The sequence below is a fragment of the Chiloscyllium punctatum genome, chromosome 27, assembly GCF_047496795.1.
Source record: "Chiloscyllium punctatum isolate Juve2018m chromosome 27, sChiPun1.3, whole genome shotgun sequence".
Lineage (NCBI taxonomy): Eukaryota > Metazoa > Chordata > Chondrichthyes > Orectolobiformes > Hemiscylliidae > Chiloscyllium > Chiloscyllium punctatum.
The window spans coordinates 38,340,894-38,457,969 of NC_092765.1; the positions used below are offsets into that span (position 1 = coordinate 38,340,894).

Consider the following 117,076-nt stretch of genomic DNA (forward strand, 5'->3'; position numbering starts at 1 on the left):
CCATTTTACTTTGTAAAATGGAATTGCAGAAGTAACATTAATTTACCTATATCCCACATTAGGTGTCTGTGAAATGTTGCAAATCTCTTCAGGTTCATTTAGGGATTTTGTTTAACATTTAGTATCTAGAATTTCAGACCTTCACTCTTCCCATAGAATCAGGTTCTCAGCTTCATTTATCCTCTTGGGATACGTTTCATTCCAGCATATATCCTTAATCTTACCTTTAAGGGTTTCATTTTTGGGTTGCAGTCTTGGGTGTAACTTCACATAGATCTGTGAAACTTGTGTTGACAAAGAATCAGACACTTCATGGTCACTTGGGCTCTCTTTCTGCAGTCATTATTCTAACAGTTGCAAACTATTTAACACCTTAAGATCTGACAATATTGTATGGCGCAGGCTAATTTATAAGAATTGTAAGATGACATTTCTCTGGAGCTATCCTTAGCAGCTTGTTTTGCTTCTTGCTGGCTAAACATGCATATGCCAAATAATGGTTTCTTGCCATTAGAGCACTGCTTCCCAAGCTAGACACACTTCCTTTTACATGATGCCCTCTGCAAATATTTATATCCTGCCCATGATGTTTATGTTGGCTCCACTGTAAATATTTCTTCCATTTTCCTCAACTGTTGTTTTTATTTGCACTAAGATTTTTTCAGAGTATTGAAAAGCCTCGTTTGTTTAACCATTAATACAAGCAGGCATACAATTGACAATTTCAGAACTTCTGTGCATGTCAATAGTTCTCCAGAGATTAAACTTCTCTTCAGCAGATGTGCTCTCACTGCAGGATCTCTAAAGCATAAGACAATCCTACCTCTGATAAGATCATCTTTCAGCTGTCCTAATTTAACCGATCTGGTAGATGTATCTATAACAAGTCACATAATGATCAATAATCAATCTCTCCCTTTAAGCTGTGATGTTGAGCAAACATGATTCAAAACAGGCAGTATTTGCTGATAGCCACAACTATGCATGCAATCTTATCCAGAAACATGCATACATGCAATTCTAGACACTACGTCATTGTGTGGAATCTACATACGATATCATACAAAAATGCTGCACTTTGCTCTGAAGCACAGACATGCTTTTGAAACAGGGTGAAGCAGTGGGCAGTGAACGGGGACACGGTAACCGGGGAAGGGCGAACAGCAAGCTTGGAATTAAGGAGTGGAGGAATCAGGAACGGGATTTCAGGGAGGAAGGGAAATCGTGGAAGGGCAAACAATGGGGCGCGGGGGGGGGGGGGGGGGGGGAGGTAACTGGGGGTGGTGTGGAATCAGGGAGTTGGAGAGATAGTCTCAAACATTTGCAGGACTCTTTCCTAACACTACAGAAACAGCCACGCATCGAGTGGCTGCAAAGCACTTGTCCTGAAGTTGTTATGGAAATGCAAAAGTCTTGTCTATACAATGAAGAATGATTTAAACCTGAACATCAGAAGTGAGAAAAAGGGAACCAACCCCCGAAACATTAACATTTTTAAAGCAGCCGCTTGATTTTCTGTGTTCCCACACGTGGAACTGCCGGGGAACGTCGCCACTGCGGTACCTCACGATCTTGTGTCGCAGGGTGATGACGTGCGGCCGCTGGTCGCAGGGTGATGACGTGAGGGCCACGCGGGGCCTGTGGTCGGCGGCGGAGCGCGAGCAGCAGCTGCAGGGGCAAGATGGTGAAACCCGCGTACAGGGGCCGCGGGACCATTAACCCGTCCAGGTCGAGCACTAACCCAGGTAAGGGAGGGGAGAGGGACCAGGGGGACAAGTGAGGGAGGGGGAGTTGAGAGTGAGAGGACAGTTGTAGATGGTCAGAGGGAGTGAGGGATGAGGAGGGGTCTTGAGAGTATGGAGGTGGTGGAGTTGAGGTGCATAAGAGGAGATGGGGAACTGAGGGGAAGAGTTAGGAGGGAATGTTTGTGGATATAATGCAAATCCAGCAGACTGCTGTATTAGAACATCGAAAAGTACAGCACAGAACAGGCCCTTAGGCCCACAATGTTGTGCTGAGACTTAATCCTAATGTAAAATATAGTAACTTAACCTACTCACCCCTTAACTCACTGCTATCCACGTACATGCCCAGCAGTCGCTTAAATGGCCCCAATGACTTTGCTTCCACCACCACAGCTGGCAATGCATTCCATACATTCACAACTCTCTGTATAAAGAACCTACATCTGATGTCTACTTTATACCTTCCTCCTAATATCTTCCAACTATGACTTCTCGTACCAGTCAATCAATCCTGCCCTGGAGAAAAGTCTCTGGCTATTCTGAACTGTCCAGCTTTATGCTTGCTTTTAAATGTGCACTTATTCCAGGCAAGTGGAGATTATTCCATCACACTCCCAACTTGTCTTGTGGATAATGGACTAGGCTTTAAAGAGTTGAGTCACTTGTTGCAGAAATCTTAACCTCTTACCTGCTTTTGTAGCTCATATGACTCATATAGTTCAGTTTCTGGTCAATGGTAACCCCAAGATGCTGATAGCTGAGGAATTCATTGATGGTAATGTCATTGAATGACAAGAGATGTTGAAGATGTTTATTGTCCCCCTCAGCTCAAAATGTTGACTTTCCTGCTCCTTGGATGCTGTCTGACCTGTTGTGCTCTTCCAGCTTCATGTCTATTGTCTCAGTTTCTGAGGAGTCATGATTGGTGATGAATGTTTATGCAGTTCAGCAGTGAATATCTCTACTTCTGATTTATGTTGGAATGAAGGTCACTGCTGAAACTGGTTATGCTGAGGATACTATCCTGAGGGACTTCTGCAGTGCTGTTTTGGAGTTGAGAAGATTAACCTCCAACAACCATTTTCCTTTCCACTTGATATGACTCTAACCAGCAGATAATTTTCCTTTCTTGGTTCCTATTGATTATAGTTTTACTGGAGCACCTTGATGCTGCAGTCACTCAAATGCGGCCTTGATATCAAGGGCTGTCACATCCACCTCACTTCTGGAATTCTGCTGTTTTGTCCATGTTTTAAGCAAGGCTGTAATGAGATCAGGAACTGAAGGGGCTTCGCGGAATCGAATTGAGTGTCAGTAAGTGGGTTATTGCTAAGCAAGTGCTGCTTGATAGCACTGTTGATGACACCCTCCATCACTTTACTGATGATCGAGAGTAGAACGACAGGCAGGTAATTGGCTGGATTGTTTTTGTCTTGTCTTATGTGTACAGGACATATGTGCACAATCTCCCATACTGCCAATTAGATACCAGTGCTATAGTGTTACTGGAACAGACCAAGATGGCACAGAAGAAAACCCAAGATAGCCTGAGCACTTTGTGGTGAATTGTGATGTAGAATGGACTGCTTGAAGGGGTGATGCAACCAGGTTCAATATTAACATTCAAATGTGAATTGGATATATACTTGAAGGAGCCAACACAGACACAATGAGCTGAATGGCCTCCTGCTGGGTTGTATCACTGTAATTTTGTAGTTGGGTAGTTGAGGGTTTAAAAGTAGGGTAGCTAGCTGTGTAGACATTACCATGATAGTTATGTTAAGTAAACATAATGAATTGCAAGTGAACATAAACAGTTTGAGTGCGTGGGCAAAATCTGGCAGATGGAGTGTAATCTGGAAAAAATGGAAAGTTCATTTTGGCACAAAGAATAAAAAGGCAAATGTAGGAAGATTGTAGAATTTCCAGGTGCAGAGCAATCTTTGTGCATGTGTCGTACAAAGTTAGTATGCAGGTACAGCAAATAATGGCGAAGCCTAATGGGATGCTTTCCTTTATTGTGGAAGAAGTTGACAATAAAGTAAGATGTTATGCTTTACTTATAAATGGCATTGGTAAGAACACATCTTGAATACTGTGTGCAATTTTGGCCTTCTTAAATAAGGAAAAAATTATATACTTTGAAGTGGTACAGAGGAAGTTGATATCTGGAATGGCTAACTGAATGTTCACTGAGGATAAATTGAACAGACTTGACTAGTTTTCACTCAGACTGATGGATGACTTGGTACCCAAAAGGTCTGTAGTTAGACAGGTTGCAGCGAATTGTGTTTTTGCTCTCCAAGGGTGGTGCTACTTTGGTGCACCCTGCCTCAAGTCAGTGGAAGCAGATTGTTGTATACTTTTAAGGCAGAGATAAATTTTGTTAGGCAGGAGAATCAAAGGTTATTGGGAAGATGGAAATATTGAATTTGAAACTCAAACACATCAGTCATGATTTAACCGAGTGGCTGTGCAGACTGAATGAACCAAATAGCCTACTTCTACTTTGTACATTTGTACAACAACAAAGATTTAGTGGTGTGCGCTGTGTGGCATTTACATCAAGTGGATTTGGATGATTTCAGCCTGCTTTTTATTTGATATGCATAAATCTGTAGCATGATATTACAGTTAATTCACTTTCTTACCGGTACTTCTCTAAGAGAGTGTCAAAACATAAAAATTGATAAATTCTTGAGATTAGCCTCTGGGAATGAAGTAGATCCCAGTCATTAATTGAATCACTAGGATTTTCGCAAGATGCATTACAAGTTTAAGATTTCTACAGGTTTGTTAAAGATGAATTATTTGATGTAAAAGTTTCAAGCAGCAAACAATGCCTTTCTTCAATTTCTGACTTCCCTCTTTGCAAAAAGAAAGCAGTGTTTCGTTAAGTCCTAAGCATAGTACTAGTTGGTTGTAATAAGCATATTATGTATATGCATGGTACATAATCTCTTATTTAGGTAAGAAACCGCTTTAAAACTTAATGCCTTTTTCCTTAACTAAAAGTAACCTATTTCAATTTTGCTATATTTACACTCCTTTATTCAAATATTTGTCATTTAGAATTTTTTTTCAGTGATAAAGTGGTTTGGAATATTGTATATCAATTATTTGTCTTTAATAGTGCTTTTGTTTCTGAGCAGATCGGCCGAAAGATGCAGGCCATACGAGAGACCGGGCGACTATTAAACGCCTTAATATGTACAGACAGAAGGAACGAAGGTAGATATCCTAATTTTTTTTTTTGTTGCAAAATTCAATCACACAAAAATTGTAGAATTTATCTGGACAATGGTTAACTCACAATCATCCGAGACAGAAAGATAGTTTAATTCCACAATTTGATAATACTGAAACTTCATTGATCTACTGTATTTGTGTGAAGGGTTGTTAGAGGAAGAATGAAAGAGAACAGTTATGCTAATAGGACTCAAGTAAACGATAAATTGTGAGATCAGCTGAAGAAATTTTCAACTAGAAAAAATACCTCCAACTTTTCATGATTTAAGTAATTACTACTGTAACATGAAACACGAACGCATGGTACTACAGGTGGGGTTTGTCAGTGTCACAACCATATTATAATACCCATTTTATAAAAAAGGTTAATTTGAACTTTTTTAGATGAACGTGTCAACTTGAAGATTTCAGGTGTCATTTGTCTGCCCTGTTAATTCATGCCTGCCAGAAAGACAGGATGCTCTGTATTTTTGACATCAGTCATAAAGAAAGTCAATTAAAATTCTGTTAAACCTTGGACAACACAATAGGTCATGCCAATGTGAAAAACAGGAAACATAGAGTCATAGAGATGTGCAGCATGGAAACAGGCCCTTCGGTCCAACCCGTCCATGCCGACCAGGTATCCCAACCCAATCTAGTCCCACCTGTCAGCACCTGGCTCATATCCCTCCAAACCCTTCCTATTCATATACCCATCCAAATGCTTCTTAAATGTTGCAATTGTACCAGTCTCCACCACTTCCTCTGGCAGCTCATTCCATACACGTACCACCCTCTGTGTGAAAAAGTTGCCCAATGGTCTCTTTTATATCTTTCCCCTCTCACCTAAACCTATGCCCTCTAGTTCTGGACTCCCTGACCCCAGGGAAAAGACTTTGTCTATTTACCCTATCCATGCCCCTCATAATTTTGTAAACCTCCATAAGGTCACCCCTCATCCTCTGACGCTCCAGGGAAAACAGCCCCAGCCTGTTCAGCCTCTCCCTATAGCTCTAATCCTCCAACCCGGGCAACATCCTTGTAAATCTTTTCTGAACCCTTTCAAGTTTCACAACATCTTTCTGATAGGAAGGAGACCAGAATTGCACGCAATATTCCAATAGTGGCCTAACCAATGTCCTGTACAGCCACAAGATGACCTCCCAACTCCTATACTCAATACTCTGACCAATAAAAGAAAGCATACCAAATGCCGCCTTCACTATCCTATCTACCTGCGACACCACTTTTAAGGAGCTATGAACCTGCATTCCAAGGTCTCTTTGTTCTGTAACACTCCCTAGGACCTTACCATTAAGTGTATAAGTCCTGCTAAGATTTGCTTTCCCAAAATGCAGCACCTCGCATTTGTCTGAATTAAACGCCATCTACCACTTCTCAGCCCATTGGCCCATCTGGTCCAGATCCTGTTGTAATCTGAGGTAACCTTCTTCGCTGTCCACTACACCTCCAATTTTGGTGTCATCTGCAAACTTCCTAACTGTACCTTTGATGCTCACATCCAAATCATTTATATAAATGATGAAAAGTAATGGACGTAGCACTGATCCTTGTGGTACTCCACTGGTCACAGGCCTCCAGTCTGAAAAACAACCCTCCACCACCACCCTCTTTCTTCTACCTTTTGAGCCAGTTCTGAATCCAAATGGCTAGTTCTCCCTGTATTCCATGAGATCTAACCTTGCTAATCAGTCTCCCATGGGGAAGAGGTGCCGGAAGACTGAAGGTTGGCTAATGTGGTGCCACTGTTTAAGAAGGGTGGTAAGGACAAGCTAGGGAACTATAAACCAGTGAGCCTGTTGTCGGTGGTGGGCAAGTTGTTGGAGGGAATTCTGAGGGACAGGATGTACATGTATTTGGAAGGGCAAGGACTGATTAAGGATAGTCAATGTGGCTATGTGATTGGGAAATCATGTCTCACAAACTTGATTGAGCTTTTTGAGGAAGAAACAAAGAGGAAACATAACAGACCCTCATGGAATTCCAGCTTAATTGTGTTTACCTTATGGAACATTAATCAGAGAAATTAATATAGCAGCCTTCTTGCGTCCTTTCTGTGGGAGTCTCTGTGACACACTAAAAATAAGACAGCAAGACTATCTCTGTATGTCAGCATGAGAGATTCTCAACCTGATGAGATGACAACAATCCAGCTAAGATCTGTTATATTGACACAGGCTAGGGCCACCACCTGAAAGCCATAAGTGTGAGTTAAACAAGCCTGCAGAAGCCAACACAGCTTCTGAATTGCAACTTCAAGTTTATAGTCCCTTCACTTCAAAAGAGTATCTTTAAACAAGATGCAACGATAATAGACAGGTCTTATATCCACCGCAAAGAATCTTTTATCTGTGTCTACTTTTAATTATTTTTAGTTGGAAACTTTGAGAAATAGTTGTTACTAAATAACCATTGATCTTATTTAAAAGGCTAAGCCTTACACTTTTTTTAAACTTGGAAAAATTAAAAACAAAAGAGTTCAACAAGCTATATGTTCACAAGCAAATTTGCAGACATGCTTTGTGTGATCCTGACACCAGCTTGTTATCTACACAGTGCAGATCTCTGAAATTTAGTAATGATGTTGCATAAAGTTACAGCAAAGGGTCTGATGCAGTTAGCTCTTAAGTGTTGAGAGACTTGGCAGGTGAATATTGGATTTACATTGAACATTTAGCTGTATGATAGTGGAAGTTTACCATTGTTGTATTTTCTAATATGATTTCTGAAGTGGTGCCTAATGATTAAAATAATTTTTGTATTTGAATGGAAAGTAGTTTGAGATACTCAATAATTGAATCCTTATGGTTTATCAACCTTACATTCTGTTAAGAATGCTCACACTTCTGCTCATGTTTTGTGATTGTGCTTTTCTCAAAAAGTTGGACTGTTGACCTCCTTATGACTTGATGTATTAATTGTACTTTTGTTCTACCTCAACATTTACTAATTGTTCAGAAGCGCAGAACCATTTTATACTTAATGATATTTTTCCTTTGTAGAAACAAAGCAGGAAAGGTCATCCGGCCCCTGCAATTCCAGTCAAAAGTTTCATCCGGCACTACTGCCCGCGTGGAGCCAAATATCAAGTGGTTTGGTGAGTTCATATTTTCCATGCAGAAGATGGAGGAAGACAATGGGCATAGTTGGTTTGATGCACATGCTGTGCTGGCATGCATAACTGAAGTCAGCAGCAGACTTGTTGTCTGGACCGCTGCAGGAACTGCAGCTAAAATCTGTCTCTTAATTTCTTAAAGATGGGAGCGATTTGAAGCAGTAGTACAAGTCAAAGGGATTAAGTTGAAATATGAGTGGACTTGTGTTCAGTTCAGACTCTTCTGGTATTTGTACAACCTATAATGTTCATTAGATCACAAAAGTTACTTCATTTGATTAAGTGATAAGGTATTAAATATGTCAAATGGCAGAGGTGCGAGGTTTTTTTATTAGCTTTTACAGCAGCTTAAACCCTTTTGTTTAATATAAACACATGGAACAAATACGTCTCAGTGTATTTTTGTGTAAACTCACTTTTAAAAATAGTATATATTGATATATTAAAACTTAGATGCAGGAGTTGCTGGGAGTAAAGGAATGTAGGAGCAGGAAAAGGCCATTCAACCATCCAAGCCTACTGCGACATTGTAAATCATGGCTGATCATCAATATGCTGCTGTATTCCTATGCTGTCTCGATATCACTTGGTGTCATTGGTACCTAGAAATTTCAGTCTCTGTCTTGAACTAATGACTGAATGTCCACAGCCTTTTTTTGGTTGAAAATGCTAACGTGTTGTCACCCATTGAAGACATTCTTTTTCATTTCCATCTGATGCCTTGCCTTTGATTTAGAGACTGTCTCTTTCTAGTTCTACACTCCACAACAGGGGAAGTAACCTTTCTGGATCTACTCTATCTATTCCTTTAAGAGTTTTGTATGTTTTCATCAATCGTCTCTCATTCATCTAAACTCTAGAGAAAACAGGCCCAGTTTCCTCCCCCTCTCATCATAGGGCAATCTCACCATCCAGAAATGAGTCTGGTGAACCTCTGCTGTACTGCCACTGTGATAAGTATATCCTTAGGTATGAAGTCTAGAACTGCACTCAATCCGAGTGCAGTTGCCCCACTGTTTGATACAAGTGAAGCAAAACCTTGCTCCTGAACTCTCATCCTGTTGCCTTGTGAATTGCTTGCTACACCTTTATACTAGCTTTCATTGACTAATAGAGAGCATCTAGGTTCCTTTGAACATCAACACTTTTCAGTCTCGTATCATGCAAGTAGTACTGTGTACCTTCATTTCTCCTACAAAAATGGATGATCTCTCACTTACCACATACCTCTCACTTATTCCTTCTGTTGTGCTCTTGTCACCTTAGCCTGTTTAAATTCTATGAAGCCTCTCTGTATTTCCCAACTCTCATTGCCTCATAATTTCGTGTCACCTGCAAACTTAGAAAACTGACAGATGGTCCCTCTAGTCAAATCATTGTTATAGATGGTAATCACTTGGGTCCAAGCATTGATACATGTGATATCCTACTGGTCATTGTCAATCTGAGAATGACCCACTTATTCCATTTCTCTGCTTTTAGCCTATTAACCAATCCTCATACCGTAGAATAATAGAATCCCTTTAGTACAGAAAGAGGCTATTTTGCCCACTGATTCTGCACCAACCCTCCGAAGACCATCCAAACCAGAATCACCCCAGCATATCCCCCCACCCCATCCCCATAACCTTACATTTAACATGATTAACCCACCTAGCTTGCACATCCCTGGAAACTACAGGGCAATTTTCAGCATGGCAAATGACCTAACCAGAATGTTACCCTCAATTTCATGCCATCAGTTTTGATTACTGTCCTCATGTGTGGGACTTTATTTAAAGACTTCTGATAGTCAAAATGCACCACGTCCTTATTGGCTCTGCTAGTAATATCCTTTTAAAACTCAATTAGGTTTTGAAATGTGGTTTCCACTTGAAAAGTCCACATTAACACTGTACATTGAGACCAATGTCCTCTCAGTACCAGTAATCAATCCTTTATAATAATTTATTCATATTTCCTTCTACTGGCATTGAACTTGCAAGTCTGTTGCTGATTTTCTTTCTTTTTTTAAACAGTTAGGATACATTTCCAACCTTTTCAATTTGTAAGTACTATTGCAGAATTCATAGAAATTTTGCAACAAGGTCACCAGTGTATCCACTATACCTATAGACATCTCTTTCAATGCAGGTTAAGGTCATCAGGTCCTGAAATTTCTCCATTTTAAGGTCTCCAGTAATACCTTTTCTTTTACTACAGGTTATGCCTGTCGGTGCTACAAATGCAAGAACATTAAAGGGTTAACCAGCAGATGTTTTCTAATTAACCTACTCAGAGACATTATTATGCACCTCTGGAGCAGATGGAGCTTGAGCTCGGGCCTCCTGGCCCAGAGTAGAGATGTTACCATTGTGCCATAGGAAGGCTTTAAGGGTTAACAGAATATGTTTTTTATTTAAGCTGTTTTTCTAATCAATCTGTTCAGAGATGTTATTACAAGCTTCTGGAGCAGATGGGATTGAACATGGGCCTCCTGGTCCAGGGGTAGGGATATCACCACTGTGCCACAAGAGGGCTCCAAGGGTTAACCTTGTATCCAGGATTTCTCAACTTAAGTGCCTGATCTCAGCTCCCCTCTCAGACGAAATGTAGAATTGATACAGTCAGTTCTGCTGGAAAAGTTTCCCACCATGTAATAGCTATTCCAAGAGCAGGAATCAGGGCACGCAAGTTCCCTGTATTCTTATTTTAGTATTGTGCGACTCAGATTTTCAAACAAAAGTCTATCTTCTAAAAATATACTGGTAAAATCTTTTTGTTTTGTGAACAGCTAACACTCGTGTCATAAACCAGTCGTTGCTACAAAAATTCCAAGATGAAATGGGCAACGTGATGAAAGACCCTTATAGAGTAGTTATGAAGCAGACCAAACTTCCAATGTCCCTCCTCAATGACCGAATCAAGCCTCACGTAAGTTATTAATTTTCTTTTATTGATTAGATAGAAATTTATTCTTAAAATGTCTCTTGGTCATCGAGGTTGACTTGCATCCTCACATGTTCAGTGGGTGCTGAGATGCCTGATTAAGTTCATTCAGCAAACTCTGCAGGAAAGCTGGTACTTCAAAGGCTGGGTAGATGGGTTGTTTCCCTTCAAAACCTCCACTTCATCTACACAAGTTTTGAAAAACCAGTTTTTTTTTGGTGCCTTCTCGAATGAATCTTTTTGTCTTGGTCGGTCACAAGTCTTGGGTTGTGCATGGTATGGTATGTTTTACTTCTCCAGGGACATTTTAAAGATGTCCATATATATTTCCACTATCCTGGATTTGAAAAATGTTGTTGGATGTTGCTGGTGACATTTGTATCACACTTTCATTTACATAGGTTATCCAGTTTTCTGAAGCTGATAGGGGTGTGGGGATCACTGTGACCTGATAGACAATAACCTTAATTTTGGGCTTGCGATCCTGATTCTCAGACACTTCCTTCCCCTCTCAGCCAAAGGCTGAGCTGGCCACATGGAAGCGAGGATGAATTTTGTTATTTGTGTCTGCCTTCATTCAGAGAATATTCCTGAGATCAGGAAAATGGCCACATTTTGCAGTATCTCAACATTATCTTAATCAGTTCTGGCTGGAAAAGCTCATTAGCGTCCCTGGTGTTAATTAAAAGATCCATTTATCACGTACTTCAGTCAGAGAGTTGACTGCATACACATAAGCTGCTTCAGCTCAATGAAGCTCTTTGAGCTTGGTCTGGTTTTGGATTGAAGGCAAGTGTAATCTGAACAGTTTCCTGTCTTTGCTGAAAATTATTTCTACGTGACTAATTTGTTGGGGATGAGATACAATAAAGATAATGTAGAAGAGTTGTTGCAATGGAACAACTTTGCTTTAAGACCAGATTTCATTGAGCTAAGATTTGTGATTACCCGACTTGCACTTTGTTGTGGAAGAGATGGAAACTCCTGACAACTTTGAGGATGCCAAATTTGACAAACGTACTTCTTAAGCCTTCAAAGGAGACAGAGACAGGGGTTTTAGTAAGGTCAAAACAGTGGATGTACTGTTCTTTACACTTTTCTTGAATTTGCTATATTGTGAAAGTCTTGGACAAATATTGCATTGACACTTTGGAAGAAGTTCCTCATCCATTGGAATGAGGCAGTGGAGGAGGATCCTTACAATTTCAGAATCTGATCATCAGTTGGTAGCCATTGTTAATGGAAACTTGTTTGCTGGTTGGAGTTCTGAATACAATGTTGCAGTTAAAGTGGAGATTATTTGTAGCATCTAGATTTCTCACTGTTTATGTTAAAGTACAAATCGTCAAAAAGAAAATACACTGCATCTTTCAAATTTCAGTCACTTGACATTTGTGTGTAATTTCTTGGTAGTGTAGACTGAAGTTGTTTATTGTGAACTTCATTGGTAGTGATGGTGTAAGTTCTGATGGTACTTTATTCATGCTGGTAATATACCATGGAGGAAATGTAGTGTCAAAAGATTCTCCTATAAATTCAAAGTGGAAATTTAAAAATTAAGTCATAAATTGTAATTGGGAAAACAGCTTAAATCATTCTCCTGGGGAGGCTAAATATGCTGCTGGCTGGAAACAGTTTAAACTTTGTACTTTTAATCAGGAATACAACTTGTGGCTTTTGGACTGCTGTATTTTTGAATGCATTTTTGTGTGAGGCTGTTCCATGGTATCATAAGCTTTAGACTTCTGACAGTTGTATCTTGTTTGGAATCACATTCAGTATTAGGTAAAACTTGTCTTAAGTAAAGCATTTTATCCCGTTGCTGTCACATTTGGAATAATTTAAAAAGAGTCCTGCCTTTAGAACTTTTGAGAAGATGCATGACTGATTCCTTTTAAAGAAGGGTTTTCTTTCAAAGGAATTTGTGGAACACTTTTTAAATTTCTTTTGCCCTTCAGCATTTGCCACAATTTAATCAAAAGCATAAATAAGTAAAGCATTCTGATCCTTCTTGCCAAATCGCTTTTTTTTAGCAGTCATGGAGGTCCTTGCCTCTTGGTAGTCAGAAATTATTGTCACTCCTGAAAATAGTGCTTTCAATGTGTTAACTCCCTATATATGGAGCTATTTAAAAAGCTGATATTGAGATCCAGTGGCATAATCCGGTTTTCTTTTGACCAGTCAGTGACCGTTTTAGCAAAATTGCTCTGATAATCATAAAATAATTTTGCACGTCATAGAAATGTACAGCACGGAAACAGACACTGCTGTCCAACTTGTCCATGCCAACCAGATATCCTATATTAATCTAGTCCCATTTCCCAGCGCTTTGTGCTATCCCTGTCAACTCGTCCTATTCATATACCTGTCCAGATGCCTTTTAAATGACCAGCCTCCTCCAGTTCCTTTGGCAGTTCATTCCATATATGCACCACCCTCTGCATGAAAATGTTGCCCCTTCGGTTCCCTTTAAAGTTTTGCCTTCTGTTTTGTATATTTAGGTATTTTTTGCACTTTCTAACTTATTTCAAAAGTGGAAGCATTCTTTTCTTGCTAATGTTCAAGTTAGTTACCAAAGATGAACTCCATTAAATATTCAAATAATACTTGATCTTTAATTAGCCATGGCGCAGTAACTTTGTCTTAAGTGGTACGAAAATTACTGATCACCAAATTATTTTGATGTTTGAGGGACCTGTGGGGGCAGCTGCTCATCAAGCAAAGCTGTGTACAAGGTTTGCTGGTGAAACATTGAACTTTATTGATTTATCTTCAAATTATTTTTGGACTAAATAATGTATATGCACTCATCTCAATGTTTTGATCTATAGAATTGCACTACCCAGATTTCAGGTTGAAATCCCTGATAAATTGTTTTCTCCAAACATTTTACAGATTATCAGACATTTAAAAAGATATTTTAACCCAGTGTGGAGTAGTTATTTTGAGTGTCCATGCTATGTAGAGTCATAGAGATGTACAGCATGGAAACAGACTCTTCGGTCCAACCCATCCATGCCGACCAGATATCCCAACCCAATCTAGTCCCACCTGCCAGCACCTGACCCATATCCGTCCAGACCCTTCCTATTTGTTTACCCATCCAAATGCCTTTTAAAATGTTGCAATTGTATCAGCCTCCACCACTTCCTCTGGCAGCTCATTCCATACACATATCACCTCTGTGTGAAAACGCTGCCCCTTAGGTCTTTTTTATATCTTTTCCCCTCTCACCCTAAACCTATGCCTCTAGTTCCGGACTCGCCCACCCAAGGGAAAAGACTTTGTCTATTTATCCTATCCATGCCCCTCATGATTTTGTAGACCTCTATAAGGTCACCCCTCATCTTCCGACGCTCCAGGGAAAACAGCCCCAGCCTGTTCAGGCTCTCCCTAATGCTCAAATCCTCCAACCCTAGCAACATTCTTGTAAATCTTTTCTGAACCCTTTCAAGTTTCACAACATCTTTCTAATAGGAAGGAGACCAGAATTGCACGCAGTATTCCAACAGTGGCCTAACCAATGTCCTGTACAGCCACAACATGACCTTCCAACTCCTGTACTGAATACTCTGACCAATAAAAGAAAGCATACCAAACGCTTCTTCACTATCCTATCTACCTGCGACTCCACTTTCAAGGAGCTATGAACCTGCACTCCAAGGTCTCTTTGTTCAGCAACACTCCCTAGGATCTTACCATTAAGTGTATAAGTCCTGCTAAGATTTGCTTTCCCAAAATGCAGTACCTTGCATTTATCTGAATTAAACTCCATCTACCACTTCTCAGCCCATTGGCCCATCTGGTCAAGATCCTGTTGTAATCTGAGGTAACCCCCTTTGCTGTCCACTACACCTCCAGTTTTGGTGTCATCTGCAAACTTACTAACTGTACCTCTTATGCTCGCATCCAAATCATTTATGTAAATGACAAAAAGTAGTGGACCCAGCACCAATCCTTGTGGTCCTCCGAATGATCCAATGATCATTAGTTATAGCTTGAAATATGCTGCTTCGTAACTATATTTGAGTGCTGGTTGAGGAACCTGGTCTTCAATATATTATACACTAATTCAGGCCTGATGGTTACTCCCATGTCACGTCATGTATCTGCATTGTGTATTAAACCTGCACATTTCAGTTCAGAGTTGTCTACTTAATATCTTTTTGGTTTTATGTAGATAAAGTGGTGTTGAAAACCCAGAATATGGTGGTATGTACCTGTGAATATTATAGTTTGTAGACGTTGTTCACTGGTACCTCATCAGTGTGTTTAGTAAATTTTCTGAGTCTCATGAATGTGGAGAATGTTGAATTTATAAGGATAAACAGGGTTAGCAGAATTAACTACATTGAAAAGATAATTCTATTTGTGTCCACGATCTCTCAAAAATGACCCGTGAATAAACAATTAATGTTATATATTTTTTCAAAGATATGGTAAATATGTGAGGATTAAAAGTGATGTGTTTGACTGTCAGTTTTGTCGTTTTAGACTTGTAGTTCAGTGTAGTAGCAGATTTAGGCAATTCAGTCTCTTGAAACTATTTCACCTCTCAATAAGATCAATTACGGTTAATATGTACTGTGGCCAAACCAGAAAGAACCATGTCTGTGCACGTGAAAGGCTCGAGAAGTAGATAACTTTGGAGGAAGGAGGGCAGTGCCTGGATACCAGCTTTCATACATTTCCTTTATGAATCCCAGGTCTTCCTGTGAACAGCTTCAATTATTACTTCTCTCTACGTATTAGATTGTGTTTGTCACTTCGATTGTTTTCCTCTCAAATAAGTTAACATCGGTTATGTGATTAAAATTCTATCTTGAGTCAATTTTTGGCCATCGTTGTTATGCAGGTAATCTGATTAGGAACTTGCTCTTCATCTTGCTCAATCCATTTGTATTTGTTATTTGTACCTTAGGTCCTGATGCATTTCTTAGTTCAGTTGTCTATATGGATATTTGCTTTGCTTTATAATTATTCTTTCTGCCATCATGATTTCAGGGATGTGAAAGCATTGCTCGGAGTGTAAAAAGCATATTCATCCATTCATGATTTAAAATGAAGGATCTAAATTTCTGCCTGGAAAAGCAGCATCCTAGAAGTTGGTGAAATTCGTTCACTATGATTGGACCATTGACATTTCAAGCTATCTCTTTTTTTTAAAATCAGTTTTACAATGATTCTGACCTAGAAACAAATGCCTAGAATTCCCCAGATGTGATTTGCTGTTGTTTGTCACAAGACATATCATATTTATTATAAAAAAACTTTTTCCACATAAGCCATAATTTATTTTAAAGTTAATAGTCCAAAAAAAAAGGAGATTGTAAAAATCACTTGTGATTTTTTTCAGTCGAGCTAAAGGATATGGAGAAGTCTTCAAATTCCTGTTATGCTTCTGTCATAGTACTTTCTAAGATTGGCTTGTTTGTGTTGTAGTTCCTTTAATATTTTTGAGTGTTAAGTTTTGTGTTTGGACTCTTTATCTTGTTTATAAATCCTGATGAAATTTTATCCAGTTACGCAAAATAGAGATGTCTATTTGCAAGATGATAAATAAGTGTTTCTTCTTTGTAAACCTCCTTTACTTCCGTTCTTTTCTCAAAGTTGACAACTTCTGCAGTTACAGGCTTTTCTTGGGTACTTTTACCAAGTTCTTCATGTATGAACTCAAGTAATTTGTTGGCAAGCTTTTCAGCAAGAAGAGAAGCAAAGCAATCAAGTTTAGTTGTTTCCTCAGATAATGCTGTCTGCTGCAGTAATCTCTCGATGGGGATTATTGTCATCAGGAGTGTGAACCTTGTACTTTTTTTTTAGGGGATTAATAATTGAAATTCAGAGAGCTTGTATTGTTGTGATAGATGGTAGATGTATTCTCCTCTTGGATTGCTGCCCAGGGAGTGAAAGCTAAAATTTACCCTGTTGGTTGCAGTATGTAATCCTCCATTCTGCAATGGTCAAGATCAAAGGGTTTCCTGAACCAAATAACTCAGTACTACATTTGCATAGTAAACTGTCCAGTGGAATGTAATCTAAGCTTGAACTTGAATTTATATTTGAGTAAGTGTGTATTTGGGTAGGTGATTTTCTGTTTGAGTGATGAATGTTGTCGCGAAACTTTGTTTGTTTACAGAATTCAAAAGTTCATATTCTGGATACGGAAACATTTGAAACAACCTTTGGTCCTAAAGCTCAACGAAAGAGGCCAAATCTTGGTGTCTGTGATGTGCAAAGCCTGGTGGAGAAAGCTCAAACATTGGCAGAAGAATATGATCTAGAAAAAGACAGAGATCTGGTTGTGGAAGACACTGGCGTAAGGTGAGAAAATTCTAGGAAGCTGTTGGGATGCACAAATGTAACTCTTGATTTTGAATATTGAAGATTTATTATTGGATTTGCCGTAGTCCCTCTGGAGTGTACACTTAAAAATCAGTACAACGTGCAAAATTACAAAGATGCCGCCAAAATCTCTTAACAACGGTCCCACTCAAAATTTGAGGGTACAACAAATTTTCTGGTATTTCATTGCTTCAGAATTTATTTTTCATCTGTGGTATCAGTAACAGCTGGAATATATTTCACTCGTTTAATTTTCAGAATTTGCCCTTTTAACTTTCGTGAAAATCTTGTTCTGCTGAGCCTGCAGTGGCCGCTACCACTCAAGCTCGCTGCTTTGTATCATTATGTGGAGAGGAATGTTAGTGCTAAAGCCCAAGTTTCCAAATTCAGTTGTGCTGTTATAGGGAAAATGCTAACTGAAAACAGTCATTTTCTGGATGGATAGAAAGTACCTGGCACTCACTATAAGCAACAATTATTTGCTTAAGAGCACTACTGGTGAACGTTTGAATTATGGTTCAACTTTGCCCACCAATGGTGATTGATGAGGGGAATTGTTCTTTGCATAATCAGAGATTTGATTCCAACAGTCATCTTTTTAAGGGAAAAAAAACACCTGATGTGCGAGAATTTTGGCCTATCAGTAATGAAAGGATGGTTACAAATGCCTAAGTGAAGTATGGTGTGTATCTTGAAGGGAACGTGGGGCGGCTTAACGTAATGTGGTTGGTGATTTCAATTTTGTTAATTTCAATTTTGATTAGGGATGAAGTCAGAGAAGAAATCTTCAAAAAAGGACAGTCTAAAAGAATATGGGGTGAGCTGTACAAGGTATGTACTTTGCTTGGAATTTTATCAATGGGTGTCTTCTATCAGAATTTAGCAATAAACTGATTTGAAATGTTAGTGTAAACTGAATAATCACATTTTTCCTTTCAGCAAAAAATGGATAAAAATTATGATGGGCATGTGCTATGTAATTTTTTTCATAAGTTTCTTTATATCTATAACTTTATGGGAAGGTTTTTTATTTTCTCAGTTTGTAAATAGGATCAAATGTCTTCTATAATGAACTATTTTTTATTCTCTTTGCAAAGAATAGAAATGTCACCAATTTCCACATCAAACAGGAACCTGACTAAAATTGATTGCTGAAATCAAAGCAGAAATTGGTGGAAATACTCAACAGCATCAATGAAGAGAAAACAGAGTTCATGCTTCAGATTCATGACCTGCTGAGTACTTATAGCATTTTCTGCTTTTAGTAGGGAGTTCATTATGTCGCCTATAATCTTCTCCACTGCCATCACCACCCACCCCTTAAAATCTTATTGAATACATATGTAAACATTGCGTTACTTCCCTTTATAATTATACGTACTTTTAAATACTATTTTAATGGTATGTTATAAATGATTTAACAAAGGATGTGTATGTTTCTTTGTTGAACCTATTTAACAGTAAAAATGATTTTTGGTTAGGTGATTGATTCATCGGATGTTATAATCCAAGTACTGGATGCCAGAGATCCAATAGGCACACGCTCGCCCCATATAGAGGCTTACATAAAGAAGGAAAAGCCATGGAAACATTTGGTATTCGTATTTAATAAGTGTGACCTCGTACCTACCTGGGCAACGGTAACGTTTTGGTTTTAATTTTATGATTATTTTCCTTTTCCAGTGTGGGCAAAGTCCCGTTCTCTGATATCTGCAGTGGATGAGCAAAAAATTCAAACTCTCAAAATAGGATTTGTGAAATCAAGATCTGTTTCTGTCCTTTTGTTTAGTGACATACTGTTAAAATAATGTATGTCACCAGAATAGTTACTAGGAGAATTTTTACTTTTGTTTATGAAATATAGATTTAGCATACTGTCTCTGTGCTTCATGTATTTCTTAAAAATCTATCTCAGGATGATGATTTAGTTGAATGATCTAAATATTTGTGATTCTGGATGCAGGAACTCCCTGGAAAGTATGAAAGAATTTCAATTATTAGCATCTTGGTACAGTGAGACAGGCAGACTAGTCATACTCAACATCAAATCCACAAACAAAGTTTGTGAAGGAATCCAGTTAATCAATTAATAAAGTGGGAATCTGCGAATACTTTTTCTTTGCAGAGGGAATTTGAGACCAGATATGTTGCTTTAGGATTGGATTCAGATTCTCTCACTTCTTGAGCAGATCAATTCTGAATAACTGTGGCAAATTTTAAAAATTCTTTAAAGACTTCACTGATCATTGAAGTAGTTGAACTATTCAGCCAATGCAGTAATCAATGGGATATTCGTACATATAGGTCTAGAATGAAGCTGTACAACATTAAGCAAGCACAGCAAACTTTTTATTAACCAGTACTGTAAAAGCCCTAGAAGTGTGCTGACTGATCAAATATTCCAGATAATCAGGAGTTACACATAACTGCAGTAAATCCTGAACAAGCAAAGCTTCAAGGCAGCAGCGTCCCACAAAAAGAAATCAGTGTAAAAATACCAACACACTTTCTAAAATTGATGTAAAAACTCACAGCAAATAATAGAAACCTAACGCGAGGGGAATACACATCAATGTTATACTTTATTTACAGCATACATATTTAGACATCACAGTATTTGAGGAGTCAAGAGTGCAGGTTGATAAGGTGTTGGTTAAAACAAAGTTTTGTGTATATATTTTTGTAGTGAACTGTTACAATAATTGTGATTCCCCATATTGCAGGTTTTCTTTAGACATTGCATTAGAAGTGAATAGTTATATTTTCTGTGCCCTAGAAACGATGGGTTGCAATCCTCTCACGTGAATATCCAACTCTCGCCTTTCACGCCAGCCTCACCAATCCCTTTGGAAAAGGTGCTCTCATCCAACTCTTGCGACAGTTTGGCAAGGTAAGAGGCCTTTACAAAAAACCCACTTGGATGCAAACACGATCAGCATTGCAAAGAAAACTCACTTTGAAAATCTGTTGTGAGAGGTATTAAATGGATAAATTTTGGGTGATACATATTTATGGGTCTACTTTGACCCCATATAGCAGCATGTAACTAAACACAACTGTGATTCAGATTACACAATACACAGATTACAAGATGTTGCTCCCACAAATCCTCTTAATCTCAGCTAAGAGTAGACAAATCAAGTAACTAAAGGTGGATCAGATTTGCGGGTTGTAATGCCAGATGAACTAATCAGACTTGGTTAAGCACTTTTGTTTTGGTTTGTTGAAAAAGCCACATGATAGCAGGTAGTCAATTGTCACGATACAAATGAAACAAATATTCAGAATTTGCTACAGAATGTATGTACTGTTGTCTGTCAAACAGGCAACATAATGAATAAATGATTTCAAAGAAGTAACTACAGTAGTAGAGAAGCGGTAATAGGAAAACTGATAGGATTAAAAGCCAATAGGTTATCTGGATCTGTAGCTGCAGAAATATTGGAAGCACTGGTAGTAATTTTCCAAAATTTCTTAGATTTTGAAAAAGTCCAAGATGGTTAGAAAACTGTCGTTAGAAACCCAACATTCTTATTCAAAAAAGGAAGGAGCCAAAAAAAATAACGACCGACCAGTCAGCTTAACATCTGTTCTTGAAAACATGTTAAGTCTATGATAAAAGATGGAACGGTTGTACATTTGCAAGTACATAATATAATTTTGCAGTGTGAGCATGGCTTCATGGAGAAAACTTACTGGAATCATATAAGAAGGGAACAAGAGAATAAATAAAGAGGAACTTGTCAATATAAGACATGTGGATTTCCGAAAAACATTTGATAAGGAAAGAACGAATGGTGTTGGGGATAGTATATGAGTATGAATAGAGGATTAGCTAACAAATAGAAGACATTTGAGATAAAGGGGGCATTTTCAAGATGACTTGGATGAGGGAAGTGAATGTGCCATCACCTGTTTTGTGGATAATATAAAAATAGGTGGGAAGGCAAATTGTGAGCGTGTCGCAAACGATGTGCAGAGGGATTTAGAAAGATTAAGTAAGTGGGCAAAATAATTGACTGCTGGAATATATTGTAGAAAAATGGGGAGGAAGTCTGCACTTTGCTTGGAAGAATAGAGGAGCTAAATATTATTTAGATGGGTGGCACTGTGGCAAGCACTGCTGCCTCACAGCACCAGAGACCCGGGTTCAGTTCCCGTCTCGGGCAACTGTCTGTGTGGAGTTTGCACATTCTCCCCGTGTCTGCGTGGGTTTCCTCCGGGTGCTTCAGTTTCCTCCCACAGTCCAAAGATGTGCAGGTTAGGTGAATTGGCCATGCTAAATTGCCTGTAGCCTTAGGCAAAGGGGTAAATGTAGGGGAATGGCTCTGGGTGGGTTGCTCTTCAAAGGGTCAGTGTGGGCTGAAGGGCCTGTTTCCACGCTATAAGTAATCTAATCTAAATGGAGAAAGTCTACATAAAGCTGCAGCACAAGAAGCTCTGGGAGTATGGGTTTATAAATCAAATGGCTAGCATACAAGTTAACAGTCAAAAGGGAAGGCAAATGATTTTTTTCTTATTTCAAAAGGAATGAAGGACATAAGTAGGGAAGTCTTGCTAAACCTATGCAAGGCATCAGTTAGGATAGACCTTGAATACTGTGATTAGTTTTGGGTCCTTATCTATGGAAATACATCCTGGCATTGGAGGCAGTCTAGAGAAAGTTCAACAGTTTGATCCTAGGTGTGGAGGGATTTTCTCCACACCTAGGTTGGTCCTGTACTCACTGGAGTTTAGAAGAATGAGAGGCTACCACATTGAAACATAGAAGATTTTTAGGGGACTTCACAGGATTTATATTGAAAAGTTGTTTCCCTTTGTGGGAAAATCTAGGACCAGACTTTGTAATTTCAGAATAGTGTAAACACTAATGAGCTTACCAATTGTCTGATTTACCACTAATCCTTGCTAAAGTATATGATTTTTCTTTCAATTTAATGCTGTTGCTAACTTTCCTAGTTAGTCACGGGTGGCTAATCCCCTTCGTGGAATCTTCCCTCTTTGGGCTATATCTTTGTTGTGAGTCATGAGCTATTTTCTTAAATGTCTGCCATTGTCTCTCAATTACTTTGCTGCTAAACCCCTTTCCTAGTCTACTTCACGTAAGTTCGGATTCATTCCTTTGTAATTATTCTTATTTAAGTTTAGCAGAGATCTTTCCGACTCAAGGTTGTCCCCCTCAAAATGAATGATAAATTCTGCCATGAAATTTTCTAGGGAGTTTTATTCTGAGATCATTTCTTAAATCTGCCTCATTACATATTGCCAAATGTAAAATGGCCTGGTCCCTGATTAGGTGCTCAACATGTTGTTTTTAAAAACGGTCCTGAGTACCCTGTGAATTCTTCCACATCTAAATTTGATTTTCCCAACCTACATGAAGATTAAGGTCACCTGTGATTAATGAACTGCCTTTTTATACATGCCTTCATTATCTTTGAATTTATCGTCTCTTTGTAAAACAGATGTGAGGGGACCTATAGGCTATGCCCATGAGTGGTGTCGTCCCTGTAATTTCTTGTCTCCAGCCATATGGATTTTACATCTTCCAATCCAAGATCATTTCTTGCTATTATACTTAGTTCATCCCATACTGATAAAGCTGATTCATTATTATGTCCTTTCAAAAAGTCACATATCTCTGAATATTTAATTTTCAGCTTTGGTCTGCTTGTAACTATTTTTCTGTAATAGCTATAAGATTATACCCATTAGCCTCCTTTTCTGCCGTTAATTCATTGGTTTTGCTCCAGATACTATGTGCATTCAAGTAAATAACCATTTGGGTTGTCTTTTTAAATTTTTTTCTGCTTTGACCATATTTCCTGCTGCTTTATTGTCATACTCTCTGTACATTCCTGTCCCACTTGAGATATTGTTATCCTAATAGTTACCCTACAGTGTTTCCATATCCTTTTATTTGGTAAGCCTAGGTTTCCCCTCTCCCAAACCCTTCTCACCTCTAATTTCTTTTTAAAGTTCTCTCCACAGCCCTAGTATTCAATTTGATTGGGTACAGGTTCCAGTTCAATTCAAATAAAGCCCATCCCATCAGAACAGCTACCTTCTACCTCATTATCCTAAAAACTGAAATCCAGTCCACTCTCTATTCTTTGAGCCATGTATTTAATCCTTTGACTTTATATGCTCTTTGTCAGTTTGCTTGTGACTCAAGTAATAATTCAGCGATTATTTCCTAGAGGTTCTGCTTTTTAATATGGTTCATTTAATTGAAATTATTTTAGAAGAACCTCCTTTCTGGTCCTTTCAATGTTGTTGATACCAATGTGGGTGACAACAACTAGATCTCTCCTATCCTACTCTTGAGTTCTTCTGCCTTGAGGTGATGTCCTTAGCTGAGGCACTGGGCAGGCAACACAACAGTGCCTGTCCTCCTACTTCTATTAACCCCATCACAATTTTCTCCTCCAGCCTGAGTGGTTCCCTTGTCTGTTGGCTCATCCTCCTTCAGTCCTCACTCTGGCCCACATAGCTTGTAAGAGCTTTGCAATTGTTGCACAATTGTAGGAGTGAGGCTGGGTTCTGGGAACCCTCCAGGTCCCCAAAGTTGTCTCATCTGTAGTTGTACTTCTTGTTCCTGATTGCAGACCAAACTCAAATGTACTACTCTTTGAAGGATATGGCTGTTTTCTGGAGCTAAATATTCAGGTAACTTTCCTGCTTTCTGATGTGCAATGTCTGCAGTTTGGCGACCAGCCCCTCAACTTGGATCTGATGTTCTTCAAGCCGCGAACACTCAGTATAGATGTGTACTCTCTGGATTACCTTGGCATCCAACAGCTCCCACCTGCTTCAGCAACAACATATCACCAATATATCATTTGCCATCACTACATTTGGCTTCTAACTTAATTACTCTGTATTCCCCATTCTTTACATTTTAGTGTAATTTTCTAAACTGAAAGGAAAGGAAGACATAAAAAAGACTGGAGACCTTAAACACGCACTGAGAATGTCAATTTTACTTTAAAGATGAGATATATTCACTAATCCTCGCCAAACAGCTGCTTTCCCTGTACTTGCATCACATTATGATTTGTAGCTTCACTTCAGCACTGATCTCACTGAAAGTAGTGCTCTCAATATGCTCCTTTTATCCTCTCCTGCTCACCTCTCACTCTGGAGACATCTTGTAAACCTTAGTTAAAGCATCAATGTTGCCCTCTGTGCCAAATTTGCACTATGAACCAAGTTCTCAGCTGAATGTACTTCGCTTTTGTCTCACTCAGATGAGTGCTCCAGTCATGTTCTCAATGATTATTCCTGAAATTACCTTCCAGAAATTCCTTGTACTTGAATAGTCCAAAATTCTTTAAAGTTAGACCTGTCAATCAATTCTTTTGAAGACTCTGTGAAGCAGCTTTCATTGTAAAACATTGCCAAGAACATGCTTAAACAATAAATGTCCTCTAACACAAGTAGGTTAGGCAAAATTTAGGATGCATAGGATGGGGAAGGAAGCTGCAAGGGATGGACATAATCAAAATGTGGAGCTTACTCAAGGAACAGCTACTGCGGGTCCTTGATAAGTATATACCCATCAGGCAGGCAGGAAGTTGTCGAGAGAGGGAGCCATGGTTTACTAAAGAAGTTGAAGCTTTTGTCAAGAGAAAGAAGAAGGTTTATGTGAGGATGAAGTCTGAAGGCTTCAGAGTTATAAGTTAGCCAGAAAAGATCTAAAGAGAGGTCTAAGAAGAGCCAGGAGGGGGCACAGAAATTGTTGGGGGGTAGGATCAAGGAAAACCCTAAGGCCTTCTATAGGTATATCAGGAATAAAAGAATGACTAGAATAAGATTAGGGCCAATCAAAGACACTAGTGGGAATTTGAGAGAGGAATCTGAGGGTATAGTGGAAGTGCTTAATGAATACTTTTTTTGCCCTTTAGGAATGATGTGGACGCTTTAGAAAGGGTTCGGCGGAGATTTACTAGGCTGTTGCCGGGTATGGAAGGAAGGTCTTACGAGGAAAGGCTGAGGGAACTAAGGCTGTTTTCGTAGGAGAGAAGAAGGTTGAGAGGTGACTTAATTGAGATGTGTAAGGGTGGGCAGTGAGAGCCTTTTTCCTTGGATGGTGAAGGCTAACATGAGGGGACATAGCTTTAAATTGAGAGGTAATAGATTTAGGACAGATAATTTCTTTATTCAGAGAGTAGTAGGGGCATGGAACGGCCTGCTGCAGTAGTAGACTTGTTGATGTTCAGGGTATTTAAATTGTCATTGGACATACATATGGATAATAATGGAATGGTGTAGTTTAGATGGGCATCAGATTGATTTTACAGGTTGGCACAACATCGAGGGCTGAAGGACTTGTATTGTCGGTGAAGTTCAATGTTCTAATGGAAGGCGAGGTTTTGTATATGAGGAATTCTAATGTTTTCTGGATTTATTGTTTCTAAAATGTTATAAGAGTACGTGTGGATTTTGTAATTGTTCAGCTCTCCAGTTTATGAAGATAAAAATACTTTTGGAATGAATTTCTGGTTTCTTATTAAAATTCATCATTTCACTTCTCTGAAAGTTACAATATGGTCAATCTTTTAGTAAACAAATTTTAACAATTTGTCATAAAATAAATTGCACAAGTCTGGCAGCATTTGTGCGGAAAGATAATTGCATTTTATGTCCAATGTGATTCTTGAACAGAACTGGGTTCCACAGATACTGAGAATTTCTGTTTTTATTTCTGATTTCTTTATCTGGTATTTTGCTTTTATTCTTTGGACAATCAATGACAAAATGTTACCACTTTGAATATAATTCAAACGTTTGATGAATTAGTTCATAGCTGCCAGATATTATTCCAATAACCTGTCCCTCACAGCTTGATTTAAGAATTTGAAATATGGAATAAAACTGCAGATTTGCAAAATTTTCTGTTTGGCATTAAATCAGCACTTAATGCAATATTATTAACTTTATTTTTAAGTCCTGGTAATTGTTCTGTGTCTCTTCTCTGCCACCAACACTCCTTTTGAGAACTGTCTGAAGAATGTAAGTTTGTTGTGTGTAATTTGTCTTTTTGTTTTAAACAGCTTCACAATGACAAAAAGCAGATCAGTGTCGGTTTCATTGGCTATCCTAACGTTGGCAAGAGCTCTATCATTAATGCACTTCGATCCAAGAAAGTTTGTAATGTTGCACCTATTGCTGGTGAGACAAAGGTAGGAATTACAGACTTCAGTGTCTTCTAAAATTAAAATTTTGGAAGTATAACAAAATCCAGTTATCAACAAAATAGGACCAAAGTCTTACCTCCACATATGTGGTCAGTAAAGCTTCCATTTAAGTTGAATCTCCTGTTTAGTCTATTTGCTGTACTTAGGTCACCCATACTGCTAATTAAACTTTTTTGTTGCAACCTGTCATCTTTGTGTCAGAACAAATCTTTAAGAGAAACCCATATAACTTATACATTTTCTGTTTCTGTCTCTGTCTGACTAACCAGATATTTCAGTAAACGTAGTAACTCTGTGTCATCAATGTAACTTGCTTTCTGTTCAAATAACTCTAGGTTGAAACTGAATGAGTTGTTGGATTTTGTAGATGACTGATCATTTTACAGCCTCAATCTTATTACAAGCATACAATGAAATCAAAACATTACATTCAAAATGCCCAGCAGGTCAGCAACACCTGGAGAGAAAAATGGCATTAAAAATTCACGTCAATGATCTTTTATCAGAATGCTAAAGGCTTCAGTTTTGTCCCCACCTGTTTTTGTGCTATGCACATTTTTGAGCTGTTCTTATGTCCCCATCCCCTCAGTGGCCAGTTCTTCAAGCAGATGTTTTCCATTGTTTTATGGATATCTTCACCTCTCTCCAATGTTCTCTTTTTACCTTTTTTTCTCTCATCCTATCTGGCAACCTCTGAGCTTGTTGCACTTCACTCCCTGTCACTCTACCTACTGGTTATTTCCAGCATTTTAAGTTTCTATATCCAATTTCTAGCATTTGCAGTATTTTTCTTTTGCTATATGATTTGTGCACACTCCTGATTGACTGAAAAGGTATATTTGGCATCTTAAGAAGCAAGATTTACTATTTTTTTCCAGATTCATCAAGGTGTTATCAGAAGACTGATCGGTTTACTTCAAATTTCAGAATAAAGAGTTCATTCACCACTGTACTGATGCTGTCACTCGGTGCAGGCAGATTTTCAGTGGTCTCCTGAATAAACATAGGAACTTACGATGCTAAGATTGCAGCAGTGTAATTAACAATGTGTTTCTCTGTGATCCAATTTGATCTTTGAAAGTTAAGCTACTTAACTCAACACGCCACTTGGTATGTAGGCTCACTCAATGATGATTTCAGTATTAGATTCCCTATAGTATGGAAACAGACCCTTCGGCCCAACAAGTCCATACCGACCCTCCAAAGAGTAACCCAACCAGACCCATTCCCCTTATTCACCCCTGACTATGGGCAATTTAGCATAACCTGCACATCTTTGGATTGTGGGAGGAAACCGGAGCACCCGGAGGAAACCCGCACAGACACAGGGAGCAGGATGGGACCATTCGCCGCTGCCGATTAGCCACTGCCCTTTTACCGCTGAGGATGCTTTGCCACCGCCCATTGGCCACTGAGGACGATTCGCCACTGCAACTGTTTGTAACTCATTTTTATGTATAAACCAATAAAATGATATTTATTTCACCTCGTTTTTTTAATCAATATGTACTGTGTTGTTGTATAAATAAAGGGGACTGAAGTATGAAAAAACAAACTGGAGGGAAAACAATCAGTACATATATATATTTCTGGTGGCGAATAGTCTCCAGAGGCCAAACGACCCCAGTGGAGAAATGCTGGTGGCGAACCGGCAGTGGTTAATCGGCGGCTGCGAATGTGCCATGGCAAATCGTCACCAACCCCACGGGGAGAATTTGCAAACTCCGCACAGTCAGTTACCCGAGGCAGGAATCGAACCTGGTTCCCTGATGCTGAGAGGCAGCAGTGCTAACCACTGAGCCACTATGCCTCATTCAATCCCAATCTTCGAAAGGTAGCTGATGTGTCACACAACTACAAGATTGAGATGAGTTCACTAAGTGGAGAAATGGCTTTAATATGTTTCTGATTGTATATCTTTAAACCAGAAAGGGTTAACCTGAACCTTGGAAAATTGCTCCATTCTCAAATGCTGCTGTCCTTCACTTTGAGCAGAAAGATTTTAACTTGTGTGAATTGCTGAACTTTAACCTTTAGACTTGTGTGCATTTCTCAAAGTGATTTGATTTTTTTATATTTTAAATGGAATTTGTGGCTCTTTGTATTTTCGGTGTTAGTTTAATATGAGAATATTTTATAATATGCTATAATAGTTGCTGTCTTCTCATTCCATACTATAGGTCTGGCAATATATCACTCTGATGCGACGCATTTTCCTAATTGATTGCCCTGGTGTTGTTTATCCATCTGGGGACACAGAGACTGAAATAGTGCTAAAAGGAGTGGTGAGTCTAAAATTTTGAGGTAAAATATCTCTGGAAAAAAATGGTGTTATTATTGTGGAGTTAATAATAAATTGAGCCATGCAGCAGTGAATCATAGAATCCCTACGGTGTGGAAGCAGGCCATTCAGCCCATTGAGTCCACACTGACGCTCCGAAGAGCATGCTGTCCAAACCCATCCATCCCTGTAACCCTGCATTCCCGTGGCTAATCAACCTAGCCAGCACATCCCCAGACACGATGGGCAATTTAGCTTGGCCAATCTACCGAACCTGCACATTGTTGGACTGGGAGGAAATGGGAGCACCTGGAGAAAACCCACACAGATATGGGGAGAATGTGCAAATTCCGTACAGATAGGTTCAATTCCATCCTCAGGAAACTAAGTCCCAGGCCCTCATGTTTTATGGCATGAGTTACTCACTGCAGAGTTTCTAGTCTCTGACCTGTGTTTGTAGTCAGTGTTAATTGTTTGGTTCAGTTCAGTTCCTGGTTAATTGTAACCCCAGTCTTATATATATTCCGTGTTATGTCGTTTAAATCTGTGCATTTGATTGTAGACATACAGTAGGCCATTTATCACAGTCATTCTGTACATGTACTTCACCTCTGCCACCAGTTCACAGACACTGGCAGCACAATATAAAGTAAATTTAGAAGGAGCTTAACACTGCACTGTCTTTTCCTACGAACCATGGAAAGAAATTGTGCTCACTTTTCATACATGCTGCAAATGGAAACTGAGTCTTGTGTGAGGAGAATCGACGTTTCAGGCATAAGCCCTTCTTCAGGAATGAGGAAGGTGTGCCAAGCAGGCTAAGATAAAAGGTAGGGAGGAGGGACTTGGGGGAGGGGCGTTGAGAATGCGATAGGTGGAAGGAGGTTAAGGTGAGGGTGATAGGCTGGAGAGGGGGTGGGGGCGGAGAGGTCGGGAAGAAGATTGCAGGTCAAGAAGGTGGTGCTGAGTCCGAGGGTTGGGACTGAGATAAGGTGGAGGGAAGGGAAATGAGGACGCTGGAGAAATATGCATTCATCCCTTGTGGTTGGAGGGTTCCTAGGCGGAAGATGAGGCGCTCTTCCTCCAGGTGTCGTGTTGCCATGGTCTGGCGATGGCGGAGGCCAAGGATCTGCATGTCCTTAGTGGAGTGGGAGTGGGAGTTAAAGTGTTCAGCCATGGGGTGGTTGGGTTGGTTGGTGCGGATGTCCCAAGGGTGTTCTCTGAACTGTTCCGCAAGTAGGCGGCCTGTTTCCCCAATGTAGAGGAGGCCACATCGGGTGCAGTAAATGATGTGTGGAGGTGTGGGTGAATTTGTGACGGATATGGAAGGATCCATTGGGGCCTTGGAGGGAAGTGAGGGGGGAGGTGTGGGCGCAAGTTTTGCATTTCTTGCGGTTGCAGGGGAAGGTGCCGGGAATGGAGGTTGGGTTGGTGGGGGGTGTGGACTTGACGAGGGAGTCGTGGAGGGAGTGGTCTTTCCGGAATGCTGATAGGGGAGGGGAGGGAAATATATCCTTGGTGGTGGGGTCTGTTTGGAGGTGGGACTAGATTGGGTTGGGATATCTGGTTGGCATGGACAGGTTGGACCGAAGGGTCTGTTTCCATGCTGTACATCTCTATGACTCTATTGCTCTATTTACAGATGATGCAGTCATACGATCTACTTTCAGCTCTAGTCTGTAGAAAACATTTTGATGACTCTAATTCTAAAAATTCTATAGATTACTAAATTTAATCCTTGTGTTGATCTTCATGAAAATCTTTATTCACCTTTTTACAGCAGCCTGGAAGTGAGCATATAGTGAAACATTTTATTTTTGTAGTTATAATACTTGGTTAATAACTTTATTGATGTTATGTATTGTGTTGTTAATATATCAACAAAGTTGGTCATGGGTTCTTGCTAGTAATTATAAGGTTTGAGCCCTAAATGTGATGTTTAACTTGCATGACCTGGGTGTTTAGTGTAGGAATCTTTCATCTGACCCATGACCAGATTACTAGATGGTAGTTATCCATTACAAGCTGTTTTTGTTTTCCCAAATTAATTGAAATTGTTTTGTGTTGAAAGTAGCTATTGGTGAGCACAACTTTCAGTCTATTCTATATCACTGCCACTGATGTTTAACTGTTGTGACGTTGCCACTTCAGGTTGTTTTCTTATATATTAAAGATACTATATAAATGCAATCTGGAATTTACACTTGATTACCAATTACTTTCTATACGTTTCTTAGATATTTTTAATCAGCCTGCTCAAGCATGTTATGACACACCTCTGGAGCAGGTGGGAATTGAACCCAGACCTTCTGGCCTAAACGTGGAAACACTACCACTGCACCACCAGAGCCCCTGTATGAGTTTATTATTTTCTGATTCAGTGATGATGGATCAAAGCACAGTGTTGACTGACTTTGGGAGACCCCACTTGCTTGAGTTCATTTCTTTCACTCTGTCCTTCCCATACAGGTTCAGGTAGAGAAAATCAAATGTCCTGAGGATCATATTCCTGCCGTACTGGAAAGAGCTAAATCCGAATACATAAGCAAGACCTACAAGATAGATGGCTGGAACAATGCAGTGGATTTCTTAGAAAAGCTTGCTTTCCGAATGGGGAAGCTTTTAAAGGTAAGATTTTTGTCATGAATTTCAGAATTACATATGAAATGCACAAAAGTAAATAATACCACCTCAAAATGTAGTCTGTAGCGATCACTAAGCAGTTTATCTGCTGACCAGGCAGACAGGAAAAAAAAATCTCTCAATTGCATGCTGAAAGCACATGTTTAGAGAAACTGGACACTGAAAACTTTTTTAGTGCAGACATGAATTGTGGAAGAACAAATGTGAGAACAATTTTATTTCTAAGTGCTTTTAGCTGTTATGAGGCTTGATATTACAAGTATTCAAATATCCTATTTAGCACAAAAAGACAATGGCTTTATTCACAAAAGTCCCACAAATGAAGTTGGTATTTAAGTGATTGTTTCGTATAACACTATATGCCATTGAGCCATAATTTATACAATTTGAATTATCGCTATATTTGATTTGCATGGCCAAATTGGAAACATCGATTAGGGGAGCAGATGGAGGCCTTTTGGCCCATCAAGTTTCTGGCATTCAACATGATAATAACTGATCATCTATCTCATTGCCATACTCCTGTGCTCTTCCCTCGACACCTTTCTCTTCAAGAAACCTTTCTTTCTTAAAAGTATTAATTGACTTTGTCCACACTGCTTTCTGTGGTAGAGAAATCTACCAATTACTCTTAGTGATGAATTCTTTCCTCATTTCAGGCAAAATGGTTTACTGTGTATCCTGAGACCCCATCATCCAATCTTTATTAGTCCTGTCAGAATTTTATATGTTTCAATGAAATCTCCTCTAATTCTTTTAAGCTCCAATGAATGTAGACTTAATCAGCCTGATCTCTTCTCATATGACAAACCTCTCACCCGTGGCACATATACCTTTTCTTGAGAAAGACCAAAACACTCTCAGTCCTTGAGGTGTGATCTCATCAAAGCTCTGTACACCTGCGGTACAGCTTCCTTGCTCCTGTATTCAAGGATCTCTTGCCATGAAGGTGAACATACATTTGCCTTCCTTGCTACCAAAGTGAACAACTTCGCATTTATCCATATTATGTGACATGTCATGTATTTTACTCACTTGCTCAACTTGTCTAATTGCTCAAAAGCCTCTTCACATTCCTCCTTATCACTCACTACCATCTAGATTTGTGTTGTCAGCAAATTTAGAAATTTTGCGCATGATTCCCTCATCAGAACCTTTGATAGATAGCACAGTGATTTCTGCAGTGACCCACTTGTCACCACATTCCACTTTGAAAATCATCCATTTATTCCTAATGTTACCTGTCTGCTAGCCAATTCTCAATCTATGTATGTTGCCGCCAATTCCATTTGTTATAATTTTGCACAATAACTTATGTTGAACTTTATCAAGAGCTTTTTGAAAATTCAAATAGATTACATCCAGTAGTTCCATCCTCAAAAGAAAACTCCATTAGGTTTGTCAAAAACAATTTTCCTTTCATAAATCCATACTGAGTTCATGTAAAACTGTTAGTAATTTCAACTATTCTCTTCTAATAAACTCATTCAGATTCCCTGCTACCAATGACTAATGGGTCTGTAGTTCTTAATTTTCTCTCAACCTTCCTTCCTCTTTTTTTTGAAGAGTAAGGTTACATTTGCCACCCTCTACTCTGCTGGGATTGTTCCAAAATCTACACAATGTTGGAAGGTAATCATTAAACTTCCTTTAGTACTCTGGGATGGAGATATTAGACTTTGGAGATTTATCAGCTTTCAGGCTCCTTAATTTTGCCAGTATTTTTTGAAATACTAATTTCTTTCAATACTTCCTTCCCAAAAGACCCTTGCATTCCATACTTATGGAAAAGACTTCTGTGCAAATCAGAACAAAAGTGGTTATTTAATTGCTCTGTCATATCCTTGTTCTGTGATTTTATACTGGAAAGGGCTTACGTTGTTTTTGCTAATCTTCTGCGTGTAGAAACTCTAGAGTATAGCTCATCCACATTGTGCTTGCTAGTTTACCCTCATTTTCTATTTTTCTCCTCTTAATTAATGCTTGGCCCTCTTCTGTTGAAGTCAAAACTGCTTCCAATCCCCTGGCTTACTACTTTTTTAAGCAACTTTATATAACTGTCATACCTTTTAATGAAGTTATCCAGTCTAATGCAGCCAACTCACCCCTCCTTTCTATGTAGTTTCCTTTGTTTAGATTTAGGATCCTAGATTTGGGGTGGACTACTTCACTTTCCAATTAAGAATTCTATCGCATTATGGTCTCAATTTTGTAAAGAACCTGTTACAACAAGGTTATTAACTACAAACAAAAATTGCTGGAGATACTCAGCAGTCCACAGCATCTGTGGAGAGAAAGCAGAGTTAATGTTTCAAGTCCACTGAGCCTCTTTTAGAACTAGCAGACCTGAATTTCGCCAGCAATTTCTATTTTTGTTTCAAATTTCCAAGATCAACAGTTTTGTTTTGTTGTTTTTTAAGGTCATGACTCAACCTTTTTTCTAGATTTGATGTTTGTAAATTGAATAGTTAGTCCTGAAAGTGCTGTCCATTTTGTTCACACTGTAAGAATTTATCCACCACAGTACTATTGCTAATATGGTTTGTCTTGTGTATATGTAGATTAAAATCACCCATAATTATTGTACAGCACCCTGTTGCATCCATCACCAATTTCCTATTTAATGTCAACTCCAGCGTCGCCTCTAGAAAACTCTCACTAATGTTTTCTGTCCCTTGTAGCTTCTTAGCTCCAACCAGACTGATTTCATATCTAGATTTCTTGTTTGAAGATCTTTTTCCCTATTGCACTGATTTCATCTTTCACTAACAATACTATTCTACTTCCTTTTCCATCTGCCTATCCTTTCTAAAGATTGAATGACCTTAGATGTTCAGTTCCTAGTCATGTTCACTCCTCAGCTGTGTCTCTGTAATTGCCACCTGTCGTACAACGAAGTGTTTGCATTAGTAATTCATCTATCTTTATTGCAATGCTTTGTGCTTCAGATGTAGTACCATTTGAGCTTTTGAAACATTTTTCAAAATAAAATTTATTCACTCGTTGGACATGGGCATTGCTAACTGGGCCAGCATTTATTGCCTGTCCCTAGTTACCATTGAGACAGTGGTGGCAAGCTTTGAATTGTTGCAGAGCACTTCTTTAGTACTGTAATCATATTTGCTGCTAACCCTTTTTTCCCTTGCCTTCTACTTTTACTCCATAATTTTGTATCTTACATTTTCTCCTTTATTTCTGTCAAGATTGTCTCCTGCTCAGGTTCCCATCCCTTTGATAGTCTAGTTCAAACCCTTCTCCACTGAGCTAGCAAATGTCTCTGCAAAAACATTGGTCCTGATTCTGCTGTGGGGCAACCTGTCTAGTTTATACAGTACCCACAGTCCTAACAATGCCTTACAATAGAACCCTCTGCCTCTTCCACTCTCCACTTTTCTCCTTCAGCAATATCCAAAATGGAAAAACTGTTACAAAAAGAGGTGGCCCCAACGGTCTCCTGTACTACCATTTACTTATACTCTTTCTGGTGGTCATCCATTACCTTTCTGTCAGTACATTCTTTACTTGTGGGGTGGTCACCTCCTGGTGCATGCTATCCACAAAGATGTCAGCCTTGAGCATATTCTACTGCACATCCTAACATTGCTGTAGATCTGAAACATGGATCTTCTGCAGCAGGAGGTCCTTTGACAATGTGGTCATCCTGGCTACTGGAATGTCCTGTTTTCCCACACTGCATAGAAAGAATATTCCACTTGGCCATATTGACTTGCCCTGAAAAATCCCACTCTTTCTGTTTTACTGCTTCTAGTTGAAATAATATTAAGCATACCAAGGACCCTGTGTTAACTCTTTCTGCAGGATCCACACTTCTGCTGATGTCTGATGCTATCTGTTACGTATCCTCATTTCACCTGCTTATTGCCTGCAGGAGGCTGCAGCATATCTCTGTGGTTTAGATGACAGTGACATAAAATCATCCAGGAAAAGAAAATAGAGGATAAAAATACAAGGCTCTGTGCTGAGTAGGATTTTAGTCGCTACCAGTGAAAAGATTAGATTCCCTACAGTGTGGAAACAGGTCATTTGGCCCAACAAGTCCACATTGACCCATCCACACCCATTTCCCTCTGACTGATCCACCTAACACTATGGGCAATTTAGCATGGGCAGATTCACCTGACCTGCACATCTTTGGATTATGGAAGGAAATGTGTAAACTCCACACAGAAGTAGCCAGACGTGGGAATCAAACCTGGGTCCCTGGTGCTGTGAGGCTGCAGTGCTAACCACTGAGCCATCATTGCACAATCCATACAGATTGGCTGCCAAAAACACTCATGTCAGATAGATTGCTTTTAAAAACTTGAAGTGATTGAAGATTTACAATTATTTAGAGTTATCATATCTCCTAAAAATGTCCCGAAGTACTTCACATTCAGTGAACTACATTAACTGCAGTCATTATAATACAGGCAGCCATTTTGCAGTGAGAAAAATCCAAAAAAAAGAAAATTAATGACCAGTTTGTTTGCTTTTGGATGGTGATTGTGATCTGTTGGTCAGGCCATCTTTTTGAAATGTACTTTTTTCATCAACTTGAGCAGGTAGACTAAACCATGGTTCCATGTGAAAAACAGGATTGCTGAAGTACCACTCGCTTGGTAGTCCATTGGAGTCATTCTTGATTATATATAAAAGTCTAGAAATGAAATTTAAAAATATTTTTATATAGTTTGACTGTCTATATTTGCAAAATCATTACTTGACTTTAAAACTTTATCTTACTGTTAACTGTGGTAGTATCATGTATGTAACCTGAGTTGTTTTTTTTATCAGTGTTTAAGTATCTTCTAACACTAGTTAGTTAATTGACCTATTAAGTGATGAAACTGTTTTAATGAAGTGATGCACTAAATACATAACGAAAATTTGGAATTAACTGTTTTAGTTAGTAGTGCTTATCAGACACTATGATAATTGAGCCACTTCACTTACTATTCAAATTCAATACAATAGATATCAACCAAAGGAACCAAATTTGTTTTATGATGAGCCTAATAATGAACAGTGCTGTTGTTGATTTAAAATAACTTATGTTGAAAGTTATAGGTTGTAATTAATAACAAATACAGGTAGTTCTGAGATAATGCGGGTTTCGGCAGCATGATTTGGCTATAACATTGCTAAAGAATTAGGGAATAGTGTTATTGAGAATGCTTACCTCCGTGGGCAATAGTGTGAATCAAGCAGGGAACGATTCGCGTGATTTATTCTGTGCCTGTGCTGTTGTCTGTACCAAAATCTCCACACAGTTCTGTGCATGCTCCAGTGTCTGCAGCAAAGTCTCTGTGCCATTCTGCAAATGCATAATGTCAGCGCCGATCTTTGTGTCTTTCTGTGCATGTGCCCACATCAGCTGCCAGCAGAGCAGCTTTCTGTGAGAGGTACTGTCAAAAGAGCAGATTTCTTACATTTTTTTAAATGTACCATGTTAAATTTACTTTTGTTTTGTTAACACATATAATTTCAACCTTCATTCAGGCTGTGCTATACTTTGCGTTAGACTTTCGGGTGATTTTGAGCGATTGTGAGTGATCTTTTTTTTCGCGGCTCTGCACCTAACTCCACTTTTCCCATAGGCGCTATAATTTATATTTAGCAATTTTCTATTAAATGAGGTTTTGTTGGAACGCAACTATGGTGTTATAGGAGAATACCTGTGGGAAATAACAAATGTTTGACTAATATTAGTAAAGTAAGTACATATCGTTAAACGTTCAAAGCTTACTTCATAAAGGCCAACTACGTTGTTAATCACCAAGAAATGAAAAGAAGTGGGTAAAGCAACATCTGTGGAACAACTGCATTTTGTATTTACAATGTTGTATCGTGGATCACTGTTTGAACATGGCTTTGGAAATCTTTGATCATAGCACAGTCCTTTTAGTCTCTTGGTTTGGAAGATCAGTAATAACTGAAATAGCATGTATTTGCTGAGACAGTTTTTATGTTTACTGTTTTTTCTGAAGGCCAATTTTGGTTCCCAATTTTGTATTTTTTATTACTTTGCAGGGTGGAGAACCAGACATACAAACTGTAGCCAAAATGGTGCTGAATGATTGGCAAAGAGGCAGAATACCTTTCTTTGTGAAACCACCAAATGCAGAGACAAACTCTGAGGTAATATGTTTTTGAATTATGAAAATGGCTCACAAACATAAGTGCATGTTGATTCAGTTTGAACATAAAAACTGGAACCCATTGACACCTACATGCTGAGCATTGGTGCAGCCATGTGAATGGTCTGATAAATGCAGAATAACTTGTCTCAGTTATGTCAGTGAGCTCTGGGTTACGCTGCTCAAGAAAATTTGTGGAAGCACAGTTTTAGAGGTTACCTTTGGACATCTAATGTCTTGATACATTTATCAAATAGTGGTTATAACTTGACCAAACTCAATGTGCTGATTGAAAGCAAAATGGTTTTAGGTTTAGGTGAGACTGACTTTAATGAGACTATCCACAGCATTAGGAAAATCTGTTCATGGTGAAACAACCGAAGAGCAGTGGAAAATGTTTAAAGAAGCATTTAACACAATACAAAAATCAATTTTTACTCTTGAGAGGGAAAAGCTGCACTTTACAGGAAAAACCAGCCATGGACAACTAAAGAGATGAGGGACTAAAAGAAAGGACTTAGAAAAATGCAAAAAAAAGCTCAGTTGTTGAATGGGAAAGATCCAAAGATCAGCAAAATGCCTCAAAGCAGCTTGTAAGAGTTTCTAAAATTGATTGTGAAAGGAAACGTGCCAGGGGCATTAAAATCAATAGGAAATAATGTTATAGTTACAAAAGGGAATGTGGGTTGTCAGGAGCAAAGCTGGCCCACTAAAGACTGAAAGTGGGAAGGTTATCAAAGGAAATGGTAGCTCTAATGAACAATTACTTTACCTCAATATTTACAATTGAATGGAAATTCTGTGGAAATTGATAGTGGCTGGGGAGCAGGAACTGAATAAAATTAATGTAAACAAAACATTGGTAAAGGAAATTAATGGAATTAAAGACTGATGAATCCCCACGACCTGACGTTTTCCATTCAAATGTGTTTAGAGATGTCGGGAGCTGATTGTAGATGCCCTAACTATAACCTTTTAGAAATTCCCAGGTACAGAAACCGTCCCTCTGGATTAGAAAATTGCACTTGTCGCTCTACTTTTTAGGAAGAACAAAAGACACAAACCAGATAATTACACTTAGCCTAACATCTGCAGTGGAGAAAAATGTTGGAGCCGATAATCAAGGATAGGGTAACTGAACTCCTTGAAAATTTTCATTTACTCAGGAGAGCCACCATGGATTCTGGAAGGGTAGGTTGTGCCTGACAAAAGCTTATTGAAGTTTTTGAAGAGTTGTCAAAAGTAGCGGACAGGGGAATGTCCATAGATGTTGCTTATATGAACTTCCAGAAGGCATTTGATGAATCTCCTATAAGACCCTATTAACTAAGGTCCACAGACACCTATGGAATTGAGGGCAAATTACTGACATAGTTGGGAAATAGGTTGAATCGCTGGTGACAAAAGGTAGGGATAATGAGTAGGTACTCAAATTGGCAGTAGTTTCCTATATGAATCTGTGTTCAAGATTTAATTATTCATATTATTTGTTAATGACATCAAATGTCACATACCCAAATTTGCTCATGTTACAATGTTAGGTTACACTGTAGACCGTGTAGATGCTGGCATAAAATTACAAAGGGATATTGATAGACTGAGTGAATGGACAAACTGGCAGATGAAATTCGGTGTAAGCAAGTGTGAGGTTATTCATTTTGGATTGATAAAGGACAGATCATGCTACTTTCAGGTTGGCATGAGAAGTTAATACAGTGGATATCTAGAATTGGGGGTTTGGATGCATAATCTTTAATCTGTCAAAAACAGGTTCAGAATAATCAAGAAAGCTAATGGAATACTTGCCTTTGTCTCCAGGACTGGAGTATAAGGATGCAGAAATTATGTTGTAGTTAGATAAAACCCTGGTTTGGTTCTGTTTTGTTCCTTGATTCTACTTGAAGTACTGTGAGCAGATCTGCACCAGGCTCAAGAAAGGATATATTGGCCTTGGAGGGAGTACAAGAAGAGATAATTCAGATCCGACATGTTTTTTTTCTAGAATTTAGAAGGTTAAGGGATGATCTGGTCAAAATCTTCAAGATGTTAATGGGAAAAGACAGGGTTGATAATGATATACTATTTCCACTAGTTGGGGTTACTAGAACTAGGGAGCATACTCTGGAAATTAGGACCAGACTGTTGAGGACAGATGTTAGGAATTACTTCAATACATAAAGGGTGGTAGATTTTTGAACTCTCTTCTACAAACAGCAGTGAATCTTAGGTCGGTTGTTAACTTTAAATGAGAAGTTGTTGTTAAATAAAGGTATTAAGGGATATGAGCCAAAGCCAGGTATATAGAGTTAGACCACAGATCAGCCAAAATCTCACTGAATGGTGGGACAGACCCAAGAGTTTGAATGGCTTACTCATGTTCCTATGCAACAGGAAACTCTTTGTGGTCGATTTATTACAGAATATGTTTTTGTTGAAATTTAAATTAATTCTGTGGCTGAATTAAAACATAAAATATATATGGAGGTGTGATATTTGCTAGATAAAGCGTGTACCCAGCACACACACACAATCATCGTCTGCACCAAGACTTCTGAATGTTTGTCTTACGGTAAGCAGTGAAATTATTCCAATCAACTCGGTGCCTTTGCAAAATGAAACCATACTGTTGAATGACAGTTCTTCTTAGACTACTTTTCATCTTTCGTATTTTGAGTTTTCTTTAATTAGAACATTTTGGGGAAATTAATTGGATATTGAGCTCACTCAGGCAAAGTTCATTGACTTGTCTAGGAGCTGTGTTACTATGAACTTCATGAATATTAATTAAGTTCCTCACTTCCATCAGCCCTTGCTATTTTATAGATGGTCATAAGTGTGGAATAATAAAATAATTAGAATTAATTTTATTTAACAGCATTATTTAATCATGGAAAACTGTTTTGATGTTGATTTTTATTATCAGCTTCAAAATTCACAGTATCAATACATTGTTTACTTTTCAGTATCCTATTTATAATTTGAACTGTTGCAAATGGCACAAAACCTGTTTTGATATGACCATATAAAATTTGAGTTATTCATTACACTGCATTAAATTGAGTGAGAGGGCAGTTCATTCTCTTACGCTCCTCATTTGCATAAAATATTACTTGCAATCCATTAGGGCATTCACAATCTATTTCAAGCTGGAATATGTTCATTTTTAACACTATATTTTATGGATAATTCTGAATTAAGTTATTTATGCTTGAACTAGACATTATATATCTGGTTGTTTTTTGAGGATTTAATATAGTTTAAAAGAATTTGTTACTCAGTGATTTGTGATTGCCCACACACAAATATGTATACAGACCATTCCTGGCTTACAAATAGGTTCTGTTCTTGAGTCTATTCAGTTTGTACTCCAGTCAGAACACAATGCAAGACCATATAAAATAACTGTTTGTACATACGAGGAAATGTTCGTATGGCGGATCTTCAAATTTGCACCCCTCTATTGGATCCTGTTTGTAAGAATGAGCGCTCATAAGTTTGGGTTCCATAAATCGGGAACCCCTTATGTACTGCAACTTCTATCTGGAATACTTGGAATCAGGGCATGTCTAAATCATAAAATAAGATTGGAGCCTAACCTGTAAATATGTGAACTGAATATACATGTGTAGCTGAGACATAACATATAGCCAGATTATGTAATGAAAGTGAATGTTTCAAATCTATTCATTTTGAAAATGTGCTGATGTGCTCATATGCCGGTCCATAATAAATTTGAGCATTGTCAACATGTCAGTAATATGTTCTTATAAAGTTCTTGCAAATCCCAGTGCGTTTATGTGACACCTGTAGCTGCATCAAGTTCTTGACAAATTCCTGCCCTTCACACCAGTGCTTTTCAGGCCCCGTTTTTTATAAGCTAGTTGCCAGTACTAATGAAGCAAAGATGTTGGCTTGTAAGGAGTCTGTACAGGTAGCGAGGAAAAATTTGAATCTCATTCATTCAACTTCCATTCTTTTCTCCTGCACTCTGAATATACCGATCATCTAATTTTGCTCATTATCAACTTGTTTCAGGACTGGGTGAAAAATATTCTGCATGACTGTAATCTCTCTAGCCCAGAAATAATGTGTAATGTTTAATTTGGATTTTTCACATGGCCTACATTTGAGCTGTTGTTTCACAAAATCCATGCACAATGTCTGACTTTTTTTTTCAATTAACAACTTCTTTTTATCATATAGCTATTAGATACATCAAAAATGAACAAAGAACTTGATGACATTAATCAAGTGAAGGAGTCATCAGAAGAACTAAATGTTGAAAGTGAACCCGAAAAAACTGAAATCCCCAATATGACACAACAGATTGTTGCTCAAGTTAGGCAAAACTTTGGAAAAATCAACGTAGCGCCTGAATTTTCAGATACAGACCTCCAGCCTGTAAACTTTTCTGACAATGAAGAGATATACTCGGAGGAAGAAGGTGAGGAGCTTCAAATGGAGGATTATGAAGAAAAAGAATCAACTGAGGCTAATCAAAATAAACTTGAAAAAAGTAGTTTTCAAGTGGAGGACAAATCAAAAAGACCAAAAGAAGTCCTGCAGGATTTGGATGACAAAATTGCTAAATACAAAAAGTTCTTGGATAAAGCCAAAGCAAAGAGATTCTCAGCTGTTAGGTAAGATTCCCCATCTCCATTGAAAACAAATAAAACAAAAACATTTGTAATATTTACTGAACATGATGGTATCTGCTCAGGCAGGAAGGATTATCTATAACTTGTGTTATTTAGTGCCTTTTAATATCACAAGGCATTTTACAAGTGTGAGCCAGGTGGGCACCTAACCTGACAAAAATTAGGAAATGTGATGAAGTTGAAAAGGAATTCCTGAACTTGGCAACTAGGTAGCTGAAGGTATGGCTACCAATAATGGGATGAAAAGAAGGTGCATGAAACTGGAATCAGGGGAACAGAATACTTTTTGTTCAGAGGCTTGGAGAAGATAGGATGTATTGGCCTTGCATTACTGGGTTTAAATTCAGCTTTGAGCAAGTAGAGGTTCAAAACACAACACTTCCAAGTTTGGAGAAAATGAGAACTGTAGATGCTGGAGGTCAGAGTCGAGAGTGTGGTGCTGGAAAAGTACAGCTGGTCAGGCAGCATCCAAGGAGCAGGAGAATGACATTTCGGACATAATCCTTCATTCCTGATGAAGGGCTTATGCCCGAAACATTGTTTCTCCTCCTTGGATGCTGTCTGACCTGCTGTGCGACTTCAAAGTTTGGCAGAACAACTGGTATTTCCACTCAAAAAAAAAATCATGGGTTAGTTGACATGGAAAGTAGAAGAATATCATGCCGGCGTAATGCTAGCATAAGATTGGAGCTTCAAATAAGCAGCAATACATGCATTGATTCTATACCTGTTATATATTCTGAGCTTGGTGTTGACCGTGAGTGCTCTAGTGCCTGTGGAATTCACTACCACAGAAAGCAGTCAAGGCCAAATCATTACATGCTTTCAAGAAAGAATTTGAGATTGCGCTTGGGGCTAAAGGGATCAAAGGATATGGGGAGGGGTGAGAAATAGCTACCAAGTTGTATCCTCATCCATACTAATGAATGATGGAGGCGATTCAAAAGGCCGAATGGCCTTTTCCTGCTCTTGTTTTCTATGTCTCTGTTTTTAAGTGAAAAGATTTCTCTTTCTCAACTCCTAATCTCACTCAACACAGCAGTGAGCAAGTGAAACTTGTTGGTCTCTACATGATGGCTACTTTTGTAAAATTTGCCATAGTATCATTGAGCTAATGTTGCAGGGGAAATGGTGGAATAGGTTGGAGTTTCAGCGGTATTTGAGAATACAGTATCTTGTTCACTGCTCTCATACGCATGTATGATATATTTAGATGTTACACGAAGCATTGGTTGTAATAGACTGTACTTATACTAATTTTGAGAATGAATACATTGTAATTCATGTGTTAATTGAACTTGGATATTATTATAAAAATTCAGCTCATGCCACGTTTGACATTTTGACAAAGATAGTGCTGGTATCACCCAATGCTAACCAACATTTAAATTAATGGCTTGAAAAATCACAATGTTTTCAAGAAAGAGATTTGATTTATTTTTAGATATTAACAGCATCAGTGGGCTATGGAGGAAAAGGTGAGAATATGGCATTGAGGTAATAAGACCATAAGAAATTGGAACAGAAATTAGGGCATTTAGCCCAATAAATCTGCTCCATCATTCAATTATGGCTGATAGGTTTTTCAACCCTATTTTCCCACTTTCTCTCTGTAACCTTAGATCCCCTTGACAATCAAGAACTTATCTTTGTATTAAATATACTCAATGATCTGGTCTCCACAGCATCCTGTGGCAATGCATTCACAGACTCGCTACTTTCCGGCTAAAGAAGTTTCTCCTTATCTCTGTTCTAAAAGGTCTTCCCTTTACTCTAAGGTGGTGCCTTCTGGTCCTAGTCTCTCCTGCCAATGGAAACATCTTCCCAATATCCACTCTGTCCAAGCCGTTCAGAATTCTGAAAGTTTCAATCAGACCATCTTTCCCCCACTCCCCTGCCAAATCCCCAATCCTTCTAAACTCCATTGAGTATAGTCCCAGAGTCCTCAAATATTCTTCATGTTAAGCCTTTCATTTCTGGGATCATGCTTGTGAACCTCCCCCAACCCACTCAGGGCCAGTATATCTTTTCTGAGGTAAGGGGCCCAAAATTGCTCACTCTACCATAAATGTGGTCTGACCACAGCGTTTTAAAGCCTCAGAATTGAATGCTTGCTTTAATATTCGAATATTCTAGTCTTCTTAACATGAATGACAACATTGAGTCAGTAGTTAGGAAGGCAGTAACAATCTGCAAGTTTACCTTAAGAGAAACCCGGATTAGAACTCCCAAGTCCCTTTGCAGATTTTTAAATTTTCTCCCCATTTAGGAAATAGTCCATGTCACCTCTTTGTCCACTCTCTTAACCTGTCTAAATCTGTCTGCAGCCTCCTTGCCTCCTTAAAGCTACCTGTCCCTCCAACTATCTTTGTATCACTTGCAAACTTAGCCAGAATGCTCTCAGTTCCTTCATCTAGATCATTAATGTATAAAGTGAAAAGCTGTGGTCCCAACACTGACCCTTGTGGAACACTACTAGTCACCGACTTCCATCCTGAGAAGGACTCTTTTCTCCCCATTCTCTGCCTCTGCCAGATAGCCAATCTTCTATCAATGCTAGTACCTGGCCTCTTATCTTATTCAGCAGCCTCCTGTGCGGCACCTTATCAAAGGCCTTCTGGAAGTTCAGATAGATAATGTCCATTGGCTGTCCTTGGTCTATTACCTCCTCAAAAAATTCCAACAGATTTGTCAGGCATGACCTCCCCTTGACAAAACCATGCTGACTTTGCCCTATTTTACCATGCACTTCCAAGTATTCAGAAATCTCATCCTTCACAATGGACTCAAATCTTACCAATGACTTAGTTCAGGCTAATGGGCCTGCAATTTCCTGTTTTTTGCCTGGCTCTGTTCTTAAACAGGGGTTACATCAGCAATTTTCCAGTCCCCTGTGGGACCCTCCCTAACTCCAGTGATGCCTGAAAGATCTCTACTACCTCTTCAGCTATCTCCTTCCAAACTTCAGGGTGTAGCCCAAATAGTCCAGGCGACTTATCCATTTTCAGACCTTTTTGTTTTTCAAGCAGCACCTCCTTGGTGATGGCCACCATATTCATCGCTGCCCCCACCGACTAACTTGAATTTTTGGGATATTACTCATGGCTTCCAATGTGAAGACTGATGCAAGGTGCTTATTCAGTTCCTCGGCCATTCCTTTGTTCAGCTTCATTTTGCAGTGGCCCAATTTCCACTTTTGCGTCGTCTTTTTTTGTCGTTTATACATCTAAAGAAACTCTTGCAATCTTTCCTGGCATACCCGCATTTAATATTCTCCCTCCTTATTTCTTTGTTCATTGACCTCTATTGGTCTTTGTAAGCTTCTCAGAACTCTGGCTCCCCATTGCCCTTCACCACATCATATTTTGCTTTTATATTGTCGCTGACTTCCGTGGTCAGCCATGGTTGCCTCATATTTCCTTTAGTATGTTTCTTTTTCCTTGATGAATTCTTGCTGTCTCTCTCGAATTACTTCCAGAAACTTCTGCCATGGCTGTCCCATTGTCTTTCCTGCTTGTCTTCTCTCCCAAGCAATTCTAGTCAGCTCCTCCCTCATGCCTCTCTAGTTGCCTTTATTCAACTGTAATACCGGATTCCAGCTTCTCCCTTTCAAACTGCAGAGTAAATTCTCTCATATTATGGTCACTGCCTCCTTAGGGTTCCTTCACCTTAAGCTCCCTTATCAAGTCTGCCTCATTGCACAACATTAAATCCAGAATTGCCTGTTCCCTAGTGGGCTCCACCACAAGCTGTTCCAACAAGCCATTGAATGGCAGAGCAAATTCAGGGTCAAATGGCCTATTACTCCTTGCTTCTATTTGTTTTTTGAAAAACAAGGGAATTTGTGCATTAGCTAAAATGTGTGCAAGATGGAACATCATGTAAGGGTCATTCAGAAGTGTTCCCCCCCCATCAGTCTTTACTAGGGATGAATCTTCCCAGGGTTTGTCTCCTAATAGTGAATAACAAAATGGATTTGATTTTCTCTTAAATTTGCTACTGTGGATTTTTTGTGCCTTTCTTTGATCCCACCTTAATTTCAGTCTTAACAAGGTTAACCTTCAGTTCTTGGCTATATCTAGGCTATTTGATCATCCAACTGTCAGCAGCAGAATAAGATGTAAAATTTAAATTTAAAGGTTATAAGTTTGAATTTACTATAGTGAATTTTGATTTGGATGTTTTCCAAATACACTCAACTATTATTTGTTTAACATTTTAGGATTCCCAAAGGACTTACTGCAAAACTGCTGACCAAATCAGGTCAAAAGTCAACTGATCAAGAAGAGAAACTAAAAGAAAGGGGTAAGTCCACACACGAGCTGCTTCACTTTTCTGCAATACTTTTCCAAAGAAAACCACTTAAAATAGGCATATGAATTCAGAAATGTAAAATCTGTATGGGACTAATCATTCTATTATACTTGTGAAAAGATGTGTTTTTTTATATTTATAATCCCCATTTCCTTAGAAAATATATATCTCCTAACACTGATTCATGCACTCACATGCTATATCAAGTTTGCTATTTCCATGATTTTCAAACTATCTTTATGCCTTATATATGGTACTCCCTGAGGAGTTAGAACTAAAATAATTATCAGAATATTTATGCTTTGCAGTGATTTTAGATTAGAATCCCTACAGTGTGGAAACAGGCCCTTCGGCCCAACAAATCCACACGGACCATCCAGAGAGTAACCCACCCAGACCCATTCCCCTCTGACTAATGCACCTAACACTATGGACAAGTTAGCATAGCCAATTCACCTGACCTGCACATCTTTGGACCGTGGAAGGAAACCCACATAGACATGGGGAGAATGTGCAAATTCCACACAGACAGTTGCCCAAGGCCAGAATTGAACCTGGTCCTGAACCTGGGACCTTGATGCTGTGAGGCAGCAGTGCTAACCACTGAGCCATCATACTTTGCTTTAAATATAAATCCAAAGTTGTGGCTCTAACAATGTTGTGGAGAGTAGACCTGTCTTTCTTTCTCTGGACCAATGCCAAACCATTTCATTTAAAAATGATGGTGTATATCTCCTTATCAAAGGATTTGTGCTGTCTCGTTCTTGAGAGGTTCTGTTTGTTAATTTAATATTTATTAATGTTAATTAAACATATAAATAACTAGTGAATTACAACCCTTGAGAAAGTGGCAGTGAAGCACCATCTGAACTACTGCAATCTATTTAATTTATGATTGAATAATGCCTTGCCTAACCCTGACCCATCCCAGAGAAGAATTTAGAGAAAGTTGGTGAATGTTAATTGAGGTTCTTGTGTTGAGATTGAATATTCTTATGTTTTAATTGTAAATTATTGTAAAACAGTAAAGATTGGCTTCATTATCATCCCTTTGGCACTCTGAAGTTGAACATTTTGTGAGAAACTTCTGTTAAACAATTTACAGGTCGTCCAGTCGGAAAGAGAAAAGCTCAAAACGAATCCGATGATGAACAACCTCCTCCAGCCAAGCTTTCATCCAAAGAGGTATTTTTTTATTTCACGTAACTGATTAGAAGTTTTTTTGACTGTAGCAAAGTATTTCACCTGGTGCAAAATCCTTAATTTGTATTGTGACTATTTCATAGATTTTGTTCAAAACGTAGCTCAAAATGATTGTGGTAATGATTCAGTAAGTCAAGATGCAATCACGTTAAAAGACAATCCTGACAACAGCCCTGAACTATTTAAGCAGTATACCACCGAGATAAAATCTGATCCAAACAATGTTAACTTGTGAATCAAAGAAACTCAAATTTTAAAATTTGCAGAAAACAGCAAATTGAGAACTTTAGGTAACTCCAAGGGTGGAAGCTCTCAAAATCTGGGAAACATTAAATAATTTGTAGAATGAGGCACTTAAAATTGGCAAGCTAATCTCAACAAAGGTAAGCATGTTTTGGTAAGAAGAATGAGGAAGATACTGGGGTGTGAGTAAGATAAAGGAGTAGAGGGATCTACAGGTACAAAGACACAAATCATTAAAAACAACAATGCAAGTTTAAGGCCATGTTAAAGAAGAGCAAATCACTGAAATTTATTTCGATGGGCTTATTATTAAAATACAATGAAACTGTTAAATTTATAGAACTTGGTTAGATAATGTTGTATTATGTACAGTTGTAGTCTTCATATCTAAAAAGGATATAGAAGCACGAGGAAAGTACAAAACTAAAATCTGCTAACAGACCTAGAAGCTATTGGTGGAAAATATTGAGCAGGAGTGGACTTTTTTATATAGAGAAGGAAAGGTTGAGTAGTGTGAAGGTTTTTGATAGGATAGACGTAGAGAAAATATTTCCATGTGTCTGGTGTGGAAGGAAGGGATTCAAAACTAGAGGTCTTGATATTAAAAGTCATTTATAAATCCAAGAGGGAATTCAAGAAAAAAACTACCAAAATATAAAAAATCACCCAACACCAGGTTATAGTCCAACAGGTTTAATTGAAAGCATTAGCTTTCGGAGTGCCACTCCTTCATCAGGCTCCGAAAGCTAGTCTTCCAATTAAACCTGTTGGACTATAACCTGGTGTTGGGTGATTTTTAACTTTGTACACCCCAGTCCAACACTGGCATCTCCAAATCATGACCAAAATATTAGTAAGAATTTGTAATACAGTGACAGGTAACATAGATGCATTTAAGAGGAAGGTAAATGAACATTATTGGAGAGAGGGGGAATTGGGAGATGCAGAATTAGTAAGTTAATAGTATATTTAGATGAGGGGCAAGTGGAGGTACATGAAAATAAACATTAGCAAAGAAAAGTTATATTTCAGTGCCCTGATACTGTGCTGAGATTTCTAGTAAAACCTGGGATAGTCATTGGTGTTTGGGAGTCTTGTGTAGATGGTCTATTGGGGAGCATTCAGCTGTCATTGACCTGCTATCGCTGACCAGCGCTACTTTAAATTTTCAGAAACGAAGACTTGACCGACTGCAGCACTCAAAGAAGGTTGGTGTTCGATACTATGAAACGCACAATGTCAAGAATAAGAACAAAAACAGAAGTACTTCCAAATCTCAGAAATTTAAAAAGAAACGATAATGTTGAAATAAAATAACATGGTTTTCTTTGTGCAATAAAAATTTTAATAAAAGTGTCATGAACTTCGTATTCACACTTTGTGAGCCCTGCAATGTAATGTCCATTTCCATCATACAAAAAAACTACGTAGATGTGTTGACTGTTAAAGTTGAGTCCTGGGCTGCAAATGGGATCGATTCTCCTGCTCCGTGAATGCTGCGTGACCTGCTGTGCTTTTCTAGCACCACACTCTTGACTTTGATCTCTATGACTCAATAAAAGTATTAAATTGCTTGGTTTTGTTTTATAATAATTTGGACGGTTTGAACCCATTTCTCTGAGGAGCAACTTATCCTGGCTGATTCATTTATGAATTCTTACTCTTTTATTTTCTTTTTAGAAATCGCCAGTCTCCAAAAATGTTCAATAATGTATACAATTATAAGCTGTTAAAGTATTTTTAAATGTCATTTTTGTGGTCTAGTAATATATCATTGAAAAATAATATTGGCTTTTACAACAGGTGCATTATTCTTTAGTCTGAAGGGAAATTATTTCAGGTGAAACATGGTGATAGCTTAGGTTGTGAATGAATGAATGGGAAAGCAGGCTCAAAGGGCAGAATGGCCTACTCCTGATTCTGTTTTCTGTGTTTCTATTTTTCGATGTTCTTGCCTGAGATGATTAGCCTCCAACACCCACATCCATATTTCATTCTAACAGCAATTCCTTTGAGTGGAGTGTTTTTGTCAGATTCCCATTTACTGATGGTTTCTGGGATTCATCCCAGCATTGATGATAATCTGACTAGGCTGTAATTAGAGGACTTCTCTCTCCTTTTTAAGGAACATGCCAAATATGCAACACCCCATTCCTCTGACATCACTGCTACAATCAGAGTATTGAAAGATGTTAGAACATCGAACAGTGCAAGCCCTTTGGTCCTTGTTGTGTTGACCTTTTATCCTACTCTACCATCAAAATAACCTTCATACCCTTCATTTTACTATCATCCACGTGCCTATCTAAGAATCACCTAAATATCCCTAATGTATTTGAGTCTACTACCATTGCTGGCAGTGCATTCCATGCACCCACCACTCTGTAAAGAATCACCCACTGGCATCTCCCCTAAACCTTCCTCCAATCGCCTTAAAATTATGCCCCTTTGTGGTAATCATTTCTGCCCTGGGGAAGAGTCTCTGACTATTCATTCTATCTGTGCTTCTCATCATCTTGTACACCTCTATCAAGTCGCCTCTCATCCTTCTTTGTTTCAATGAGGAAAGCTCTACCTCCTTTAACCTTTCTTCATAAAGTCCAGTCTTGAGAAGAATCTGTTTATGAAATACACATTTAACGAGCACAAAAAAATCCTCTAATCAGTATGTTTGACAGTGACAATGACAAGCTTATAAAATCATAATATTTGAAATTTTAAAGATATGAACTAAAAACAAAAAACAAAATATTCAATAGGTATGATCAACCTGTTTGGAGAGAAAACTCATTAACATTGCAGGCTGTTTCTTTCTCTGCAGATGCTGCTTGACTTGCTCAATGTATTTCACATTTTCTGTTTTGTGTAACATGCTGCATGTGATGAAGTTTTTTCTTAAACGATTGTTTACCAAAATCATCCATTTATTTATAACTTAAATTAAATTTATTAAATTGTATATTGAGGAACTAGCACAATTTGACTCTTTTGATGATAAGGGCTTTTAATTTTTATTGCAGGATGTTGGTCCTGCCTCCTTTTGCAGTCTGTTGTAACATTAGGTAGGGTGTTCCAGGATTTTTATCAGTGTTGATGAGGGATCAATATATTTCCCAGGTAAGCTTGTGCATAATATGAGAGGAGTCGACCATGTAGTGCTGGAAAAACACAGCAAGTCAGGCAGCAACTGCGGAGCAGGGAAATCGACGTTTCGGGCAAAAGCCCTTTATCATTTATAACATAAGAGGAACCTGGTTGTGCTCATATCTGTTTGTTGCTCTGGTCCTGTATGGTAGAGTCCATTAGAAGATACTTTTGAATGTCAAAACATAAAAAAAAAATTCTGTTGTCAGAAACTGACATCCCCTTGACTTGTGCACTTTACAAGTGTGCTCAGAAGTGTGAAACCACTGGATGGGTCTGGCGGAAGTTGCTTGCAAAATAGTAACTGGATGAAGAGCTCAACCTTCATTATGACCAATGCTTGGAATTTCTCTGTCTGAAATTTGTCCAGGTCAACAAGGTGAACAGTGTGAATTGACATGGTTATCAAATTGACAGCCTGGATACTTTTAATACTGAAGTATAATAGCAGAGACCTTACCTGGGTGAAAAGCCTTTACTCATACAATTTGTTTGAGAATCCTCTTCCTTCTTTGCCACTTCCCCACATCAACCACTACCACCAAAACCTATATACAAGCTTTCTGGACTGAATCTACTAGCAATTCCACTGAAGACTTAGACTTTTACAGCATGTCCTTGCTTAAATCTGCAAGAAGGCTGCCGTCCAGGTCTCTCACCAGGCCAGTTGGAGATCTGCCAATTGATACCAACAAGATTTTAGAATCTGTCCTCAACAAAGTGCATACCTTGGTTGATCAGTGTCAAAGTGGTCCTGCCATTTGCATCTACTCGCTACTGATGCAACTGGTGCAAATTATAGGACTTCTGGATTTGCTTCAAAAGCTGGTACCTACAGGTTCAGGGAGCCATAAACTACACTTGGCAATCAGTGTGTCATTGGATCATCCAGGAAATTGATTAAAAAGTTTCCACTGGAAAGTTCTTGGATATATCGTTGCAGGAATAATGTGGAAACTGGCATAATGCCTTATTTGCTAGCGATGTTTCCCACAGATGTTTGCACCTCCAAATAGTAACAGCAGATCGTTCCTTGGAGATAAATGATACCCAATATCTATGTGGCTAATGGCTCATACAGTGGAAAGGCATAACCAGAGACCAAATTAACTTGAGCAGTCATGAAATGATTGAGTTCTTTGAAGATACTCTACCAACAAGTGTGTGCAGAATGGTATGTGTGCTAAACCTTGCACAACATCGCACAGCAGGAAGCTGAGAATGATGACTGCTATGCGTTATTTTGGAGTGCCACAAGGATCAGTGCTGGGTCCGCTACTTTTTGTCATTTATATAAATGATTTGGATATGAACATAGGCGGTATAGTTAGTATATTTGCAGATGACACCAAAATTGTGGGTGTCGTGGACAGTGAAGGTTACCTCAGATTACAACGGGATCTTGATCAGATGGGCCAATGGGCTGAAGAGTGGCAGATGGAGTTTAATTTAGATATATGGGAGGTGCTGCATTTTGGGAAAGCAAATCTTAGTGAGACTTATACATTTAATGGTAACGTCCTCGGAAGTTTTGCTGAACAGAGACCTTGGAATGCAGATTCATAGCTCTTTGAAAGTAGAATCGCGGGTAGATAGGATAGTGAAGAAGGCATTTGGTATGCTTTTATTGGCCAGAGTATTGAGATTGGATTTGGGAGGTCATGCTGCAACTGTACAGGACATTGGTTAGGCCACTTCTGAAATATCGCGTGCAATTCTGATCTCCTTCCTATCACAATGATGTTGCGAATCATGAAAGGGTTCAGAAAAGATTTACAAGCATGTTGCCAAGGTTGGAGGATTTGAGCTATCTGGAGAGGTTGAACAGGCTGGGGCTGTTTTCCCTGGAGCATCAAAGGCTAAGGGGTCACCTTATAGAGGTTTATAAAATCATGAGGGGCATGGATAGGATAAATAAACAAAGTCTTTTCCCCCACGGGGTGGAGTCCAGAACTGGAAGCCATAGGTTTAGGGTGAGAGGGGAAAGAGATATAAGGGACCTACGGGCAACTTTTTCATGCAGAGGGTGGTGCATGTTTGGAATCAGCTGCCAGAGGAAGTGGTGGAGGCTGGTACAATTACAACATTTAAAAGGTATCTGGATGAGTATATGAATAGGAAGGGTTTAGAGGGATATGGGCCTAGTGCTGGCAAATGGAACTAGATTAGGTTGGGATATCTGGTTGGCGTAGACGGGTTGGACTGAAGGGTCTGCTTCCGTGTTGTACATCTTTATGACTCTATGCATAAATTCACAAGCCGCCAATCGAATGGCATAATCATCTTTTTTTAATATTTTTGAGAAGTTGCTATACACTATTTGCTCTGAACTAAGGTGACTTAAATGTTGCATTTAAAAGAATAGTATCGTTTAAATCTTAAGATTTACAGCACAATTACTACCACAATGTTAATTCAGAATTTGACACAGTAATAAAAATACACAAATCCAACATTTATTAAGTGAATGTAGTTAAAGGAAAGAAAGTATGGAATCGTACCTCAATGTCTAAAGAACTAATAGTGGATGGATAATCATTTATTTTTACACCCTTCAAAGTAGTTGTAATTTGATCTGTACTTAAGGTTTGTGCTTCTTTCAGTTTTTCTTGGATAACTTTTTTTTTATACACTGCTATTGTATGGTCACTTATTAAAGCTGCATGGAATCTGCAAATTCACAGATCATATCTGATACCTTCATGTTGGAGGGAGAAATGCCACTTCAAGCAGTACTTTCCAGTTAACTGGTACTTTGAAGAAGAGATCGTTCTTTACAAAAAAAATTATCCTTTTTGATGCCTTTTTAGTATTTGTTTTAAAAAAGGTATCAACTGATTTTCAACAGGGAGAGGGAAACCTGTGTATAGATTTATTGAGATCTACGATTGGACGGGACAAAAATAGTCTAATTATCATAATTTTAAAAGAGAAATACTTTTTAAATGAAAGTTTTAATTGAAACTAGCTCTGGAATTATTACTGGAATACTTCTTTGCGGCACTGGAATAGGTGCAAACTGAGTGTTTATTGCCCTACCATGGTGAATATAGTGTAAACATACAACATTGTCAGGACCAGAAAATACATCATTCCGTGGACCACTTTGCAAAGAGGATTAACAGGGATTATATAATAGTGTCACTTGCTAAATAAATTATATATTGTCCTTGCACTGTATTTATTCATCCATAGAATCTCTGCTCCATTTCTATTATTAGTCTGTTGTGGTTCTGTTCACCGAGCTGGGAATTTGTGTTGCAGACATTTCGTCCCCTGTCTAGGTGACATCCGGTTGTGGAACTGACAACCGGAAGCGGCAGATGCAAATCACTATAACTGCCAGAGGAAACATCACAGAAGCGCTTCACAGGAGGCTCCCAAGCACTGAGGATGTCACCTAGACAGGGGACAAAATGTCTGCAACACAAATTCCAAGCTCGACGAACAGAACCACAACAATGAGCACCCGAGCTACAAATCTTCTCACAAACTATTACTAGTCTTTACGGCATTGAAATTATATTCAATAGACAGAAACCTTTGCCTATATAATAACTTGTAAACAGTTTAAATTACAGTAATAGTATGACAGCATAATATACTTAAAAGTCAATATTGGAGAGCAAGTGCATAGTTTCATTTCCTTGGCGATATGATGCCTTCTAGTTGTGCCTAGGATAAGAAAAGAAATTCATTTTGTGACTAATATTCCTTTCAAAAGTGACAAAATCCACTCTAACTGGATGATAGTTTATGCTTGTTACTTAAATAATTAAGTGCATAAGTAACAAGGCATACAATAAACTATCATTTTTATCTTTACATCTGCACAGACATACACAAGTGTGTACGTGTCCAAATTAGATTCAGATTATTACGAACAGTGATATCATTTAAATTGAACTGTTGCTTTTTTTAAAAAATGAAACATAGCTGGCAAGATCAGCCCTTTATTAAACATTCCAACATGTTCTGGAGAAGGTGGTAGTGAGCAGCCTCTTGAATCACTGCAATTTTGGGGGTCTATGTACGTGCACTTTGCTTTTAGGAAGGGAGTTCTTGGTTTTGACCCAGTGACCGAGAAGGAACAGTGATGTAGTTTCTAGTTAAAATTGTGTGTGACTTGGAGGGGCACTTGCAGACAGTGGTGTCACCCTTTGTCTCCTACTCTTATTCTTTTAGATAAACATGCTTCGAAAGTGCTGTCAAAGCAATCTTGATGCGCTACTTTGACTTGGATGATGTCAAACTTCTTGCATGTTGTTGGAGCTGCTCTCACCCTGGCAAGTGGAGAGTATTCCAACACATTCTGACTTGTGCCTTGTAGATAATTCACATTGGAGGTTGCAAGACAATGGGAGAGAGTGAACATCAATGCCCTGAAACTATTTCTTGCATCAAAGTTAACCACCACTTCAGGGAGTCAGGACAGTAGTGACTTGCTGGAGAATTTCCAGCATCTGACCTTTTGAAGCCATGGTATCTGTAATGTGGATTCAGTTAAGTTTTTAGTCAATGGTCAATGTTCAGGATGTTTAATAGTTGTAGACTCAGCAGTGGTAATTTAATTAAAAGTTAAGGAGATATGGTTAGATACTCTTGTTGGAGATGGTCCTGGTGTGGCACTAATAATGCAAATGTTATTTGTTACTTATCAGTCCAAGTCAGAATGTTGTGTTAAGAGGAAGCACAATAGGTCAGGCAGCATCCAAGGAGCAGGAGAATCGATGTTTCAGGCACAAGCTCGTCATCAGAAATGTCCGGTTATTGCTGCATGCAGTCACAGTCTGCTTCAGTACTTAAAGAGTCGCAAATAGTGTTGAAGTAAGCATAAGCAAGCATATCCACTTCTGACATTATGATAAGAGAGATGGTTATTGATGAAGGCCCTGAAGATTGAGCCTAAGACACTACTTAAGAATCTCCTGCAATAATATTTTGGCGATGAGATACCTTCCAAAACCACAACAGTCTTTGTTTTGCTAGGATGAGTGAAGACTTTTATTTCTGATTGCCGTTGACTCCAGTTTTACTACAGTCACCTGATGTCACATTCAATATCAAGGGAATCACTCTCAACTCCATTCCCGTGTTCAGCTTTATTGTCCATATTTTTAAAGTAGCCCTGGTGGAATCCAACTAAGCACTGGTGAGCAATTATTGCTGCTAAGTTGTTCAATTATTCAGGAATTCTTGCTAAGAATTGCTAGATAACACTGCTGTTGAACACCTTCCACCAATTTTCTAATGCTTCAGTCTAAATAAATTGAGTGGCTCTGATGAAGAGTCACTGGACTCGAAAGATCAGCTCTGCTTACATCCCATAGATGCTGCTGAGTTTTGTCAATAATTTCTGGTTTTGTTTCAAATCTTCAGCATCTACAGTTATTTGTTTTATGTGAGTGGTAATTGATTGGATTGCTTTTGTCTTGCTTTGAGGACAGGATGTATCTACATTGCCAGATAGATGCCAATGTTGTAGTTGCACTGGAACAGCTTAGCTGGAGGCATGTTTTGGATCACAAGTCCTCGGTAATCTAGCAGTACATCTCAATTCTAGCCCTATTGAGATGAATGTTATTGTTGCGTTTGCCTTCCCAACTGCCAATTGAACCTCCATTTTAATCTTAAGAAAATCCTGAACTAGGACTCTGAAGTCTCTTTGTGCTTCAGATTTCCAAAGTCTTTCCCCATTTAGAAAACAGTCTATGCCTCTATTCTTCCTACCAAAGTGTACAGCCTTAAACAGCCATATTGTTTTTCGTCTGTCACTTCTTTGCCCACTCTCCTAGCCTGTTCAAGTCTTTCTGCAACCTCCTTACCTCAATGGCACCTGTCCTTATCTTAATGTCAACTGTAAACTTAGCAACAATACCCTCAGTACCTTTGTCCACATTGTCAGTATGTGAGTAGTTGTGGTCCTACCCCCTGCGGAACTCCAGAAGACATCAGCAGCCATCCTGAAAAATATCTTTTATCCTCATTTTCTGCCAGTTAGCCAATCCTCTATCTGCGCTAGTACCTTACCCTAACACCAAAGGCTCTTATCTTATTTAACAGCCTCCTGTGCCACACCTTGTCAAAGGCCTTCTGGAAATTTAAATAGCTCATGTGCACTGGCTCTCCTTCGTCTAACTTGTTTGTTACCTCCTCAATGAATTTTAACAAATTTGTCAGGCATGACATCCCCTTGACGTAGCCATGCTAACTCCGCTCTGTTTTGCCATGCACTTCCCAGTACTCCACAATCGCATCCTTTATCATAGGCTCGAAAATCTTACCAACAAACAAGATCAGGCTAACCAGCCTATAGTTAGTTCCCTGACTTCTGCTTTCCTCCCTTCTTGAACAGGGGTGTTAAATTAGTCATTTTCCAGTCTTCTGTGAACCTCCCTGACTCCAGTGATTCCTGAAAGATTACCACCAATGCTTCCACAATCTGATCAGCTGTCTCCTTCAGAATCCTGTGTGTAGTCCATCCAGTCCAGTCATTTATCTTTCAGTTTCCCCAGCACCTTCTCCTTAGCATAGCCAATAGACTCACCTCTCCCAATGACTCTCAAAGTTCTGGTATGCTACCAGTGTCATCTACCATGACGACTGATGCAAAGTACTGATTCAGTTCCACCACCTTTTTTTTTGTTCCCAATTACTAATTCTCCAGCCTCATTTTCCAGTGGTCCAGTGTCCATTCTTGCCTTTATCTTAGCTTTTATATATCTAAAAAAAAAACTTTTGCAATCTTCTCTATTATTCCAGGGCCATATTTCATCTTCTTCCCCCCCCCCCCCCCCCCCCCTTGTTTTGTCAGTTGTTCTCTATAGGTTTTTAAAGGCTTCCCATTAATCTTCACATTGAATACTTTTTCTATTGTTTTTATGCTGTCCCAAACTTCCCTTATCAGCCAAAATTGCCTTGTCCTCCCTTTAGTCTATTTCTCTTTCCTTGGGATGAATTTCTGCTGTGCCTCCCAAATTACCTCTCAGAAATCCCTATATTGTTGCTCCACCATATTCCCTGCTAGGATCCCCCTTCCAATCAACTCTGGTCAGCTCCTCCGCAACATCTTTGCAGTTACCTTTACTCAGTTGTAATACCATCACATCTGACTCAAGCTTCACGCCCTCAAACTATCTGGTGAATTCTAATTATTGCAGTCACTGCCCCGGAGGGGTTCCTTCACTTTAAACTCCCTAAGCAAGTCTACCTCATTGCACATCTCTAAATCCAGAATTGCCTGTTCGTGGTGAGCTCCACTACAAGCTGCTCCAGAAAATCATCATGTACACATCCCATGAATTCCTTTTCTTAGAATCTACAACTCCCTTCATTTTCCCAGTCCACTTGCATATTGAAATTTCCCATGATTATTGTAGTTATGTCTTTCTTACATGCCTTTTCTATTTCCTGATTTATTTTCTGCGCTGCATCCTGACTGCTGCTAGGAAGCCTGTACATAACTCACATTCAAGGCCTTTTTATCCTTTGCGGTTCTTCAACTCCACCAAACACAGATTCTACACCTTCTGATCCTATATTGGTCTTGCTATCAATTTAGTTTCATTTCTCACTAACAAGGCAATCCCACTACTCTGCCTATCTGCCTGTCCTTTTGACAGGTTGCATGTCCCTGGATGTTTAGTTCTGAATCATGGTCTCCTTGTAATCACGGCTCTGTAATGCCCACACCATTGCAATGGCAATTCCAATCTGTGCTACAAGATCAGTTAGCATATTTCATATACTTTATGCATTTAAGTATAACATTCTCAGCCCTGCATTGACTGGGCCCTTCTCATAGTTGTCCCTTTGACTTTGGAAATCTGAACTACTTCTCCTGATTACCCACCACCACTCCCCACCCCCAACCAAGTTGTTTAAAGTGACCACTTCATACACTCAAGTAATGATTGATCTCGTAAATTCATGACCTTGATCTTTGGGCTAAAAGAACATTAATTTTTCACTTATCGTGCCTTAGTCAACCCCCACCTTTTAGCCAAAAAGTTTGATTACAAATGGAGTATGACAGTTCAAGAAGGCAGATTGAAGATAACTATACTTGGGCAAAAAATGCTGGCCCAGCCAACAATATCAACATCCCATGACAGAATAAAACATAATTTATTTGTATTAACACCCAAGTGCTGCTTAGGTCAAACCTGCCCTGGTACAAACCCACTTATTGACAGAATCATAGACAAGCATAACATTGAAAATGGCAGTTGAGCTATTCATGTCTGCACACATCAATGCATACTAGCAAGGCTACCATTTCACTGTTGTGTGCTGCATACTCCAAGCTGGCATTTCTGAGATTGCAAGATGATAGGTCAGGGTGGACTTCAAAGTCAACTTGTACTTTTTGGCTAAAAATTTAGCCTTAAGAACAGTTATTTTATGTGGGTACACAAAATAGAAAACCGAGGTCAGTATATCTGAGTAAAATTAAAAGGCAATGAACTTGGAAACCAAACAGTGAAGAATATCCACACATATAAACAGATGGATGATATGAGATTACCAACCAATGTTTGGTGGAGACCAAGTGAGGAACTTTGCAATGCTATTCCATCTGAGAACAATAACAACTTTGATTTCCTCATACATGAGAGAAAGTGAGGACTGCAGATGCTGGAGTACCAGAGTTGAAAAATGTGGTGCTGGAAAAACACAGCAGGCCAGGCAGCATCCGAGGAGCAGGAGAATCGACGTTTCGGGCATAAGCCCTTCTTCAGGATTGAGGGGAGCGCATTCCTGAAGAAGGGCTTATGTCTGAAATGTCGATTCTCCTGCTCCTCGGATGCTGCCTGGCCTGCTGTGTTTTTCCAGCACCACATTTCTCAACTCTTTCCTCATACATATTCATTTTAGTTCATTACACAGTGCTGAATGAGCTGTTAGTGAGCTTATAAAAGGGCAGTGATCCCTACTTCCTCAGTCACTTGCTCATGATTTGTTTTTGAGTGCATTGAAGATTCAGAAAATATTGAACAAGGTGACCCCAAAACTGAGAAAATGCAAACCCTCCTGTTTCATGTTTACATTTAACTAAACCGAGAAAATTTGTTTGTTTCAAAATGAGGATTTACCAAAGGGGCTAATTTTATATTATTACACTTAATAATCCTCACCAACAGATGATACCAAAGTTGCAAAGGATAAAGTAAAATATATGGATACTTTGTCGAATCAGTTTGAATTAGAAAATACCAACTATAGCTTAATTTGTTTTGTTTACCTTAAGCTGCTGGTTAGTCCGTTTGAGAAACTGTATTTCTTCTGCATGCTTCTTCTCCTCCACCTGACGTCTTTCATTCTCCCTTTTCTCTATGGCTTCACACTTCGCTTTCTGCTCATTCAGTTGTCTCTCCAGTTCTTTCTTTTCTGCTTCCAAATCAATGATCTAACCAGGGAAAATGTGCTCACAAATTTTAATATAACATGGAATGGAAAATGAAGTCAAATTCCATTTTGTTTTCTTTCATGAGAAAGAAAGGCTTGTATTTATTGGTTATCCCTAATTATTATTGAGAAGATAGTGGTGTGACAGGCTGGATTGGACCTATACTAATGGTAAGCCGATGTCCAGGATTTTGACCGAGTGTCACTGAATTAGGAGGAGCCAAGATGGTAGCTGAATAGGGCTCCTGATCCAGAGCTTGTCTGCTTTAACTGCTTGTACAGCTTCTTTTCTCGCTTTATTTTTGTTTTTTTTTCTCTATTTATCTGCTGGAGGGAGTCTAGTCATGGTTGTGGTGACAGCAGTGGCTGGGAGCACAGAGACTTTGACAGTCAGCAATGAGGCAGAATCCTGGTGGTCTATGCCATCACAGACGCAACTGGGAGCCCTGAGCAAAACCACAGCAAGACTCTGGCAGCCTGTGGCGAGGCGGCTGGTGAACACAAATGGTGGTTGGTGGTAAGACAGTAATATGGAGACGCAGGGATAGAGCTGAACTCGAGGAGAGATCAAGCCGTAGATAGGGAGAGACCAGGCCCGGGACAGGGAGAGATTGGGCTCAGTATGCAGAGAGACATTGAGCCTGGTGTGGGGTGAGATCGGGCCCTCTTTGGGAGAACTCAACGTAGAGCGACTGTAGGCCATGACTAATGAAGGACTGTAATTTGTAATTTTTAACATTATTTCGTATTTACCACATTATATTGACAAGAGCTGAAATGTTAACATTTAAACTCATAGAGTCATACAAAAGTACAGCATGGAAACAGACCCTTCAATCCAACCCATCCATGCCGACCAGATATCCCAACCCAATCTAGTTGCACGTGCCAGCCCCTGGCCCATATCCCTCCAAAGCCTTCCTATTCATATACCCATCCAAATGCCTCTTAAATGTTGCAATTGTACGAGCCTCCACCACTTCCTCTGGCAGCTCATTCCATACATGTACCACCCTCTGTGTGAAAAAGTTGCCCATAGGTCTCTTTTATATCTTTCCCCTCTCACACTAAACCTCTAGCTCTGGACTCCCCCACCCCAGGGAAAAAAACTTTGCCTATTTACCCTATCCATGCCCCTCATAATTTTGTAAACCTCTATAAGGTCTCCCCTTAGCCTCCGACGCTCCAGGGAAAACAGCCCCAGCCTATTCAGCCTCTCCCGAGAGCTCAAATCCTCTAATCGTGGCAACATCCTTGTAAATCTTTTCTGAACCCTTTCAAGTTTCACAACATCTTTCCGATAGGAAGGAGACCAGAATTGCACGCAATATTCCAACAGTGGCCAAACCAATGTCTTGTAAAGCCGCAACATGACCTCCCAACTCCTGTACTGAATACTCTGACCAATAAAGGAAAGTATACCAAACGCCTTCTTCACTATCCTATCTACCCGCGACTCCACTTTCAAGGAGCTATGAACCTGCACTTTTTACCTAAGATTATGTATTTAGTTACTTTGTACCTAAGATGCCACTGTGAATGGCGACATTGTAAACTTGTAACTGCACTACTGTATCCCTGTCCTTGGGGACACATGACACTAAACCTAATTCTAATTCTGAAGAATGGCTATATATTTCCAGTATAGGATGGTGCCTGCTTTTGGAGATAAGCTTGCACATGGTGGTGTTCCTAAGCTCCTGCAGCCCTTGTGGTCCAGGTCATGGGTTTGGAAGGTGACGTTAAAGAAATGTAGTGAGTTGCAGCAATATATCTTTGGTAAAAAAAAGAGAGTAAACGTTTGATGTGATGAATATAGTGATAATCAAGCAGACATTTGCCGTATAATGTCAACTTTTTGCATATTTTCAGAGCTGTAATCATACAGGCAAGTGGAAAGTATTTCATCACATTCCTGACTTATGCTTTGTAGATGATAGCCAGGCTGTTAGATCAGGAGGCTCATGCTGCAGGATTTCTAGCCTCTGACCTGCTCTTAGAGCCACAGGATTTTTGTGACAGATCCAGTTAAGTTTCAGTGAACCCCAGGATGTTGTCAGTGGCAGATTCAGCAATGGTAATGTTATTGAAAGTTGGAGAGATCATTGAACTTTCTTTCTGAAGATGATCATTACCTAGCACAAATATTTCTTGTGAAATCAGCCTAATCCCTAATGTTGCCCAGATCTTACTTCTAAACCCTATTCTGCATCAGAATCTGAGGAGTAATGAACGCTGTGCCATCATCAGTGAAGAGGTCCATTATTGATTTCAGACAGAAGGAAAGTCATTGATGAACCAGTTGAAAATGTTTAGGCATAGACAGTAACCTGAGATACTTATGTGTAAAATAAGTTGGCTCTAATAACCACAATCAGCTTTCTTTACAGTAGGTATGACAGCAGCCAGTGGAGACTTTCTCCCCTGATTCCATTGACTTTAATTTTGTGAGGTCTCCTTGATGCCACAGTCAACCAAATGCAGCCTTGACCTCAAGGTCAGTTCCTCTGGAGTTCAGCTGTTTAGTCCAAATGAGGGCAGAGGATGTTATGGAATCTGGAGCCAAGTGTTCCTGGGAGAACTCAAACTAAACATCAGAAGACAGGTAATAAATTTCACATAACATCTCCCATCACTTTACTGCTGATTAAGAGTGGACTCATGGGCAGTAATTGGCCAGAATGGATTGTCCTGCTTTTGGTGGATATATATACCTGAGCAATTTTTTACATTGTTGAATCGATGTCAGTTATGCTGGAACAGCTTGCCATTACAGCCAGGATAGAGGATAGGGTCCACAGCCTTTCTGGTATCCAATGCACTCATCCATTTTCTGACATATGGGAAGAATCACATTGACTGAAGACTGGAATCTGTGATGGTGGAGTCCTCAGGAGGAGGTTTCTGGTCGCTGAAGGTGGTTGCAAGTGCTTCAAACTTGGGACTTTTGCAATCAAATGGTGGATTCCACCATCACTGAGGATTAGGGTGGTCATGGAGGTTCTGTGTCCTGTTAGCTGTTTGAAAATTACCAACCTACTCCCATGGGCACTGAATGAGGATTTTTAAATCAACCCAAATGCTTACCTTCTTTTCCATGTCAGTTTTGCCCTCTTCTGCTTGCAAAGCTTTCCTCATCCCAAAAGCCACACTGCTTTCGTACAGTGTCTGATAGGCAGAAATGGTCATTCGGATCTCATCGCGGACTCGCAGCAACAGTAATCCTCGCTCGGCACAGTTTATGGTCACTTGTCTGATCAGTTCATCTATAAAATCCAATGAAAAATGCAAAACTCAGAAAATATCCTGTGTCTTTCACAGCACACATGCCACAACAACAGAATGCTGTGTCACTTTTTTTTAATGTAGTTTACAGTTTTTAAATTAAGAACATGAATAAGGAACACAGCATATAATTTAAGTGCTTACTGAATGTGTGCCTTTTAATGCATTTAAGATAATTTGACTGTTCAGTTGAGTGCTTTTCCATTCAAGGAACGTGCTTGAGTTTGGATGTGATGCTCCAAAGTTGAAGAGCTTGATTACTGTCAGACCCAAGCATGGCACACAGGAGGTAAAGGAGGTACAGGAGCACGTAAGTGTCTTTCCAAGTGAAATTGGAAGAAAGAAATGAGGGGGTTACTAACATTTACTTTATTAAACCTCATTAAACAAAGCTGGATTATCGATACTGGGTTTATAAACTCAATACTTAACTACTTTAATGCTAAACCCCTTGAGTAATGAGCATAAATCAGCACAGGTGTGAACAATACCTACCGCATGACCAAGTCTCAAATCAATGTTAATTCAGATACATAGATGGCAGGTGGGCGAGTGACCTGAATCTGACATTTGGCTTCTTCCACTGTTTACAGTTGTCCCTTGCCAACTGAGAACACAGAATGGAACCATATTCATGCCTGAGAGACGGGTGTAATAACAAGATTTGTGGCAAGGTTGAGCAAGTTTCTCACTAGGCAGCAGTAAGTTGCCAATTCAGCATTATTGCTTGTTCGATGCCTTCTTAGTGGCAAACTTGCCTCATTAATATTCAGCTTCCCCTCTTACCAAACACACCAACAAACTAGATGTCAGGAATTCTTGACATGTAACAAATTGGTACCAGCATGCACTATGGGCACTGGCCACACACATCCCACATTCACAGACATTAGCATCTGACATGAGGCAGTCTCTAAAAATCCTCATGGGACATCTGTGATCCACTTACAGGACAATACTGCACTGAAAATACTGCAGTTCGGACTTTACCAAGAACTGTCATTATAATACTGCTGCAAGGATACTGTGCTCCTTCCTCTGCCTTGCCTTGCCATTTAACACATGCACAACCCAGGAAGCTTACCAGAAGTCTTCAATGACGCTAAGGGACATAGCCTTCACTTAGGCAGTGCCAACACAGTGAGTCAAGGCCAGAATTGAAAAATACTTCAGGGGTTTAGACACAGTCAGTCACTGAGGAAATCAGAATATCAATGCCCTCCACATACCAATGAGGAGGCAAAGGTGGGCAATGCACCACCTGTCTTTCTTCCCTATTGTGGGCTGTTTTCCACCTGGGATTTGAGAAAGGCAGAATGCAAGGGGGTACCACAGCTGTTACTTTTGTTGCAAATAGGAAGAGTTCTGAATAACTGAGTAGCTCATGCATAGGAACTGCAGGGTTAGTGGTGTCAGGAGTTTGGAGTAGGTGAGAGCAGTTGGGAGAGGTATTGCAGGCAACAGTGAGAGTGGTAGAGTATAAGTCTTGGTGGGACTCTAGTACGGCAGCAGAAATAGTGTGAGGTATCAGAGAGAAGATGCTGGCCGAGTGGAGCAAGTCATTCTACGCTGTTGAGCATTCCTCTAGACAACTGAAACTAGCCTCAGCTGCATGGTCTGGTGTTGTAGCCTCCACAGCTGGTCCTGGGCAAAGAGAGTATCCACATCTGTACACCGTCATTCTGCAGGGCTTTCAGATTCCTGTCAGCATAGCGAGTTGCCAATTTTCTCATTGCTGTGCTGGAACAAATGTCAGGAACTTTGCAGGGCATCTCTGACTGACAGAATTTTTCTGGGTACAAAATGGACTTTTAAAAATGGCACAAGACTTGCTGCTCTTTCAGTGGGTGCCAGGTTGCTTCAGAAAAGGCACGTGGTAATATTTAGATAAAATCAAATGAGAGGGAAGCCATAAGGGTGGAGTGGGTAGTTAATGAGGTAGTTTAATAAGTTAAGGTAAGATATTTCACTTCAGGCTTCACAGCAGGAACCAAGTGAAACTTGCACTTAGTCAATAAAACATAAGATTCATCACAGAATCTTAAATGTGTAGATATTTTGCTTCTGCACCGATGCATTAAACCATATTGTAACTGTGTTAAATTTTGTTCTTTGAGATTCACAAAGAGATTCTGATTAGAGGTTTTTCAATAAAAGCCAGATCATTGAATTTCTCTGAAGATTTGTTATTAACGTTTGTGCTTATAACAGATTATCCATATTGACAAATGAGAAACCAGTCCTGAAGAAACTTACCAAAGCATTGAGAGTACAGCTCCCTACGGACAGGGCAAATTCCAGTCTCTCGAGCTTGCCTCTGCTGCAGCTTGAGATCCAGTTGTTCCTGCAGATGGACAACATCAATCCGAGTGCAAGGAGTACTGGATACCTGCTGAATCCACAGCTGAGAATTCTCTGTCCATTCTCTGCAACAAAATGTAAGCCACTGAGAGTTACAAATGAACTGGAATTGTGAAATTATCTTTCTTTTTGGAAATTGCTCTCCATCTGCTTTGTGTTTCTTTTTCTATCAATAGTATAGACTTAAAGATTTTGTACTATTCAAGTCTTGTGTCAATCTTCTATTTGGAATATCGTCAAAGCCTGCAGGATTGAACACAACGATGCCAAGCTGGTAGAGCACTGAACAGATGCACAAAAAAGCTTTCTTCCTACTTCCAAACAATTCTATTTCCCAACTTCATTGTAGAAGAGCACTCGTTCTGTCAGTCAGCCATCTTTGTGTTATCTTGTGTGAGGCTGCCAATCCAGTAATGGATGACTTTTGCTTTATAGTAACTGGGGACTGATTTGAAACTCAAATTCAATGGATAACATTCATCTTACTGGATCAACTTCAACTGTACAAAACCTGGGATTCAGATTAATCTTAGTTTGAAACTAATAGAGAGAAAACTAGAAACACTCAATCAGGCAGGCAGTATCTGTGAAGAGAGAGTTAACAGGCAGGATTTTGAGCTCCCAGAACTGCATAACTAAGGAAGTAGAGATAATCTGAAACTAAATAACGAGGGGCAAGGAATCAAATGTGGGAGGATGTGGCATATTACAGAGTGCAAGAAAGGGTAACAGTATTCTGATAAATGGGGGTCAGGAAATACAGGAAGGGGCTAAAAAAACAAAACTAGGAAAAAATTAACAATCGAGGTTAGTTATTAAAAACTAACAAAGAGACAAAATAAAAGCTCTGTACCTGAACGTGTGTAACATTCATAACAAAGTAAATGTTTGATGATGACCGACACTGAAGCGAATAAATATGATTGTACAGCATTATAGACACAAGGCTTAAGGAATGACAAGGAGAAAGTGAGAACTGCAGATGCTGGAGATCAGAGCTGAAAATGTGTTGCTGGAAAAGCGCAGCAGGTCAGGCAGCATCCAAGGAGCAGGAGAATTGACGTTTTGGGCATGAGCCCTTCCTGAAGAAGGGCTCATGCCCGAAATGTCGATTCTCCTGCTCCTTGGATGCTGCCTGACCTGCTGCGCTTTTCCAGCAACGCATTTTCAGCTCAGTTAAGGGTGACAAGGAATGGATCCTTAATACTGAGGGAACATGACACTGAAGAAAAACAGAATGCTAAGCAAAGGTGGAGGGAGTAGCACTATTAATCAGGAATGGCATTTGTGCAAATGTTAGAGATGAGATGACCTTGGTTTAGGAGATCAAAATGTTGAACTTTATTAGGTATAGACAAGCGACATTGACAGGATGCAGAGCTGTGCTGAGAAATGGCAGATGGAGTTCAACCTGGATAAATGCGAAGTGATGCATTTTGGAAGGTCAAACTCGAATGCTGAATTTAGGATTAAAGACAGGATTCTTGGCAGTGTGGAGGAACAGAGGGATCTGGGTGTACAAGTGCATAGATTCCTCAAAGTTGCCACCCAAGTGGATAGGGTTGTTAAGAAGGCAGATGGTGTTTTGGCTTTCATTATCAGGGGGATCGAGTTTAAGAGCCGGGAGGTTTTGCTGCAGCTCTACAAGTCCCTGGTGAGACCACACTTGGAATATTGTGTCCAGTTCTGGTCGCCCTACTATAGGAAAGATACAGAGACTTTGGAGAGGATGCAAAGAAGGTTTACCAGGATGCTGCCTGGACTGGAGGGCTTGCCTTATGAAGAAAGGTTGAATAAGCTCAGACTTTTCTGTCTGGAGAGAAGGAGGAAGAGAGGAGACCTGATCGAGGTGTACAAAGTAATGAGTGGAATAAATAGTGTCAATAATCAGAGACTTTTCTCCAGTGCAGGATTGACTGGTACAAGGAGTCATAGTTTGAAAATATTAGGAAGAAGGTATAAAGGAGACGTCAGAGGTAGATTCTTTACGCAGAGAGTTGTGAATGCATGGAATCGTTGCCAGCTATGGTGCTGGAAGCAGAGTCATTGGGGACATTTAAGTGACTGCTAGACATGCACATGGATAGCAGTGAGTTGAGGGGTGCATAGGTTAGGTTACTATATTTTATATTAGGATTAAACCTCGGCACAAAGGGCCTGTTCTGTGCTGTACTTTTCTATGTTCTATGTCAGACCTGGGCATTTTACGGCCCGTGGGCCCTTTGGTCGTTCCTGTCTGGCCCGCATGAGGTCAATCTTAAATTAGAACATAAATGAAAAAGTATTAACACCATGCACGCAATATAAGAGTGTTGCTTTTGTTTTGAAAAGGATGCTTTTTTTATGTACGTATGGACATATATGCGCATGTATGTGCATGCGTGCGTGAACAGCTAAAAGTGATGCTTGCTGGCTAGCCCTCAAAATGTCAGCTCACACCAAGACAAGTTATGTCATATCCCTCAAAATCACCAGAAACAGTAAACCGTTTTCTGATGGAGAGTTTATGAAGGAGTACTTGTTGGACTCTGCAGAACTAATATGCCCTGAGAAAAAGGAGGCATTTTAGAATGTGCCCCTCTCCTGATGCACTGTAACGAGCAGGATTGGGGACATCGCGAGAAATCTGGAGCTTCAGCTGCAGCACAGAGCGGTCAACTTTGACTTTTTTTCCTTGGTACGTGGGATAACTACGGACTTTAAAATCATGGAGGAACTGGCAGCCATGCAGTCAATGAAAGGAACAACAATTGGTAATGATTTGTTCACGGAAGTAAATGCATGTTTGGACATGTTGGGACTAAAATGGCACAAGCTGGTGGGTGTGACAACGGATGGTTGTCCAAATTTAACGGAAAAAAATGTTGGACTCTTAAAGAGAATGCAGGATAAAGTAACAGAAATTGACCCTGAACAGAAATTGGTATTTTTGCATTGCATTATACATCAGGAAGTGTGGTGTAAGACCGTGTTAAAAATTAACCATGTGGTTGATGTTGTAACTAAAATAGTTAACTTCATCAGGGCAAGAGCTTTGAATCACAGGCAGTTTGTTGCACTTTTGGAGGAAAATGAGACTGAACATCGTGACATAGGCTACCACACAGCTGTCAAGTGGCTCAGCCTGGACAAAATGCTGAAAAGTGTACGGGATCTGAGAGAAGAGATTCAAGATTTCTGTGTGAAGAAAGGGAATGGCATTCCACCGCTTTCAGATGCAGACTGGATTGCAGACCTTGGTTTTGCTGTTGATGTGACTGCACTTAGGAATGAACTAAATGTGAAACTGCAGTGTAAGGGCCTTTTTGTGCATGAAATGTACAACTTGGTGAAGGCTTTTATTTGAAAGTTGCAGCTTCTCTCAAGCCAAATGGAGGACAACATTCTCACCCACTTGCCAATACTGAAGGACGCCGCACCTTCAGCTGATCACCTCCACAGGTACTCATCTATGTTAGAAGCACTGCATGGTGAATTTTCAAGGCAATTTCAAGACTTTAAAATGGTTGAGAATGAAATGCACATGATTTTTTTCCCCATTTACATGCAATGTGGAGAATGCACCTAATGATGTTTAGCTTGAACTCATTGACCTGCAGTCAGACACACTTTTGGCAGAGTACTTTAGGTCAGTCTCACTGCTTGATTTTTACTCTTCCCTCTTTCCACACATGCGGAACATGCTCAGAAGATTCTAGTCCTTTTTGGATCTACCTCTATATGCAAACAGCCATTCTCAGTGATGAAGTTCAACAAATCCAAATACAGATCCTCTATCACTGATGGTCACCTCTCAGCTGTCCTTTGCATATCCACCTCAGACATTCAACCAGATTTCAGTGCACTTGTTCAAGCCCAAAATACACTCGATTTTTCTCACTAAACAAGTAAAATGAACTGAAAAACATCAAAAGCACTTATTGCTTTTTGTATAGAGTTGTTTGTTGTTTTTAATATTGAACAATACTGAAACAACTTTTCATTATTGGTTTGTGAGATTATCATGTTAAAAATAAAATACTGAAATTATTGTTTTTACTGTTTATTTCTTCTATATTTGACCTACTCCACAATTTCATATTTTTATTGTAACAGAATATCCTTTTTTTTATTATAAGTTTCAGTGCAAAGCTATATAATTTAGTACATTTTACAAGGGGAGAAAATTAATACTGAGCAGAACTGTGTTCAACTTATTGTTGGTCCAGCCCTCCAACACAACTCAGGTTTCTCATGTGGCCCCTTGGAAGAATTAATTGCCCATCCCGGTTCTATGTTCTATAAATGAGGAACAGTGGGGTAAAGCCACTATTAGAGGGAGTGCTGTACAGGTAACTGTAACCATAATATGCAACAAAGTATTCAAAAAGAAATTTTGGGTGCTTATGATAAAGTGATGGTCATTAATATATATAACTTAATGTATAAATTGGAAAAATTTGATCAGCAGTTGGAGCCTGTATGACGAATTAACAGAATGCTGACAAGATAGTTTCTTTGAGCAGCAGGTTTTGAAACAACTAGAAACCACATTGTATTGGAATTTATATTGTGTAATGTGTCAAGTTTAATTTGTGAAGGAAGCTAAATAGGAATGTAAAAATAAATTGAGAACAATGGAGCACTGTTTAAAAACTAGTGGTCGTCCTTCTAGGAGATGAAGGGGCATTTCTTTCTCTCTCAGGACTTTGCAACTTTGGAACTCTGCCTCAGAAAGCAGTGGAGATCAGGGTTATTGAATACTCCTAAGATAGGTTCTTGTTAAGCAAGGGAATCAAAGATTATTTGGGGAAAATGAGACCAAAGAAGTTGGAATACAAAAGATCAACCATCTGGAACAGCAGGCTCAATGGTTTATTTCTACTCCTGATTTGTATGTTGATATTGGAGTTTGTATGTGTGTTCTTCATAATGATGTATTCAAATGAAGCTTTTGGAAATTTATGAACTTAGTGCATAGTGGTACACCAGTTACTTAAATCAAAATATTGAATGACTTTACAGTCATTGTCCAGTGAATAAAATCAAGGTAGAGTCACCATTGTCCCTGAGGATCATAGTGCTGCTCTTTCAGAGACAGATGGCTAGCGGTAGTTTAACCTGAGAGTTTGAGACAATTGTAACCTCAGACAATGCAGGAATTGAATTCATGGTGCTGGCGGTGCTCTGCACAGCAATACAGCTGTACAGCCAACTGAGATAACAGAACCTCGACAAGTGAAATAAATTATTATCACTGCAATTATAAGTTTTTTTTTGAAATTTACCCCCCATTCTTACTAATGTTGAATTGGAAAATGTTACAGCTCAGCAAAAACTGCACATCAGAGACAGTGGAGAGGTCCTGACAGAGGCTGCTGCACTGGTGTGGGGTATTCCAGTGTACAGAAGGAGCATAATGCTATGCCTTTGGATGATGTCACTGCAGGAAATGCGTAGATGTAAGATGTAAGTGGGAGCCAAGGAGAATTCTGAGCTAACTGTGTGGAGGTGACTGAAGAAACCATTGTGGATTTCCTGGCCACTGCTGGATGAATAGAATGGAATCAGGAAAGGAAAATCAGTGCCATCCAGCTGGAAAGCAGAAGACAGGTGGAAGATGATCGTATGGGCAAACATGTCGATTACTACAGAGAAGACAAAATAGATGAGGAAGCAAACCAAGGTCACCAAAAACACATTTACTCGTTATTTTCTCTATGTACAGAAAATACGTGCACAAATTGGCTGCCATATTTGCCTACATTAGACTTGAAAGACGATATTTTATTTTGAATTTTTGAGTTGCTTCTGATTATAGTAGGTTGCAATGCTGGGAAATGTACATCCTGTTCACATCCATATTGTCAAAGCCATTCAGCATCTTAGTTGTAAAATGAAGTGTTACTTTTTTGTGGACCAGAATCTTCAAATTTCCTAAGTGCCTCTTGAAAGACAAATCTGCTGGTTTACCTGGGTGGCAAAATTGCATTTAAAATCTCCTCTGTCTGCTTGGTGACATCTACTGCAACTGGTTTGGCTTTTGGAGGACTTGGAACCGGTGAAGTCGATGTAGGCTGCTGGGCACTCACTTTGAAGGGACGGGCCTGTAATGGATAAAACACAAATTAACCCTCTCCTGTTCAAAGTGGGCATTTCACTGTGAAACAGTTAACCAAGAAGCCCAGAATACAATAAATTATTTATTTATTTAGTGACATTTTACAGCACATTTCTATCACTTCCACCACTTTCTATCCCATATTTCAACTAACACAATAGTGTGTTAATAACTGTGGGCAACACTGAACTAGGAAAATAGATGGTGACATCTAGCAAAATGTCCAGATTACAGAGGAGGAAGTGCTGGATGTCTTGAAATGGGTAAAGGTGGATAAATCCCCAGGACCTGATCAGGTGAACCTGAGAACTCTGTGGGAAGCTACAGAAGTGATTGCTAGGCCTCTTGCTGAGATATTTGTATCATCGATAGTCACAGGTGAGGTGTCGGAAGACTGGAGGTTGGCAAACGTGGTGCCACTGTTTAAGAAGGGTGGTCTGGACAAGCTAGGGAACTATAAACCGGTGAGCCTGTTGTCGGTGGTGGGCAAGTTGTTGGAGGGAATTCTGAGGGACAGGATGTACATGTATTTGGAAAGGCAAGGACTGATTAGGGATAGTCAACATGGCTTTGTGCGTGGGAAATCATATCTCACAAACTTGATTGAGATTTTTGAGGAAGTAACAAAGAGGATTGATGAGGGCAGAGCAGGAGATGTGATCTATATGGACTTCAGTAAGGCGTTCGACAAGGTTCCCCATGGGAGACTGATTAGCAAGGTTCGATCTCATGGAATACAGGGAGAACTAGCCATTTGGATACAGAACTGGCTCAAAGATAGAAGACAGAGAGTGGTGGTGGAGGATTGTTTTTCAGACTGGAGGCCTGTGACCAGTGGAGTGCCACAAGGATTGGCGCTGGGTCCTCTACCTTTTGTCATTTACATAAATGATTTGGATGCCAGCATGAGAGGTACAGTTAGTACGTTTGCAGATGACACCAAAATTGGAGGTGTAGTGGACAGCGAAGAGGGTTACCTCAGATTTCAACAGGATCTTAACAAGATGAGCCAATGGGCTGAGAAGTGGCAGATGGATTTTAATTCAGATAAATGCGAGGTTCTGCATTTTGGGAAAGCAAATCTTAGCAGGACTTAAACACTTAATGGTAAGGTCCTAGGGAGTGTTGCTGAACAAAGAGACCTTGGAGTGCAGGTTCATTGCTTCTTGAAAGTGGAGTCACAGGTACATAGGACAGTGAAGAAGGCGTTTGTATGCTTTCCTTTATTGGTCAGAGAATTGAGTACAGGAGTCAGGAGGTCATGTTGCGGCTGTACAGGACATTTGTTAGGCCACTGTTGGAATATTGCGTGCAGTTCTGGTCTCCTTCCTATCAGAAAAATGTTGTGATACTTGAAAGGATTCAGAAAAGATTTACAAGGATGTTGCCAGGGTTGGAGAATTTGAGCTATGGGGAGAGACCGAACAGGCTGGGGCTGTTTTCTCTGGAGCGTCGGAAGATGAGGGGTGACGTTTTCGAGGTTTACAAAATTACGAGGGGCATGGATAGAGTAAATAGGCAAACTCTTTTCCGTGGGATTGGGGATTCCAGAACTAGAGGGCATAGGTTTAGGGTGAGAGGGGTAAGATATAAAAGAGACCTAAGGGGCAATTCTTTCACGCAGAGGGTGGTACGTGTATCGAATGAGCTGTCAGAGGAAGTGGTGGAGGCTGGTACAGTTGTAACATTTAAGAGGCATTTGGATGGGTATATGAATATGAAGGGTTTGGAGGGATATGGGCCGGGTGCTGGCAGGTGGAACTAGATTGGGTTGGGATATCTGGTTGGCATGGATGGGTTGGACTGAAGGGTCTATTTCCATGCTGTACATCTCTATGACTCTATTAAACTAACAAAAACAATCTGCAATACAAAGAAATCCAGGCAATGAAAATTGGTGTGCTGTGATAATTTAGCTTAGTTATTGGTTCTCTTGCCTGTGAGTTGAAGTGTGTGGATTCAAGCCCCTTCCCAAGAAATGAGCACATCATTGCAATTTGTATTCAGGCTGAATTTTTAGAGGAGCTAGCCCTGAAAGTCTTTTACATCTTGCATGTGCAAATTCAGTTTGAACTTGCAAATTTCACTGTTGTATGACCTCTGGCAGAAATTCACACAAGATGCCATCATACCCGCAAAGCCAAATATCAGCTGACTATCAACTGGATTTGGGCTGATCAAAATGTATTCATAAAGGTTTAAGAAAAATGGTTTCTGGGACTTCCTTCTACCTGCCCCCAAAAAACAAAAGTTGGTTCAAACAATACAATTTATTAGAGTCCCCATTTCTACTGCAATAAGTCTCAGTAAAGACTTTTTCAGATTTTTAAGCCATTTTAGCGTAATCTGAGAGACTAGAGCAGTTGGATTGTTGACTTCTGGCTGCAGCTGCATTCATTGACTCTTTGATTGTAGAGGCTCAGAAAAGATCCGCTGAGGGTATCACAGCAACAGCAACATCAGATAAGTCAGCAAAGACAGGTGAAAGAAGTTGGCAAAGGAATCGTGGACAAAGGGGTAGCTATGACAGAAGTTGTTTTCTGGAAATGGGATGTTGTACCTCAACATATCAGTGGGTCAGTTTATAAGAAGACTGATGGTACCTGTTGCAGTAAGAATATAGCCAAACTACACACCACTGCTTGTGGATCTAAAGTAATGGTAGCTTTCACTTTCTATACCACAGCCTTGTTCCACATTGCAGTCAACATCAGTCAATGTACTGTCCATCAAGGATAATGCAATAAATCAACTTCTGAACAGAATGTATTTGGTTTGACCACTCACAAGCAGCAGATGGTTCTAAGTCATCTACTTGTTGATGTCAGACCAACAGTTGGTCAGTACTGTGACAATTATGGAACAAAATGGTGCAAAGGTAATATTAGCTATCTTCAGCAATCCAATATCTAATTTCATACTTTTACAGAAAACCTTAATGAGGAATATGAGAGAGGCAATAATGGAATGATATTCTATACAGGTACATGAACATTACCCATTCATACTGAGTACAATGGTAAAGGTAAGAAATAATGAAGGTAGTTGCACAGACGAAATGTGAAGTCAAAGATTAGAGAAGTTGAAAAGGTATAGCTCTATAGTCACAGGCATACAGGTCATTACTTGGTGGGTTTAGCTAGGAAAGTCTCAGTGCCCTGGGAGAACTGAAATAGGACCTAAGAGTTCAAATACAGAGAAGTCTGTCAGAGGTGATAGCACTTCAGAATCTTCGATGAAAATAATATTAGGAATGAGATAGTAGTTTGAGAAGATGAAGAGATTGAAGATTTATAACAGTTTTAAGCAGCAACAGCCAAGTCCATTGTAGTGGCTCATTGGACCCATGAACTCATTGGAGGGCAAGAACTCAGCACCGATGAGCATTTGGTGGGAAGTAAAGGAGGAAAGCTGTATTGAAGCAAAGCAACGAAGGTGGATTTCAAGTTAAAACTGCAGAGTCCTCCTCACCTTTGCAGATTTTTTCTCGACATTCCTGCTGACAAGTAGTGGATGGTCATATTTCAAAAGTGAATCTATTGGAGGAATCATCTTCTGCAGCTCTCCTGGTTTACCTTAATCTCCCTACCTATCCCAGTTCAACTTGGTCTCTCTCCCTATCCCAGTCCCTCTCTCTCTGTAGCTCCCAGATTACTCCCGTCTCTCTATCACGTATCCTTCTCTTTATCCCAGTTTACTCCAGTCTCTATCCCACACTCTCTCTCTTCTATCTCTCTATTCCTCTCTCTATCTTTCTCTCCGTATCTCTCTCTCTCTCTCTCTCCTTCCAGGATTACTCCAATCTATCACAGTATCCTTCTCTTTATCCCAGTCTCTTTATCCCACACTATCACTCGACCACCCTTTTCTAACTCTCTCTCTGTCCTTCTCTTCCTTCAATCTGTCTCCTTTTCTCTCTATCCTCTTTATCTCACTCTACCCAATATACCTTTCTCTATCTTTCTCTAGCTCTCTATCCCTCGCTCCCTTTTATCTCTCTATGTCTGTCTCCACCCACTCTCTATCTCTCCTCTCTATTTCTATCGTCCCCCCTATTCCTCTCTCTCTCTATCCCACTCTCCTTCTCTCTATCCTCCTATCTATATTCCTTTCTCAACCCCTCTCCCTTCTAGCTCTCTATCCCTCAGTCCCTATTCCACTCTCCTCTCTTTATCCCACTCTCTCCTCTCTATTTCAACTGCCCCCTGTATTCCTCTCTCTCTCTATCCCCCTTCTATATTACTTTCTCTACCCCTGTCCTTTCTATCTCTCTATCCCTCAGTCCCTACCCCACTCCCCTTCTCTCTCTCTATCCCACTCTCTCCCCTATATTTCAATCGCCCCCTCTATTCCTCTCTCTCTCTATCCCCCCTTCTATATTAGTTTCTCTACCTCTGTCCTTTCTATCTCTCTATCCCTCAGTCCCTACCCCACTCCCCTTCTCTCTCTCTTTATCCCACTCTCTCCCCTATATTTCAATCGCCCCCTCTATTCCTCTCTCTCTCTCTATCCCCCCTTCTATATTAGTTTCTCTACCTCTGTCCTTTCTATCTCTCTATCCCTCAGTCTCTACTTCTCTCTCGAGCCCACTCTCTCTCTCTATCTCTCCTTCTCTATCTCTCCTTTCTCCATCCCTCCCTCTCTCTCTCTCTCTATCCCACTTTTTTCTATGTTCTTTCCCAGGCGCTGACTCCACAGCGCGTGCTGTTTCTATGGGAACAAAACTTGGAAACGGCGCAGCTTAACGTCCAGGTGTCTCAGCATAAAGTGTCCGGGGGGACGGGAACAAATTGCGAACCGGAACGGACCGTAATGGGAGGCGGACCCGAGCGGAAGAAACAGGAGCTGTGACCGTTATACAGGACGGCGATGGACGTGTGGCAGAAATGACGGCACCTTATCCAGTAGAGAGTTCAGCGCCTCACTGAGGAAGTGGGTTTTTAAAACAATTCTAGGTATTTTACAGAGATGGTGTTGGGGTTCTCCTGGCCAACATTTCTCCCACCATCAGCACCAACAAAAATACATTAGTTTATTCTTGTCGAAGTTTACTTCATGTAAATTCTGTATAACTGCATTTAGAAGGTAATCTTTTTTGTGCCCAATACATAACTGATCGCAAATATTTAAAAACTGAAAATCTCGACGTTATTAAAGTATAACGTCATTATAACACGTTTGTGTTTCTTCGGCCGAAATGAGTTTTAAAATGTTCAGAAGTCATGAAAAGCGCCACTTAAAATGCAATTCCTTTTGCAACTTAAGCAATTTTACTGTTAGATATTTTTAACTATTCCCCAAACCTCTTGTTTTTCTGTAACTGCACATGCTTCATTTTCTGACGACAATCCAACTCCTTTTTGAATGCTTTGATTGAAGCTGCCTCTGCCACAATCTCGGGTAGTGCATTTCAGATCTTAGTTATTTACTACGTATAGCATTTTTTCCTTACGTCTCTTTTGCCACTCGCTTTAAACCTTGATAGCAATCCTTTCATGAGCAGGAACAATTTCTCTTCAAACCCATCAAGGTTTTGAATACCTCCATCAGATCTCCTGTCAGCCTTCTCATCTCCAAAGAGAACTGTCTCATCTTCATCTGTCTTTGTCACTGAAGTTCCTTATCATTGGAAGCCCTGTCATGAATTATTCCTGCACTCCCTCCAATGCCTTCACATAGAGATGAATCGTATGGAAACAGACCCTTTGGTTCAAATCGTCCCTATCTGACCAGATATCCCAACCTAATCTAGTCCCACTTGCCAGCATCTAGCCCATATCCCTCTTAAACCCCTCCTATTCATGTACCATTCCAGGTGCCTTTTAAATATTGCAATTGCACTAGCCTCCACCACTTCCTCCTGGAATCATAGAGATGTACAAGCACGGAAACAGACCCTTCAGTCCAACCCATCCATGCCAACCAGATATCCCAACCCAATCTAGTCCCACCAGCCAGCACCTGGCCCATATCCCTCCAAACGCTTCCTATTAATAAACCCATCGAAATGCCTTTTAGATGTTGCAATTGTACTTGCCTCCACCACTTCCTCTGGCAGCCCATTACATACACGTACCACCCTCTGCGTGAAAACGTTGCCCCTTAGGTCTCTTTTAAATTTTTCCCCTCTCACCCTTAACCTATGCCCTCTAGTTCTGGACTCCCCAACCCCAGGGAAAAGACTTTGTCTATTTATCTTATCCATGCCACTCATCATTTTGTAAACCTCTATAAGATCACCCGTCATCCTCCAACGCTCCAGGGAAAAAAGCCCCAGCCTGTCCCCATAGCTCAAGTTGTCCAACCGAGGCAACATCCTTGTAAATCTTTTCTGAACCCTTTCAAGTTTCACACATCTTTCCGATAAGAAGGAGACCAGAATTGCATGCAATATTCCAACAGTGACCTAACCAATGTCCTGTACTCAATACTCTGATAGATAAAGTGGCATTCTAACTGGAAGTAACATCCCAACTGAGGCAAAGCTAGTGCCTTACTTAATTTCAATATTAACTAATATAAATACAAATCTTCTCAAAAACCTTAACTACTTAATTTTATACACTATGCCTCTACTCGTAAAACCTAAAGTACTATATGTTTAATTAATCACACTCTCAGCCTATCCTGTCACCATTTATGCATATATATACCCAGGTGTCTGTGCTCTTGAGCTCCCTAACTCGATGTTGTTACTCCCATGTTCTTCCTTCCAAAACGAATTACCTCATATTTCCCCATATTAAAGTTCAACCACATGTCTGCCTAGTCTACTGACTTGCTAATGTCCTATTGAAATTCTACTCTCCTCCTCCTAGTTCAGGCTTCCAAGTTTATAAACATCCACAAATGTTGAAATTGAACCCTTTATGCCAAGGGAATTAAAAAAAAACAATATCACCTATCTGGAGATAGTTGTGTATTAAGTTGTTAAAATTGTGCTACCAATATTTTAGTTATGAAGCTATCACATGCCATTGTAGTAAATGACTGAAACCTTTTTTCCTTAACGACTTATTTTTCATTTGTGTAAGTAATTTTCCTCTTCAGCTTTCCTAACTTATCTTAGACAAGCATGAGGTGGTTCTGCATTGCACAAGCTCATACACTTTCAATTTATCTTGTGTGGTGCTTCCACCTTTTCCCAAACCTGTGCACTTCTTCTCTTCAACACTTTGCAGTCTTTGCTCATGTTTTGCTGGCAACATTAAATGTTACTCTGTCAACTCACAATGTAATATAGGCCCTGATTACAAGGTCTTTCTGATGATCAGCTATGTGAGGTTATTCTCCCAATACCACTGCCATTTTTTAGGTGACAAAAAGATGAACTGACTGTCAATTAAGTCATAAGCAGTACATTCCACCTGTATAACTGCTTCAGTCAGATACTGACTTGACTTTGCACAGAAGCAAAAATGTTCACACTAAAACCTGGCCCACAACATGACATCCACGAACAAAATAAAAATGGTTCTTTTCTAGTTCAGACTTTTTTTCCTCTTCAGAGGCATGTTACCTCATTGTTGTTTTCCTTTGTTTGATCTGTACAAAAAGAAACAATGTTTGCCAATTCCATTGACGATCAGGGTTCTTAAGGATCATGGAGGCTGTATATAATCATTCCATCCTAGAAATCTCAGGAAGGCTGTTCCAGTTACTACACCAATGCCTTGATGGCACCATCTTCACATTGGAGAAAGGAAGTGGAATTCTACATGTGTCTGCATTTTCTAATAATTTTTATCCCTCTGAAATTCTAGACTAAGTGGAGGCTATGAGACCTTGTTATGTACTATCATGTCAATACTGTCAAAGTTTCCTAAAAGCCTGATCCATTGTCCCGTTTCTGATTTCTTGATTAAAACTAAACAGAAAATGCTGGAGAAACTCAGCAACTCTGGTAAAGAGAGACAGAATTAATCTCTTTTCGGAACCAAGGGCCTGGAAAATAATAGCTTTTAACAAGATGAGGTGGGGGTTGGGCATGGTGAGCAAAATATGAAGGCAGTGCTAATGGTGGTAAAGGAGAGATTAAGATATAAAGTAGGTGTTAATGATAATTTTGAACAGGAGAAAATAGGTCAGCTCTGCTGAGAGCAAGGCCAGCAAAACATAAGCAAGACACAGGGAAGGGAGGGGATGTTGTAATCAAAATGAAACACGGTGTTCGTGCTCTGAAGCTGTTGAACTCAATGTTGAATGCTGAAGACTGTAAAGTGCCAAAGTGGAAAATGAGGTCCTGTTCCTCCACCTTGTGTTGAACTTTCCTGGAATGCTGATGCGGGCTTAGAATGGAAATGGGAATGAGATGGTTCATTGAAATGGCAAGCAACTGGAATATCAGGGTCATTCTTACAGACAGAGCGAAGATGATCGGTAAAGTGGTTACTCAGTCTCTATTTTGTCTTGCCAATTTAAACGGGATCACATTGTGAGAAGTGAATACAGTAGATTAGTTTGAAAGAAGCACCTTGGTTATGGAGAGAGATAGGTGCGCACAACAAGGAAGTTTTTACAATTGGGGGAAGGGAAATTACGATGCTGTAAGACAGGATTTGAGGAGCATACGTTGGGAGCATAGGCTGTCAGGGAAGGATATGATGGAAATGTGGAACTTTTTCAAGGAGCAGATACGACGTGTCCTTGATATGTATGTACCGATCAGGCAGGAAAGAAATGGTCGTGTGAGGGAGCCTTGGTTGACGAGGGAGGTTGAATGTCTAGTAAAGAGGAAGAAGGAGGCTTACATAAGGTTGAGGAAACAAGGTTCAGACAGAGCAGTGGAGGGATACAGGATAGCCAGAAGGGACCTGAAGAAAGGGATTAGGAGAGCTAAGAGAGGGCATGAAAAATCCCTGGCGGATAGGATCAAGGATAACCCCAAGGCATTCTATGCGTATGTGAGAAACCTGAGAATGACGAGAACGAGGGTAGGTCCGATCAAGGACAGTGGTGGGAGACTGTGTATTGAGTCGGAAGAGATAGGAGAGGTCTTGAACAAGTACTTCTCTTCAGTATTTACGAACGAGAGGGACCGTATTGTTGAAGAGGAGAGTGTGAAACGGACTGATAAGCTAGAAGAGATACCTGTTAGGAAGGAAGATGTGTTGGACATTTTGAACAACTTGAGGATAGACAAGTCCCCCGGGCCTGACGGGATATATCCTAGGATTATGTGGGAAGCAAGAGAGGAAATTGCAGTACCGTTGGCAATGATCTTCTCGTCTTCACTGGCAACTGGGGTGGTACCAGGGGACTGGAGAGTAGCGAATGTTGTGCCCCTGTTCAAAAAAGGGAATAGGGATAACCCCGGGAATTACAGGCCAGTTAGTCTTACTTCTGTGGTAGGCAAAGTAATGGAAAGGGTACTGAGGGATAGGATTTACGAGTATCTGGAAAGACACTGCTTGATTAGGGACAGCCAGCACGGATTTGTGAAGGGTAGGTCTTGCCTTTCAAGTCTTATTGAATTCTTCGAGGAGGTGACCAAGCATGTGGATGAGGGTAGAGCAGTGGATGTAGTGTACATGGATTTTAGTAAGGCATTTGATAAGGTTCCCCATGGTAGGCTTATGCGGAAAGTCAGGAGGCATGGGATAGAGGGAAATTTGGCCAATTGGATAGAAAACTGGCTAACCGGTCGAAGTCAGAGAGTGGTGGTAGATGGTAAATATTCAGCATGGAGTCCAGTTACAAGTGGAGTTCCGCAGGGATCAGTTCTGGGTCCTCTGCTGTTTGTAATTTTTATTAATGACTTAGATGAGGGAGTCGAAGGGTGGGTCAGTAAATTTGCAGATGATACAAAGATAGGTGGAGTTGTGGACAGTGAGGAGGGCTGTTATCGGCTGCAGAGGGACTTAGATATGATGCAGAGCTGGGCTGAGGAGTGGCAGATGGAGTTCAACCCTGCCAAGTTGGAACGGCGAAGGATGAGGGGTGACTTGGTAGAGGTTTATAAGATGATCAGAGGAATAGATAGAGTAGACAGTCAGAAACTTTTTCCCCGGGTACAACAGAGTGTTACAAGGGGACATAAATTTAAGGTGAAGGGTGGAAGGTATAGGGGAGATGTCAGGGGTGGGTTCTTTACCCAGAGAGTGGTGGGGGCATGGAATGCGCTGCCCGTGGGAGTGGTAGAGTCAGATTCATTGGCGACCTTTAAGCGGCATTTGGATAGGTACATGGATGGGTGCTTAATCTAGGATAGAAGTTCGGCACAACATCGTGGGCCGAAGGGCCTGTTCTGTGCTGTATTGTTCTATGTTCTATGTTCTAAATTAAATATTTCACTTGGAAAATGTGTTTGGGATCTTAGACAGTAAGAGAGCGGAGGCAAAGGGGCAAATAATACCCATCTAACTTGCATGGGAAGGGACCATGGTAGTGGGGGGGGGGGGGAGTGGTATGGATGAATAATGGAGGAAACTTAAGGAGTCTTAGCGTAGTGAACCAGAATTCACAGAGGGAACAATCCCTGCAGAAAGTTCACAGTGTGGGGAAGAGAAGATGAATTTGATCATACATCCAGCTAGAGGTAGTGGTAATGGCAGAGAATATCCTCTAAACGTGGAGACTGGTGGTGTGCAAAGTGAAAACAAGGAGAACCCTATCATTGTCTGGGAGGGAGGGAAAGTGGTGCAGCAAATGGGTAACATACATCTCAAGGCCCTGTCCACCATGGTGTGGGGCAATCCTATCTCCAGAAATAAAATCAGTGAAGTTAAGAAAGGGAGGGGGAGAGTCAGAGATAGACCAAATGAAGGTGAGAAAAGAACAAATGCTGGAAGCAAAACTGGTGAATGTTTCCAATTCTGAATGAGAGCAGGGAGCAGTCCTGATGACATTATCAATGTACCAGAGAAAGAGCTGGGGGAGGGAGCCTAAGTGGTTCTGGATCAAGGAATGTTCCACATATCCCACAAAGAGATAGGCATAGAATGTAGTTATTTGTAATAAGTAGTAATTCTTGGCAAGTTCAGAAAACTGCTCCATGTTTTATGTTAACTGAATCTATTAAACAGGTAAATTGGGGACTTTGTATACTTTGATAAAATTGTCAACTTTTGTGATGATTCTGGAAATAGTAGGCCTTGATTTCTAGCACAGACTCCAAGGTGGTGTGACATGTTGACAATTGAACAAAATAAAATGTACAAAACACAATCTCTTGGATAAAGTATCAGTTATACCTATGCTGCATCTGTGAAAACAACTGCTTGCTGCCTGTTGTATTAACCAGTGAGGACACGGTAACATGCAAACTGAACAGTGTTGCCATATTTGAGGGACCGTCATCTGGAGTTTGGGAACCGTTAAACTCCTCAGCTACAGCCTTCACAGGAAATGCTTTAGTCACTGGCAGGTGTCTGTACCTTAACCAAGAGTGGCAGGTATTGTAGTAGCAGGGTGAATGTCTTTTCAGACATTCCTAAATTATCTATTACAAAGACATATAATGGGCTGCCTTACATCCAATGCTTCAAATAAGTGTTGCAGAATTTTTCTGGTTTTGAACACTATCCAATTTATTTAGCAGGGCATTTAATTTAGGAAAAATATTTGGCATACGTTTAAATTGCTGTTTCACAACAACATCCTGTGTTTATACAGAAACCTTCAACATAGAAAAATGTTCCAACATGCCTTCTGTGTTTAACTCAGATAAGAATTAAAAGAAATCAACATTGTATTGAGCTTTCTATAGGCAGTTACTATAGAACAGCAATTGCTTCTTGCATCATTCCAGTCAGCACATCTGTCAGAGGCTCCCAGAAATTCACTTTCAAATTAAAAGTCTTCCTCATCGGTTTAAATCTTTTTCTTGATTTGTCTGCCCTGTCTTTGTAAGTTATTTCCTGCCCTACACCAACTTCCCACTGTAATTTTTCATTCCTCCATCTTTGCTCATTCCTTCCTTCCACTTATCATTGGCAGTTGGTGAGGCCTTGCATTGCTGGAATTCCTTCTTTAAACTCTTCCATATCCTTCTCTTCCTTTGGATTTTTTTTTAATAATCCAGCAGTTTGACAAATACTTTGGTTACTTATTTGGTTTAGCATTAATATTGTTTCTCCTGTTATGCCTCCGTACACAGTCTTCTACATTAAAGGTTCTGTATAAACAGAGGAGGTTGTTATCAGACAGCAATGTATAGAGTCATGGAGGCATACAGGACAGAAACAGGCCCTTTGGCCCAACTCGTCCATATTGACCAGGTTTCCTAAATTAAACTAGTTCTATTTGCTTGCATTTGGCCCATATGGCTCTAAACCTCTCCTATCCATGTACCCGTCAAAATGTCTTTTAAATATAATTGTACCCGCCTCTACCACTTCCTCTGGCAGCTCATTCCATACACACACCATCCTCTGTGTGAAAAAGTTGCCCCTCAGGTACCTTTTAAACCTTTCCCCTCACCTTAAACCTATGGCCTCTAATTTTGGACTTCTTACTGTGGGGGAAAAGAACTTGGCTATTCACCTCTCAGCCTCCTACACTCCAGGGAAAAACATCCCAGTCTATCCAAGCCACAGAAATTGCAGGCAGCTTGAGAATCTATGAATCAATTTAAAAACCTATTCTATCTAGGGGTGCTTCACTCCACACCATCAGCATTTATATCTACAATATATATTACATGCCAGATATATCACCCCGAGAGATTTTTGGTGGCGTAGTTTATAATGGAGGGATTGAGGGCCTTACAGATAGAAACCTTTGCCCTTTGACTCTTTCGTGTATTTCTGTATGCTGTCCTGAACCTGAACGTCCAGTTTACAACACAGTGACCAATTGTCCTGAATATTATTGGATCGTACAACACAGGAGGAGGTTGTCCCATGTCGTGGATTGTTTGTTGTCAGAGCGACCTTTATCCTGTATTTTTGATCTTTAATTGTTGTGCATGACAGGGACAGTCAGCATGGTTTTTGTGTGAAGAAAATCGTGTCTCACAAACTTGATTGTGTTTTGAGGAAGTTACCAAAAAGATTGATCATGGCACAGCAGTAGACCTTGTTTATTTGGATTTCAGTAAAGCTTTCCAACAAATTTCCACATGGTAAACTGATTAGTAAAGTTAGGTCACATGGGATTCAGGGTACATAACTGGCTTAACAGCAGGATACATAGAATGGTGGTGGAGGATTGCTTTTGGTACTGGAGGCCTATCACTAGCAGTGTTCAGTAGGGATCGGTTCTGGGTCCTCTTTTGTTTGTCATTTATCTAAATGACTTGGATGAGAATATGGAAGGTACAGTTGCTAAGTTTGCGGATGACACTTAATTGGTGGCATAGTTGATAGTGAAGAAGCTTTACTGAGATTACAAAGGGATCTTGATCAAATGAGTCAATGTGCTGAAAAATGGCAGATGCAGTTCAATTTGGTTAAATGCTAGGTATTACATTTTGATACAACAAACAAGGATAGGGATTATACAATTAATGGGAGGGCCTTGGGTGGTGTTGTCGAAGAGGGATCAAGGGGGTACAAGCACATAATTCTTTGAAATTTGCTTCAAGCTGGTTTGCTTGAAATATGCTTCAAATATGTCCAAGCTGGTTAAAAAGGCATTTGGCATGCTTGCCTTCATTGCTCAGTCCTCTGCGTAAACATGTTGGGAAGTCATGTTGAGGTTGTACAGGACATTGGTGAGGCTTCTTCTGGACTATGTGTCCACTTTCATTGCCCAGTTAAGATGGAGAAGGTTCTGAAGAGATTTTCCAGAATGTTGCCGAGTATGGAAGGTTTCAGTTATAAAGAAAGCCTGGATAGGCTGTGACGTTTTTCACTTTGATAAGGTCCTAGGGAGTGTTGCTGAACGAAGAGACCTTGGAGTCGCAGGTAGACAGGATAGTGAAGAAGGCGTTTGGTTTGTTTTCTTTTATTGGTCAGAATATTGAGTACAGGAGTTGGGAGGTCATGTTGCGGCTGTACAGGAAATTGGTTAGGCCACTTTTGGAATATTGCGTGCAATTCTGGTCTCCTTCCTATCGGAAAGTTGTTGTGAAACTTGAAAGGGTTAAGAAAAGATTTATAATGATGTTGCCAGGGTTTGAGGATTTGAGCTATAGGGAGAGGCTGAACAGGCTGGAGCTGTTTTCCTTGGAGCGTCGGATGCTGAGGGGTGACCTTATAGAGGTTTACAAAATTATGAGGGGCATGGATAGGGTAAATAGGCAAAGTCTTTTCCCTGGGTCAGGGAGTCCAGAACTAGAGGGCATAGGATTTTGGTGAGTGGGGAAAGATATAAAAGAGACCTAAGGGGCAACGTTTTCACACAGAGTGTGGTATGGGTATGGAATGAGCTGCCAGAGGAAGTGGTGGAGGCTAGTACAATTGCAACATTTAAGAGGCATTTGGATGGGTATATGAATAGGAAGGGTTTGGGGCTGCTGGCAGGTGGGGACTAGATTGGGTTGGGATATCTGGTTGGTATGGACAGGTTGGACCGAAGGGTTTGTTTCCATGCTATACATCTCTATGACTCTATGATTTGAGCATAGGAGCTTGAGAGCCAAAATGATACAGTGAGAGGTATAGATAGAGTTGATAGTAGTTGTCTTTTCCTTATGTGAGGGATTTCAAGACCAGGGGGCACATTTTTAAGATGCGAGATTTTAAAAAGACATGACAGGCAAATGTTTTACAAAGAGGGTGGTTCACATGTGGAGTGAACTTCCTGAGGAAGTGGTGGATGTGGATACAATTGGAACATTTAAAAGACATTTGGATAGGTAAACAAATTGGAAAAGTTTGGAGGGATATGGGCCAAGAGCAGGCAGGTAGGACTAGTTTAGTTTGGGATTATGTTTGACATGGATTGGTTGGTAATGTACCTCCCACTGGCTCACCAACATCTCCCAGCCCAGACGAATAGTCAACTATGCCAAAATGTCCCTTCTCTCTGCCCCCAAAGTTGCACCCCCTGCCCATTATGTACATAGTAATTAGGAACAAAAGCCATTTGTCCCCCTAAACCTGCTTTGCCATTCAATAAAACGTCTGAACTAATTGTGGCCTCAACTCCTCTGTTACATCTAACTCCCCCCTCCCAATAACCTTTGTCTTGCTGGATAAGAACCTACCTCTGTCTCAAAAATATTCAGTGAACCCACCTCCACCATACAAGAGACTGTCAATGGCATTTGACCTTCTGACAGACAAATAAACTCGTTTCATCTCCAACTTGAAATGGGATGCTCCGTAATTTTGGTCTAATTCCAACCGAGCCCATCAGCACCTCTTGCCTAATGGCTTTGAGGGAGCAGCAGGAGCATTGGGGAGAGGAAAGAACCAAAAATAAATAAAAATAAGGAAACCTCAGCAGCATCTTTGGAGTAGGATATTATTGAGAGGTGATGCTCAATCTAATATTGGGGAGGAGGGAGTTGGGATAAAGTCACTCTACAGTTGGCTACCCACGAATGGAGCTAAGAGCTTCTGGCTGACCTCTCACCTCTGCTGCGTGCCCCCGGAAGTGTTCTATGAGCTGGCCGGTGGTGTTGTTCCGGGTCGGCGTCACTGCCGGGAAGATGGAGGCTCAGGGCCGACGCAGGGCCTGGCACAGCCCCGAGTCTGAGTACCGGCCCGGGCACCACCGACTGAGGATCAAAAGAGAGGGGGCAGCAGGCCCCAAGCACCGGCCCTCGAGTTCGGGCTCCTCCGGGGGCAGCGTCTCTCCTCCTGGGCACTGGCAGAGCCGCTCCCCGGCCCGGCGGAAGCCGGCACCCGAGCAGCAGCAGCAGCAGCAGCAGCAGCAACAACAACAACAACATTCACGGGCCGGGGGCAAGTGGAAGCGGGTGAGTCACCGAATATGAGTTATAAAACACTCCTCTTCATCACAGCAGCAGCAACATCAGCCTGAATCCAGCCACCTCTGTAACTGTGGAGGGGGGGATTTAACACTCACATCAGATCACACTGTAATGTCATTGCTGAAGGAGAGTGTGTCAGGGTGAAAACTCAATTCCTTAATGAGCACTTAATACCAGGAAGGAGGGGAACTTGGTGCAACAGGGAGGCAGGGGAAGGATGATTGTTTTTTTAAAACGTCCCATTAAAGTGCATGAGAAATTGTTATCAGCAACAGAGGGGGCCTGACTGAGATAGCACAGGTTCAAAGGTGATCGGAGAAGGAACCAAGTGCAAATTTACTGTTACCCTGCGAGATCTTATACCCTGGAAAGCATTCCTGAAATGGTGGCAGAAACATATTCACAGTTCATTTTCAAAAGGAAGTGGAATGATTTGACAGGGACAAGAGTCACTGTGGTCAGTGAGTAGGACTAATTGGACAGTTCACTGAAGGTGCTATCTGGCTGACTGGCCTCCTTCATTCTGTTCTTCACATATTTAGTTCACATATTTCAGGAATAAGTTAATTTGGTCACATAGCTGTCTCTGTGCCAGTGATCCAGGTTCGATTCTGGCCTTGGGCGACAGGTCTGTGTAGAATTTCCCCTTTCTCCCCTTCTGGTGCTCTGTTTTCCTTCCACAGTCCAAATGTGCAGCTAAGGTGGATTGGCCATGCTAATTCTCCCCACAGTATCCAAGGATGTTTAGGCTAGGTGGATTGGTCATGGTAAATGCAAGGTTATGCAGACAGGATGGAAGGTTAATGTGCATGGGTCTCCAGCTCTTCGGAAGGTTGGTGCAGACTCGATGGGCTGAATGGCCTCTATCTGCACTGTAGGATTTTATAATTCTATGATGAAACAATAATCTCTAATGGTTGCCATGTGAGGTTTTTTTTTTAACCAATTGTCTCTCAATTTCTGGCTGTGTCATGACTTGCGAAATTAGATTTTTCTCATTGCGTTCAGGAACGGCATGACCATTCGCAGCGGGATCATGCTGAGAGACGACACAGAGACCACTCCGATAGAAATGGACACCGGCACAAGAAGAACAGTGACCGAGAGCGACACAGAGAATGTTCAGACCGGGGGCGAGGCCACAACAAAAGGAATGGCAGCTCTCACACAGAAGCTGGCGTGAGTGGCCGAGACAGGGAGGCTCAGCTCCTCAGCACCCAGCAGGCCGAGCGAGAGTATTACAATGAGAGAAGGCGTCAAAACCGTAATCAGTGCTCCCTGCTCAATGATAAGAATCCTGCCTCTGAGTCAAATGACAGCCAGGTTCCTAGTGGCAACGCAGCCCAAGTGAAAGAGGAGCCAAATTTTGAGCTGTCTGGTGCCCTCGTAGAAGACACAAACACCTTTCGTGGAGTGGTGATAAAATACTGTGAACCACCCGAGTCCCGGATCCCAAGGAAACGATGGCGTCTTTACCCATTCAAGAATGATGAACCACTTCCAGTCATGCACATTCATCGTCAGAGTGCCTATCTCTTGGGTCGACAGCGTAGGGTAGTGGATATCCCAATTGACCATCCTTCCTGCTCCAAGCAACATGCAGTGCTACAATACAGGTTGGTGTTTAAAAAGCTGTTAATGTAAGCTTGTGAGGAGTGGGGCTAAACTGGATTGCTATGTGGGCTCTAGCGTGGACAAGATGAAAGTGAGTACTGCAGATGCTGGAGATCAGAGTGGTGCTGGAAAAGGACAGCAGGTCAGGCAACATTCGAGGAGCAGGAAAATCGACGTTTATAGCAAAGGTCCTTCCTGAAGAAGGGCTCGTGCCCGAAATGTCGATTTTCCTGCTCCTTGGATGCTGCCTGATCTGCTGTGCTTTTCCAGCAACACATTTTCAGCTCTGATCTCCAGCATCTGCAATCCTCACTTTCTCCAGCATGGACAAGTTGATTGAATGACTCCCTGTGCCGTAAATGACTAAATCTAACTGGGACTTTGCATTGATCTGATATCAGTCGATCTGATGCAAATCCCTTTGGATTTCCGGGCTGTTACCCGTCCCCCATATTATCAGTCACCTTCTATTCTCTGTCCAAGTTTCTCTCTCCCACTTTCTGTTATAGGAAGTAGAGAGATTGCAAAATGATTTTTCTTTTCCTCAATGGACAGCAGTTACTATAGCACAGTCTTTCCATGAAAAGCAGTTAGTTAATATTAAAAAACTACTCAACAAAAAACCTAAACAAACATCCAATTAAGAACTGAGCTCATGATCACAGTGATAGTTTCCTTACTGAGCAATAACTGTAAAGGGCTTGATGTTTCCTTGGGCTAGAGAAACTGGACTCTTGGGCTCTTGATATTCTGGAACTAACGAATGAACTTACATTTCCGAGTCACCGCATAGCATTTTATAATCAATACAATATCATCAATATAAAACCTTTCCCACTTTTTCTTTTGAAATTGGAACTGCAGGTTTACTTTCCCTTTCAAATGTTCAGGAAAATAGTTCTACTAGAATTCAGAGGACCAGGTGACAGTTGACTAGCTTCATAATTTTAAGTCCAGGCTCACTCTCTGTCAGTCATGTTTTGAAATGTAGTTGCTGTTGTATTTTAGTAAATGTGACAGCAGTTTTATTTATGGATTTAACAAGTACATTTTTAGTGATGGGGCAGTGAATGGGAAGCAGGCAATGTTTATCAAAATGTTTGGCTTGGGGCATTAAATAAATGGAAGTGGTTTGTGAGTGAGTAGATTTTACATACTATGATAATTTTGGGTTTGACAGACCATAGCTTTTGTCCAATTCCACAGTCCAGTACAAAAGTGGTTGTTTTAGCAGTCTGTTACCCTATTTTTATCTCTCTAAATCCCCTTTTGAAAGCATCTCCATCACCCTTTGGTACTTTGAGAGAAATACTTAGGTGTAATAGTTAAAATGTATGGTTTCACGGTGCATGCGTCAATGATCTGATTTTATTTAGCTAGATTGAGCAAAGTTAATGGGTAGCTTTGCATTACACTTTGTGCTGTGATCACTTTTACCAAGATTAAATTTATTCAGTCAATTACTTCTAGTTCTTTATGTTAATTCCTCAAGATGGTTCTTTTTTTATCATAGTTATTAGAGTGCTGAAGGAGGCCATTTGTCCTCTTGAGTACATGCTGGCTCTCTGTAGATCAGTTTTATTCACCCTACTTTCCGTCTGTCATCTTGTAAGCGTATTTCCCTCAAACACCATTCAACATTGACACATCCTGTGCAGCTATATTTTGCTAGGAGAAACTTTGGAGGTTGCCTTCAGTATTTCCTCAGCTACGGAAGTGTTTTTGTCATTTGCTGCTTTCATCGAATTCAGGTGCATTTAGGGTTCCTGTTTCAGTCAAGGAGACATTCCAGTCTCTGACAGTGCTGCTGAAGCTTGGCTGTATGCAGGTGAATACAGACACACAAAGTTACTTTATTGCAAGTTCTTTTCTCCTTTCCTTCCACATGTTTTTGCCCTCCTTTCTTGTATGGACTAACAGTCTCCCTCCCACAGTAGCTTTTTAAAAATATCATAGTTTATTGTAGGCATATCCAGGCTTCAGAGATAGCTATTAATATTGTTCGTTGAGGGACCTAGGAGCCTCATTGGGTCTTCAATTCGGTGGTCAAGGATAAAGCTACACTTTGCATCTCACTGGGTCTTTCTTGTGGTGTAACTTTGGGTCGAGATTGTTAACTCCTTTAACTTGCATTTAGTAAAAGCTCTGTATAATTCTTCCTATTTTCACAAGACTGGAGTAGAAATTACAAAACCTTATATCATTGTATCGCAGGTGGTATGCAGAACAACATGCTTTTTGTTTTGCCCCCTGCAGACTTGTGGAGTTCACACGGAATGATGGCACACCTGGCAGGAGGGTGAGACCGTACATCATCGACCTGGGTTCGGCCAATGGTACATACCTTAACAATCAGCGCATTGAGTCACAGCGATATTATGAACTCAAAGAAAAGGATCTGCTGAAATTTGGCTTCAGCAGCAGGGAGTACGTCATTCTACATGAATTCTCGGATACTGCTGAGGTGGATGCAAAAGAAGGGCAGCATGATGAGGATGAGGAAGTTGAAAGTTAATTTAAAACCTTTCCCACTTTTTCTTTTGAAATTGGAACTGCAGGTTTACTTTCCCTTTCAAATGTTCAGGTAAATAGTTCTACTAGAATTCAGAGGACCAGGTGACAGTTGACCAGCTTCATAATTTTAAGTCCAGGCTCACTCTCTGTCAGTCAACTCACTCTCAAGTTGTCAGTATTCTATTATAAACCAATATGATAATTTTAAGAACAAAGTATGGCCTGGTGAACAGAATTAAATGGTATGATCCCTTCAGACCAAACATTTAGCACCCTATTTTGAATTTCATGTTTCACAATCTGATCACTTTGCCTCCAATCTGGTGCTCAGGTGGAGACATGCTAAATAATGGCAAGAAACCACAGAGTTTACTCTAGTAAATTCACTAGAGCAGCTACTAAACTGTAGCATTGTCAGTGCAGTTGGCGTATATATGCTTTTCATTATATTTTGATTTTTTTAGGTAGAGGATAATAAACTTCATAAGCAAACTATTCTACTGGACTCTGGTCTTGGGACATCATCAAACAACTGCATATCGTTGCTTCAGCTCCTTTCACTCCTCTTGTTTATTTTTACAGGATTTGAGATACTGTGTTGCTAGGTTGAAACTTGTATACTGTAATTACTTTCCTTTCCTGAAGCAGGCCATAGACAAGTTCTGTGCTTTTCCTCATTGAAACCTCTTCTGTCCACGAGTTATAGAAACGGACCTTTCAGAATGCCTCTTGCATTCAATAGTTGATTAAAGAAATGGTACAAATGGCCAAAAGCTTATAATTTTTGACTGAAAACATTTTTTTGTGCTGAACCTTTTTTTTAATGAAAAAGTGCAGGATTTTTCCTCATACCAAGAGTGATTTATGCCTCTGAGTTGGATTTCTTCTTTCAGTTAGAGAGAAGGTTGAGATCTTGCTTCCTGATCGTGCACTGCATCTGTTGCCCCAGCAAGCTTAGAATTAATGTTAAAGGTCATTGTTTGCACTAGGAAGCAAGAGATCATTTGTGGGTAGGGTAGGGCCCCCTGTGTCATGACCTATTTGGTTTGATTTTGAAATAAGTCACAAATTTGGCTGCATCTGGCAGTGAAGGGAACACCAATGGGACTTTTAACCTATACCTTGCTTTGTACCTATATGATAGATGTACTTGCCACTGACTGTCATCCCTCCTGCTTCCTCTCTGGAACCAGTTACATTGCTGGGATGTCACTGGCTTAGATCCAGCTCCTTGGGATAGTTGTTCCAATGTTGATTGGAAGCTTGGGTTGCAGTTCTTTGTTGTAAATGTTTAAATCCTTGCACTACACGTCACTAAGATGAAAATGTAGCCCTGTCAGAGGTTGGATTCTGTCAGCATGGTCAGATTCTCATCACTTATTATTTTGGATTCAAGGAAGAAATATTTGGAGTAGGTACAGTTTATGAAAGTGTGTCTGTGCATTTGTTTCTGACTTCAGCTGATTGGACATGAAATGTTCCAAAAACATTTGTTTAAATTTTTAGCAGCTGTATAAAAGCTTGTGGAGCTGAAATGTTAATCCTATGCTTTTCTCTCCACACACGCTACCTGACATGCTGAATGTTTTCCACCTTTTCTGTTCTTAAATAACTTTCGTAAGGTTGATAGATTTCCCAGTTAAGATGCCTGACTGTCCTAGACAAACAGCTGCATCTAACGCTGCCTCCGTAAATGTTTGGAGTGAAGATATTCATTTTAAAGAGGTGAGGATGGAACACAACTTTCAGGCACCTAGTTTAATTTGTACTTCATACTGACATGCTACATTGGCAGAGATCCTGTACGCTGACTTGAAAGATGTTGATGTTGTATAGCCAGTGTGAGAGGGGTAGGAAATGTAATTGCACTTGGTAAGTATGGCATCGAAGGAATTAGTTTTAGTTTAAAACCAGAAAGCGGGTAAGATTTTTTTTTACAGCTTTAGTGTAATTGCACGCACCTACTGCGTGCTGACCTTGAAAGCAAGCAGTCAGGGGGAAAATATCTTGACTATTTCTTTTCTATTTACAAAATTGTTTTCTTTGTTAACAAATATATCTGCTAAAATGTTAATAGATCTTCATACCAAAGGGCTCAAATTTACCCCTCCCAGTGCAGTCACCGAGCAAAGAAGTGTTCAGATTGTTGCTAAGCAACAGAAGAATGATGATGAACAGTGACACACGCCTACCTTTGAAACATTTTGTTATTAAATGAAAACCTGTTTTAAAATACTGCTCAAAATTATATTTTGTTGTATAAAGTAAACCGGTGTTCTTGTAGATTGTAATGTTGACTTTGTTACAATCGCTCCTATGTTTTTGGCAGTCTGTGTCATTTTTAGTAAAGTAGATTTCGACAATAGTTTTCATTTGTTTGACTGCCTTTGTTCCAATTATAAACCATGACATTGCACATTTTTTTCTCTCTGGGGGAGAAAAAGGCTCATTTTAAAAATAAACTTGATTATCTAATTTTTCTGTGGCATTGATAACAGCATGTGGCAGAACCAAGTCTGAAATGCTTTTGCTGTTAAATTGGAGATGAGATTAACTTACCTGGTTTCCCTGAGGACTGAGTTTCAGCATATCTTTAAATGATTTAGAAGCTAGTTATTGGAAGGTCCTATTGATTTGGTAGCTATTTACACATCTTCAATAAAAGATGCTATTGTTTTACATTTCATGATTTTTCAAAAAAAAGTTATTGTCTTTTGCAAAGCTTTGTCAGTTCAAAAATTGTCCCAGTGCCCAAGTACAAAGACACGAGTTAGTGTTGGCTGTTTATCTAAACGTGTTGGCACTTCTTGTGAACTTCCCAAATGGATCATAGGATAATGGTGTAAAGAGTTTTTTTTTCTTTAAGTTAGGGAAAGAAAGACGAAAGGAAAATAGTAATATTTGAGAAAAGAAAAACCTGAAAGACCTACAGATGGTGGAATCAGCAACCAAAACACACATTGCTGGAAAAACTCAGCAGATCTGGCAGATTCTGTGGAGAAAAATCAGAGTTAACATTTCAGGTCCGTTGACCATTTTTTCAGAACAGACAAGAGCTTGGAGAATTTTTTTAATGCAGAAGATAGGGTGGAGAGGAGGCCACATTGTAAATAGCAAATACAGTAGACAAAATTTAGTTACGTGTAGGTGAATCGCTGCTTCACCTGGAAAGTATGGCACTTTGGATGGTGAGGAAGTAAACCAGCAGGTGTTAGGCCTTTTGCGATTGCAGAGGAAAATGCCATAGGTGTGTTGGGGAATGTTGGGAGTGAAGGAGAGGTGGAGCAGTGTGACCTGGAGGGAATGATACTTGCAGAAGGCTGACAAGGGACAAGAGGGGAATATGTGTCCTCTACATTGGGGAAACGAAGCACAGACTGGGTGACTGTTTTGCAGAACACTTACATTCTGTCTGCAAAAAGACACTCAGCTTCCAGTTGCCTGTCATTTCGACACATTATTGTGTTCCTGGCTAACACCTCTGTCTCAGGCTTGCTGCAGTGCTCCAGTGAAACTCAGCAGAAGCTGGAAGAGCTACACCTGTTTCCCCCTCAGAACTCTGCAGCCTTCTGTAATTAACATGAGTTCAATAATTGTAGTGCTTGAGCACCTTTTCCCATGCCCTTACCCCAATCCCCATGCACCAAGCCTTGTCATCACGTGCTGCTACCAAACACTACCCATTATCAAATACTAATAGTCCCTGTTAACAGCTATTCGTTCTCTGCGGCTGACCTTTACCCTCTCCATTGTCTGTCCAACTGTTTTTCTCTATTGGAGTTCAGTCTCCAATGATAGTATCTCCCCTAGCATCTCTCTGAATCAGTGTTGTCGTCATGTGCTTCCAATCCTGGTCTTTGAAAACATCACGTGACATTAGCTATTACCCATGTGTCCATTTATTTTGCACCAAAGTTAATTTCTTGCCTGACCTTCATCTGTACAGTCCCCAATAGTCGTAGCTATGATGTCAGCTTGCATTTATGAGTTGATAGCACTGAACCTTATTGCTTCATCATTCCCTTGTTTCCATTTGCTATGCTATCCAAACCACCTTGCTGCTAAGTAACTAACAAAACTAAAATTGATCTGGTAAGCTTTCAACAAAAACTTCAGCCCACAGCCCAATTTTGCCCCACTCTTAACTGCCCAATTCGATGGATCCAACCTCTGTGACCTAGTTTCAAGTACCACCTTTCTGTCCAAGGCCATATAATTCTGTCCTTGAAACATTGCCTGTCTCCATTCTTCACCCCCATCGGCAGTGGTGCTCTCTGGTTTCAGATGACCTCCTCATCTGCCCAACCTCTACTCCACCAAAGACTTGTCATTCATTTATTCTGTCAAAAATCTCCTGAATAACTTTTATCCCTACTTTAGCTATAATACTAAGGTGTGACGTGGAAGATAGCAATGGACTGGTCAGGTACACAGAAAAGTGGTGACTAGAATTTAACCTGGAAAACTGCAAGGTGCTTAACTTATGAAAGAAAGTGGAGTGGAAATGAATGCACAGATTCCTGAAGGTAGGAGGTCAAGGCATATGAAATTCTTTCCTTTATTTGAGGTATAGAAGACATTAACAGAAACATTATCTTGGAACCATATGTTAGTCCACAATTTGAGTACTGAATGCAATTTTGATTACTTCATTACAGAAATAATCTGATAGGTGGGTCTGTGTGTTGAGCGTAACACACCCTGCAGTCCTGGTTATTTAATTTATTTATTGTCACATGTATTTTGTTACAAAATACAATGAAATGGGTTGTATAGGGTTGCCACTCTCCGGTGCCATCTTAAAACACAGAAAAATAAACCAAAACATAGAACATAATGGCAGAAAAATAAAGTTCAACTTCACGGTCCTTCTTGTCAAGTGCTGTGCCATGGGCCTGAAGCAGCAATCCATGGGTCCTCTTGCACCCTTGTTGGAACAAGAGTTGCAACTCTTCATGGCTATCTCACTGCTACTGATGTTGCCACCGCTATGAGTCCTTGGTGGACCTCGCCAATACTGCTGCCACCAATGTTGCCAGGCTCAGCATTGACCCAAGCTCTACATCAACACTGCCAAGATTCAGCTCTAGGCCCACCTTACTGATGCAGCTGCTACCGATGTCATCGGATCTCGTACAGGGCCCGAACAGGTTAAACAGGGAAATTAAGATAATGGGTTGGAATCTCTGGAAAGGATCAGTGGGATAGGCTAACATGATTGAGCCAGAGAATGGGTACAGTACTGTGGGGATCTCTAAGGTACTCACCTTGGACTGAGGGTAGCAGTGTGTTGAATGTAACTCACCCTCCAGTCCTCATGCTGGTGGTGTGTTGGGTGTAATTCACCCACTTCTGACAGTCATGTATATTATGTATAATTCACCTCGTCCTGAGGGTACAAGGGTTTGGAGCTCTGCTCTTTCATCAGGTAGCTAGTGGGGCAGGATCATAAGACACAAAATTTATAGTAAAAGATCAAAGTGTCATACAACTGATGTGATGTATTGAGCAAACCCAGATTACTCTTGAGTTTTTAATCAATTAGAATGGATTGTAAGTTTTGATTCATAGCCATAGAGTCATAGAGATGTACAGCATGGAAACAGACCCTTCGGGCCAACCCGTCCATGCCAAACAGACATCCCAACCCAATCTAGTCCCACCTGCCAGCACCCGGCCCATATCCCTCCAAACCCTTCCTATTCATATACCCATCCAAATGCCTCTTAAATGTTGCAATTGTACCAGCCTCCACCACATCCTCTGGCAGCTCATTTCCAGACACGTACCACCCTCTACGTGAAAATGTTGCCCTTTAGGTCTCTTTTATATCTTTCCCCTCTCACCCTAAACCTATGCCCTCTAGTTCTGGACTCCCCAACCTCAGGGAAAAGACTTTGCCGATTTATCCTATCCATGCCCCTCATAATTTTGTAAACCTCTATAACGTCACCCCTCAGCCTCCGATGTTCCAGGGAAAACAGCCCCAGCCTGTTCAGCCTCTCCCTGTGTTCAAATCCTCCAACCCTGGCAACATCCTTATAAATCTTTTCTGAACCCTTTCAAGTTTCACAACATCTTTCCGATAGGAAGGAGACAAGAATTGCATGCAATTTTCCAACAGTGGCCTAACCAATGTCTTGTACAGCCGCAACATGACCTCCCAACTCCTGTACTCAATACTGTGACCAATAAAGGAAAGCATACAAATACCTTCTTCACTATCCTATCTACCCACGACTCCACTTTAAAGGAGCTATGAACCTGCACTCCAAGGTCTCTTTGTTCAGCAACACTCCCTAGGACCTTACCATTAAGTGTATAAGTCCTGCTAAGATTTGCTTTCCCAAAATGCAGCACTTCGCATTTATCTGAATTAAACTCCATCTACCACTTCTCAGCCCATTGGCCCATCTGGTCCAGATCCTGTTGCAATCTGAGGTAACCCTCTTTGCTGTCCACTGCACCTCCAATTTTGGTGTCATCAGCAAACTTACTAACTGTACCTCTTATGCTGGCATCCAAATCATTTATGTAAATGACAAAAAGTAGAGGGCCCAGCACCGATCCTTGTGGCACTCCACTGGTCACAGGCCTCCGGTCTGAAAAACAACCCTCCACCACCACCCTCTGTCTTCTACCTTTGAGCCAGTTCTGTATCCAAATGGCTAGTTCTCCCTGCATTTCATGAGATCTAACCTTGCTAATCAATCTCCCCTGGGGAACCTTGTCGAACGCCTTACTGAAGTCCACATAGATCACATCTACTGCTCTGCCCTCATCAATCTTCTTTGTTACTTCTTCAAAAAACTCAAGTTTGTGAGACATGGTTTCCCACACACAAAGCCACGTTGACAATCCCGAATCAGTCCTTGCCTTTCCAAATACATGTACATCCTGTCCCTCAGGATTCCCTCCAACAACTTGCCCACCACCGAGGTCAGGCTCACCGGTCTATAGTTCCCTGGCTTGTCTTTACCGCCCTTCTAAAACAGTGGCACCAAGTTTGACAATCTCCAGTTTTCCGGCACCTCACCTGTGACAAACTCTCAGCAAGAGGCCCAGCAATCCCCTCTGTAGCTTCCCACAGAGTTCTCGGGTACACCTGATCAGGTCCTGGGGATTTATCCACCTTTAACCGTTTCAAGACATCCAGCACTTCCTTCTCTGTAATCTGGACATTTTGCAAGATGTCACCATCCATTTCCCTACAGTCTATATCTTCCATATCCTTTTCCACAGTAAATACTGATGCAAAGTATTTATTTAGTATCTCCCCCATTTTCTGTGGCTCCAGACAAAGACCGCCTTGCTGATCTTTGAGGGGCCCTATTTTCTCCCTAGTTACCCTTTTGTCCTTAATATATTTGTAAAACCCCTTTGGATTCTCCTTAATTCTATTTGCCAAAGCTATCTCATGTCCCCGTTTTGCCCTCCTGATTTCCCTCTTAAGTATACTCCTACTTTCTTTATACTCTTATAAGGATTCACTCGATCTATCCTGTCTATACCTGACATACGCTTCCTTCTTTTTCTTAACCAAACCATCAATTTCTTTAGTCATCCAGCATTCCCTATTCCTACCAGCCTTCCCTTTCACCCTGACAGGAATATACTTTCTCTGGATTCTTGTTATCTCAGTTCTGAAGGCTTCCCATTTTCCGGCCGTCCGTTTACCTGCGAACATCTGCCTCCAATCAGCTTTTGAAAGTTCTTGCCTAATACCGTCAAAATTGGCTTTTCTCCAATTTAGAACTTCAACTTTTAGATCTGGTCTATCCTTTTCCGTCACTATTTTAAAACAAATAGAATTATGGTCACTGGCCCCAAAGTGCTCCCCCACTGACACCTCAGTCACCTGCCCTGCCTTATTTCCCAAGAGTAGGTCAAGTTTTGCACTTTCTCTAGTATGTACATCCACATACTGCATCAGAAAATTGTCTTGTACACACTTAAGAAATTCCTCTCTATCTAAACCTTTAACACAATGGCAGTCCCAGTCGATGTTTGGAAAGTTAAAATCCCCTACAATAACTATCCTATTATTTTTATAGATAGCTGAGATTTCCTTACAAGTTTGTTTCTCAGTTTCCCTCTGACTATTGGGGGTCTATAATACAATCCCAATAAGGTGAACATCCCTTTCTTATTTCCCAGTTCCACCCAAATAACTTCCCTGGATATATTTCCAGGAATATCCTCCCTTAGCACAGCTGTAATGCTATCCCTTATCAAAAATGCCACTCGCGCTCCTCTCTTGCCTCCCTTTCTATCCTTCCTGTAGCATTTGTATCCTGGAACATTCAGCTGCCAGTCCTGCCCATCCCTGAGACATGTTTCCGTAATAGCTATGATATCCCAGTCCCATGTTCCTAACCATGCCCTGAATTCATCTGCCTTCCCTGTTAGGCCCCTTGCATTGAAATAAATGCAGTTTAATTTATTAGTCCTACCTTGTCCCTGGCTGCTCTACTGTTTGACTCACTTCTGTTCTCAGCTGTACCCGTCTCAGATTGATCTCTTTCCTCACTATCTCCCTGGGTCCCACTTCCCCCCACCTTACTAGTTTAAATCTTCCCAAGTAGTTCATTAAAATGTAAATCTCAACTTCTTTCAAGTCACATTTCTGAGGTGATTTAAGGTTTTAATAAAAAAGTAACATATCAGCTTAGACAATGCATTAAAGGTATTAGGTTACAGTCTGTCTGTATTCCAACCTTGAGCCAGACCACTTCTATTTCCAAAGTAGGCGTTCATTAAATGTCACATGGATTGACTGCCGACACAATGTGTGCATTTTGAACAAAATAGCATGTATCTGCAAATAAAAATCTGCAAATGCAAATTCACCCCATAGAATTGAAGTGGGAGATGGCACAGGGCTGGGTGACACTAGGCACACAGACACACAAGATGGTCGCTGGACCAAAATATGGAGAGAAACAGAAGAGCAAATACAGACACAGCCTGGGGCCATCAGAATGCCAGTATAATGTATTCACAACCTAGTTGATTAGTTTAAGGCGGGTGGGGGAGAGAATACACATGAGTAGCGTACACTGCCCGCTGAAGCGTCTGGGACCAGCCAACATCTTTGACAGAAATGCTAACAGCTCAGTACAGACTCAATAGAGTGCTAATAGCCAGGGCTACAGTAAAATTAACAAAGGCTGCGCAGGAACTGACAATGACTGCACCAAAACAATCAATGATTCTGCAATGTTTACCATAAACAAACCATGTTAGAAAGGCAACAATCTCATCACAAAATGTATAAAAGTATGTTGACATGTGCTCTGGGTTGAGAGAAGAATCGCAGCTGACCACTGTGCTGTTGGTGTCTTTCTGTCCCTGGAGCTCCGGTATTTCCTTGTACAATAAACTCTGCCGTTGAACCCTGACTCTGACTCTGAGGCTGTTGATTTCCCTCACAACAGACTTACATGTGTGTGCATGCATGTGGAAAAGAGGGAGTGCGTGAGTGTAACAGAGTATATGCCTGAGAGGGTGTGCACACACTCAATCTCTCTCACTCTCTCTCCCACACACACACAGTCTATGGGGTAAATTTGTATTTGCAAATACATTCTATTTTGTTCAAAACACACAATCCTGTGGGCAGTCAGTCCATGTGACATTTTATAAATTCCTATTTTGGAAGTAGAACTCGTCTGACTCAAGGTTGGAATACAGACAAACTCTGACCTCACACCCTTAACGCATTGTCTGAGCTGAGAAGTCACCCTTATTTTAAAAACCTTAAGTTAAATTGGGATTGTGACTTGAAAGAAATTCTGGGGTTTACATATTAATGAATCAAAACTTGCAACCCATTCAAAGTGATTAAAGACTTAACAGCAATCTAAGTTTGTTGAATAATCGCATCACTTGTATTACAATAAATTCTGTGTCCTCTGATCCTGCCCCACTAGTTACCTGAAGGTGCATCACTCCGAAATCTTGTACTTTCAATTAAATCTGTTGGACTATAACCTGGTGTTTTGTGATTTTTAACTTTGTCCACTCCAGTCCATCACTGGTACCTCCACGTCTTGAGGGTGGCAGTGTATTTGGCTAAAGTTAAAAATCACATAACACCAGGGTTATAGTCCAACAGGTTTATGTGAAAACACTAGCGGCGGTGTGTTCAGTGTCATTTACCTTCCAGTCCTGAGGGCAGCGGTGTGTTCAGTGTAATTCACCCTCCAGTCCTGAGGGCAGCGGTGTGTTCAGTGTAATTCACTTTCCAGTCCTGAGGGTGGCGGTGTGCTCAGTGTATTTCACCCTCCAGTCCTGAGGGCAGCGGTGTGTTCAGTGTAATTCACCCTCCAGTCCTGAAGGCGGCAGTGTGTTCAGTGTAATTCACCCTCCAGTCCTGAGGGTGGCGGTGTGTTGGATGTAATTTACCCTCCAGTCTTGAGGGCGGCAATGTGTTCAGTGTAATTCATCCTCCAGTCCTGAGGGTGGCAGTGTGTTCAGTGTAATTCACCCTCCATTCCTGAGGGGAGCGGTGTGTTGGATGTAATTTACCCTCTGATCCTGAGGGCGGCAGTGTGTTCAGTGTAATTCACCCTCCAGTCCTGAGGGTGGCAGTGTGTTCAGTGTAATTCACCCTCCATTCCTGAGGGTAGCAGTGTGTTGGATGTAATTCACCAACCAGTCCTGAGGGCGGCGGTGTGTTCAGTGTAATTCACCCTCCAGTCCTCAAGGTGGCAGTGTGTTCAATGTAATTCACCCTCCAATCCTGTGGGCAGCGGTGTGTTCAGTGTAATTCACTCTCCAGTCCTGAGGGCAGCGGTGTGTTGGATGTAATTTACCCTCCAGTCCTGAGGGTAGCAGTGTTTTCAGTGTAATTCACCCTCCAGTCCTGAGAGCGGCAGTGTGTTCAGTGTAATTCACCCTCCAATCCTGAGGGCAGCGGTGTGTTGGATGTAATTTACCCTCCAGTCCTGAGGGTAGCAGTGTGTTCAGTGTAATTCACCCTCCAGTCCTGAGGGTGGAGTGTGTTGGATGTAATTCACCATCCAGTCCTGAAAGCGGCGGTGTGTTCAGTGTAATTCACCATCCAGTCCTGAGGGTGGCAGTGTGTTTAGTGTAATTCACCCTCCAGTCCTGAAGGCGGAGGTGTGTTCAGTGTCATTCACGCTCCAGTCCTGAGGGTAGCGGTGTGTTGGATGTAATTCACCATCCAGTCCTGAAGGCAGCAGTGTGTTCTGTGTAACTCACCCTCCAGTCCTGAGGGTGGCGGTGTGTTCAGTGTAATTCACTCTCAGTCCTGATGGTGGCGGTGTGTTCAGTGTAATTCACCATCCAGTCCTGATGGTGGCAGTGTATTCAGTGTAATTCACCCTCCAGTCCTGAGGGTAGCGGTGTGTTGGATGTAAGTCACCATCCAGTCCTGAAGGCAGCAGTGTGTTCTGTGTAACTCACCCTCCAGTCCTGAGAGCGGCAGTGTGTTCAGTGTAATTCACCCTCCAATCCTGTGGGCAGCGGTGTGTTCAGTGTAATTCACTCTCCAGTCCTGAGGGCAGCGGTGTGTTGGATGTAATTTACCCTCCAGTCCTGAGGGTAGCAGTGTTTTCAGTGTAATTCACCCTCCAGTCCTGAGAGCGGCAGTGTGTTCAGTGAAATTCACCCTCCAATCCTGAGGGCAGCGGTGTGTTGGATGTAATTTACCCTCCAGTCCTGAGGGTAGCAGTGTGTTCAGTGTAATTCACCCTCCAGTCCTGAGGGTGGAGTGTGTTGGATGTAATTCACCATCCAGTCCTGAAAGAGGCGGTGTGTTCAGTGTAATTCACCCTCCAGTCCTGAAGGCGGAGGTGTGTTCAGTGTCATTCACGCTCCAGTCCTGAGGGTAGCGGTGTGTTGGATGTAATTCACCATCCAGTCCTGAAGGCAGCAGTGTGTTCTGTGTAACTCACCCTCCAGTCCTGAGGGTGGCGGTGTGTTCAGTGTAATTCACTCTCAGTCCTGAGGGCGGGAGTGTATTCAGTGTAATTCACCCTCCAGTCCTGAGGGTAGCGGTGTGTTGGATGTAAGTCACCATCCAGTCCTGAAGGCAGCAGTGTTTTCTGTGTAACTCACCCTCCAGTCCTGAGGGTGGCGGTGTGTTCAGTGTAATTCACTCTCAGTCCTGATGGTGGCGGTGTGTTCAGTGTAATTCACCATCCAGTCCTGATGGTGGCAGTGTGTTCAGTGTAATTCACTCTCAGTCCTGAGGGCGACGGTGTGTTCAGTGTAATTCACCATCCAGTCCTGAGAGTGGCAGTGTGTTCAGTGTACTTCGCCCTCCAATCTTGAGGGTGGCGGGTCTGTTGGATGTAATTTACTCTCCAGTCCTGAGGGCGGGAGTGTGTTCAGTGTAATTCACCCTCCAGTCCTGAGGGTAGCGGTGTGTTGGATGTAATTCAACATCCAGTCCTGAAGGCAGCGGTGTGTTCGATGTAATTCACCCTCCAGTCCTGAGGGTGGCGGTCTGTTCAGTGTAATTCACCCTCCAGTCCTGATGGTGGTGGTGTGTTCAGTGTAATTCACCCTCCAGTCCTGATGGTGGCGGTGTGTTCAGTGTAATTCACCCTCCAGTCCTGATGGTGGCGGTGTGTTCAGTGTAATTCACCCTCCAGTCCTGATGGTGGCGGTGTGTTCAGTGTAATTCACCCTCCAGTCCTGATGGTGGCGGTGTGTTCAGTGTAATTCACCCTCCAGTCCTGATGGTGGCGGTGTGTTCAGTGTAATTCACCCTCCAGTCCTGATGGTGGCGGTGTGTTCAGTGTAATTCACCCTCCAGTCCTGATGGTGGCGGTGTGTTCAGTGTAATTCACCCTCCAGTCCTGATGGTGGCGGTGTGTTCAGTGTAATTCACCCTCCAGTCCTGATGGTGGCGGTGTGTTCAGTGTAATTCACGCTGATTCCTGAAGGTGCCGCTGTCGCCCGGACAGCGCCCCCTGATGGTTGGAGGTCCGCTCTGCGCCCTCCTGCCGGCCGCGGCCTGAAGAAGCGGTTTTATTCTCCGTCTCTCGGGCGCTGCTCGCTCGCCAGCTCCGACATGGCGATGCACAACAAGGCGCAGGCCCCACAGATCCCGGACACCCGACGGGAATTGGCCGAGCTGGTCAAGAGGAAGCAGGAGCTGGCGGTACGTTAGTCTCGGATCGGGCGGGAAGCGGAGGCGGTGCTCGGGGCCGGGGAGGGCTCACGCAGGAAAGTCCGGGGAGAGCCTGGGCCTGGGAGGGAGCAGCGGGCCAGGTCAGCGCCCGGAGGGCGGGTTTGGGACTGAGCCGTGGGGGTGGGGTCGGGGTGGCCATGGAGTCTGTCCTCCCCCTGGGGGTGGGGGGTTTGGGAGCTGGGTCCCTGCCCTGTGCACACTCTGGGGTATCACCCCCCGGGATGGTCCTGTGTAACATCGGAGCGAGCTGCGGCGTCTCTGTGCAGTTGATGTCCCTCCTGTCAGACAGGCTCACCCTGTTGTTATGGTCATTACAGAATGTGAGCTGTGTCCCAGCCTTGTCAACACCAGGGAACCACCACTTCCTCCACTCGGGGCTTAACACTGAGCTTTGTCTTTGTCGGCCAGAGTGGGAACTCCAGTGTCCTCCTCCAATGGGGTGGGCAGCTGGAATATTGGGATTGCAGACTCTGAAACACTGGTGCTGTGTGACACGTGAGTGTCCCAAGTTTGGTTAATCTGCACCGCAGGGACTTTGACAAAGGTTTTTTTTTCTTTGCAACCAACTTTTACTCTCTATGGGTCTGTGTAGCCCCTGCTGCATGTTTGCCATGACTGCCATAACTGGTGATGTGTGCGAGTTGGAAAATATGGGTTTGTAACAGTACCGAGTTGAGGCAAAAGGTAAAGCTGTAAATACTTGGTATGAATTGTGATGAATAAATGTTGAATGAAAGAGACGAGACAGGATTGTGACGATTTGAGCAATGTGAGGCTCCTGTTGTACTTGTAGAATATGGCATTTGAGTATTTGTTCATTGACTATATTCACTCATGTGAAGTAGTTGAACTTCCTCTGGTATTACATCCAGAACCACAGGGTTTGATTCATTGCATTGATCGCTGTGGCTACCTACCTTTTGGCCTTACCTGGGAGACCTCTTGGCCTCTGGTGATACAGACCACCTCTCTTCTTTTCCACCTCCTCATCCAGAATGTCCTGTGCAGCATCTGAAAATCACAAAGCCTTCTTTCTCCTCTCTTGTACCATTTTTCCCTTTTTACCAGGTCAGAAGCTCTTCACCTATGACTCTCAACATTTGTTGCAACCCCAGCACAAGCATTGTGCATGCTTACCGCTGGCTGTCTGCTAAAGCATTCAACTAGTGTACAAAGTGATTAGTTATATGTAGGGAAAATTGCAAGTAAACAAAGCACAAAGTTTAAATTAAAGCAAAATATCACAGATGCTGCAAATCTGAAATAAACACAGAAAATGTTAGAGAAACTCAACAGATCTGGCAGTATGTGTGGAGAGAGAAACAGAGTTAAAGGTTTGAGTCTGGTGTGACTTATTCTTTCGAAAGAAGAGTCCTATTGTACTCTGGTATTCTGTTTCTCTCCAAAGATGCTGCTAGACTTGTTGAGTTTCTCCAGCATTTTCTTTGCAACACAAAGTTTATAAATGCATTGCAAATGACAAATACTGGCTAATTGTACATCACAATCCCTGTGTCTGTTTTGGGACACAAGGAACTAACCAGCTTAGCTTCAAATGATGTATATCCTGACAAAAAGTATTTATTCTTTGTCGTTGTTCTATAAATTTATTCTTTGTAAAACCATTTTCCATGATTATTTGAAATAAGCTGGTTGGAATACTTCACAGCATTTTACTTCCCCAGCTGTTTGATGAATATTTTTGTAACTACTTTTCGCAGGAGACTTTGGCAAACCTGGAACGTCAGATCTATGCTTTTGAAGGAAGTTATTTGGAAGATACACAGATGTATGGGAATATCATTCGTGGATGGGATCGTTACTTGACCAATCAGAAGTATGTGTTTCGATTTTGTGCATGGACCTGTCAAAATGGCTCGGTCTATCACCACTTAATCAAATGTGCCAAAGCTTCAAGTTCAAGCATGCATAAACTCACAGGCAATCTAGTATCATTTTAAAGTCTGCTTTTTGAAGTGTTACGAATATAATGCTAAACGTCTGGAATGGTCATTTTGCTTATATAATATTTTTCAAGTAAATGAAAAAAATGATGTTCAAGTTTAACTTTCAGAAGTCTCAAACATGAAGCAGGCAGTTCTGTACATTAAAAAAACAAAATGATTTCATAAACGTTTCCAATAACCAGTTACCAAACATGTTCCTAAGTACGTAACTGAGTTGTGATGGTCTTTGGATCGGTCTCTGATCCTTATCATGTTAACTTCCATCAAGCTGGTTGAGTGCTTGGGACCACTAAGTTGGCTTTGTCAACTCTGACCGAAGGCCTGGGAGTGGGACTTCTGTTGTTGACCACCGTGCCCTGACTGTTTGTGTAGGTGTTCATTGTAAACTAGGATCAGTTGATTTTTCCACAGCTTAACAATTGACAGGCACTGACAACTGAGCTGGCAGTCAAAGAATGACTATCGAGGACACTGAGGGATAGAATTGTACCCAAACAATATGCACCTTCATGAGAAGTTTGAAAATTGCTGCAGGAAAATCTTAGTTTCTTCTCAGGGTGGTGCCTGTATCATGACTCAAAGTTACACACTTCGAAGGTTACTGACGCTAATTAGAGAGATGGTGTGAATCTAAATTTTTGAGAATGTTGGTCATAAAGTAATGGTAGCATTGTGCTCTGAATGTAGGACATTTTATAAGAAATAGTTTGGAGTACCAGTATGCTTCATTTCGACATTTTGGGGAGTATTTTGACTTGGAATAAATATGTTTGTAACTGGCAAAATCAATATTTTGTTCTCCCCGTATTTTCTTTAACTCATTTCATTCTGTGGAATCTATACTAGACAAAAGTGGACACCTTACTCCTGAAGGTCTGCCAATGCAAATAGTTACACAGTTGATGGAGGGGAACTCTTTCACATATCTCCTCCCTGTTAGGAGACACCTGGCTGGTTAAGGGAGCGATGATCATAGTATCAATACAAAGGAAGTTTGTATACTTAACTATTAAATGGTAAATTCCTTGGTATTAAATGGTAACCTGCCTGGTTATTGGTTTTCTGTGTTATGTTTCAGAAACACTAACAGTAAAAATGATAGAAGGAATAGGAAATTTAAAGAAGCAGAACGTCTCTTTAGCAAGTCATCCGTTACTTCAGTAGCAGTGAGTAAAATAAACTTGTACTTGATCATAAAATACATAATATTTGCAAATGCAATTTTTTATTTAACAGTGATTTCACATCTGTTACAGGCAGTGAGTGCTTTAACTGGTGTCCAAGACCAAATGGTGGAAAAGCGTAAGTTTTAGAAATAAGTCCCCTTTCGTGTTGATATAATACACACTTTTCCACTTGAAATTTGACTGAACATAGGTGTTGTACGAGGGTTTTCTGCTGTAAAGCAAAGGTTTGAGGAGGGGGGAGTGGGTTATGGGCTGGTTCCAGAAGAAGAGAAATGCTTTGATTCATGTTCTGTTGAATTAGTTCCACCATTTAATGCATTAAACTGAACACATCTTTGACACCCTCAGATCTATTAATTTTATTGTTTGCTGTTTTAAGTACTTTGTCAGTGAAATCAAAGCTATTGCAATAAAATTGAGAACAATAAGAATATAAAATAAGGTTAAAAACTTTGTCATGTCTTCAAAATGCCAATAGTACAGTTCATTCAGCATGTTTCACAAAATGTTGGTATGGATTATTTTACACATGGAACTTAGTTGGAAAGTGTATGGAGATATTTATGATGCTTTAAAAACAGAGGCATCTCAGCAACAATTTTTAACTGAAATAATTAAAGAGCAGTATGCAATTGACTTTGCTTTTCTTACTTGATACTGGGGTGATTTGGGAATTGCACTGGTTTAAGCAAATCTGTTTTTTTTTTCAAATTTGCATTTTGTGTGTGAATCCCACTTGATTAGGTGAACCGGGTAGTGGGACAGAAAGCGACAATTCTCCAGACTTCCAGAATCAGGAGAATGAACCCAACCAGGAGGACACTGAGGAACTGGATGGGTCACATCTGCAAGGAGTGAAGCCTCAGAAAGCAGCCTCCTCCACGTCATCCAGCAGCCACCACGGGAGTCACAAGAAAAGGAAAAACAAAAACCGACACAGGTAATTTGTGCAACAGTAGTTCATGAGATTGCAAGATGAGTGAGGCAAGAGTGGAGGAGGCTTGTTTGGGCTTGGTCCTTACAAAGCTGCTTGATTGCAATCATGAAAGTAGAAGAACCACCTGTTAGTAAGAGTACGCATTTGAGTTAAATATGGCTTGACGTTATTATACAAGGAACATTTTTTTGGCATATGTTTCTAGCACACTGCTCCTTGTACATCGACTGTGTGCTGTATACTACCCACTGCTCCATTGCATTTTAATTAAAGTGGGGATTTAACTCAACAAAGCTTAATTTTTTCCATGTAATAAATTGTTGAGAAAAAGAAATCATCGTTTTCAAGAAATTAGAACTGTTAAGGTTAAAAATAACATTTATGAATATATTTATTTCTCCATTTAGTTCATCAAATCACCAGTGTTTCTCACCTTTTTATTGTTTAAAAATATAATGTTCCAAATAGCTTGAGACTCTGAACTGGTGTGTTAACCTTTGTTACTTTCTTTCTTCTATGCTGCCATCCAGCCCATCTGGCATGTTTGATTATGACTTTGAGTAAGTTTGCTTTCTATCAGTATATGTGCTGTGTTTTTCCCAGTATTCCCTTGTACTGTGAAATGTAGACTGTAGACATTTTTGGAAATACTTACTACCTTTTGCCACTAGCTGCTGTAAGTTTGGATATTTGCCAGCGTATGTTAGGGCCATGTAACTGGAATGTTTATGAAATGTTCTCAGCAGCAGTCACAGTACGACAACACTTGTTACATTTTATATTAAATCTAGTTTCCAGGCAGAAGATATTGTTGATAGTGGTTTCTTCTAGTGAGTAGAGTATCTGACCAAGCAAAGTACAGTCATCAGTGTAACTTCAGCTATGCTGGCTCTCATACACACAGCTATTCCGTCTTTCATCAGTAATGGAAAATGAGTACTGCAACAGTCCATGGATTTGTAATAAATCTACAGTTATGAATTTCTGTCACAAGAGACCCTCAGTATGTTAAGTGTAAAGATGGAAAACAGAGGACCAGGTTGTAAATTTACAAAGCAGATCGGACTTCAGAAATTGAAAATTCCCTCCAGGTTCTCAGCAAACCCTACAGTCTCCTCTATTGTTTGAAGTACTTAATCTGAGGGGTTTGCACCATAATCACCATTTGAACCAAATTTAGCCATAACTGATGAAGTGGAAATTTTCTTTCTCCATTGACAATAAGTGAAATGTAATCATGTTGACCCGTTTCTTGATGGATATCTGTTCACAGTCAATGATTTGGCTGAAAATTAACTTGCACTTAAAGGTAAAATGGCCTTTAAAGAATCTATAGAATTACAGGATTGTTTCGGAGCCATTGCGTCTGCACCTGCTGTCCTAATGCACATTATGGCTTAGTGCTGTTTTCCTGCCTTAGTTTCGTAGCCCTGCACTTTTCTTTGTATTCACATAAGCATCCGATGCAGTCTTCAATGTCTCAATTGAACCTGCCTCCACCACACATCCAGAGAGTACATTCCAAATTCAGACTAGTCACTGTATGGAAAAGATTTTTCTTGCAGCACGTTTGCTTCTTCTGTGTTTTTCTTTAAATCTGTGCTTTCTCATTTGCAATCCCTTTGTGAGTGGGATTGGCTTCATGATATCTACTGTCCTTAACACTCATGGTTTTGAAAACACCTATCACATCTCCTTTTAGCTGTTCTCTGATCTTTCTTCATAACATTGCTTATGTACATTTGCATCAATGTCTCTTTGCTCCTGCACACCATTTAGTGTAGAACACAATTTTTAATTTTTATACTGTCTGTCCATGCTCTTTTTACCAAAATGTATTATCGCTCGCAACTCTGCATTGGGCTTCAAGTGCCACCTATTTGTCCAGTTCACCAACTTGTCAATGTCCTTTTGAAGCATTAAATTGTCCCCCACAGTTTACAAATGTTCCAAGTTTTGGATTATCCCCAACAGACCATGGGCTAGATTGGTAATTTTTCTTGGGAAAAGTGATGGGTCCCACATTTATCCCTGGAGGAGCACTATTTCAAACCTTTTTCCAGCCCGAAAAGTATTCATTACATGTTGCAATTTGTCTCTTATCACTCAGTCACTTTTCCATCCAAAGTGCTACTGCTCCTTTTATTTCATAAACTCGATTGTTACAGGTCAATGGTGTGGCATTGCATCAGATACTTTTTGGAAGTCTGCCTACACCACATCAACAGCAGTATCCTCACTCATTCTCTGTTACCTCTACAAAAACTACAGCAATTTATTTAAACTTTGATTTTCACTTCTTAAATCCATGGTGCTTCTCCATTATTCACAAGTGCTTACCTATGTAACCATTAATTTTATTCCAAAATAGTGGTGGCGGGAAAACCTCAGGAAACAAAGTTAAATTGATTGCTTTATAATTTCTGAGCTTATTCTTAAAAAAACTTTCTTAAGCAAGATTGTAATGTTTGGAATTCTTTAGGCATCTGGCACCACTCTTGAGTCCAAAGACTGAAGAAATATAACAGTGCCTTCACAGTTTCCACTCTCACTTCCTTCTGTATCCTTGGAAACATCTCATCTGGTCTCAGTGTCTTATCAACTTTAATTGCAGACTATTCAGTGCCAACTCCATATCAGGTTTGAACTCTTCTAGTGACTAAATATCCTCCTCTGTCACCATAGCCTGGGTAGCATTGCTTTCTCAGTAAAGGCAGACACAAGGTATTCATTTAATTGCTCAGCCATGTCCCTGCTTCCATATGTAAATCCCGTGTTGTCCATAATAATCCCTACTCCTCCTTTTACTTTTATGTGCCTGCAGAAGCCTTTCAGATTTCCTTTGTTAGGTGTCTGGATTTGTTTGCCCTATCTGTCCCTTTTGAGGGAATTTCCTTGAATGTACCTGATCTATTTTGTCCTTGAAGGTAGATCATTGTTCAGTTGGGTTTCCCTGCCAGCCTTTGGCTCCAGTTTATCTGTCCCAGCTCTGTTGTTGCCCAGTTGAAGTCCCCTCTGCCCCAGTTAATTATTATTCTTCTGGTTTGTTCACTGTTTTTTTCTACCATCATCTTAACTTTTATGAATTTGCAATCACTGTCCTAATGATGTTCTGCCACTGACACTTGATTTACTTGGCTCACCTCAACCAGGTCAACCAGTGCCTCCTTTCTTGTTGAATTGTGTATGTAGTGCTGTAGAAAAGTCTCCTGAATGCAATCTAGAAACGTTTGCCCTCCCTGCTATTAACACCACCATTTTCAGTTTACTTTCGGATGATTGAAATCAACCATTATACCCATACTTTGCATTCTGTAATTTCCTTTCAGATTTGTTCCTCCACATTCTTCAAACCATTTGGTGTTCTATCAACTACATAAAGAGCTGTAATTACACCTTTCATGTTGTTCAGTTCTAGTCATCTTCCCATCATAAACATTTTTTATTCATTCACGGGATGAGGACGTTGCTTGCTTGGCAGCATTTATTACTCACCCTAATTGCCCAGAGGGCAGATAAGAGCTGAACACATTGCTGTAGGTCTGGAGTTGCATGTAGGCCAGACCAGGTAAGGATGACAGTTTCCTTCCCTAATGGACAATAGTGAACCAGATGGGTTTTTCTGACAATTGACAATGGATTCATGGTCATCATTAGGTTCTAATTCCAGATATTTATTGAATTCTGCCATCTGCTGTGGCGGGATTTGAACCCCTGTCCCCAGAACGTTATCTGGATTAATAGTTCAGCAACAGTACCATTAGGCCATCACCTCCCCTAATGATGTCACCCCTTTCCTCCTTATCTTTCCCTGCTTCCTGATGTTAAGTTTTTTTCCTGTCGTATAGGTTATAAGAAGGAGAGCAACTCTTTTATCAAACCCAGAGGAGTACTTAGGCTTGTTAGTTGGTTCAGGCATGGTAACATTTTCTCTTCATGTTGGATGTCATAAATAATAATATGGAAAACAGCCACTTTGAAATGTTTTTCAGCATCAGTTTCTAAAAGGATCCTTTTAGTATTGGTAAGTATGGGGATAGTTTTCATAGAGGGGAGTATGGGGGTAGTTTTAGTGGAGGGGAGTATGGGGGTAGTTTTAGTGGAGGGGAGTATGGGGGTAGTTTTAGTGGAGGGGAGTTTTTGCTCTTTGTGGGATTGCTGGAATTTATTGCCCATGTTGAATTGTCCTGAAGAAAGTGGCCTTGAGTCACCTTCTAAGTATGTTGCCGTTTATGTGCTGTAGATATTCCTAAAGTACCATTAGTTTGCGAAATAAAGTAACCAATTGCAGAAAGCTGACTACTTAACGCCCATTTACTTAGACAAGACCAGGAAATAAACTCCTGAAGCTAAAGGGATTTGTTGCTATGTGCTCCTGTTGTATATCAATAAATGGAAAGTGTTGTAACTTTAAAGGAGATGGTGCTGCTTTCTAAAGTTTAATGCTTCTGTTTAATTACAGGATTGATATCAAGTTGAATAAAAAACCAAGAACTGTGAGTATAACTTATACCTTATTGCTGCACTCCTTACAATATTGTAAAATAACAGTGGAATTAGTGAAGCATAATAATTGATTGTTATGGTGGTAATTTAAGTTAAGGAGCTAATCCAAAATGCGCCGGTGGTGGAGAGACCAGGCATTTTGATATGTTAAGCAGAAAAATTTCTTTGATATGGAAAACTTCTTTGCAACAGGTCTCTATGGCTAGCAGAGAGAGCTCTGTGTTCTATGGAGTTGGTGAGTTGAAGACCTCTCTCTCTGGATGGGAAGAGTAATGTTGAAATTCAGTGTGTTGTCCTTTGTCTGAACTGCATTGGAGAAAGTATTGAATGCTGTTCTGCAAATGTTGTTAAAATATGTTAGTATAATAAATTTTATACCAAGCTGTATATTGCATGTGAGTTGATATTCACCTGTATACAGGTGAATAAAATGTAAGTAGGATCTGGATAGAAGGAACCTAATTCCGACTAGATTTAGTAAGATAAAGTATCTAATTATAAAATTAATCGTCGGATTAGTGATATAACCAATATATATTGACTGTTCTACATTCAAATTTGAATTTCAGTGTTTTTGTCAATACTTCAATGTAAAATTGTTTGGACCTTATTTCCTTGCTTATTTATTTGGTCTAAACTTAAGTGCCTTGTTGCAACACCTAGACAATACTTTGATCTTTGATTTAATTTTACTTTTATTATTTACAAAGGATTATTGAAGAATCTTTTGACCGTTGCAGTTGTTATGATCCGGGTTTGAAGAACATGGACATACAGCAGCATTGAAAGCATTTTGCTCCAGAAGTTCGCAGTCATTTTTTTAGAAGAACCAATACAACAACAAAGCAGCTGTGCTTGATCCTGACGTTTGATGCAACCTTGCATCTTCACATGCTGCATTTGATCTGTGTTCAACTGAATGTTGCTATATGGTTAAAGTCCAATAGTTATTTGTACAAGTACAGCACGCACTGGGTTTTATAGTCAATTTAAACTGTCATGGGGATGGGGGGTGGTATTAATTGGTCACTTTTAAGACGATTGTGACTCACTCTGACCATTTGATCTTCCCAGTGGCATTACATGAGATTATATTCTACATAAAATGTGAAGTGTTTTTGATTTGGTATAATTCAGTTTTAAATCTCTTGTTGGAAGTTCCTAAAATGCTAGTCATGTCATCACTATTTCAGTTTTTGAGTACGATTGGCAGGTTTTTTTTTCTTTTTAACTTGTCTTGAACTTCATTTAAAGTGTTTTTTTTCTGTGTTGGATTGTGTCTTAACTGATCTGATATGCAGGCAGATGCACTTGTTTGGTATAAAAACCTTGTGCACCTCTGAGAGAAAGTGACAGAGAAAATATCAAAAGGCTTTCATCTCCAGGTAATTCTAAATGGACTCAATGGAGTTAGTTTTAATGGCAACATGTGGTTTTATTTTTTGAACCCATTATATTTTGTTGTGCTTTCAATATTGTATGTATAAATACTACCTTTTAATTTGTACAATTATGACTTTTTGTTTTTTTGGACAAATGGCTTTATTATTTTTTTTAAGAGGAAAAAAATGGGTTTGTGATCATTTTGTATTAAAAAAGAGTTAAATATAATTAGTTGTTTGTAGAATTATTGCACACCAACTTGTAAACAAAAACACTAACATGATCTCAGCCTGAAGTACATATGACGTTTATGACAATGTGAAATCTCATACTTCAGCAAGACTGAAGTTTCACTAGTTTACCTAATCTAAAAGTTCAGTCTATCTAACCTTGTGTGCTCTCTAGAACTAGTCAGCCTTTGCACAATGTCTGCATCCTAACTTCTTGAATTTGGAGGTCAGGCATTTCATTCAGAGTGGTGAATGTAACTTGAGTAGTGATTTAGTGAGTAGGAAAGAAGATCAGGGTTTTTAGCTGAAACTTTAAATCAAGGTTTTATCTGGCTACTTGGCTAAGCCAAAACAGTTTGTGATAATTTGTCTCATTTCTGTTTGTGCTTCATTGTCATTACGTTGTCTGCTGGGTTTGCGTGCATTAATAGCGATTGCATTCTAAGGTAATCCTTCAACTATCAAGTGTTTCATAGCATGTTGCAAGATCAAGTTTGTTAAACATTTTAAGATACAAAGCATAATTTTTTTTCTATTTAACATAATCTTCACTAATTGTCACAAAATCTTTATTTGCTGATTGCCTAGATCAATTGTTTACAGCTGGGGCTGATTGATTCTTCAAGAAAATCAAAGGCTTTGTGTAGCAATACGCTATTTTAACATCACGTGAATGAAAAGTACAAATTTTGTAACAGAGTTTCACTGGTGAAAGGTATAGCTCTACTCTTTAAAACGTCAGAAGGTTGGGATGCAAGAAGTAACCTGTGGGAAGAAAAGCCAAACGCTTTACTGATGTTAACAGAATCTTGTGTCTAAAAGACGCTAAAATAAAACAAACTGTGGATGCTGGAAATCTGAATCCAAAAACAGAAGTAGTGAAGAAAGGTAACTGGACCAGAAACATTACCTGTGCTTTCTCTCCACACATGCTGCAAAACTTGCTGTGTTTCTGTAGCACTTTGTTTTTATACCTGAAAAGCACTCTTTGACCTGTTGTATTTAGTCAGTAGACCAATAGTAAAGGAAACTTGTCACTTTCCTGCAATGTTTTAGTGCTTTTGGTGGTGACATGTAGGCTTCTGTGTTAAAACTGCATGATTTGAATTACAATGCATTGAAAATGCATCCTAGCCTTACTGTAATAAGGGAACATCATATTACGTGGAGTGAATATCTTATATGAACTCAGCAGAACATTTGAAATTGACAGGTGCAGTTAAGATCTTATTGGGATGGTCAAAAATACTCAGTGAACTTGATGTCTTATTCATGGATCTGTTGTAATTGAAGTCTGTGATAATGACACATGGTTAGTGCCTTCCCCAGTAAAATTGACTGTCCATGAAAGGTGGGAATTTTCAGTTGCTGCTGTAACCTTCAGTAAC

The 117,076-nt window shown here is 40.4% G+C and overlaps 4 protein-coding genes across 7 annotated transcripts; 3 read left to right on the forward strand and 1 right to left on the reverse strand.

The window, feature by feature from the left end:
- The first annotated feature begins 1,581 nt into the window (after nt 1-1,581).
- On the forward strand, nt 1,582-49,637 carry gnl2 (G protein nucleolar 2). The gene is made up of 16 exons (XM_072548532.1): nt 1,582-1,745; nt 4,898-4,976; nt 8,000-8,094; nt 10,886-11,025; nt 17,177-17,361; nt 18,147-18,213; nt 18,864-19,022; nt 20,159-20,272; nt 26,439-26,567; nt 28,763-28,867; nt 31,333-31,491; nt 37,540-37,647; nt 41,850-42,286; nt 46,527-46,609; nt 47,724-47,803; nt 49,237-49,637. The coding sequence occupies exons 1-16, from the start codon at nt 1,682-1,684 to the stop codon at nt 49,363-49,365; spliced, it is 2,133 nt and encodes a 710-aa protein (XP_072404633.1). The 5' UTR covers nt 1,582-1,681; the 3' UTR covers nt 49,366-49,637.
- Nucleotides 49,638-53,468: 3,831 nt separating this feature from the next.
- Nucleotides 53,469-76,660, reverse strand: dnali1 (dynein, axonemal, light intermediate chain 1). The gene is made up of 6 exons (XM_072548534.1): nt 75,834-76,660; nt 72,215-72,348; nt 66,158-66,327; nt 63,704-63,882; nt 60,453-60,617; nt 53,469-54,883 (listed from the first exon to the last, which is right to left on the reverse strand). Exons 1-6 carry the CDS (start codon nt 75,912-75,914, stop codon nt 54,848-54,850), a joined length of 765 nt encoding a protein of 254 aa, XP_072404635.1. The 5' UTR covers nt 75,915-76,660; the 3' UTR covers nt 53,469-54,847.
- Nucleotides 76,661-87,859: 11,199 nt separating this feature from the next.
- snip1 (Smad nuclear interacting protein) lies at nt 87,860-94,678 on the forward strand. The gene is made up of 3 exons (XM_072548533.1): nt 87,860-88,170; nt 89,194-89,801; nt 92,056-94,678. Exons 1-3 carry the CDS (start codon nt 87,901-87,903, stop codon nt 92,312-92,314), a joined length of 1,137 nt encoding a protein of 378 aa, XP_072404634.1. The 5' UTR covers nt 87,860-87,900; the 3' UTR covers nt 92,315-94,678.
- A 10,589-nt stretch (nt 94,679-105,267) lies between these two features.
- meaf6 (MYST/Esa1-associated factor 6) lies at nt 105,268-115,686 on the forward strand. 4 transcript variants are annotated; one of them, XM_072548535.1, is made up of 9 exons: nt 105,268-105,448; nt 107,200-107,315; nt 108,524-108,611; nt 108,702-108,747; nt 109,377-109,572; nt 110,100-110,129; nt 114,032-114,065; nt 114,268-114,310; nt 114,786-115,686. In XM_072548535.1, exons 1-9 carry the CDS (start codon nt 105,359-105,361, stop codon nt 114,833-114,835), a joined length of 693 nt encoding a protein of 230 aa, XP_072404636.1. In that variant the 5' UTR covers nt 105,268-105,358; the 3' UTR covers nt 114,836-115,686. The 4 variants fall into 4 exon arrangements, with proteins under 4 accessions (XP_072404636.1, XP_072404637.1, XP_072404638.1 ...); XM_072548536.1 differs by lacking the exon at nt 110,100-110,129 and having other exon boundaries at nt 105,269-105,448; XM_072548537.1 differs by lacking the exon at nt 114,268-114,310 and having other exon boundaries at nt 105,270-105,448.
- Nucleotides 115,687-117,076: the final 1,390 nt, after the last annotated feature.

Coding starts and splice junctions, on each gene's coding strand:
- meaf6 (XM_072548535.1), top strand. CDS start 105,359: ATGGCGATGCACAACAAGGCGCAGGCCCCACAGATCCCGGACACCCGA. Junction 107,316..108,523: donor CGTTACTTGACCAATCAGAA/GTATGTGTTTCG, acceptor GTTATGTTTCAG/AAACACTAACAGTAAAAATG. Junction 114,311..114,785: donor CTCTGTGTTCTATGGAGTTG/GTGAGTTGAAGA, acceptor TTATTTACAAAG/GATTATTGAAGAATCTTTTG.
- dnali1 (XM_072548534.1), bottom strand. CDS start 75,914: ATGATTCCTCCAATAGATTCACTTTTGAAATATGACCATCCACTACTT. Junction 72,349..75,833: donor TCGAGAAAAAATCTGCAAAG/GTGAGGAGGACT, acceptor TATCCATTACAG/GCCCGTCCCTTCAAAGTGAG. Junction 63,883..66,157: donor GCTGTACTCTCAATGCTTTG/GTAAGTTTCTTC, acceptor TGGATTTTATAG/ATGAACTGATCAGACAAGTG.
- snip1 (XM_072548533.1), top strand. CDS start 87,901: ATGGAGGCTCAGGGCCGACGCAGGGCCTGGCACAGCCCCGAGTCTGAG. Junction 88,171..89,193: donor CCGGGGGCAAGTGGAAGCGG/GTGAGTCACCGA, acceptor CATTGCGTTCAG/GAACGGCATGACCATTCGCA. Junction 89,802..92,055: donor CATGCAGTGCTACAATACAG/GTTGGTGTTTAA, acceptor TGCCCCCTGCAG/ACTTGTGGAGTTCACACGGA.
- gnl2 (XM_072548532.1), top strand. CDS start 1,682: ATGGTGAAACCCGCGTACAGGGGCCGCGGGACCATTAACCCGTCCAGG. Junction 8,095..10,885: donor GCCAAATATCAAGTGGTTTG/GTGAGTTCATAT, acceptor TTTTGTGAACAG/CTAACACTCGTGTCATAAAC. Junction 11,026..17,176: donor ATGACCGAATCAAGCCTCAC/GTAAGTTATTAA, acceptor GTTTGTTTACAG/AATTCAAAAGTTCATATTCT.